Raw genomic sequence first — 101,659 nt, 5'->3', positions numbered from 1 at the left:
GCTGTTTTACCAGAGGACGGAGGATCACGTGTCAGTACACAAACCTCTGGTTTCATTCTGAAAAGAATGAAGGAGGCAGATGAATGAGAAGGGATACGTGGTGACGAGGATTTGATTAGCTGGCACACCTCCGCAGCTGATCTACTCAATATGTGCAAGCGCTATGTGTGTCAGCAGTTTCTCTGCTACTTTCACCAACATGAATTTTAAACACAGAGATGTGGAGATTCGTTTACGAAGAAAAGGAGACAGAAACCACGAGATCACGAGGCTGATGACAGGATCATATAGTAGCTTTCTGCTGATACTTTATCAGCAGTCATTTAATTAACCTGATAGCGAATCATGTGGGAGGATAAATCTGCAAACATTATTGGAAGTGGAAAGAAGAAGCTTTTAAAAACCAAACAAGAGACCACAGCTTCCACTCCTACAACCGCACTGTGCACTAAGTTAAATCTGGTAAAGACCCATATCATGTAAAGCTGAATTGCTGCCATAAATATGATACTACACACCTACTTTTTCAAAACACTTTTAATGGTAACACTTTAATCAGGTGGGGGGTTGTAAAAATTGTATCTAACGTCCAACATCATCTTATACTGTCTAAAATCCTCAACACCGTCCAGATTTTGTTAAAGTTCCCAGAGCCAAACCCACAGTGTGCCCTGCATCCTCATCACACTGCTTATCCACTTCATCAAGATCCTTCCTGAACAGCTGCCATGCTGAAGCAGTCTCCCTGACAGAAGTGTTGCAGAGGTCTCTGAAAGGCACAACCCTCAGCAGTCTCTGATAGCAGAGGATGCCTGCTACTCTCCTCCCTTTTAATATTCTGATGCTATGTTTTCTTGCATTTTCTTATTGTCTTCTCCTTTTCGAATATAAATAGCTGAGAGTGCAGGCTGTGATGATCCCCACATGGCAAAAGTATTCATTAGAGACTCTGTAGCTGTGAACCCTGCTGGTCCTCTGCTGCTAATACACTGCAGATGAAAGACGAGCCCTCGCCTGTTCTTTTCCAATAAGTATTTTCCTCCTTTACTGTTGCCATACCATATAGCTAGTATTATATTATCATCAAGAAATTGTTACTAAATAACAGTTTTATGTTATGCAGAATATGATACATGCTTCTGGTATCTCTCTTCCACTTTAGGAAACTTAGCATTATTGTTCTTGGTGTACAGAGGTATGCCTCCTGGGTCAAATGTGTATTGTGTGTTATCCTTTCCAAGCAAAGAAAGGAAGAAACTAAAATGGTAAATGAACTGGCTCTTATATAGAACTCAAAGGACTTTATACAACATGCCTAATTCACCCATTCACACTTATTCATACAAACACTTTCTATGCTTAAGTGCTTTCTATTCAGCCTTACAAATAGTGGATAACCTGCTCTGCCTCCTGAGCTACAGCGACCCCAAAGTAAACTTTGAATGCAGGTGTGTGACAGTGGATAGGCTACATACATCTGTCTCTGTTAAATGTCACATTTATATCTAAAAATGTAATGTCCATATATGAAAAACTACCTCGTTTTCCTATTTTATTTTTAAATGTTTTGTATATGCTCACCAGTCACTTCATTATGTACACCTGTTCTAATTCTTGTTAACACAAACATCTAATCAGCCAATCAAATGGCAGATGCTCAGTGCATTTAATATATGCAGACATTGTCAGGATGCCCTGCTGAAGTTCAAACTGAGCATCAGAATGGGGGGAAAAAAGCTGATTTTAGTGACTTTCAACATGCCATGCTCCTTGGTGATAGACAGGTTGCTGATCTACTGGGATTTTCTCAGAGAACCAGCTCACAGACTGGGGGGGGGGGGGGGGGGGGGGGGGGGGAAGCCCCAGTGTGATTAACTCTTGATGGTGTCAGAGGTCAGAATGGCTAGACTACTGATAGGAAGGCAACAAAAACTCCTTTCAGCCAAGGTATGCAGAATGCCATCTCTGAAGCAGCAGAAGAACACACCAGATGCCACTGCTGTCAGCTAAGAACACTGCTCAAGGGACACTTTGGGTCCTTCACTACCAACTGAGCACCGTTTAAACACTACAGTCCATCTTGACAACATGGACCAAAATCTCTGAGGAATGTTTGCTGAATTTATGACTTTAAGATTTAAGACAGCTCTGAAGGTATAAGAAGGTCCAGCCCAGTATTACAAGATATACCTATAATAAAGGTTATTGTTTATATATATTTGTCATATGTATGTCTTAAAGTTTAATAAAATATAGCTCTATATCAGCATCTTCAGTTGCTAGAATGTCTTTCTCTTTAGTTTAGGTGTTTTATATAGTTTTACCAACAAACACTGATCACACCAGACTAGAGCATGAAGGGATATTAATACTATAGGTACTCTATTTTACTGAAATGCCAAACTCATTTTACTTGTCCTAAGAATTTAAAGGCTTCTTCTGCCACTTATTAGGGTTCACTGCCTGATTTGACATTTAGTCCTTAAAAATATAAGGAAGTCAGTATTTAGGGGAAGCAAATATATACAGTACAGTGCAATAACAAACACCACCTCTACACATTTACTTGTCCGTGGGTAAAATGTTTTTTAAGACTACTGAAGTGAAATGATGTCAGCTATCAGTATGCTTAAAGCTCCCCTGAGTTTGGATTCAGCATGCTTCCCCGCGTGTACTTGCAGAGAAGTGACTGCTGTATTTCTCGGTTGTGCTTCTACTTTTTGACCTGCAGGGGGAACTCTTGTTTTGCGGCAAGAATTCAGTTTTACCCGCCTGAAACGTGGACCGCTCAGCAGTCTGCTGCAGTGCACGGACACCGCAGGGGCGTAGTCCTACCGGCATTCGGGCTGCAGACAGAGTCCCACATCCAGGCCTGTTAGAATTACGCTATTAGAGGCTACAGGAGGCTAATAGGTGCGATTTGAAGGTTATCCCACCTTTAGGTTGCATGCTCGTATATGTGTTTGTCTGACATATCTTGTGGTGGCATTCTGCGGCAGCGTAACTTTAACGTTTTGTCCCATGATGAACTTTGCCAGGCTCCGGCTGGTGTGAAGGTTGATCTGATCCGACAGATAGCCTGTCTATCGCCATGGAGCTGCACCTGTCCGTCATAGGCTGTCTCCTCTTTGGCAACATAATGATAACGCATCAGACGACTCACAGTATGTCTCTTTAATTACTCTTTTTGTTACCATCCATTGGCATCCAGCCCCGTTTTAAGTGGAATTTATTACTAGGACGAGAATGCTGATAACACGAAAGATATTATCTATCTATATATCTATATATAGATATATCTATATATAGATATATATATATATCTATATATAGATATATATATATATATAACTGTTACTGAAATTTAAGCTCCACAGTCCTTGTGATCGAGTCAAAAATCTTTCTGTGTTACTGCAGTGAAGATGTTGTTGCTCAGTTTCACCACAGAGATCAGTAAAGATTCATATAGATTATGTAATATACAAGGAAAGAGTCTTTTATCACAAATTATTTGTTATAACTTTTGACCTGAGTGGACAGGAGAACACACAGGCACACATGAATAGATATAGTTAGATATATACAGAGAGAAAGAGAGAGCAATGTTCAAAATAAAAACGGCACTTAATAAAATAATCATTTAAAAACTCTATTTTGTATTTATTTGTTGTCTTTGTCTAATATTATAATTAGTTAATGAATAGGCTGTACATAAACTATATTTTTCAAGCAAAGCTGTAATAAATTTGGCTTTATTTCCCAATGACACTTTTGCTGTCCCTGCCATTTCTCTTTTCAACCAGTCAAGAAGCCCGCAGCTCTCTTAAGTTAGTGTGAACAGCAAAGCTATTTCTTCAAAATAAACTAATACAAAATAAAGAATGTAAATTATCAAATAATTACAATTACTTTGGCCCAACAACAATACACATGCCAGCTAGCTTGTTGAATATCTTGGCACATGAGCACTTTGTTCGATAGCAGCTGACATTCATTTATTATTCAGAGTTACAGATATTTGAGGGTTACTTTTAATCTCTTCATCTGAGAAAGACGCACAACACTGTTGTGTGAATGAACTGGAATGTGAATAAAAACATTTGCGGGGTCATATTTTATGTTTACATGCTAAATTAGCTTGTTAGCTAGCTCAGTGAGTAGCCTTGTGAATGATGGCCTCTGTATCTTGAAGTGAAAAACATTCTACTTCAGTTGTAATGTTATAACACTAAGGGTAATGAAATTCTATTTCATAATAATTTGTTAATAACAGCTTGAACTCACTGATTTAATGATCAAGATCACACCAAATGTGAAAACCGGTAAAAACTTTGTATTCATGGATCGTCTTCAAACTTCACCGCAATATATTAGCGCCTGAGATCAAAGGTGACCTTGAAAAAAAGAAGAAACCATAAGGTTAAACAAATTAAGAAAAAGCTTTTATTTCCGTTAGACTATCTCCAAATTTTAAAAGTAATATTGGGGGAGATAAGCACATTCTTTGTCTGAGCACTAATTATTATTTTTTCAATACAACATTATATAACTTCACAATGACACCAAAAGATTAATATACTACGCTCGGTCCGTATTACCACTGCTGACCTTAGCATAAAATATCAAAGTTTTAGTATAACCTTTGACTTTCAGGGTAATTGCGCTCTCTGTGTGTTCTTGTCTTAAATTTGAAATCTTATCGTCTTATCTTAAAAATTTCCATCACAGAGCAAACATCCTGGCTGCTTCTGTTTCAGTGAACCCGGTGACTACATTCCTGTTTGCTCCACGTGGGCCCCAGATGTTTCCATGTCTCACCTACCTGGAGCGAAATGTCAGGGTGGACTGTGAGTTCCCGGAGACCTACGAGGTCCCCGGCCCCTACTGCGAGTATCGGCAGGACAGCCGGCTGGTGGGGACCACCTTCCCCAACCAGGTCATCTACGTGTCCATAGACGACCGTAGAAGGAGCAACGTAAGCCTGGTCCACCCTAATCTGTGCCGCCTCACCTGGGCGCCGATGGCCGATGAGAAGCCGTACACCTACACCTGCAGGGTTTATCAGGGGAGCACTTGGAAGGAGAACAGCATGGCCGTTCATCACAGTGAGTAGCGTTTACTCATTATCTGTTTCCCACAAACACCGGTGGAAACTAAACTTAAGCTTTTCTCCTTTACAGGGCTTCTTCCAATCTGCTCTGCAATCAGTGTTATGTTCAAATCAGCACCTTGGCTTTTATCGCTGGTGTTTTCACTTCCTGTGGCTGTGGGTCTTCTGAGTCCTTGATCTCTTGCTTTCACAGGATAGCAACTCAGTGGGCCTTTTTTAGTACACGATTTATTTCTCTCTCTGGCATGATGGTTGTGCATTAAATCAAGTTATAGGCAGAGAGTAGAAGCTCTCTAAATGAAGACTGAATAAAAATTTTTAAATAACCTCTCCCTTAGCATTGGACTACTCTTCAAAAATGTACCGCTGATGTGTAAGAGATTGTATGTATTAGACCTCACTGTCACCTCAGTACCTTGATCACCTTTGTTTCACAATGGAAAAGAATTCATGACAAGTGGAAATGGCAAACACGGCAAATGAATGCAGCGCTAAAGGGTGTTCGTTCTCTTTTATGATAAAAGATTTCTTCCCTAACAAATCTTTTATGATTTGTTTTAAATCAGATTTTTTTTCCTCGCCCCAAATGGTGGGAGTACGTAATCGGTTCCGTTTGTTTGTCTGTCTTTATTAGGTCTCTCTTGTAAATAAGTTTTGGGATATACAAATATTTTGTTAATGAAATTTATTACAAATACGTTTTATCATATTAGAGAAGCTGACAGAAGAAGTCTATATATGCCTATATTAAGAGTGGAGGTCATCTCTGAGGGCTTTTGTTCTTCTATCATAGAGACATATCTATAAAAGAATAGAGAGTGCGCAAGAGCTCATACGGTCTGTAAACCTAAAGATGTATTCATGTGGCCGCTATGACATTTGAATGACAGTAATACATAACTGCACTAACACTGCCTTTCCTGCTAGCACTGGACCTCTTTGACCTTTAGCTCATTTAAATTAAACCTGGACACTGGATCTGCACAGACGGCCCACCTGATAATAAGAAAATCACTCAAATAAAACCTTTTTTTGGAGAGCAATAACATAGCTGGGACGATCGCTCCTTCCCTCGAAGATCTCGGAGAAGATCTTGCAGTCACTCCACCGCGTTTCAGTCTTTACTTTAAAGGATTTCTCATGTTATTATCATCATCATTCCACCCCAAAGCTCAAAAAGACACGGAGTTGGTGTAGCTGTTTCGACTTTTGCAGCTTTGCATTGATTAAATAAAAACTTAAATAGCAGCAGTCCAGCAGAAACACATCTCCAAGATATGAAACATAAGCAATAGATATTGGAAGTGTAACTTTTTGCATTTCAAGTAATCGCTGCAGCACACCTTGGGTGTTTAAACGAGCTATTGCTTAAAACATTAATGTGCATAGTATTGGCAAAATATGAAAGTAATATTAGAGTGTTTCAATTTTATTATGTTATCTTTAAAATGTACTCACCTTCCATACTATCCAACACCAACGTTTGGGGCCCTGCTAGGCTGTATTTATGCATTTCTTAGTTTTAATGATCACAGTGTACGAATAATTGTGTCTGCAGTTTTTCTCCATTTAACTATTTTCAAGGCACCTTTTTTCAGTATTATTTAGAAAATGATTCTTGGAAGACGGCCTGATATTTTTCTTCTAGTCATCATTTTTGATTGTTTTACTGTAACACTAAAGGTGTACTAAGGTTTGCTAAACTATATTGAAAAATAAAGATAATGAATTATGAACGTTACCTGCATTTTCTCTGCACAAGTCACTATTTTGAAAGAATGTGTTTTTTAATTTATTGTGTTATGGTTTGTTTTTATTGCTTGGCCCTGTGCCGACTCATTTCACAGAAATGAAATGTATGAAACAAATTAAAATATAGTTGGAGGACAAGAGGTGAGTCTTATCTCGCACTCGTTTCAGGTTAGGATAGAAGAACACGTGTACACATGTCTAAACACTACCAAAACAAGTTAGCCATATTGATTCTGATTCTTTTTGGTTTTGCTACCTTACTATTTCTGTCCAGTAGAGAGAGCACTTTTGCAATATATAGAAAGCCATTATATGTGTAGTATAGTATCCATAAAGACCTATACATAAAATGCCTTTTATGACTTAATGTATGTAAAGCACATTCATTGTCTTGGTATTGAAAGGTGCTGTAAAAATAAACTTGTCTCATATTGTATTGCCTGTGGGTCTTTGTCACCGGCACTACACACGGCTATATTACAGGAAATCTCAGGTGTAATTATTAATATTATCAACATTAGTTTTTGTTTTTTGGGGGCCCAGATCTTTTGTGTCGTGCATCCTGATTATAATTAGTGTGATTACGAGTTGGTGGAACATAATAGATTTACATAGATTTACATAATAGATCATAATACAATAATTATAGTTCTACAACTGTTTATAACTTGTATAGTTCATATATATCAATATATTTCATATTTCTGTATAGTTTTCATATTTATATCCTCTTCATAGCCTGTACATAACTTGTACACTCACTACAGCCTGTACATACTTATAGTTATAGCATATTCATAACATACCTTCATACCGTGTACATTGTAACATACCTATAATAGACCCATATTTGTAATATAGCTATATATCTATATTATTGGTAATATATATTTTGTAATATGTCTATATTATTGCTAAGCACTTTCTGGATGGATGCAAACTGCATTTCGTTGCCGTGTACTAGTGACATGTGCAATGACAATAAAGTTGAATTCTATTTTATTCTATTTAGTCAGAGTCATATGCATGATTTTTTTTCTTGGCTGTCACAGTGAGACCTCATTTTAAAGTGGTAATGTTATGATTCAACTAATATGTTCACATCTGCCGTGTTATTTTTGGAGCCAGAAGTGCCCATAATTAGATGAGAGAAATACTGCATCCACTGATTGTGCCTCACCCAGAAACAGATACCTACTATAATTAGTGATAACACACAAATAACACACTAAAAAAGGAGAACTTTACTTGCTAAAACTGGAGCAGAGCATTCTTGGACAGTCTGTTCATTAACAGGACAGCAAGCCATGTTATTTCTTAGTGAGACACCAACAGAGCTTTGACTGGCAGCTGGCTAAAGGCCTCGATAGAGTTCAAAAGGGCCAGTTGGGTATTTTAGATATAAAGACCAAAGACATTTTTTGTAACACGCTATAAGTTGGTATATTCACATGTGAGCATATTGGGATTGACTCATTTTTGGAGCCACCCTAAAGTGGCCGCTCAGGAAACTGCAGGTTTGGGCACAGCCCTAGCTGTGCAAAAAGGCAATTCAGCTGTGCAGCACTGAGTCTTTCGTCATTTTTTCCATTAGACACCTCCAAATCAACTGAAAGTGTGGTTGACGATAGGTGGTTATCTGATGTTTCAGCATTCAAAAAGGTCATAATTGAGTAATCTTCTCGTTGTGATTGTTCACACAGGCCTAAAGCTAAGCCCTTTGCAAAGCCTCAAAACTTTGGTGCAGACGCACTAATAGTAAAGAATGACGGTAAAGGTGATGTCACTTCCTGTAATAATAAACATAGATCAGAAAAACCAGAGGAAATGTCTTCTGTCTAGAAAGGGCATGGGTTCTTAGTGTAGTGGAAGAAAGACTTCCAATTTACAGTGAGAACCTGTCAGGGTCCTGGGTCTCCTGACCCAGCGTTTTAGTTCTTTGTGATTTTTGTATTATTGTACTTGGTGTGAGTTTCTAGTTTCGATCCCTTGCCCTTCATGTTTCTCTATGTCCCCTCTGTTCTGTGTAAGTCTGTGTCTGCATGTTTGATTTCCCCTCTGTGTCTCTCGGTTCTTAGAGTCCTCTGCCTTATGGTTTATGTCTCTGTGTTTCTTAGTTGCTGTCTCCACTGTGTCAAGTTCGCGTCTCTGTGTGATCCTTCCTGTTTTACTTTGAAGGTCCGTGTCTTATGTGAATGTGTCCTGCTTTGCTTGTCTCGTCAGTTCTAATTTCCCCCAGCTGTGCTCTCCTTCTGTGTCTCATTCTCCTCGTTACTTCCCAGTGTATTTAGTCCCTGTGTTTCTCTGAGTCAGTGTTGCGTTGTACCCTCAACAAGCTGTGTGTGTTTTGCCTCTGTGTTGCCAGTGTTTTGTTTCCAGTTCAGTGTTTTGTGCTTCAGTGTTTTAGTCCACCAGCGTTTTTGTTTGTCTTTTGGTGAGTTTAGTTAGTAAGAGGTTTTCCAGCATTAAAGCTGCGCTTTAAGTTGAATTTCTGTGTCTGAGTCCTGCATTTTGGATCCACCACTTCTGCTTGCCCGCCTGCCACACAGCCAACCATGACAGAACCAACATTGACAACACTTTTAAAGACAAACTGTTAGCTCCTCTTTTAAACTTTGCACAAAAAGTAAGAAGATTTGTGTTTGGTTTATTTCTTTGTTGTAACAATGCTAGTGGAAATTGTTATACTGTTGGACAGCTTGTTTATTTACCTTTCAATGGAGCCACATTTTAAGGAAAATGCATTTGTGGGTTGAGCAGCAGAGTTGAGTCTGAGGGTTACAACCATGAAAAACTTGCCATATCTTCCTTGCAAATGCCAAACAGCTGATTCTGCTATTAACTGTTTGGTGTAGTTTATTGAATGGGGTGAAGTTTTAGGAAACTTTGTTTATATTGCACCAAATCACAACAAAATTTGCCATCAGGCCGTTATATTGTAAAATAAAGACCCTACAATAATACGGAGGAGAAACAAGACCTATTGGCAATTTAACAATTTATTCATTGACAAACAGGGGCCTGAGCAGCATGTGGAGGAGCCATACACAGCCACAACAGTCTAGCAGCTCCTCCTCATGTTGATCAGCAGCCTGGTCACACTCTGCTGTGGGGTGGCTTCCCATTTCTTCAACCAGCATTTCAGTCAGTGTGGTTGTGTTTGTTATACATTAGCGGTTTGGCATTGGCTCAGACGATTTGTCAAGTTTTTCATGGGCATGACCCACAGACTCAACTCTGCTGCTCAACCCAAAAATGCAATTTTTCTTACAAATGTGGTTCCATTTAAGAGGAAATAAAAAGGCTTTGCAACAGTATAATATTTATTATCAAGTAGCTTTTTTGCAACAAATAATCAGCCCAACACAAATCTGACTTTTTCTGGTAGGTTTAGTTTGTAGATTTGTTGAGCGTAATGTTAAAACACATGAAGCTACATACCGGTTTACACATATTACACATACCAGTTTCTCAAGGCAATGTAATATGCTGGGCTATTTCAACAGACTATTATCCAAAGTGAGGAATATCCAAAGGGAAATTTTAACTAGTATCTCCAGCATAGCTCCTAGGCCTTTTGTTGTATAATATCATGTTTAACATGAGGTCATATAGTTATGTTTAAAATGAAGGACAGGTTTGTAGATCTCACTGACACTGAGTACTCATGGGTTAAATAAGATAAGTATACACATAATGAATTCCCAGCCACCACCCTCATCCTGCAGTACAGGACTCTTAGTCAGTGAGAAGCCTAAATACAAACCTTTGTAAAGGCTGCAGCACAACACATCACAAACCAGATTTATCTCATGACACAGATGTGTTCCACTACCCCTGACTTCTCCCGGTTGAGGTTGGTAATTGCCTCATTGAAAAAGCAGTACAACTTCTATTAATATCTGCACCGAGTGGAAGATGAATGTTTATATAATGTACCTCAGAGCTGATAGAGTTTATTCCTCCCTTGCCTGTAAAAATAAGATGGACCTTTGGTGATAGTTTCTCTCAAAGGGGGGAGTGGGTGGCATGGAGGGGCGACACAGGGGGCTGGGGCTTGGCTAATTTATCTGTGCAGTGCAGGCACAAAGCCAGGAAATTAGGTGGTTTGGGATTTGGGACTTCGGCTAATATAAAACACAATATGCACACGCACACCCAGCGTCAGAGACGCAGCGCATGTCGAGATCTCTCGGGAGGAGGCCAAAATAAATATTAATTCATGATGAGATTAACCTGGTAGCTGCCTGCTGATCAGTCCCATCACATAACGTTTAAAGAGGGCACAATGGAAATCAGTTGGATCACATAAGTGTAAAGCACGCCTGTGGTTACCTGTACCTCAGGGCTCAATCTTCAGCCAGGATGACATTCTTATGGGCGCCTGCAATGTTCCAATAAGATGTAGCGAACAAGCTACAGTTTTGTCTGTGATTTCAGCCACAAACATAGAAGACTTGAAAGTTATGTGGCATACATCTTCTCCGTCAAAGGTATACAGGCACACAGTAACTTTGTTGTAACAAATTGTCATTTGAGTTATTGTGCCTTCCTATCAGCTCAAAGCATTCTGGCATTGTTACCTAGAGAATTCCCACTTACTGGATATGTTGTTTTTCCAGACTATTCTCTTAACTAAAAAATGCTTGTGTGGGAAAATCCCAGCAGATGGCCAGTTTCTGAAATACTCAGACCAGTCTGTACGGCACAAAAAACCCAATGCCACATTCAGTCAACCAAATCACCTTTCTTCCTCATTTATTCTCCATCTGTTTGAATTTCAACAAGTCATCATGACCATGTCTGCATGCCTAAGTGCACTGAGTTGCTGCAATGTGATTGGCTAATAAGATGTTTGCATTAACAAGCGATTGAACAGGCGTACCTAACAAAGTGGCCGGTGAATATATGTGCATTTGTGAGAAATAAACAAAACAGCTTCATTACTGATTTTTAGTGACTCTGCTACATTTAAACAGATCATTCAAGCTGGAGACGCCAGCAAACAGCACCTCTCACAGGCCACTTTGCTTTGGAGAAAATGGAAAAGTCAAAGTGAAAATATTTGTATATCAGTATTTGCCAAACTCATATGAAACTATAGATATTTTTATAAGAAACTTTTAACTGGGCCTGGATATATATATGGTCTCTCTTATCAGTTTCCAGGCAGAAATGCCCTGTTAGGTGTATTCTATACATACACAAAGTAATGTATAACAATGTAAACACCTCTGGTGTCTACATACATCTCTTTTCAGAACTATTTAGCTTCTATATTTATAGTTCCCTCTTGTTCTTAAAGCTGGCAAAATGTTTGCCATTCCAGTCACTCATCACACAGTGCGAGCTGTAAAGCCAACCAAACACAGTTCCCACAGAGAGTGAGAGGACTGTAAAAGCCTCGGTATGAGTCAGAGGAAGTACCTGCCTGGTCAGCACTGGATATGGGGAGCTACAGTCAACAACTTTCTGAAACCGACAGTCTAGTAGTCATTACTACTATGTGTGTGGAAGTGAGAAAGAGTGCCAGTTTGAAACTTTATCAGTTTTCACATAACAGCTTCTACAACACTGTGAGTGCCTTCACAGAAAGCTTGTCCACAGATCTTGGATATTATAAACTGTTGTATGAGACTCCATGTTGTACAGAGTGCATTTGTGGCATGCTGAGGCCTTGGGGGAGTTTCGGTTTGTACAAACTAATGATATCTGGGAAATTTTTAGTTACCTACTTATATTCCCTGATTGTGATCAAAAGTTTTGGAAAAACCAAAGATCTTTAAAGTGAAGCCATGCCCCGAGTTTGTCACCTTGAAACTATTTTGCTTACACTATGCTTTTGTTAGCTAGTATGGCGAGAGCAACAATACCATTTATTGCACTTTCCATGAGTAAATACTCAACATCTTTTCTGAGTACATGACTCAAAGGTCTGCTGGTGTTACAGGAAGATATATGGACATACACACTTTTTAAAGTGATAAAAGTGAAATATTACTCACTAGTTCAAAGAATCAAAACAATCATCAGCTCCAAATTAGCTTTTCTTTGTCAGAAGTGACATATGGCTGTAAGTGTACTTAATTTCTTGCGAGACAAACTACTTCTCAGAGGCCACTGACTTTTTCCATTTTCTCAAAAGCAAAGTGAAAATATTTATAAATCAGTATGCTTTCCATCTTATTCTATGTGGCATATTCATATAAAACCATAGATATCTTTATCACCCCACACCATCTTTTCTGAGTACACGACTCAAAGGTTTGCTGGTATTACAGGAAGATATGTGGACTCGCACACTTTAAGTAATAAAAGTCAAATATTACTCACTACTTCAAAGAATCAAAATAATTATCAGCCCCAAATTAGCTTTTCTTTGGCAGAAGTGAAGTATGGTTAAAACTAAGTGTATTTAATTTCCTGAGAGACAAACTAATTGTATGACTCATAGATACCTCACTTCTTTCTAAAGACTTTTTAAGGTAGTAAAGTTACAGTTTGATTTTCTGAATAAACTACAAAGGTTTCATACCACAGTAAGAGCCGTCTATAGACAGCAGCATAAACTAAGATTAAAAATGAATGTGAAGAAAGCTATCACAGAAAATGAGAGCATTAAAGGTCCCATTTTGTACCAGTTTAGCACATGTTCATATTGGTCTTACATGTCCCCCAGACAGTATATTTTGGGTTTCAGCCCCAAATACCACACAGTTCATTTTTTTGTTTCATGTCGATATTCTCCTGGTTTGCAGCTCAGTATCGAATGAGCTATTTCATTTTCTGTAGCTTTAAATTGAAAAGGAAGAACAGTTGCCCATACTTTACACTTTGAGTTTGTTTGCTGAAGTTTAAACTGAGCATCCACTGGGAAAGAAAGTGTGACTTAAGTGGGTTTGCTTTTAACGTGGCATGGTTGCTGGTTCCAGAAAGACTGGTCTGAATATTTCAGCACCTCTGAATGCACAACGCACAACCTTGAAGCAGATGGGCTACAGCCGCAGAAGACCACACCAGGTACCATTGCTTTAAGCTAAGAACAGCAAACTGAGGCTACAAATGACACAGGCTCACAAAAACTAGACAAAAGACTAAACACAAGACTAAACTAGACTAGAGGAGGAAAATGTTGCATGTTCTTATGAATCTTGATGAAAACAACAGGAACCTCATCATCTGGCACCAATAAACATAGATCTACTAGATGTACACACAGCTATGACTATACATTATACGCCAATTCAACAAAAGGCTTACCTGCTTCAAACATAAAACCATAACCAATCAATGGTCTCAACCTGATCTCAATTTCCTGTAGATTTCGGTGCCACTGGTTTACTTTGAGCAACTCCCAGCATCATATACTAACAAGAGAAACCTAAGTTTACCTACCTTGTCTTCGGTGACATGCTAGGCTCGAGGCAACTTTAAACGCAAACTCGAGAGCGGGCAGCAGACAAGAGATGTGGGGCAGCACAGCCACCCTGCTGAAACGTACTAAAGAGAGTTAACTCAATCAGAGTAAACACCTTAACCATCACTCACCCACTAAAAAAACCCTCTGATGTTTAGTCTCCACAAAAATATCCAAAATAGAGTCCAAAATATCCCGGACGAGCCCCCATTTATTTTATGACCCGCCTCAAAAGCCAAACAGTTGGTACCATGAAGATCATAAAACCAAAACTGGTGTGCCTCCACAGCCTGCCTCAAGCATGCCTTTATCCACATGCCATGTGTGGTCAATTGGCAATTGAAGACTCAATTGACAACTCTTTGCACTGCCACTGCAAAGAGAATAGAGGTTGCAGAGGGGCGTAACAATGGCAGGAGTGATAATAATAATAATAAGTGAAATAATCTAATACATCTATGAAATGACAAATCTTACTCTTTTGGCTGCTCTTTTTAAGGGGACACCTCAGCAGATCATCTATCTCTCACTGTCATCATCTTGCCCTGTCTCTAGCATCCTGGTCTGTCACACAAACACTCTGCAACACTCTGTCTCAAAACTGCCCAACCTGAGCTGTCCCTCTGATTTACTTATTTTTTTTCTGTCCATTTTGGTCCGTCCCAGTGAAGATCTTAGCATCTTTACTTGTGTGAACTCCAGCTCCTCCTCCTGTCTTTTTGTCTTTTACTCTTGCTGCTGTCATTCTGTCACAAGCCACCTGGGCACTCATTTCCATCCACTGCACTCTCTTCTTCACCTCTTTTGCATGCTGCCCATTCCTTTGGATGGTTGACCCCATTAAATCTACTCATTGGATGTATAAAATAACAAACATTCACACTTAAGAATCAAGTGACGCACTAAAGCAAAAAAAAAAAAAGACACATCATTTCAGTCCTGCCTTTGGCGATGTATGCATTTAATGGATTACATAGAAAAAAACAGCATTCTTTGAAAAATATCTGGACATGAATACCAAAGATATCCATATATGTTTATATTTCTATAAGATATTTCTATTTACATGTTTGAACTAACACAACAACTAAATCAATCAATGAAAAAATAATGCTGCATTTTATTTATCCTCAAAAAAACACATTTGCACAGAAATGTGCACATTAATTTGTGTTACACATAAAAAGAAATAATACCCTTTTCCTAATTAAATATAGCAGGCTCAAAACATTTCTACAAAAAATCTTCATAAGGTAATGTTAAACTATTTAAACTATGTTAAACTAGTCCTGGGACATACTTATTTTGATATGACAGAAAAATGATAAGAGACCTCTTAATCAACAACATAATTAAATTAATGTGATAGAATACTTTTCAGCGAGTTTTGTCAATGATAAATCTTTCAAATGACTTAGGTTTAATTAATCCTGATGTTATATAGAGAGATCCGTAAAGAGGTCCCCATTTATATAACTTGTTGCAGAAATAATGAAATATGAAAAAATATGTACAAAATCAAAACTTTGAGATGAAGACAAATCAAATACACAATACTCAGTGAAGAAAATTGGAAGGAAATGTTCCTTCAACACTTCAGAGGTAAAATTTTGAGGTATGAGTGTTCATATAGCCACTGATATTGTTTGCACTGTGATATGTAAACAACCTTGTCTAACACAATCATACATGCTGTATAAGGGTTCAGTACTACAACAATTAAGAGGTCAAAATACAAAAAAAAAAGTAATACTAAATAAAATATGTACAACAGAAGTTTGCGAGATGATGTTAACACAATAAATTGGCACTTTTTTTACAATGTGTCTTTGGTGACATATGAAGCTGCCTGGAAGTAAGCAGCAAACACTTGGTTAAGTTTCATCAACCATTACATATTTCCAGCTATTTTAGGATTCCACTACTACCGGCCTTTTAATCGACCTCACATTCCCAAAAATATCCTTTTGATCTGAGAAAGTCATGAAAAACACATTTCACTCTTTAAATTATCCAGTACAGTTTTTACAGAAATGTTTAACGCATGGTAGAATTTACAGTGTCCATGTAATCCTGTAAAAAAACTGAATATATGTTGCAGTGATTGTTACACTGATAACCTTTCCCCCCAAGAGGCCAAATAAACTTAAGAAGCATTAGTATTTAGAGGTATTTCCAAACACTAAAATTCTCTAGAATTGTTTTAATGCTGTTAAAAACTGCTTTAAAACAACATTAACATAAAATAGAACATTTGCATTGGTGGAGATCTATATATGAGCCTTCTCTTAGATTTAGATTAAGAAACTGCAGCCATCTCAATACAATACATACAGGATATTATACAAAACATATGATTCACAAAGTTCAAAATCGAGAATTAACAGATTACAATAAAGAGCAAAACATGCAGTATATAAATTTCCTATTTATAGTTTCAGGTGGGGCTACAACGATGACATAATCGATAACATCGACTTTAAAAATTCGTCGACGGTCATACTCTAGAACCACGTAAATATGTTTTTGCAACTGCAATACACTATAGGAAGCTATGGGGGCAGTGTCGCCTATATGGGCTGCCAATACGGCATTTAGTACTAACGAAGAAGAACGTAGCGCGAAAAGTAAAACAGCTGGCGTGGGGAAGAGGGGAGAAAATGCAAAAAAATGTGAAAGTTAATTGCAGACTGTGCAAAACCTTTCACGACAGCACTACTGCAGCACAAGAGCATGTCCGTCAGCACCCTGGTGCGGTGACGTTAACTCTGAACGGGTCAGTTTTAGAGAGTTACGTTAGTGCGTCGCGTTGATACCTCGTTTATGTTTATGTTAATGTTTGTGTTAGCTTGCCTGTCGGAAATTTCTCATGGAAGATGCTTGCTAAGCAAACACCATTTCAGTTGTGTTAGCTAATGAGTGAAATACGATGGTAAAAACATTAAACAGGAGTAGCAACACTCTCCCTTTTTTCTTTAACATTAATATTAGCGTTTATTTCGAATAGTAAACCTCTTCTAGATGTTATTTTGGACTGGAAAATAAAATCTTTTTGATTTAATTTGAAGCTTTATTTGAACTTACGGAGAGACGTTTTTAGTTTGCGCATTGTTTTTTTGTTTGTTTGTTTGTTTGTTTAAATACTACTAGCACTTTAATTTGTATTGCTTTATTTTTATTTACTTCATTTTTATTCTGTCCTACTGAGTAATGTTAAAAATAAATTGGATTATTATCATATTCATATGTTTTCTGTGTCATTACTTTCATTTTCTTTGGGTAGAGGCAACAGGGTGGGCAGACTTGAAGTGAAGTTGAGAGTTATTGAAATAATTGCTGACTAATCAAAAAAAATAAAATTTGCAGATTCGTCAACTACTAAAATGTAGGTCTGCAACAATTTTGGTGTAGCTCATGTTTCAAGGTCTAATCACATCTGATAGTGAGAACATATAGCTGATACTGTTTTGACAGAAGTGTATCACAACATCATTTGATTCATAAACTTGTATGTGGTGATTATGCAGAGGTATATTTTTGTGGATATACACTTTTTTCCAATACACAGCTTTTCCTCTATAATGTAATTGGTATTACTGATCAGACGATACACTACTTTATCTATTGATTATCAGTTAACTGTAATGATTTCTCCTGGTTGACAGTGTAATTGTTTTGCTGTTGATGGCTGGTTCCTAAAACACATTTCTAAATATAATCCCTAAAAGCTGAAATACTTTACTAATTTGGGTCATAATCATATACTATACTGATTACATGCTATCAAGTCCTCTTTTGAAGAATCTGGTGCTAATTTTCCAAATTGTTCTTCTAATTTCAAAAAATTGATCAAATGCCACTACTTGATAATGTAACTTATTTTCAATGTGGAAAGATTCATCTTGGTGAAGATGCCTCTTTGTCTGTCTTGCCTTCATAGTTACCCTACATGATGCTGTCTCCTTGCACCACAGGGTAGCAAGTGAAGAACTATTTTTAAATCATCTTTCAAGATCTACAAAGTAATGTGTGTTGGAAAATAGAATTATTGTGTTCCCAGTGTACCTTTTAACAAAATGCCTCTAAACAGCTTTTACACTAATCATGCTAGAGTAAAAATAAGACTGCAACCTCATTGCAACTAGAAAGGAATGGTAATTACCTGGTGATCACACAGATTTTTTTTTTACTGTTGAAAACCAATTGCAAGTACTTGTGGTAACTAAGTGGCTGCTCAGAGGTTCAGCACTCAACCTCTCGGTGCTTGCAGTTTGCCTGGTGGGAGGAAATCTGTCACCAAACAACCATTGTCGGACTCTAACTGCTATTACTCTCACGGATTGCAGAAGGTTTGCAAATAATTGTTATCTGATTTACAAATGCAGACACACTGACAACATATCATAATCAGTTTGAGTCAGTCTGCACTGATGAGACACAAATCAGTTTCTTTGCAAAAGAGGACTAAACCCAACTGGTTCTAGTCTTGTTATGTTCCTATATAACAGCAAGGTTGACAAGCACCTATGTCATTTCGCAATTAAATTGCAGCAGCTACATCACAATTTCTGTTTCAAATCTACGAGCTTCTGGCTTGACTCTGAATGTAAGTAGTTTGTGTAAAAATCTGTTTAATGTAGACAGCAACAGATTTATCACAGTTAATTACCATATTCTCGCAGACAAATTGCATGTAATTGCCAGCTTGACCTCCTCCAACCTGATAGCAAACTGACTCCATCTTATTGCCATTTACGGCTATTGGCTGCAAGTGGTTGCAGACCTGGTGCCTGTCTCTGAAGCAACAAATTCAAACTTGAACTTATTCACGCGTTCGTTGTACACAGTTGCAGTAATCTTGGTCATTCTGCATTCTGCAGTCATTGTTTCCCCGTGTGTGATTGTAGCACAAAGACAAATTCGTGTTACGCTGGTTCCTTCTTATGTATTATAACATACATACTTTTGAACATACATACAGTTTTTGATAGGTAGCTGAGAGCAAGTTCACAAGTAGTTCACTTATGCAGGCTTGTCTCTCTGTTTTATATTCACTGCAGTGATGGTTGCGTCTTATTTCTGCGTCAGGACATGACTGATAAACCTCTTGTGATCTGTGGATAATGATGGTGAAAGCTTCTTTGGATTCCACTCTCTGAATGAAGGTGAGCAGTAGAGTGATGTGGAGAAAAACCTGCGGGGGTGAATGAAATGGAAAATGTTCAGGGATGACAAACACTCTGAGGGTGTTTATGTTTGTTATCTGTAATAAAATGTAATATGTATAAGAAATTAAGGGCAGACTAATGATCAGTCTCACCTCTCTGCGATGCTACCCTGACACCCAGTTGTGTGTGGTCGTCTTCACCCTCTGGGAAAACCCATGAGGCCCAGCTGCTGGATCAAAATTAAAGTCCAGCCCCCCACCATCCATGAGTGTGTCATGGAGGACGGACTCCAAGTCACATTCAAACCTTTCAGTAGGCACACTGTCCAGATCACTGGGTAGGTGCTCTTGATGATGATGACTGTGTGGGTGTACAGAGTTGAGTTCTCTGTAGCTGTTGCTGCTGCCGTAGGTCACTGAGGCATCATTAGTGTGTGGAGGGAGTCCGAGGGGGAGCTGCATGCACGTCCTTGGACCAGCCATTCGAAGAGAGGGCCCTGAATGGCTAGTCAGGCGTATCATGTTACAGCTATTCAAGTCTTGTGAGGCAGCTGGACCCTGGCTATGCAGAGTATGTGGATTTACACGAGGAAGTGGGTGACTCTGAGAGGGATTCATCATTTTTACTCCATTATGACCACCCACATGGCTTTGGCTGCTATAAGTAGGTATTGGACAACTTGCCCTCCCAACTTCAGAGTGCATCATGTCCCTTCTGGTGTCTGGTTCTCCTGTCAGCAGCCCAGAAGGGAAGATATACTGGTTCTCGTAAGCCCCAAAGCTGGGCTTAGTCTCTGGAAGTGTCTGCATAGGAGCAGGGGACAGGGAGTGCATTCTCACCTGACTATACAAGCACTTCTGGTAGTCTTGCTGCTGGTGTGGGGTCAGTCCAGTGGAGTTATAGGGGCTACTCTGAAGCATGCCGGCGTTTGAGGAGCGCGGGGAGTGTGAGGAGTCAGAGCTGAGCTGGGAGGGTTTAGGAGACAGCAAGTTAAGGTTATCCAGCAGATCCATGACCTTTTCTGAGCGATGCTGGCCCATGGATCCAGACACCTCAGACAGGCTGGGCAGGGTAGAGGTTATCTTAGCACCAGCAACTCCAGGATACATTATGTGGCCATCGGACTCGCCCACATCATCCTGTTCAGAAGGGAAAGGTGAACGGCGACCACTCAGAGTACTGGCATCAGAGCTGGTACGCGTCCTAAAGGTTTTCCAGTTGTCAAAATCTTCGTTGCTGTGGGAGTTTGGACTTCCAAGCCAGGTAGAGTACTGGGAACTGGGGCTGCCTGCTCCTCCTTCAAGCCCTTCCTGTAGAGCCATCTAGAGATAGTAGAACACAAGAACACTGAGTACATGTAATCTAGATTCAACAGAATTTAAAAAAACAAACATTTGGCTGAAATATCTATGAAGGTTCAGTTCAGGAGCAGAGACCTTTTTCTTTGCGGCTCTTCCTCTACTCTTGACAAACTTATTGCTGTTGTCCATGGAGGTAGCTCTGCGTCGAGGTGACTTTCCATTCTTTCCTCCCTCTGGGTTCAGCATCCACCAGGAGCTTTTTCCTGTTCCCTCGTTCTGTATGCGCACAAAGCGACTGTGCAGGGACAGGTTGTGTCTGATGGAGTTCTGAATGGGAGAAAAGTGATTCATTTGTAAGTTTTCCCTCACACAAATATCATGGTCAGTTTAATAAATCAGTGCCTGTCACTGAATATGATACTGAACAAAATAAAGTATCGTCAGCAACATAACTTAAGAGACTCTTTTCTCCAGAAATACAGGACCTATTCAATGAAAGAGGGAAGCGGTGATAAATGTTGGACACAAGTGTGACAAAGATAGATGACAATTCATATTACACTATAGTATAATAGTGCAAAATTTGACCAAAGAAACATTTCTCGTTAGTTTCTTCACTCGGTCTGCTTTTTTTTTTTTTTCCTTACATTTTTCCTGTTTTCTGAATACATTCTGACTTTTACGTTGTATTCATCAGTTTTTCTCATGCTTTAACTGCTTGTATTGTTTTGAAGGCCCACGAGAGGGCTTACTAGGGTGTCCATCTTTCCTCACTGCGGACTATAATCATGTTTCCTGTGATTTCCACTGACTTTAATCAGCGCAGCCCAGCAGCAGCAACAACAACACCGTTCGCTTTGGATCCAAAGTGAAAAACAACAGTGAAAAAACAAGGAGAAAAACAACAACAAAAAACAGGGTAATTTGGAAGACACGTTACAGAAAAAAAACCATCACTGCTTAATCTTGCCTGTGCCCATCATCGAAAATTACACCTCTGAAAGAGCTCATTGAGATCACTGAGCTGCTCTCTTTTTTTGTATGTGGTCAAATTTGTCCTCGTCCAAATATGCACACACCTAAAGCCTTATTCAGTAGATTTTTAATGCCATGTTATGTATCCCAAAAAGGATGCAGTAGACTCCTCCTGTGGTAATGCTCTCAGGAAGAAAACCAGTGTCGGTCGGGAGGTCATGAAGACAGTTAGACATGGCACAGACACACTGTACAGACTGGTCTTTCTGTGACACTAATATGCAACTTGCTGAGCTTGATGGGGGGGACAATGAAAGACTAAAGTGTAACACAATACGTGCAAGTATGGAATTTCCCCCTAAACACCCATGTGAATAAGAAAGCAGCTCCCTGCAGTTAGTAAACCCAGATGTTCCCAACCGCAGGATTCAGCAGGGATATACAAAGCACTGAGATAAAGATGTTCTCATCCAAAACAATAGATGGATTGTCTCAGTGTGTCTCTGACATTTTGGGGTTAAAGTTAAGCTTCTGGCAGGAATATGACTTCTAAGCTATAAAACTACTCTCAGTGAAAGTATTATTTCAAAGTGGAAATTATCAAAGTAGATTCAAGGAATAAAACCAGAAAAAACTGCAAAATTGGAACAACTTTGACGCTTTTCAAGTATTCTTTTTTGTGCCGTCGTCATAAGAAGGTGCTGAAAGATGAGTTCAACCTCAAACTGTAAACTGACAGAGTGAAAACAGAGAGCGATACACAAGTTAGATTTTTTTTTTGTTTTGTTAAACAGAAACTAAGAGGAGGTCACAGAGTTTGAAGCTAAGTTGGGGAGGGCGACACTGTAGGATGTTATTGCCGGCAGTGAACTCAATGAGTGAACTCAATGAGTTCACTGTGTGCTAAACACGAGCTGCTCATACGAGCTGACGGGGACATGCAAACAGGTTGGATGGCAAAGGAAGAGCGAGGAGGAGAATCATCAGATGTGACACGCTGGGTAAGACCCGCTTCGTGAGACTCACCAAAACAGCTTCTTTGGACTGCACCCCACCACCAAAACCAGACTCCTCCCTTCTCCTCCAGTGACTTTTAAATGAGGCTTCCTGTGTCAGAGGACATCCTGCACATGTAGACTGAAGAGACCTGAGGTTGTATGGTTTCAAAATGCAATTCAATCATTGCATTTTATGCTCATTTGATTTACGACCCTTTTCTCCCCATTTTCCTTTTTTAAATGATCTCCTGTAACTAAAGACAGGACCGGACATCTTAGCAGTGTGCTGCACAGACTCAAGCCTGCAAACCAACATTTATTTCACTAACCAAATGTGAAGTCTCGCTCACGCATGGCAGAGATCACTGTTGATATGCAAATCTCTACAGCCTTTGATTAGCACCTACTACAGATCGTGCACTGCAAGGCAGTGCTGTGGAAAGGGAAATTTTCTTCTCTGCCTTATCTTTGACAAACCTCAACTCAACTCAAAGACAACAAAAATTCCCCTTCCTTTTTAGTTCAGGAGGTGCCCCACTCAATCATTATTTCTTTGAAAGAGCCGCCTAAGGTCCAGTCTTTTTTTTTTCTGTTGTGTTACGGCATATTTTGTAGTAGTAAAATGTGTGCTTTTGTGGTTGCAAAACATTTCATGAGAAATCTATTTTTTCCTCCGCTGCCCTGCTTTGGGAACCAGGGTAGTGACGAGGTCCAGATTAAAGAGAAACTTAAGTGACATAAATGTTTAAGAGCAAAGATCCTCTTAGAGAAGTGATGCCACACAAGTCTGCAGAAGAGTATTACAAAGAAATCTGCAACATTTTCTGCTCTACACTTGAGGACATTTAGTAGTGCTGCCCCTGAAACAAACCGGTGCAGCACGGAAGAGACATTAGACAGCTTATGCAAGAAATCCTGAAATCAGGAAAGACTGAGTTGGGACAAAATCTACTTTCAGTTCGTCCTCAGAAATGGGTCATTAGGCTTCCCACATGAAAGGAGAAAACAGCACCTGCCACAACTCAGGTGAGATACCCGGTAGAACACCTGAGCTGGAGTAAGGAGAGTCATCCATCACCATCATCCATAATGCAGCATGAAATGACTCCTCCTACTGGACTTCAAAACAATCTAATTGACGCAGCTGCTGTTTCTTGTGTAGTGAAGCATGAGGCTTGCAGTAACGGTCGCAGGGTAAGTAAACAAACAGGGCTCGGTTGCAAGAACAGGTGCGGCCTCAGTGAAAGTGGCCTCAGTTGCAATTGGTCTATGCATTTTACATACAGCGCCAGCTACAACCACAGACAGGACAGAGGATCTCCCAGGAGGCTGACTGCTGGAGACCAGCTGCTTCTCAAATCAGTAACTTGGTTTTTATCTCAATGATGAAAGCTTACATGTAGTTAGTGATGGGGAGGGGGGAAGGGAGAATGACCTTGTCTTCCCATCAGTAAATTTCCCAGGCAGGAGAACGTGAGAAAATATAAATATAATTTTTTTCTTTGAAGGCTTTAAAAGTTAAAGTGTACTGTGACTTTTGATGCTAAATGTTAGCTTAGGTTTTCAACCTTTAGATATTGCAACCCTGTAGATAAGCATTTGTGTTTGTATTTGTGCCACTGCTATATTTTTTCATTATCTTTTACACAGTTAGCAGCAAAACCTATAAATGGAAAATAGTGCAGTTTTTTGCTCATCGCTGACAGTTATTCAGTCCTTCTCATTGGATTGCTTGATTTCCCAGTAAGAGAGCCAAGAGGTACTGTCCTAATCTTTGCTAACATTCGCTAACGCTAGCCACGATAAGCTGCAAAAATGCCCGGGTAAATAATGGTGCAATTTGTTGCTCACAAATTCAACTGTTTTTATATATTCAACCAAATATAAATGCTGTTAGTCACACCTGTTCAACTGCTCATTAATGCGACTGACTAAGCAGCTAATCAAATGGCCACAACTCAATGCATTTAGTGATGTCGATATGGTCAAGATGACCAGCTGAGTCTAAACTGAGCATGGGGAAGAAAGCTGATTTAAGTGATTTAGTAAAATTGTATGGCTGTTTGTACGAGACAGGCTGGTCGAAGTGATTTATAAAATGCTGCTCTGCTGGGATTTTCCCACACAACCATTTCTTGGGTTTACAGAGAATGGTCAGAGAAAGAGAAAATATTCACTGAGCAGCAGAAAAAAGGCCAGCTTGCTTTGATCTGATCGAAAGGGAATAGTAGCTCCAATGATTTTTCGCTACAATCAAGGTATGCAGAACAGCATCTCTAAATGGACAACAGTGAACCTTGAAGAAGACAGGCTATAGCAGCAGAAGACCACATCAGAAACCACTCCTTTCAGCTAAGAACAGGAGTCTGAAGCTATAGTTGTTATAGAGTAGTTATAGAGGTTGAGCAAAATTGAACAACAGAAGATTGAAAAAACATTGCCTGGTCTGATGTGTCTCAGTTTTTGGATGATTTGGTCAGAATTTAAGATAAACAACATTAAAACTTTTAAAATTTTGTATGATGGATTATGTAGAAAAAGTAGAATTGGGCTGAAAGATCTATCGCTTTATCACCTATTCAGGTTGTAAATCGTGTTTTTAAAAAACACGTAACTAAGTAATTAATTACTTTTGAAAATAAGTAATCAGTAAAGTAACTGGATTACTTTTTTGGGGAAGTAATCAGTAGGACTAGAAAGAGAGAGCATATTTCTCCTGTTTTGGCTTCCATTCATTGGCTTCCTGTTAAATCCAGAATTGAATTCAAAATCCTGCTCCTCACATACAAGGTCTTAAATAATCAGGCCTCATCTTATCTTAATGACCTTGTAGTACCATATCACCCTATTAGAGCACTTCGCTCTTGCTCTGCAGGCCTACTTGTTGTTCCTAGAGTATTTAAAAGTAGAATGGGAGGGAGAGCCTTCAGTTTTCAGGCCCCTCTTCTGTGGAACCAGCTTCCAGTTTGGATTCGGGAGACAGACACTATCTCTACTTTTAAGATTAGGCTTAAAACTTTCCTTTTTGCTAAAGCATATAGTTAAGGCTGGACCAGGTGACCCTGAATCCTCCCTGAGTTATGCTGCAATAGACATAGGCTGCCGGGGGATTCCCATGATGCATTGAGTTTTTCCTTTCCAGTCACCTTTCTCACTCGCTATGTATTAACAGACCTCTCTGCATTGAATCATATCTGTTATTAACCTCTGTCTCTCTTCCACAGCATGTCTTTTATCCTGTCTTCCTTCTCTCACCCCAACCGGTCGCAGCAGATGGTCGCCCCTCCCTGAGCCTGGTTCTGCCGGAGGTTTCTTCCTGTTAAAAGGGAGTTTTTCCTTCCCACTGTTGCCAAAGTGCTGCTCATAGGGGGTCATATAATTGTTGGGTTTTTTTTCTCTGTATCTATGAAGCGCCTTGAGGCGACTTATGTTGTGATTTGGCGCTATATAAATAAAATTGAATTGAATTGAATTAATTAGTTACTGATTACTTTTTTCAAGTAACTTGACCAACACTGGTTATACCAGCAGAAGCTCAGCTGTTCTCAGATAACCTACACAGTCACAAGACAGCAATCCACTGGAGCACCTTTGAATTGTGGTAAGATGGGAGTGTCGCATTATGGATGTGCAGCAATTGTGTGATGCTGACATGTCAATATGAACCAAAATCTCTAAAGAAATGTTTTCAACAGCTTGTTAAATCTATTCTATAAAAAGCTTGAAGGCAAAAGGGAGGGGATCAGCATAAGGTGTACCTCGTGTTTTTGTCTTTTTAAGGCATACATTTCAACATTTTACTGACCTCAGTGATAGATTCCGCTGCACTCAAACAAAGTGCTTGTGCTGTGTCTGCCAAAAGGTTTTCAAACAAAGTTGTAGAGAATGAGGAAACTGGAAGAACAATTGTCTATTAATCAAGATCACATTAGCAGGGAAATTAGGAAGTGTGCTAATCTATGTAGCTGCCAGTGACTACAAAGAGCTCAGCAAAGCCATTTTACTGCTGTCAAACTTAATTTCAAAGCAGGATTTTAGGTAATACAGGCTAAAAGGTTAAGTTACTGGAAAATGTATTTGATACTGCTTGACTTCATGAGCATGGCCAACACCCTGCTTCTTTAATTTACATTAAAATCCAGACTTGACTAAATCGGAGTGATTTTCTGCTAACATGTAACTACCACTACAAAGCAGTTATCTGGTAGAAATAAGAGAATAGGAAAAACGAGCACTTGCAGAGATTACGGTCTTCCTGTGCTGCCTTCCTGTGCACCCCTCCCCCTTTCTCTTATGACCTATGATGCACAAAGCTGTGAGCATAGGGCCTGGGTTTGCTTTAACAAGGCGGCAAAAAGGTGAGAAAGCCTGCAGAAGAAGAAGAGCATGCGAGCCTGGTGCAGAGAGTGCAACTCTTTACAGCTCCACATACAGTATGCAGACTACTTAATTAACAGTGAGCATCAAAGGAAGTGACCTGTTTCTGCAATGGCATCATGAAGACGAATGGAGAGATCTGCAATTCAATAATTTAAGCACAAACACTGCACTTCAATCATATTTGAATATTCAGAAATAACAAGACTATCTCAGCCAATTATTGTGAATGAACCGCATTCTTTGCACACTTCATCGGGTGAAAAGGTCACCTTTTTAAAAAAATGTATTTCTGTCATCCTCTGACCCCGTCTTTTGTATTTTGCATAATGGATTAGAGGCCAAGTACATTTTGTGAACATAATATATTTGGAGCTGATTATTATCCTGCACAAGCTGGAGGACAATGCAAAGATCCACATGCCACAGATTCCAGCGGCTCACACATGTAGACAGCAGACAGTACACAGGCCTCAGCCCCCAGCAAACCAGTCAGCTGATTGCTCCCCTCCTTCCCTTAAGCTATGGCCGTTCCTCTTTGAAAGCCCCTGCCTCAAGCCTCCTTTTCTTCATGGGGTTACTTGAAGCTTTTAGTGGGCCTCTTAAGTTTGAGGCAGACATCCCTTTTTAACCTTGTGATCCCGAGACAAATAGCTGGCAGTTACTCTTTTTTTCTCTCTCTTGCTTCTTTTAATAGTTGCTACCAGTTTTCAGGTCAGTGTCCTTAACAAAGTTCACAAGGCAACAATGAAACAAAGGTTGATTAATAAATTAGATGATCCATTAGCATCTAATGCAGTGAATGCTCCTTGTTGTGATTGTGTTTGTTTTCGTGCAGCCCACATAGAGTCATGTGAAAAAGAAAGTAAAACTAAGTACACCCCACAAACATTAGTAGATTGTGGAACCAGCTTTGGCAGCAATAACTGGAAGTAAAAATTTCTGTATGACTTTGTCAGTCTTCTCACCTCACTGTGGAGAATTTCTGGCTCACTCTTCTTTACAGTGTTGCTTCAGTTCTTTCAGGTTTGCGGTCATTTGTTTATGCACAGCACTATTAATATCTCACCACAGAATGTTAGTCAGGTTGAGGTCTGGACTTTAACTGGGACATTACAACATCTTGATTCTTACCTTTTTTTCTTTAGTCACTCTATTGTAGATTTGCCGCTGTGCTTGGGATCATAGTACTGTTTCAGAACCCACTGTCAGACAGACACCCTCACGTTTGACCTCAGAATACTTGGTATACAGAGAACTTTGTGGTCAACTTCATGACTACAATGTGCCTAGGCACCGTGGCTGCAAAACTAGTCCAAATCATCACCCCTCCACCACCGTGCTTGACAGTTTGTATGAGGTGTTTGTGCTGGTATGCTGTGTTTGGTTTTTGCCACATGTGGTACTGCATTATGGCCAAACATGTCCACTTTGGTCTCCTCTGTCCTAAGGACTTTATTCCAAAAGTCTTGTGGTTTAATCAGATGCAACTTTGCAAAACTAAGGAATGTTGCTATTTTCATTTTACAGAGAAGAGGCTTTTTCTGTCGAGAGTTTTAACATTTAACATTCTAACTGAGGCCTGTAGAGTCTGAGATGTAGCTCTGGGTTTTGAGCAATTTCTCTGAGCATTGCACAGTCTGATCTTGGTGTGAATTTGCTGGGACGTCCACTCCTGACATGCTATAAACACCTGAATGCAAATAGCAAACTGTCAGAGCAACTGCTTTTACAGAAGTGCTCACAGTTGCTGATGCTCAGTTAGTCAAATTCACTGATTATCAGAACCTGGCTGCTACTTTTCCTCCTGATTCCTATGAAAGCAGTATTGGGTTGTTTTAAGCAGCAGGTGAAAGTTTCTACTCAGTTTCACTTACAAAGGATGTTGTTTGCAGTTCCAGGTTTCATATCTCAGTGTTTAGCAACATTTTAATCTTTAATGTTTGTATATGAAGAAATAATATTTGGGGCCATCAGGGATGTTTTTTCTTAACTGCAGAACTGTGAATGCCCGCTGACCACAGCATTTCCATCCAATAGTTCAATAAACATTTCACTCAAAACCACAAATGTAAACCTCCTGTTATCACTCACAGAGTCAAATCTCTCATAGCAACCCATCCAGTAGATTCTGTCGTGGACAAAACCAACCAATGTTTGTTCTGGATGAAAATTTCCATTTCTTTTTGTTTTAATCTCTACAATAAATGTAAAAAGGTTTTACTACACAGACATTTTTGTGGCCTTACTATGTGATCCACTAATGGAGAATATTACAAACTTGGTTAAAAACTGAAGCCAGTGGGGAAGAGATTTAAATTTATAATGTCTAAAAAAATGTCTTAAATTAACGTGGCTCTAGCTTTTCATTCAGGACAGTTCTAGTCACAGAAGCTGGAAAAAGGAGATTCACTACTCAAACTGGGAAACAAATCGAACAAATCTTGTTATAGCACTCAAGCAAGTGTATGGGTCACCGCAAAACCTGCCAAGAACTTTGGTTTGGGTTTTGCCATCACTCCAGTCCCGCTATTGGCTCTTATCGGCTGTAAGTTGAGGGACGATGACCTTTACCACTGTGCCATTTGGCTCATCCTGAAACCTTCAGTCTTGTTTGTCACTGGTTTCCAGAATGGTCATATGCATACATCAGGCGTGAGACAGGCAAATCAACACATTGCAGATCTGTAGGCTTGGTGACCTTTTGACCCCCGCGCTAGATAACATAGTGCGATAAACCTCTTCACAGGAGACAGTCACTAGACTCAACTCTGCAGGCTATCACCAAAGCAACCCAACGAAATATTCTTTCATTTGCAGGGCAATGTTTTCAAAAACTTCAAAAAACGGAGGGGGGGAAACGCTTTTTTGTAATCAACATGTTTTTGGGTGACACCTCGGAACTTCAGCGGCAGTTAAACTCAAGAGCGTCACTTCCTGTTCCATTATCTAATGTCACAGTTCATTGAGAAAAACAGTGGCACTGCCAGTAAAACGCTAAAAGTACGTTGCAAGCTGTTCACTGCTACTCACAGACCCACCAGTATCCCAGGGGAAACCAGTCCTCCCCGAGTTAACGGAGGGGCCCTCTGTTGTCCCAAAGGCATCATGATCACTGAGCTGCCACACAATATTTAGAGGGGAAACCAAAAGAATCTCCATGACATACAGTAGACAGAAAGCTGCTGAGGCAGTGCCTTTCCCCTTGCCCTGCGCTCCACCTATCTATACTTTTTTAGGTGTACTGCTACAATCAAGCGCAATGCCCTCCACCCACTATTAGATCCCTGGCTTATCTTTGTGCATCACTACAGCAAGAGACGAAACTGCTTTGTTAATAAAAATGTCAAAAAGCACAATCATAACAAGTAGACCAGCAATTACGTTTTTAAGTGGCACAAATGTTGAAATGATATAAAAGTGATTTTGCATAGACTTGGATTCACACAAATGCTGTGTATATGATCTCTTATTGATTCATCCTCTTTTTTCCCCCCTGCCCTGACCCTCATGTTTTGCAGGGTGGGGATGTTAACACATGGCACTGTTTTCCATCCACCGGGCAGGAAATGCATCATAGTTCATTGTGGGGGAACCGCCGTGTTTTTTTAACAGGAAAGTGTAAAAATAACTATAAGCCGGCAGTTCCAAGGCCTGGTGGGCATGCCAGCATTCAGGAATGGCGAGGCTGAAGCAAAGATGTGTTGATTATACGTAAAATATGTGAATGATCATGAGCTTTTGCTCTTGATAGAGAACTGAGAAGCGTTCGCTGCCTCGCTGAAGGGTAACAGAACCTTTCTCTTTGTTCTTTCTCTTTATCTCTATGACTAAGGAAGGGAAAGACATTCTTCATAAAGACAAAGTGCACCAATACAATTATTTATCTCCCGAATTTGTGTCTTAAAGACCCCCCCCAAACAAAAAAAGCAAAGGCCTTTAGTAAAAGAAATCTCAAGGTCCTATTGAACAAGCACAAACCCTGTGAGCAGAAACCCAAAGAGAGAGAGAGAGAGCAGAAGAAAGAGATAGGATGAAGAGCAGCGATCCCTTTCTCCAGGCCGTAGCATCCGCTAAGGAAACTCTAGAAGACAGGGACACAAAGATATGAGCACACAACTCAGGAATGGAGGATGTTTGACGTAGTTCCCAGCATCCCCCTTCTGCCAGTCCCTTCCCCTCGAAAACACTCCCCAGCACTGATTGAGCTGTTTATGTAGCTTCCAGTTATTTCAAACAAAAACAGGCCGGTTCGTCAGTGCCTGTACATTCAAGAGTGTGCAGATTTTTAAAAGAAGTAGGTTTAACAAAGTCTGTATATATAATAATCTGTGACAAAGCTTTTCAAGTAGGGTGGTGGTGGGGGGTTAAAACAATGGGAGCTATATATGACTGAGGTTTCCCAAAGGCATTTCCTGACAACTTTCAAATCACCTCTCAAGAGAATGCAGGGGGTTACAGAAAAGGCTGCGACACTGAAAACTCAAGCAGAATACGTTTTGTTGGGCGTGTGCGGGCTTTAATTGGCGTCTTCTGTTGGTCCACCTTTGGCTTTGTCTGCGGGCTTCTGTCCATCACGAGTGGAGTGACATCCTCACTGGCCGGATCAGCATGTTTGTGCAGGCATTAGGCAAATGTTTTCACAGCTCGTCCCCTGTACTTAATATTTCCAGGTCTGCACATTCAAATTGCAGTTTTCAGGGAGGTAGCAGGGTTTCCATGACTGTGGAAATGCTGCGCAAGTCAATGTGTTTTGTGATAATACAGGTTGGCTCCCACATAGGTGTGTTTGCGGGTGGGGGTGGGGGAATCCACAGAGCATACCTACACATCTTTATCCTCAGTCAAAACCCAATTTCACATCGCTCAGTCAGGTGTTTTTCTCAAACAAACCTGAAGTTTGTTTCTGCTTTATATAGAGAAAAGCAGTCTTGGTGGCATCTATGGGATGTTTACAGTCAGACCAGCTGGTTTGTCCTCTGCTGCTTTAGAGCTGCATGTGTCCTCAGTGACAAAGCAGAGAGGCATGTGCTACCACTGACAGAGGAAACCACTCCAAAACTTCAAAGGTTACTCAGAAGCCAGAAGTCAGCAGCCCCTCTAAAAGCTAACCACCATCGGACAGGTTTGAAATCCCACCATGGTGTTAAAAGAGAAAAGGAATGGGTTACTCCTGTTATTACTTAACTGCTAATAAATCCTGAATTAAAAGTTATAATCATATTTAAAAAATGTGATGGGTTGCTTTGCATAGCACAAATGTGAGTGCTGAGTGAATATACTAAACCAAATGCGTTGCACTATGTGCACACAGTGAAAGTGAATACTGTCACTTTCCTGAAGCAAACCAAGTTTTCTAGATAAAATAAAATCACAGGTTTAAGAATTTAAGGTGTAAATATCCTGCCACGACGTCTCTAAATGCGAGTGAAACAGGGCTGGGTTTTTGTTTTTTTTTTACTACAAAGGCAATTAATTGCACATCAAACCTTTGCATTTCCTGCTCAGCAGATTGTGCAAAACGCCTTACAGTGGCAATCGGTGCAATAAGACGCTAATGAGGATGTGGCCTTGATATGTTTTGTGCAAGTTTCCACTGTCTGCATATAAAGTCTAGCACGTTCAAATGTCACTCCCTAACTTTTCTTGGTATCATGATTTTGTCCAGCTTTGCTGCTGGCGGCTCTTTTTTCATTGGTGCTGCTTGCTGTGCTGCGGTGGTAAAGATGGTTACAGCGCATATATGCATCTCAGCTCACGCGCACACATCCTACTGACAGCGAATGTTCACGTGCACGCACACACTCACCTTCCAGCCCGCGGAACTGGTGCTGTCTCCTTTGTCTTTGAAGTAAGGCACGCTCTTAACCATCCAGTCGTAAATCTGAGAAAGGGTCAGCCGCTTCTCAGGTGAGCTGTCTATGGCTTTGGTGATCAGGTCTGCGTAGGACATGTTCCCCCAGGCGTTTCGCCGGGACGAGCTGCTCTTCCTTTGCCCGGGTCCACCCAAAGGTGGGACCCCAGGATTTGGCACCTGTTGCTGGGACGACAGCTGTGGACCCGGGACCTGGTGCTGCTGTTGGAGCTGATGATGATGGTGTTGATGATGATGTTGGTGGGGGTAATGATGCACACAGTTGCTATCCCGGCACTGAAAAGCATTGCAAAGCGGCTTCTGCTCTGAGTATTCTTTATAGTCCTCCTCCACCAGGTCGAGGTTTCTGATGAACTCGGCGTTTGCTGCTGGCTCCTGCTGCACAGACGGTGCTGGGGAGGATGTGTTGGAGCTGGCCGGGTCGATGAGCTCCGGCCGGGGCAGCGGCCAGGTGCAGGACCGCGGGCGAGAGAGAGGCTCGAAGTCCGGGTCTATATCGCCCGGCTGCGGCTGTTGTGGCAGTAACTCAGCCATGTCAGGGTAACACCGATCCTCTGTTACATAGATGTTCACTTAAAAAGAATTCGCCAAATTGTTAGTAAAAAATATAAAACGGTGACATAAACATCGAGAGGCTAATAATGAGTCATCAAGACCGAAAACAAACCCTAAAAGAGAAAGAGTCGTTTGTAATGTAAAATAAAGAGATATCTAAAACTGAAGTTCACACCATACTGTGTCAGTTAGCAGCAACTCTCAAGTCTGCCGCTCTAACAAGTGGTAGACAGTACCACACTCCGGTGCTGCCTTCACGGCTTACTCACAGGCTCCATCCTCCGAGCTTTGCAACTTGAAGGTGCGTTCAAGTGCTGTCCTGTTGACAAATCACGCCAAATGGACCCTCAAATTTGCAAATCCACATCAAGGGTGATTTAACTGCCTATTTGATGCTACAGTTAATAGTTTGGGCACACTTTCTCATAGCATCGTATCTATGTATTTGTTGGTGCACTTGAGTTTAAAATCTTATTCCACGATTTTCTGTGCTTGGTGCTATGAGTGACAGTCATCTCGACAAAAATAAAAAGTTGTCGTTACTCAATACCAGTTTTAAAAATATGTAGTGAAAGGGTTGGTTAGTCAGCGATCTCTTTCAGTTCGCTTGTCATTCAAACACATTTTGGCGGGACTTGAATGCACCATACAAGCTGAGAGGGCATGTTTTTAGTTTCAAAACGTTCTGAGGGGGGGCTCAGCTGATTCAAAACACTGCCCTAAGCTTAAAAAAAGAAATATATTAGGGCCATTTGTACAGGTTTTTTTTTATTACTTCCATACAAATATAGCAAAAAATGTTAATGTACTCCTAAACTTTTTTTAGTTGAAGTATCTGGATGCCATCTTTAAAACTGTGGGGAATCCTAATGTAATGCACAACCACAACGTTCAGTAGCGCCATCTAGTGGCCAAGCCTTAACAACTCTACATGAGTGTCTCTCCCCCCTACTGCACTGTATGGCCCAGACAAACAGAAACCAGGAAGTGTTGCCAACATCTTATCATGCCAATCACTCTGTTTAAGGAAAAGTGAACAAAATGTGGAAGTGGGGCACTTTGAAACATCAACCTGTCAGTTTCCACTTTCTCAGACAATAGATCGAGCAGGGTGTTTTTAGACCAGAAAGGATCCGTGTGGCACGTTGTTAAACAGGTTGTTTAACTTTAAAAGCACTTCCTCTGAGAAGGGGTACAGGGTTCACGGTCTGATTGTGTTTTCTACTGTAAACTTGATCTCAGATCCTCAATACCGCTCACAGGTTATAGTTCTTGCAACCGGTCTGGGAAAACACAATCACTCATGACTGCAAGGTGTTTGTATGACCTGTGACACTTAAAGAATACAAAAATATTTTCATCTGCACATTTTCTTTGTCACACAAAGGTCATTAACAATCCATTCAGCTAAAGTGTTACTTGTTTTTAAAGTAAGTTACTCTAATGACCTTTTATAACAATATTTCAGTGTAACAAGAATAAATCAACACAACCATTTTATTTACATCACTTAATACCACTTGTGAATCACAAAAATATTGCATTGACTATGTGTGCAGCAACATTTCACTTCCTTTCAGGGCATTTTTCTCAATAGCATGACATCCAATATCTCCACTAAGTTCTCTCCTACAAGAGTCAAGAAACCAGGAAGGTTTTGACTGCCGCATAAACTGTATGAGTAATGATCACGGTGGCAAAGTCTCGCTTTAAAGTGTTGGTTTTATGTGACCACAAAGAGCAAATGCAGACATATTAAACCGTGTTAAGTTTATTCAAGGTAAACATCAGCCTCCTTAAGCACTTCCTCTTTTTGATGGAAGTAGTCCCTGAACCAGGATATATGCTCCTTCTTCTGCTGCACAGTCAGATAGGGGTTTCTGGACAGGCCGGTCACTACTAGCTCCATGAAGTGACGCACTGGCCCCTCACGAGGGAAGCCCTCCTCCAAGTGCTTCTCTAAGAAGATGTGCTCATGGAATGGGACCTTGGCTTCCTCTTCGAGGCCTAACACAGCAAGAATGAACAGTCAGTTTCTCTCTCAGAAAAATGTATTTTCCCCTCTTTTAAAAATAATGAAGTCAACCTTCGTTACTCACCAGCTTCATTGTTTACTGGGTACTGCCATAGTTTCCCTTCTTTGGTCCACTGGATCATTTCCTCAAACCCATTTCGAAGCATCTGATTGGTCGATAGAGACAACTGATTTGCAAAGTCCATGTCCCACAGAGTCGGCTTAGCTGAAAATATGATACAATGACGTTAAAAGCAAAAGATTTTGCAATGTGACATGAAATATGTTTACGGAGTGACAGGCATTAAAAGCATCACAGTCTTGACAAGCATTATTAAAGCACCATGCTTAACATGTTTGATACTGTGTCATGTTTCATCAGTTTAAGCTTGAAAAATCAACTGTCACTCATGACTTGCTTACTAGAAGTCTTCATGAGGAAGACCACTGTTAAGTCAGTGATCTTCTGGTGTGGTGCATACATTTTGAAGACAAACTTTAAAAATGTTTATTTTTAGGCGTTAACAATGAGACAAGTAACACCAAAAAGTGGCCTCTGTGAGCAAACATATGAAATGAACAGTAAGCTTCAAATTGAAAAAAAAGAAAGAAAAGAAAATCTAAATCCATCAATACCTGCTGCTGGTTCAATTCCATCTTCATCAGCAGAGGAGGTGAAGATGTTAAGTCTTTTCCCTAGCAACAAGTTCCTCCTTAAAAAAAGAAAGACATTAGACACAAGATCCATTAAAAACAACAACAAAAAAAACCACAACAAAATTAGTGTGAAGAGCTGATAAAAATATTACCGTTTCCGAACACTGGACAGCTCGGAAGTGATTCCTCTGTAATGTGTATATCCTCGCCCGTCGTCATCAAACCGGATCTGATCGGCTGGCCAGGCATTCTGCCGGTTAGGATTCTTGCCTACTTTCATTTCAGCGATAATCACTCTGAGAAAATATTGTTTGATTATTTTTTGTTAAATAAGCTTTTCAGAAAAGAAAAACGGGGGGGGGGGGGGGAGAGAGTAACAATCTCATTAACTACAGTTATTGGGGACATACCCGAGGTTGTTAATGTCGCCTTTCTTCTGAGCCTCAGCGATTGCCTCGTGCTGCCTCAGCTGCCTGAGCAGCTCAGATTCAGCCTGGCTGTGGTTAGGCAGAGTGGAGGCAGCAGAAGAAGCTGCAGCAACCAGATCAGGATCCAAAGTCTCACTAAAAACACAACCCAGGGGGGCACAAAATGAGTGAATGAAATGTGAAAAAAGTATAGCTCCTAAGGTTTGGTTTTTAATTGTATGGACATAAGTATTGGGCTACTCTGAATTCAGGTGTTTTCATCTCCAATCAACCACTGATCCATGCAGTATACCTTTACAAACATTTGTGAATGAATGAGTCATTCTAAGGAGTTCATTGAAATCAAGTAGCTGTAATAATATGCAACAAGTCACATTAGTGGAGTTTCTTCCCTTCTAGAGATTCCACACTCAGCTGTATGTGGTATTGTTGCAAGGGAGAAACATTTTGGAACTACAGCAACTTAGCCATGAGCTGAGTCACCAAGTACTGAGGCGCACAGTGCATAGCACAGACTAAACCATTACAATCAGCACAAAAACTGTGTGCTGGGTGCTGGATGGCATAGGTTTCCATAGTTGAGCAGCTTGTGTAGGTCTAACATCTAGGTAGCCCAGTACTTTCCATGTGATGCAAGTAACTATAGATGAAATAAACTTGAAAGAGAATCATGTGGAGTGACTGCTGTTGTCATCTTACAACTTTATTGGCCAATGGTGTGAATAACACAAAAAACTTCAATAAGGCAATACAACCCTTCTCCAACTTCTCTCACCTCTGTGATGAATCATCCCCTGTAGCCTTCTGATACATACTGATGGTGCTCTCCATAGGTGCCGCCTTCGGCTTATATTGTGTAACAGACTCATAACTTTGCTTTGCCTTCAGGTTTTTGAGCTTCCTTTTGTTGGTGACTTCTACTTTCATGGCTCCAAGAAGATTCAGGAGACTCTCCTTCCCACTCTTAGCTGCATCATTCTTCGTTTTCGCTGGCTGCTTTGATGCAGCCTGTTCAGTTTTAACATCTGTCTGCTGCTGTGTGGCGTCTCCATCATCTGCCTTTAACACCGCTGGCTCCTCCTTCAATTCGACCACCTCCGCTTGGTCACCCTCTTTAACTGCCTGTGTTTTCTGGTATTGGTTATTCTTCTTTTCACAGAGCGAGCTTGAACTTGTGCTGAAGGTTTTTACCCCACATTTATTTGTAACCCTGTGTCGAGAGATAAACAGATTTGTGCATCAGAAGGAGCCAAATCTGAAAAGGTCACGATTCAGACTTTTGATAATTATTACATTAACACAATATCATCAATATTGAACGTAATAAATGCAAAGGAGGGGGCAACAGTGTCTGGAAAAAATAACATTATTATACATTATAGATTTGTATGCAATTCCATGCAGTTTTAATCTACACCATTTACAAGCATACCGCTTAAAGACAACATGACAACTTGTGATGCTTTGCATATATCTTATATAATATACATATTAGTCTGTGCATCTATACGTGAATCAAACTTTTTTTTTCAGGTCCGTGCGATTAACTTCACATACACATTACCATGGAAACAACCGCCTGAAGAGCTGTCAGTCAAGACGTCCATCCCCCTCTTTAGGCTAGAATAAGCTAGTTGCTAGCCACATGCTACTCTTGTTTAACGAAACAAGCAAAACTCAGCATATTTCGTTTGTACTTTGGCAACCTGTTCTTTGACATTAAGAAGCTCGGCAGCTGAGTCTCACGGTCATTAGTTACTCTGTTTCACAGTGTGGCCCGTTCAATCACAGCTAACAGTCACATGGTTACCTCACCTGAAAACCGTCTTGTCACATTTAGCTGCTAAAACACACGAGTCGTAGACATTGACTGAAGAACTTCGAGGCGCCAACAAAGTCCGAAATATAATTCTGTACATTGTGGCTTGTTGTGATGTCCTTCCACGCTCCTGTCGTTTACCTCCGTTGTTACCACATAAGGTCACCCCTGTAAACTTTAAGAGAATGACAGTTCCGTTCCAGGATGTGCAAAGACTCGATGTTTGCTCTTCAACGTAAGAGTGCCGAGTTTTAATTTAGTCTGGATTTATTTGTAACATTGGCAATCTCAATATTAAAGTACATTTAATTAATTTCTTTAACATTTTAGTTGATTTGATTTTTAAATAAACTTTAGGCGGTTACTGTCAGTAGTATAGTCTCGCGAGACCGCAACCGGAACGTGAGTCAAAATGGCGACGAAACACAACCGCTCATTCACGAACTGAGGTCTCAGCTGCAGTCCGCGAATTAGTTTCTTATTTGCATCAAGAGATGGATATTCAGAGAGAAGAAATAGCTTCGCAAAATCAGCATTTTTGTAAACATTGATTGTTTTTATTCGCATAAGTTCCTGCTTATATTCAGAGAGGAGAAAGCAACTTCACACAGGTAAAACGTCAACGGAAGCTAAGTTATTAGCATGCAAGCTAACATGCTTAAAAATTAGCTTACCGCAAGTTAGTGTGAAATAAGTATATATTTATTCAGAAGCGTAAAGTTACCATAATTTCTTTATTTTTCACTGATCTTAGGTTCCAGTGAATATATATAAAGTGTGGCTTGTGTGTTACATGTTGTAGTTCGCTGTTGTTCCGTCAGTGTGAACAAACCCGCTCCTTGGAGCTCAGTGTGTTTGTTTACCTACAAAGTATTTGGAAAAGAGGAACTTGGACAATCTATAAATCACTTAACATTATATTAAATGTGTAGTCTTCGCCTCCACATTAAGTTTCACAGTCTTTTTTTTTAAGATTTTAGATTTTATTTGATGGGTGTAATTACAACGCGCTAGCTTTGCAATACCTCCAGTCCTGTGAAATACCGTGGACTTGTTTTCATGATAACGTTGTATATCATCTTAAGAACAAGCTCCAAAGACGTAATTGGTGTAGTTTTAAAACACGACTTCTCTCCTGTTGAGGTTTTGTTCGGTCTGTTATCGTTGCATTTACGTTAACAAATACATGCGAAACTTAGAGAATGTGTCTGACAGCAAATATGCTGTTGCTACCACAGGATCTATTATGAATAAGTTTTGTTGTGCTTTAACATTTGTTGCTGACCAGAAAGTTACTGTTGTTTCAGCAAACCTCCAAATAGTTTTTCATGTATTTGAGATTCTCTTATAACCCCTGCCAATCACCAGACGAGATTTTAGATCAGTGTTTGGGTCATTGTTGCACATCTCTACTATATAATAAGCCGTTATTGTATGCAGTGTCTTGAAGGGGTTCCTTTTGTGTGATTATCCACCTTAATGGTTTTGTCGTAGGGACTGCCCATCATTAATGAAAAGGGTTTTGGATGAGGGTCTCCTTGGAGATGTGTAGCTGTGAGGGTTTTTTTTATGGTGAAACGCAATGGGACAATCTGTGTAGTTATTGCATTGAGTCTCAGAAACTAAAAGCACTACAAAAATGATCTACAAAAGGAAATATCTATAGTAAGTGAATTTAGCCTAAATGTCCTGGTTTGGTGGGTATGTAAACAAAGAGGAAAGAACATTGTACTTAGATCTGTGCAGGTATTCTGAGGAATATTCACTAAGCACCTCTAACATTCCCAATATACTTCAGGCCCAACAATAGCCACAGTAATCACACATAAAACCAATGTAAGGAAGGGAGCTGGGTTATCAGAACAAGACTCAGCTGTACACCTGCACTTAAAGGAAAAAGTACACTCTTTTGAAGATACTAATGTTCACATTTTGGATAGAGAAGCCACAAAGTTTGAAATATGAGTAAAGGATGCTTCCTATGTGCACCTATAGCAACTGAGGTGGTGGACTATATAACAGTCAGCTATAATGCATTCTTGAGATCAATTCGCACTCACACCTTGACCCATGTCATCTTAATGGCTCACATGATGGGCAGGCTTAGCTGACATGTTACAGAGAATTCACAGCATGGCATGTGACCTTAGTGTGTCACACCCTGAAACTTGTGACCCTGATGACACGAAGACAGAGTGGGTCAGTGACATTCAGGACCACCTTCAAGGTGGCAACACATTAGAAGTTAAATACCTGGGAATCCTCATCAGCCTTTAGAACTGAAGAAGCCTTTTCAATGAGAGCTGAAATGTCTCCCAAGACCCTACAAGAACAAGTCCACTTGCCTTCAAAGGAAGCTTTTAAGACTTGATTATAAGCTATTTATAATCAGAACTCTGTCAACAACATAGTATCACACTGTGATTGTTACTTTAAGTCCATTTGAGTATCTACAATTGGCTATGAACTATTAGAATTTTGTGTTTTAGTTCTAAGTGTGATCTTGACTTTGTGTGTGTGTCTACGAGAGGTTATATTTACAGACCTGTGTGCTTTCTTATGTCAGCCATGGCGGAAGAACGTCGGCAGAAGCACTGTTCGGTCGTCCTGCCTACAGAGTCAATGAAGGCCATGGCAGAGTCTGTGGGAGTGGGGCAGTTACAGGAGGACAGCTGTGTAGCTCTAAGTGAAGAGGTCAGCTACAGAATAAAAGAAATTGCACAGGTAAAGTATGAATTATCAGAGAAAATATTGCCTTTTATTTATGTGGAAGAAAAATGCTCAAAAAACAGTTACTGGAAAATCCAGATTTATATTTAAATCCTCTTTGGTGGTTTTTTTTCTCCTTTTACATAGGATGCTTTGAAATTTATGCACCATGGGAAGAGACGTAAATTAACCACCAGCGATATAGACAATGCTCTCAAATTAAAAAATGTGGAAGTAAGTGAGAACTTGTGTGTTTTTAAATTAAGTACTTTTTGCTGGCTTATTAAGTGATTTGATGGATGCAGTTGGAAGGCAAGCAAGTCTCAATTAATTCCTTTCGGTACAGCCCCTGTATGGCTTCCAGTCGCAAGAGTTTATCCCTTTTCGTTTTGCGAGTGGCGGTGGAAGAGAGCTTCATTTCTACGAGGAAAAGGAAGTTGACCTCAGTGACATTATAAACACGCCTCTTCCCAGAGTCCCACTAGATGTGTCTCTTAAAGGTATTCAGAGAGTCAATTTTTTTTTGTATATTTTTGTCCAGTAGTATATTTAACTTGTACTCTGTGCTTGTTTGTTCATCACCAGCTCACTGGTTAAGTATTGAGGGGATGCAACCAGCTATTCCAGAAAATCCACCACCAGGTTAGCTCTGACCAGATTTTTTTCTATTAAAGTACAAAGTTAAATATCTGGAGAAGAAACGTAGACACATTAGATATATTTTGTTTCCTTTTTAGCAACAAAAGAGCAACAGAAAGTTGAATCTACAGAGCCTCTCAAAGTAGTCAAACCTGGTCAGGAGGAGGAAGGTACGATTCAAGGCAAGGGTCAGGGCACAACAACTCCTGACGGTAAAGGTCAGTGTCTTGTTTTCTATTTAACTTTTTTTTCTCTTACATTTCCCTGCTTTAGTTCATTTCAGTTTTGCCTTCACAATGCTTGTTGATAATGTTTATCTGTATCCGTCTTGTTCAGGAAAGGAAAAGGGTCTAATAAGGTTGAAACCACGCAGCACTCATGAGCTTTCTGTTGAACAGCAGCTCTACTACAAGGAAATCACAGAAGCATGTGTTGGATCCTGTGAAGCTAAGAGAGCTGTAAGTTCTGCCTCTACTTTATATTAGTATTTTGTATTATTGAACATTTTAGTAATGGTTTTGTTTTATTAATGAAAACTACAAATGTATTATACAATAAATATATATATAAAAATATAATATAACTTAAACTTGTGCATAAAACAAAATACCCTTCACTGTTTTTTCTTGGAAGGCCAAAAAAAAGAGTTCTGTCTGAGTTTAAGTGAGTTTAAATGAGTATCTGGCGATTGCAAAGAAGAAAAGCGAACATATCCACATTCTCTGCTGTCAGCTTTCAGCAAACTGCCTAATTCTTCATGCCAGACTAAGTTAACAGGTCATCTGCACACATTCGAGTTTATTTACAATTCGCTGTCCAAAACTGACAGCGGTGGATGGAGCAGCTACAGAGTAGAGCAGGGCGATATGGCCAAAAATATTTATCACGATGTATATTTGAAAATTTGCAATAACGATATAACTGACGATATAATTGATGCGAGACAAAATACAACTCCACAACATTACTAGCGCAAAAAGACAACCTTCCATTTATTTTCACGTAAACAAGAAGCTGGTTTTTATGTACATTAAAGCTTTATAAAAATGTATCAGTGCAAATGCAAATTCCTTGCTGAAAGTTTAACCCAAAGGCATTTCCAGTAGAAATGGGCTGACATATCCTGAGCATAACCATGTATAATATCCACTGAAGTTAAAAAGAGGTGCTTTGCAACATTAAACTGCAGTGTGCAGTACGCATTTTTCGGACCATAAGGTGCACGGGATTATAAGGCACATTAAGCGAAACAAAGCAGTCAGATAAATCAAACTTTATTAAACTCATTCTTCTTGCTTCCTCCACTTCTGTACCATTGATTCATTAATGTTGAATTCTCTGGCAGCTGCTCTATTCCCATGTTGTTGCAGTATATTAATGACTAACCTCGTATTGTGGATGGATTATCTCAGTTGTTCTCCTGACTGAAGTTTGGTCCGTTTACAGCATCCGGACATGCGATTGCATTTGTCTCTAACCATGAAGAACCTTCACGTTAACTTTTATAAGTGGAAAAGTGTTAGTGTTCGTCCTCCAGCTTCACTGTTTATGTTATGCTAACATAGCTGTGTCGCTAGCGATCACGTAGCACATCATTATATACCAGCTAGCCCAACTTCAGTAACCCTACAAACGTCACTGCTGTTTAGTTTCCTGTCTTCATTTATGTTGGAAGTGATAGCAGAGCTGCACGTTTGATTTTTTTCAGAAATCTCTCAGTCAGAACATGCAATATTATGCTTAGGTAACTAGCGAAACTAGCGAGCTAACTTCCGCTAGCTTCCTGCTAACTTCTAACTCCGTTAAATGTAATAACTTTTGTTTTCATGGATGCCTGGAAGTTAAACTTCATAGTTACACCTGGTAAAGCAGCAATGCTGATCGTTTTATTAAAGATGAAATAATTTAGACAGTTTTCAACTCTCAGTGATGCTGCAGTGTTGTTTGACCTGAAGTCAAATATACGGAGTTTGGGACCCAGATTACTCCCAGATTTAAGAGCATCTTAGTCCGACAAATACGACAATAACAACGGCCGCTTGCATGTTCTGCAAAAAAATGTGCTTTGTTGTGTATCTGACGGACAAACACCAAACCAGTTCCACATCATGGAAGTTGCACCATTTTTACAAACCAATTCTGGTTCCTCAACAATCGGCCATGTGCGTATGAAAACAAAGGCACTGCGCATGCGCGTTTTACTCCCATTCTATCGCGATATTTCATTTTCCTATCGTTGCCTAACATTATACCGGTATTACCGTGAACGGTATAATATGGCCCAGCCCTACTACAGAGCTCTCTTTTCTTCATGTTGGAGCTTGTTGATCAGGTGGTTTGATGAAGGACTAAAGCTAACTTTTCCCAGTGAAGCTTTTAATGGTAAGCACAGAAACATGTGCTGCTGTTTTGGATGCCTAGAAAATCTAATGGCGCAGCCTCTTTGCACTTTGTGTGTGTGTGTGTGTGTGTGTGTGTGTGTGTGTGTACAGACTGTGGCCCCACATTAAACTACTAACATGGTGATAGTTGAGTCCTACAGAGTCATGGATTTCTAAAAGCATTAAAAAAAAATGTCATCTGGGATTTTTTTTTTTTTATTTAGTTGTTTGTGTTACTTATTCTAAAACGGGTTGTTGTTGTTATAAAGTAAAATAGTAGTGCAGTCTAATTCTGTCATACTATCAAAAAGTTATTTCAGGCCAGTTTGTCACCTGACTTCTCTTTTTAAAAATGTTTGTATATATTTCGCACAGGAAGCCTTACAGAGTATTGCTACCGATCCTGGACTTTATCAGATGCTTCCAAGATTCAGCACATTTATTTCTGAGGGCGTAAGCACATTTCCAACATCTTGTCTTCTCAACCATTTCTTTACCTCACAAAAAAGCCCTGAGCATATTTGTGTTCAAAGTGCTGACCTTAGGCTCTCTTCAAAGGTGCGTGTAAACGTGGTGCAAAACAACTTGGCTCTCCTGATTTATCTGATGCGGATGGTCAAAGCTCTGATGGACAACCCCACCCTGTATCTGGAAAAATACGTAAGTGATGGAAACAAATACAATGTTGTATTATTTTATGAAGCTTGTAACCCAAAACATACTTTCAATGTGATATTCAATTTTTTTTTTTCTCTTTTTCTCTCCATCTACAGCTCCATGAGCTCATCCCGGCTGTGGTAACCTGTATTGTGAGTAAGCAGCTGTGTTTGCGACCGGATGTTGACAACCACTGGGCTTTACGGGACTTTGCTGCTCGTCTTATGGCCCAAAGTTGTAAAACCTTCAGTACAACAACCAACAACATTCAGTCTCGTATTACCAAGACTTTTACCAAGGTGAAGTTTTTCTTTGGTAATAAATATGTTGTTCCCATATTGAAGATGTTTTGATATTTTATATATATAGTGAAATGCACAGAGCAGTTAGGGTTAGGGTGATTGGCAGTAATAAATTGGCTATAGGTGTGAATGGGTGTCTGTTGCTCTCTTATCCTTACGAGAGATTTGCAACCTGTCCAGAATGAGCACCAACTTGTATCTTATGATGGCTGGAATAGACTTCATAAGAGACTAAATTGGATATGTGGAAAAGGGGGGATGGAGGGAATCATGCAGAGTATAAATTTGTTTAACTCTCTATCAAGTATTAAACAGGCTCTCTGGATGTATTTCATAATTTTGGCTGTAATACTTTTAAAATGACAAAATAATTCTCTTCTTTCAGCAACCATTCCATTTATCTCTGTTCTTTTTCTCTTTCATTTTCCCAAATAGTACTGTGAAGTGCACATGGTGTAGTGTAGGCGGTGTTAATTTGTCTGTCAGAAGTTAAACTAAATAGCTTCACAGTTTCTCAAAATCTAATTGATGACAGTGTAAAAATGCAGGTATGCATCAAGCTGTGTTGTGCAAGTATGTCTTAAAATTATTATTAATAATAATAATCAGTAACCAAATATGTCATTGCCAATTTGTAAAAAAACAAACAAATTCTAGTTGTATTTTAATGTTGTTTAAGAGTGTATCTACCCTTTTGCTCTTTAGTCTGATGGAATCTTACTGGCCCTGTTTTGTGAGCGTTGTTTAAGCAGGTGTGAACTTGGTAATCTCCTGTTGCGACTGAAGCGCTCTGAAGCTTTTCTTTGTGCTTTGCATTCTTACGTAGTAACAGTTCGATAATAAACCTTTACCTCACAAATGTATCCTCTAGTCCAGGACACAACAGTTGAAAATTCTCATGTGATTCACAGGGAGGCTTTGTAGCTTTTTTGGACTGATTCAGAACAGGCAGTCAAACACCAAGTAGGAAAACACAACAAAACACATGAATCCACTTTTTTTTCCTTCTTCCAGAGTTGGCTGGATGATAAAACGCAGTGGACGACACGGTACGGCTGCATCGCTGGACTTGCAGAACTGGGACCAGATGTGAGTGGGGTTTTGTTTCCTCTTCTTCTTGTTCTGTCTGTTGCAGTGAAACCAACCTGCTGTTTTTATCTTTTATCCTCTGTAGGTGATAAAGACATTGATAATTCCTCGGCTTGCTATAGAAGGTGCTCGGATCAAAGCAGTGATGGAAGGACCTGTGATCTCTAATATTGATAAGATAGGAGCTGAACATGTTCAAAGCCTCCTACTGGTAATATATGAACTTTTCTGAGTCTCATACATTAGTTTGTAAACTAGAGCAGTCCAAACAGATTACATAAACCCTGAGATTGTTATTAAAGTGTTTTGTTTTCCCTTCTCCTTTTTACAAAGAAACATTGTGCCAGTGTTATTGCCAAATTGCGATCTCCGCCTGACAACGTGGAGCAGTATCGCACAGAATATGGTTATCTCGGACCCATGCTTTGCTCCCATGTAATGAAGGCCAGGACTCAAGCAGCACTGCAAGCTCAGCAAGTCAACAGAACGACATTAACAATCACTCAGGTATAACTTACACCCAGTTATCACCAAAGTATCCTATACCATACCATCATTTATTTATATAGCAATTTAAAAACAACACACGGCCGACCAAAGTGCTGTACAGCAGAAATACTAAAAGTATATAAGTAAAACTATATGAATAATTATTATTATTTTTAATTTACAATTAACAACAAAATAACAGTGTCAGTTACCCGCTAATTCAAAAGTGAGGGAATGAAAATAAGTTTTGATTCTGGATTTAAAGACCACCACTGAAGAAGATTGCCTGATGTGAAGAGGAAGATGATTCCAAAGCTTCGGGGCAACAATAGAGAATGCTCAGTCTCCTCTAAGTTTCAGCCAAGACTGAGAGCAACAGCTGCTCAGGCTAACCGGCGTGAACGAGGGGGGACATAGGGCTTCGGCAGGTCGGACACATATACGGGCGCCAGACCATTTAAGGATTAAAAAAAAAACAGTAAAAGGGTTTTAAAATGGATTCTAAATTCAATTGGAAGCCAGTGTAAGGAGGCCAGAACTGGAGTAAAATGCTCAAATTTTCTTTCACCAGTTAAAATCCGTGCGGCAGCATTTTGCACCAGTTGCACCAGAGTTCCCTGGCTAACCTTTATTAAAAGGGAGTTAGAGTAAACCAAGGGTGAGGTTATAAAAGCATAATGGCAGTTTCCAAGTCATGCCTGGGGAAAAAAAGGCTTAAGCTTTGACAGACGTCTGAGGTAATAGAATGAAGATTTTCACCACTCCATTTACGTGGCTGTTAAAATGTAAATGAATGTATATTTAAAAATACTTATCTGTAATAAGAGAATTCTAAATTAAAATGGCATATTAAGATTATTACAAGTGCTATTGGTAACTAGTACGTTTGCCTTCGTTTAATAATGAACAATGACACTTTCTTTCAGCCGCGTCCCACCCTTTCAGTCTCACAAAGCGGGCTAAGTGGGTCATCAGGTCCTCGCACTCCCAGCATCATTAAGGTCCCAAGCTCCCTCACACTGATGTCGCCACGACCTGGTACCCCATCACAGCCATCTCCTCCAGCTACTAAGTACATTGTTATGGCAACCAGTGCAGGAGCTGCCTCAACTCAGCAGGTGATTTTAGTTTTTTACCACCACTACAGGAAATCTTTATAAACTGTTTTTCCATAAAGGCACAAAGCCTTTCTCATATACTTGACCTTCATATTGGCATGATAATGTGCCAGATTTGACATTTTATAAATGCTTAGTGTTACAAAATGGAAACGCAGTGACAAAACTTACTGAATAAAGATTGCTGTTGATGATTGTGACTTCTAATAAAATCTACAACTGCTTGCATGTTTTTTGTCTATCGTCAGGTCATAACTCTCAGCTCTTCACAGTCAGCTTCACCAGTAACTAGTACTGTTCCCAGTGCTACATCTACCTTGCAGCCTTTGGTAAAACTGGAGCCTGGCAGTGGCCCTGGACTGACAGCTTCACGACCTCTGCAGAAGTACATAGTCGTGTCTCTTCCCTCGTCTGCCTCGTCGTCTTTGGAGACTAAGAGCTCTGTGCTACCCACCTCAATCTCCTCAAGTTCACTAGATGGAGGGATGAAGCTGGAACGGTCCGAGTCTCCTGGAGCAAGCACACAGTCGCCACACTGAGACTTGTATGAGTAGTGGAGATTCCTATCAAGTTGGAGCACCTGAGCACACAAGGAGATTTGTTTGGGCTGAACTTAATGGGGCAACCTCTGAGGTGATATGAGGGGGCAATATCTGAACTCTTGACTGATTGAGAGAAAATGTGACCAGAGGTAAATATGTTGATGCCCGATGAAAACCGACCAATCTGTGACATCTTCACTGTTTCAGCTTATATTCAAATTGATTTCATGTTTCTTTTTTACCCTAAAATAAATGATTTTTTATTAAATCTTTCAACTGTATGTGATTTTTACATTTCTGTTGTCATTTTAAGTGATTCTTTGGTATTGTCATTTTTGGTATGGATGGCTCTCAGAGTTTGTAAATTGCTGCCAACATCCAATATCTGAGCTTGCAAAACAATCCACATGGGCACCAAGTCAGTGCAATAAATGAAAAAGGTGCAGTACAGTGAGGACAAACAACAGAAATGCTACAGTAGAGGGATTCTGCTCTAGTCACATAAAAACTTGGCTATTTTAATTACAGCTTGCCAATTTTTTTGTACTCTTTATATTTTCAGATGAAATTTAAATATATAACTCCAAACTTGCATTAAATTTGAGGAAAATATGTATGAATTTGTATAAATCAAGTTTGCTGCTACATTGTTGTGTGTAAATGGGTCTAATGTGTAATGAAAGGCAGCTTTAAGCCCAAAGGTTATAAGATAACCTGCAAAAAAAGACTCAGCCTCAACAAAACTTAGTTTGAATTCAAAGTACCCATAAAAAAGTTTTTAAAAAAAGATTCAATCCTGCATTTGAAATGTTGAGCGAAAGGTCACTGAATGCAGAATGATTTCTGTCAGCAAGTGAAAACTGCAGAATAATGCCTTTTGTTTTATATACTGCAATATTTATAGAGATGACATATAGTGTTACTTTGTGGTAAATATGAATTTTAAAGGCTTTTCTTTGCTTAAGTCAATAAAGAAAAATAGAGGCCACAACTGCGTTGTTTTACTTTTATTAGACCTTTGAAAGTAAAAACGGTGAAAGAAGTACAATTCTTTTGCAGCTGTTAAAGTTTTCAAATACAGTGAAAATGAAACGTTGAGGCAGTTCACCCCCAAAGTAAAAGCTGCACCTATTGGAATTCTTTCAGTAAATTTAAGAGCTGAACCACATACACAAGCAAATACAGTAGTTTAAATACTGGACACTTTTCATATCTTTCTATTACTTTCACACAGCTAGTCTCCTGTGTTGTGTGATGAGGGTTGTGATTCACGTGTACATATACATAATCTTTTTTTGTTTGTTTTTGGGGTTGTTTTTTTTTTTAATGTTTTTGACAGAGCTCACTTGTCACTTCGGGTGACTATTATCACAATAGGAGAAAAAATTTCAATATTTAAATTTCTTGAAGCTTTTAACTGTACCATAAATAAAATAAGAACATTAACATTTGTTGTTTTAGTTGGAAAGCCATGTATGGCTGAATGGTTGTAATTGTCCATGGGTTATCCATAACCTTTTTGTTGAGCCTTTAAAGGGGGCTCAGTGTATATAGAAAAAATAGTGGGAGCTCACTCCCATTAGCTGTTTTCACAAACTTTTAATTTCAGGGTTTTTTTTTTTGTTTGTTTGTTTTTTTTAGGGCCCCATAAAGCCTGTTGTGTTCTGACGTGTCATATAAGTTGACAGGTTAAAAATCCAATATCTGTCAACTAAAGAACAAGAAAAACCAGTAGTTTAACTTTTTAAAAATGATATTCAAGAAAAATGACTAAGCACCCTAAAAACAAACAAACAAAAGTATAAGTACGAACTTATGAAATTTGTTCATATTTAAGCAATTTGCTCATTTATGTGGTTCAACACTTACTGCAACTTTGGAGGTTTACTTTTTACTGTCTTTGTGTGCGGTTTGTTTGAAAAGGAGCAGGCGGATATTTTTGTACTTGTACTATTTTAAATGCACGTAAGTGCTCCTAATTGTGCGAAATTTTGTTGTTGGTAGTTGTAAAATGGGGCTCATATAAAGACTTATTGCCTTATCCAAATCGAAAGGCATACAAAACGGTAATAATAATAAAAATCAATCAATCAATCAATCAATAAATAATACATTTTTTAAAGTTCCAAAATTATTTTGACCTTTATTTTGAAGGCGGAAGTATCAAGGCGTAGCCGCTTCCTGTACAGACTTTTTTTTTTTTTTTTTTACCGCGTAGCTTTTTTAGAGCTGAAAACTGGCAAAAAAAAACCCCTGAAACTCTGCAATTACTGTAGACATGAATTTCAAAATACGGCGTGCTGCGAAGGAAGACTGCAAAGACATATCGAGGATGATAATGGTGAATTATAGTTAACTTATCTCTGTTTTTCCCACTTCGCAGTACTTTGATAGGGCTCTGTTAAACGTTAGCTCAATATCTGAAATGTTAGATTTTGTTTCCTAATAATTCTCCAGAGTGTGTTTCTCAGTTGACATAACGGTAAAACGGCATTTTTCAGGATTTGGCGATTTATGAAAAGATGCCTGACCAAGTGAAGATTTCGCATGAAGGTAATTCTCCCATTAGTTAAATGTTACGGAAAGTAAAGATTTATTTGTCTAAAAGCATACCGTTTTTTTCTGTATAACTTTTAATGATGACTTTTTAAACCGACTGCAAAAGCATATGTATAATATGATGAACCATTGTTATATAATTTTGTTATATAATGACTGGCAGTCAGACCACAGTCCTTAAATCGAGTGCAGCCATGTTTACACTTAATAAGTAACTAGCAAGGGTTAAACTCCCAACAATCAGATTGTCATACTCAATCATCATTATAAACCCCACTATTAAAAAGTAAGCACTTTAAAATCATTAAACATAAATATCAAAGTTGTGTATTTATTCTTTTTATAATTATATAGTCAGTGGTAACTTCATTACCCCCAATGGGAAATCGATTTGCAGTATGTCCACACATCAAACAACACAAATAACAAAAAGAGAGAGAACAGTTAAATTGTTTATGGCAGAATATGAAAGAAGGTTTTCTGAGATTGTTGTAGAGAAAACTTTTATTTTCATTTGTTGCCTCAACAGTTTAGGGACACACAACAATAATGCAAATAACAGTAACTGTCACAAGTCATGTTTATGTCATATGAAAGAAATGGAATAAGGTATAAACATTCCCAGCTCCAAACAGACCTTTCCAGCACAAATAACTTGGGTGAATTTAATTATTTTCACAGTGTCTGTGTCCCATTTTACTTTTCTCATGAAGCCAGAGAGATTAATGACATAGAACCTGGCAGAATTTAATGTTTTAAAGGTACAGCTAACCACTAGATGTCAATAGATAGCTAGCAGACTTCATCAGTTGAGTTGTTTTCATATGCTGCTCAGTTCAAGTGAAAAATCCTAGCTATGGTGGTCGCTGTAGGACAAACAACTCTTGCTGTAGTTCTGCTGTAGTTCATCTCTGTTGTTACCTCAACTGTCAATATGTTTCCACATTTATTTATGCTGGAGAAGGTTGTAGAACTTGGTGAAAGGAGTTTAAGATGAGTCAATGAGTGAGTGAAACATTTGTCCGATGACAGTGAGAGTTGAGTTGTAGAGCAGTTGATGCTGCTGTAGTGGTGTCTCTTTCCTTTCTCTGATGAAAAAACTATAGGTATGATCCATCATATCTTGATTTTGAAACTTGCCTCCACAGCAGGTGAACATCTAAAAACAAACAAACAAACAAAAAAAACTAACATTATACCAGCTAACGTTAGGTTAGAGTGTCCTAAAAAGAACACTTTCCCTCTGATAAACAGAGGCTGGCCTCAAAGAATTTCCTGGCCAGTCACTGTATTCAAGATGGCCGGGCAGCATGGTGGCTTCACCAAACCTGATGCCTGTTCTGATGTATTTTTAGCTGATGAATTCCAGGTTTAGAATTGAACTTGGAATTAATCTTCCAGAAAACATTAGTTCGTTAGAAGATGTAATAACACACTAAACAGTATTTATTCATGGGTACAACATTCTTTTTTTTCTTCTTTTTTTGCTGTTAAATAATGTAAAAAAAATAAAGAAATGAGCTTCTTTACCTTTAGTTAAGTTGGTATTTAAAATGTGCTGCCTTGAAGGATGAATTTATATATAACTATAAAATTCATATATTAGATGCAGTTATTAGCTGAAACAATAACTGCAGCTCAGTGAGAACGAGTGGTAATTAGTCCAACAATGATTAACTGAATAAGATTAGGATTAGGTCCCTTAGATATAGGTGTATACGGTCAACTGCAATTCTTCATGTACTTTTCCCTATCAACTGTCATGCAGCTTCTTTTGAAATACATCCAATCTCTCTTTTATTATAAGATAAAGATAGCTGGATTACTAAGTGTCTTTAAAAAACAAATACAACCAGATTGTTTTGATATCTTGTGTTTTTCTATTGTGCTCAGAAGTTGACGACACACTGTGATCCCAAGCTTGACACAAAAGCATCCTTTTAAGTAAAAGCCTGCTAATACCTTTGGAAAAATTTACAGTAGAGGACTGTCATTCACAACTGGCTTAATAGAGACCCTGATGCTTCTCCTACTCAGAAAATGTTATTGTCACTACTTACTATTAATGAAGAGACAATTTTAAAGAGAATTCAGTTTCTCAAATGTATGTTTTTGATGTTTCTTCTTGTTTGAGAGCTTTTTATTGCTGTTAAAATAGAGATTAAACATGTCTATATGAATAACTTTTTCTTGTGCAATTTAGAGTTAGAGCGCGATGGTTTCTGCCAGAACCCCCTCTTTGAATGCCTCGTTGCAGAAGTACCAGAAGAGCATAAGTCTAATGAGGGTAAATGTTCAATCATGGCCTTTTGTTTTTATTGTAGTCTTCCTTGTCTGCCACACTTGATCTTATCAGTATAATAAAAGGCTTCTGGCCTTGCTGTTTAGATATACATGTCTGACAAATTGTGACTGAACAAGTGTTACCTCATAAATCAACAGTGGCACATGAGGCTATTCTTCCTAAAATTAAGATAAGCATTGTTCTTTCACGTGTTAGAAACAAACATAAACCTTGCTCAGACAAAGCAATGCTGCTAAGTAATTAGGAACTTCCCAGCTCACGTCACCACAGCTGCACAGTCAGCATTAGATTATTTTAGTTTAAATTTAATATCTTTAGTCCTTATTAGCAATAGCGGTCTTTTACATTAGCAGTCCACATAAAAGTGTAGTTTAGTATAAGGAAGAGAGAGGTTTTTCCATGATATTTGTCGTAATGTTTACTTCCCTTTGAAATATTTGCCTCTTTTTGTTCATATAGGATTCACAGTTACCGGGTACGCCCTTTACTTTTACACTTACAGTACATGGAAGGGACGGGCAGTATATTTGGAGGACCTGTATGTGATGCCAAAATTCAGAGGTACAATATTTTTTTTGTGTGTGTGTATGTATGTGTGTGTGTGCGTGTGTGTGTGTGTGTGTGTGTATATATATATATATATATATATATATATATATATATATATATATATATATATATATATATATATATATATATATATATATATTAGGGGTGCAACGATACAAAATTCACGGTTCGGTTCGATACTTTGGTGTCACGGTTCGATATTTTTTCGATACAAAATAAAATGTTCATGCCTTTTTAATTTGTCATTTATTAAAATTATAAATATATATTTTAACTCAAAAGTACAGTTTTTAAATTTAACCCTAACCCTTGTGCGTGTTTTTTATTTTGACAGCGAATGCGCACCTGCGGACCACTTATGTGCACCCCTGGTTATTTAGCTCGTCATATTGCAGCCACAGAAATTCTTTTGTCCATGAAACCATAAAGCTGCACTTTCTTTTTGCCTTATAGTCTGATTTGTCATAACTTTTCCGTTTTGTGGTAAACTTTTCTTTGGCTGTCACTTCTTCACCCTGACCTGTCTTATTTGGCTCAGCAGAACTAAAATATATATCCTGCTGCTTTTACACAGGCACTCACATAAGCTCAGCGATTCTCTGCGCGATCAACCTCTCACATGTTTAAGCTTGCTGCGGGAGATTTCACTTGTCATGTTTGCATAGTAAGCTAACGATTAATAAGACGATGTCAGAGGAATTGGTGCACAAATTATCATCACTCACCAATCAGTGCTGTCGCTCTCTATACACAGTTCACGCGATTGCAAAGTGAAAGCAAAAAAACAAGCGCAAATTCAAACGCGATTTTAATATGTCACATATTGACAGGGGCTCACCGATGCCAATGACATAATTACCCAGCTACATTTCCGAAAGAATGCAAAAGCATTGACATATATTTTTCCTTCCTACAATAGCCCGACGGGCAGGGCAGAGATAGATTTTGGTAGCCCGACTGGAAAAATCGCTAGCCCCAGGACGTCGGGCTAGCGATATTGCAAGCCCTGTATCTGATTGAGGAATCACTCATCTTTGGAAAAGAGAGTTTATTACAGAGAAATGTCTCTTTCCAAAATAAAAGCTATACTATCCGCTTCTTCTGGGCTATATTCTCAGCAGCATAAGGAGAATCATGTGCTAACAGCTGTCTAAATGACTCGGCTAAAGTTAGTAGCATGCTTGTTGTTTTTGTCTTTGCACTAGGATGATGTCGGCGTAAATGTGCAGTCATATTCGTTGTGTTCCCACTAGTGCTTTCAGGTTAATCTCGTTGAAATGACCTTAACGCCACAATAGGGCTGCTCGATTATGGCAAAAATGATAATCACGATTATTTTCACTGAAATTGAGATCACGATTATTTGACGATATTTATTTAACCCTTTAAGACCTACTATAGAACCAAGTCCACCAGAGCTTATATTATTATTTTTTTACATGTTGTAGTGCCATTTGTGGGAGCATTTCAAGTTGCTATACATCAATACAACTGTTATAGCCCATATTTTAATAATATGTATGCATTAAGTCCATAGTAATTACATAAATTGCAAAAAAGTGCAATAAACTACAAAAAAAATTGAAAATCGCTTTTGTTTTGTTTACATATATTTCTACTTGGAGAAATTTAAGAGGTTTATCCCTCAAAACCTTAAATACAATAAAGTTGCAAAAAATAGTTTACAACAACAGGAAATTTATTTTGAGTGTCTTCATAGTTTTATTTTGGAGATACAGTTTTTATATACTGCAGGAAAAACAAAAAACAATCCTATGATGCAAATTTGCAAAGAAAACAGCAGGTGCATCATTTCACTGTGGGAAGTGTTACGAACAGCTGATGGATCGGCAAAGCGTGTTTCTGGAGTATTATGTTTTTGTTCCTGCAAGCGCTTTTTATGCAGTTTTTGCAAAGCTATATGTGGAAGGAAACCGTGACCGAGGACAAGCTGATGGCATAAGTTGTAAGTACAACTCCTCCGGTTTCATATGCAAAACAAATTATTGCGCTAGCTTACACGGTTCAGGTTCTACAGGGATTTAAAAATAGTTACACAACACGGAGCGTGCTGCTCTGACCGGATTTAAAGGGTTAACAATGACTTTAAAAAATAATATAAAATAGTGTGCAACACCACTGAAGTTTTTTTTTACCTCTCTTTTCAACCAACAGCAGTCACTCTCCTCTCCAAATAACTTCTGCTTAGCTTTCCGAGCTTCCCTCGGGTCCTCTTAATCAGCGGTCTCCAACCTTTTTTGCGCCACGGACGGTTTATGCCCGACAATATTTTCACGGACCGGCCTTTAAGGTGTCGCGGATAAATGAGGGAGGGGCTAATAATCGGCTCAGTCATTTTTAATGATCGTTGAAAGCCCAGATCGTAATCGTGATTAAAATTCGATTAATTGAGCAGCCCTACGCCACAACACGGCAAATCTCCGTTAACGAGCTACCGCCGATCGCCCCGTGCATGGGGCTAGACGGCCAACACGTTAACGAGCTAACTGCGCTAACACACTAGTTCCCACCCATGGAATTGAGCATTGCATGGCACATCCAACATACTGTTTTACTTTAGTCCATGACTCGCTTACCTTCAGGGTCATACGTCACATGAAAACCAAAATAATTCCAAACGCCAGATCTGAATGAGGGTGGGGGAGGTCCATGTTGCAACTTCTGTCTTGCTAGCTTGCCCTGCGCTCTTCCTTCTGACTATGCTGTCTGTGTTGAGCGCTCAGTGGATCTGCGCTAGACAGTGCAGCCTAGGCGGAGTAGTCGAACGCAGATTCACTGAGCGCTCAACACAGACAGCATCGTCAGAAGGAAAGTTGATAAAATAAATTACAAATGTTGTATTGTTCGATACATACGCGTACCGAACCGAAAGCACTGTATCGAACGGTTCAATATCGATACGAATATCGTTGCACCCCTAATATATATATAGAGATATATATATATATCTCAATCTAGATGTATTTGTTACTTTATCATGTTTATAATGGTTTCCCCTGTAGGAAATGGCATTGGTACAGCCTTATTGAGCAAAGTTGCAGAGGTAAGACTGTTTTTGTTGTTGTATGGAAAACCTATTTTTTTTAATTTGATTTGTTGCATTTGGACGCTTTTGATTTTTTTCTTCTGTTTTGGTTAATATCAGCTGTTTTGTGTTATAGCGAGGTAATAGTGCATGATTAAGAGCAGGACAATTTTTTTATTTGTTCAGATTGGGAAAAAGAAGCAGTGTGTGCGGCTGCAGTTGTCTGTGCTAAATTGGAACACTCCCTCTCGAGACTTTTATGCTGCTAAAGGAGCTCAGGACCTCACTGTCACTGAAGGCTGGCACGCTATCCGCTTTGATGGACAGAACCTGGACAATTTAGCAAATGAAGCACCTAAAGATTGACAAGAAAACTATGCTCTTTACCCTTCTGTGCAAAATGGTGCTTGTTTTAAAACGTTTTTGGTATTTTTCTCCATAAAACAGCCTTAATTATATCTTGTGTGTGTCCTTGATTTAACAAATTAATTTACAGGGGGCGAAGGATGTGAAATACATATGAATTTAGTATTTTTGATGTGATACGGCTATCCCTTTTGATTTCTTCTTCTATAGACTTGAAATAGTATCGCTCAAAGTCCCATAAACACAGACCCCTGCTAAATAAAACACTGAGTAGCATAAATCAGTGGTTCGGTACATTTTTATGTTTTCATGTACGTTTCTGAGGAACTGAAAACCCAGTGTATTACTTTCACTCTTACAGTGATGCAGCTACTGTGACCAATTAAGTAATGAAAAGGAAGAGATATTAAAACAACCTGTTAAGAATGAGGCTTTTAAGAATGTTAAGAATGCGAATTTTTAAAGTGCTGTACATGACTTTATGCTTTAAATGTTATATTTTAAACTCTTCCTTACATTTAAATTATTTATCACCAATCAGCAAAATGTTTCTTGACTCTCATTGGGTAAACCAAATCCCAGATGTGACATCACAGCTTTCCAGCAGGTTGCAACTGTGAGATACTCCAAAGGTGATTTTTTTGTTCCTGGAAGATGGCATTTTTAAAGTGTTGAATCTGTATTATGTGAGAATGTAAAACACAATGTGTCACCAAACTAAAATGGGCATTAAAGAATAAAGTGGGCCCTGAGAAAGTACTGTTGTTAAGTGGGTTATATGACAAGATTTGAGCTCTGAGCTTTTTTTTGTTGTTGTTGTTGTTGATTTAAACATTCAAATGAAAAGCTGCTGTGCAAGCAAGTTCTGTGAATGTCCTTTTTTATTTGACTGTGCAAAGTAGTTAATAATGACAACAACAATGTCACCTGTGCTAAACACCGCTGAGCATCACTAGCAGAAATCATAAATGTGTTAACATTCTCATAATTTAGGGCATTCGATTACTGTGAAATGGTAAATAACTGGTAAATATATAGTAAAAAACCATGCAAAAATCTTGAGAAATTTATAAAATCAACAAAGTGACATGTAAATATACTCTGTGCTTATGATTGTTTCATTCTTTTTACTCAAGTGGCTCCTGCAGAAAAAATAAAAAAACCAAAACAAACAAAAACCGCACTGGCTGAAACCACACGTGTATGGGACCATTAGAAAACAAAATATACCAACTGTGTGTGCTTAGTTGGAAGTGTGACTTTTGCATCAAAATTTACTTACTGTAACAGATTTTGTCCTGGAACCTATGACCGTAATTGATATTATACTGTCACAGTTTTCATTATGTCCCCTATAAATGATACCAGATTTATTTTTTTTACTCATTGTCTCTTTCAGAAAGATTCTGAAAAGATTCTTACTTTTCCGTCTACACATTAACTTCTTAGACATATGCGTTTCTGTCATAGTTGACAGACTGAGAGGGTGCCACAGTTGATCGCACGTGTCCTCTGGAGGATGGTTGGAGTGGATACGGTCTAAAATACAAAAGGCACGTTTAATTTTATTATATTAATTATACACCTGTTATATGTATAATATCTGGCGAATTAAACTTTTCAGCAACAGTTACATTTTTTCACTGTCAGTCATAATTCCGCAGGAACACAGCAGGCACGAGCCTCCACAAATGGCAAGCGTGCCTGAAGCCCAGCCAATATAAAGCGCCTCTCCAAGCTCATACCTGCAAGACAATAAGATTTATTTATATGACATTTTGATTGTGATATTTATTTAATATTAACAATTTTTAATCTATGTTATGTGCTTTCAGCTGATGCAGATTATATTGACTTACTTTGTCCCTTGGTAAAGAATGTCAAAGAACTGCTGGGTGATGTTTGCTGCGTACCAAGACACGGCAATCATGGTGCAAAGCCCTACAAAATGCAAAAACAAGTTAAATTCACAGAGTAGTGCACATATCTTTATTAAAAAAAAAGTCAAGTTTAAAAACATTAGGCCAGTTGTGCAACAAAAATGCTATCTAAATGTTGCATAAGATTTTTTATATTCCTTTTTAAAAACTTTACAAGTTGTAGTTCAGTAAATCATATTAATTATGTAAATTAAAAATATGTTGTTAAATGAAAAATGTATATATCAAATATAGCTTTTTCAAATACAGGGGAAAATACTTTTTGGTCAATGAGATGATCCTATAACTGGGTTCACACACTGTTTTTTTAAATGGGGTAACCAATAGTGCTGTTGAAATGCATAAACTCTTATTAATGACGGTCCTATATCAGCAGGTTTGTTAGCGTAAGGATAACCTTTTGAACTAGTAAACCATTATATAATGGTGATATGATAGCATGTCTTGTGAAAAGTAGAAATCGAACCAGGCATGCTTATATTTAACCAGGTGTTCTGTGCAAACATTCATTTGGGAGTGTGAACTGTCTTAAATCTGTCACATGACTTTATGGAGGCTAGGTTGCATTTCTCAAATTGTAAGTCTGGTTCAAATAATCAGGCAAAAATTTCACATGTAAACACTAAAATGCTTGTTTTAAATGAAAGGTTTTTTTTCATTCCTTTTTTTCATAGATCTTTCATCCACCCCCAAGTCTTTACCTTGCAGTAAAAAAAACACTCCTCCAACTGCAGCAATCTTCCCCTTTAGAACATAGTTTTCTCCACCTATTTTCGAGCACTTCATTCCTACAAGCGTAGCCACCAGGCCAAACGACCCAAACACAATTGAAGCAATCATCAGTGCTCGAGAGGCCTGAATGTAGCCTGTGTGCAAATAAAAGACAGAATAACATATTGATTTATACGTTTGTGTACCGTATGGTTATATCTAAATAAGTAACAAAGATTTAAGCAGTAAGTTGGTAAGAACTTTAGAAAAAGCTTTTTTTGTTTGTTTCTATTAAGCTTCATATAAAAAATTCTTGCCCTCAGATTTTCATTTGTTTCACATTTCAGTGAGAGGCTCCACCTTGAATCTCACAGGACAGACACAATGATATGAGTTGATTAAGTTCAGGCAGACCACAAATATTTTCAAATTATTCCACATTTCACAACTGATAAAATAGTCAGCAAATTGTAAAAGTATCTGTTGTTTCAGAGAACAGGAAATGTTTATCCTTTCAGGTCTAGGCAGATCTTGTGACCGGGCTGTACAGCCCATCTTGGGTCTTTTTTTAGTACCAATCAACCAGAATACATAGTATAGAAATGTGTGCCTCAGGATTGTAGGCAAGACTGATAACTGTTTGAGTACTACAAAACTCTTTCTCTTTGGATCACTTTGATATGGTGAATATTTATATGTCACTTCGCATAACTTGATTCTTAAACAGTAACTTAAGAAATACAAACCAAAGTAGATGCTAATTGCTAAATGGGCATTGATTAATTATAATTCAGTCAAAGTTTTTATTGCATTTGTTTTTTTCTGGATTTTCTATTGCAGTTACTCTGTTCACCAGTACTTAGTACAGTAGAAATTTCCAGACAAGTAAACAACCGACACACCCTGAACAAGTAAAATGTTGATGAAAACATTCATAAAAAGGATCAACCTTTTTTTACCGTTGTAAAGACTGTTTAATTATTTGTTATTAAGGATTTTTTTTAAAGTCCTCTGTTATAAGAGCTGATTTTTACAACATAGTTTAAGATGGTTTCAGATAAAATCTTACTTGGAAAGTCTTGGGCTTGAGTAGCTAAGCCAGATGAATCCTTAATTGATTAATTAATAAGTACTTAACTTAATAAAACTAAAAAACAAAACAAGAACATTTATGTGTTGACCACATACCAAGCAAAGATGGGAAATCACGGCAATAATTAACGCCTGTAGAGTCAGTTGCGCAGGACATCCAGAGGTTTTCATTGTTGATGGGGTGAGATAACATTACCATCAACTGTAAATTCCTTCCAGTATCGATTTGGAAGGGCGACCCTGATCATTATCCAACTGTGAAAGCCCAGAAATGAAGCAAAAGCTTCCACTATTGGGTTTATAACGAAAAATAGACGTAAACGTTCATCTCCAAACTATGTTCCCACACAATCTTGAAGTTGTTAGCCACCGAGCCTCAATGTGTCAGAAAATTTTCCTGCTAAGATACTACAAAAAGTACAAATTAATAATTAATTCCAGCTCACCCACTCAACATTCCCTTTATTCTGAGTTCTATTCAAACTTTTCAAAGACTCAAAATGTTACCCAACTTACGGGGCCACAGAGAAGTGCATACCAATGTCTATAGATTTAAAGCTACATGTCACCTTTTGCCATTTGCTTTAAGTCCTGTGCCAATGTTATTAACTATTTATTGATGGGATTCAAGCCATGCTTTGGCTCCTCATTTCACTCTCTCTACAAGGGTTGATGGTAACAGCTGTGGTAATAGGTGATGAGGATGCATAGTTGCATTATGACCCTAAGTCGAGTCTGCTTGCCTGTCTGCAAATCAGACAGATTCATTATTAGTCTTTTAGGATCCCAGCATTTGGTAATGAATAAAAGAAGCATTTAACTTCAAAATGTACTCTCTTCCAAACAGTTTTAAACTAAATTGCCTAAAATGAACATGTTATCTCTGAGCATTGCTAAAAACAAGTTTTACTCGTTCTGTAATGGAGTGAAGTACCACCAACCCTAAAATGGTTTTGAACGTTGCGTTTACACACATGACAAAAATAGACTTACATGAGAAATTTGGCAAAAGGTTTGTTTAGATTGAACAGATGCTGTTTATTTTTTCTGTCACCCCTTCAGATTACAGCCTGTGGCAGATATTGTATTTATTTATTTATTTTTGGCTTTTATGAAGATTATTTGATTATTATTTCATATTAAGTTTAAAGAATTTCTTTCAGTATGACTGTAAAATTTGCTAAATCATCAAGAGAATAAAAATACATATATGAGAATATGCAAGCTATGCATATAATCCCAAGTACTTTTATATTAGTTACCTAATTAAATTATTGTAAACGGCGTATTTTGGAAGATGAAAAAAATATTATGTAAAAAATTAAAACTTTACTTACCTGGAAGAGCAAAAAGGGATGGAAAGTCACGACAGTTATAGTTCCCCGTTGAATCACTTGCACAAGACATCCATAGGTTCTCATAGAGATTAGAAGTTAATATAACACTGCCGTCTTGACTGGATTCCCTCCAGTGCTGATCTTCTAGTGTTATAAGAGTCAATATCCAACTAACAAAACCTAGAAAAAGTGCTACGACTTCAATGAGCGTGTTCATCTTGGCAGTAATTTTTATTAATAATTAGTAGAAGTAATAATAATTGGAGGAGCTCTAGTTGCGACTTCAGTATCTGATACACATTTTGGGAATGTGAGAACTGACTCAGGATTTTTTTTCCTCATGCACTGGTACCTGGACTAATATCCGCATTGCTTTATAGCCTGTAGCTACAATATAAGTGTGCTAATCCCGCCCAAAATACATGACATTACACATGGTAGGCAAGTTGCCATAGAAATGTGAGTAAACAAGGAGCATGTTCCAGCAGTTCCAGTTTTTTGTTAATCTCTGAATCTTGTCTTTCTGTCTGTGTCCTGTTTCTGAGGAGTTGGTAACTTTCAATTTTAATGAGGCTATTTCAAGTTCCATGGGCAAATACTTAGGGGGGAAATGCTGAATTAACAGTAAAGCAAACACTTGAAGCTGCTTAGGTGATTTATAAAGGACAGAAAAGTATCTTTTTGCGGCACTAGTTAAACATTAACAATTTTGCAGCAGGAAAAAAGACCTGTTTAAATTCCTAACATTTGTAAATACTTTTTTTAAGTGATACAGCATATCGATCCAACAATGTCTGTTCTGTTGAAAGATTAGCTTGAAAAAGTGCAGAGCTGTCACCTAAAAGAATCTGCACAAAGGCCTGACTGCTACAACTCAACCTTGTAATTCATTAGTGTCTACACATGAGAAAAAATGTATGGAAATGTAAAAAAGTCCAGAATTTATCTATACTGTACAATATATATGAAATGTATGTTTGTTTTAAATTAATTTTTTGCACGTGCAAATCTCCCCGACTGTCCCTCAGAATGAATGGTGATGTGTTTACCATCTTTGACTCAAGCAATTCTTAGTTTCTAAGAAACTTCAAATCACCCCTTAAAGTCTGTATCTTATCAAATGGGAATTCTCTTTTGCTGCCAGCAATCAAAAGCATAGTTCAAAGTACTGTCATATACTTACAGTACTGAAGAGGAATTACACTTTTAATGTTTTGTTAATCTTTTATCTCCCTGCCCTCCTCTCTATAAATTTAAATACTGATTTACTTGTGTCCGCACTGACCTCTTTGCTTAAAGGGAAAATTGAACTGAATTAGACAAGTAGCCGGACTTGATGTTTAAAATCAACCCTAACTCTAATCCCTTCATTTTCTTATTCAAGACAAAATAATTCAAGATACAATTTTATTTTTATTATTTCAACGATTTTAAGTGAAGGTGTTAAATTTCACCTAGTTATAGCAAGTTAATTTACTGCAAGCGTTGCATATCCCTTTCACGTTTCAGCTGTAATTACTGGATATGTGCCACGCTTTTGTACCCCTGGCTTTCAACTCTGCTCCAAATGTTGTTTCACTGTCAATGTTTTTAAATCCAAGTTAGCTTCTAGGCAGGGTTCCTATTCCACACCGTTCCTAGAAGAGATCTATAAATGTCATAAAGAAGTAGTCAATGAGGAGTAGCACAACCATTCAGTTAATGACAAAACTACTGATAAGGTGTAAACGAGACATTCCTTAACTTTATTTCTGGATGATTATTTTACATCTAAATATAGCCAAAATCAAAACATAGTCATTGTTTCTGACTTGTGTATGGGTGTGTAGTGATTTATATCTGGTACATTGTGGTTATCTAATGATTAATTGACCTGTAATTAATAAGCTGCATTGCACAGATTGTTCCATGCTTCTCCATAGCTAGCCGCGCCAGCCACCATCTACTATTAGTAATATACTGACATATGGATGAATCTGCTCTGAAACGGTTTGCTTTGCTTCAAGTAAACTAGTAGGTAAGGAAGTAAATTCATTTATAAAGAAATTTTGCATAGAAGATGTGACTGTAACAGTAGCTTCTGCACAAAATTCGCTTGAGACTATCTGATTTTCTTTGATTGTCTATTTAAATGACTTTCATAATTGAAAATATTACTTAACTGAAGAAAACTTTTGAAAATATCCCCTGTTTCAATTTTAGAGGATGATTCATATGTGGTTTGGTAATGTAGTAAATTCAGCAAAAGCCATTTAACAATGCAGCATATTTAAACCTCGGTCAGGTTTTGTGTGCTGAAGGTAGCAGAAATTTGATGAAGTAACTGCGTCAGTACTGGTTTTACTAGTACGGTACTCGACATTTCCCCATCCCTCTCTTTCTCTTTCTCTCTCGCACATTTTTTTTTTTTCCACAGGCAATCACCATAACCAGACAGCATGTGTGTCTGCGTGTGGGTGCACTTGTTTGTTGATTAATTGCTAAACTTATGACAGCACAAAACTTCCAACATAGTGGTAGGTTCATCGTCCTGTCAAGCAACATTTGCTATGTAAAATTAAAGTTACAGGGTGATTGATTTTAAATTTCTTTCTCTGTACAAGGTTAAATTGCCTCTGAAATACGTATATTCCAAAACTTATAGCAAAAATTGTGGAAAATTTGCATGTTAAGGTAACACGCAATCCATTTCAGGAGCATTACATTGCAAGATAGAACAACAATTAATAATACATGAATTTCCAATTATCTTGTAAAATATCACATAGTTGAAGTAATCAAAAGCAGAACATACCTGTTTGTTTGTTTGTTTGTTTGTTTGTTTGTTTGTTTGTTTGTTTGTTTGTTTGTTTGTTTGTTTTTGTTTTTTAATGAAACAAGAACTTTTCACGAGGCTTAATTAGAAAGGAAAGTTATGGCAGCGGTTTTTAAAATATACCTTCTCAATACCATAGTTTTTAATTTTGTACAAAAGAATAGAATGTTCCAGTTGTGAAATTTTAAAGTAACATAGTTAAATAGTTTATAAAGAACAAAGAAAAACTGAGACACAAATACAGTACTATTGCCTTAAAAGTACTGCCCAGACAATGAGTGGCTCTAGTGGAGATCTGCACTCTCTGAGTACTTCTGGTCTTTCTCTTTTATATTGAATTGTTCACAAACAATTGTTTTGTTTTTTTTACATTTTTGATAGTTACTTGTCCTCAATAAATGGTAAGCTGCATTAACTGTTAGCTTTTGCATGTTCTCTCTCTGTTTTGTGTTTTGTTTTTTTTCTTCTTCATCTTCATCGGTGTCCTCTTGACCGAAAACATGCGAGTTTGGTTAATTGGATGGATAAGCATGGATTTTCATTAGAAGGAAAATCAATTATTCGTATCCTGCGTTAATCAAGGTAAATGCAACAGGAAAAAAGCATTTGAGTTTCAGAAATGTAGATAAAATAATTGATAATCTGTTGCTGTAGGGTTTGATTAAAACATCAAAAAGAAAACAGATTTATTGCAGGTTTGTTCGGGGAACACGTCATCATGTCATGATTTTCATCATTATCAGATGGTTAATAATTTATTTCAATAATTACGCAGAATGGTGTAATTAAGGTCAGTATCAGTAAGAAACGTGTTCAACTCGAGACAAACAAGATAAATGTCCTTCAATAACATACTGTTCTGACCAACAGTGAGTCATTCACTTTTTTCAACTATTCTAGAAAATCCTTGTCTTTCTTTTCTCAGTAAGAACAAGCCGCCTCTTTGTAGAAGTGAATAAATAATCAGTGAAATGTCAACACAGTTTTGCTGCAGCTGGTAAACGTGCAATGAAATTTAATCTGCTGATTTGGTCTCGTCAGTACTGTTGTGTTGGTTAACAATGTAACCTTAGAGGAGGAAGGTCCTGGGTTTGATTGCAGGCTGGGGCCTTTCTATGTGGAGTTTGCACCTTCTACCTCTGACTAGATGGGTTCACTCTGGATGCTCTGGCTTCCCTCCCACAGTCCAAAGACACACTGATGGATAGAAGATTTGGTGTTGCATTCACATTGGCAAACAAAGTAATTTTTTTGGCTCTTCCACATTTTGTCATAAGCACAAGCTGGACATTTGCTATATATTTTATCACCATGTATATTCATATAAATTCAAATGCAGGCCAGAAAGTTACAAATGAAAAGAACCAACTCTTGCCCTTCCGAAGGTTTTATTGATTGCTTTTAACTCTTCTATCTAAAATGTTTCCTGTAATAATTACTTAAATCCTGTTTCTTAATAATAAATACATAAAGAATAAAAACATATTACTACAGTGTCAATACAGATTACATTGCATGTGATTTCTATACAGTTAGCTTTTCTATAATTACTGAATAAAAATCTTACCAATGCAATTAGTGCAACATATGTTTTGACAACTTTATATTTCAGCTATGTGTTATTTCACCATGCTGTACTTTTCTATATATTCTATAAATACTATAGATATTACATCATAAGTAGATAAAATATTTGCATGCAAATTCTACATAAATAATAACAATATAATATAAATTAAATACATCAACAACAGATTGTTGTACAAATGACTGATCTTAAAAATTAGAAGTATATCTGTTTTGCATCCATCTAAATTCAAAGCATTACACATCCCCCCCCTTTGGCTTCCACATAATTAGGGTCAAGGTCATTGGGCAACTTCCCCTTCTCTCCCCAGATATTCAGCTCTCCAAACACACCAGTCTCAATCATTTCCTCCTGCCAGGGTATTGGGACGTTGCCGGACGCAAAGTCATTGTAGAACTCAGCGTCCTTGTCATCCAGGACCACACCTTTGATTGTGCTGAAGGCACCCACATCATCAATATCTTTGGCATAGACCATTTTAGGATCGGGGACAAATGGTGGAGGTAGCATTCCTTTAGATGAAACACAAGAGATAAACAAATGAGCATCTTTTTGTTGCATCGTTTTCAATAGACATGTAATTAGGAAATACGTGCGCTTGTCGATGATATTTTTTCATCACCTGCTTCTAGACGTCCCCAGTTAATGTCTTTGAAAAATGGTTGATTCTTGAGCTCTGCGCACTCGTTATTTTTGAAGCCCAGTCGTTTAGTCGGGTCCTTCTCCATCAGGCCCTCGCAGATGTCTTTGCATTCTTTGCTGAATTTTGGTGTGTAAGAAACTGGATCATTTAGAATTCTGCGAGCTACCTCTTCATTCTCGACCTGAAGAAACAACATTATATACATTTTATTAGGCACAGAGAACCGTCAAGAAGGACAAGCAGGAGAAGAGAGGATGTATGTAAAGCACCTTTTCTCCTCGTACTCTAAAAGGTCCTTTGGCAGCAATCATCTCATACACCGTGACTCCCAGAGTAAAGTAGTCCACAGAGTAATCATACTGCTTCTTCTGAAGCAGCTCTGGTGCCATGAAACCTGTATTAACATGTAACACAGTTTCACACACAATAGTCCAGAAATGCAATCTACGTGTTGGTAAAGATGTTTGAGCTGGCAGCATTAACCTGAAGGCTACACGTTTTTCTCCAATATGATAGTTTTTACCCCTCAGCCCTGAAAGGCTTATGTGGGCAGATGGGCATTCACCCAAGTTTGTGAATGCACAAACCCGAGAACAAGGGAACATAAGATTTTAAAATTGATATCAAAGGTTTATCTAAGGAGGCTGATAAGTGCAACTTTATCTTCAGGTATAACAGGAGTTAAATGACTTACCTGGAGTCCCAGCATATCCAGAAGTTGTATCTTTTCCTGGTGGAAGTTCAACAGCCAGACCCAAATCTGACAGGCGGACATGTCCTAAGTAAAAAGGCTTTGATTACAGCAGTAGCATATGGACACAAGTTTGGACATCATTTACCTACTGGTCATTTAGGGCTTTGTGATTGGGCGCTACCTGCATGTGATTTCTCTTTAGGGTTGTTTTTTTTGTTGTTTTGTTTTTTAATCTCAGGACAGGTTTGGACAGAGACTAAAAGATTTTGGCAGTGAACTGACAATATAAACAGGCAAATGGAAAACAGATTAAGTGTTACAGTCTTAATTCCTTACCTGCATCATCAAGAAGTACATTTTCTGGCTTCAGATCTCTGTATACGATTCTGTGCTGATGAAGGTGTTCCAGCCCACAGATGATCTGAGCTGTATAGAAACATGCTCTCTTCTCATCAAAACCAGGATTTTTTTCATCGACGTTGTACATGTGAAACCTGCAAGAAAGGAAATAATATTGACTTTTTTTTTTTACAAACTTATTTGTCGAGATGAGGGGAGTGGATCCTTCACCCGTGTTAACTACAGGAACTAGCACGTCATAGTCTAGCAAGTCATAGTGTTTAGGTTGATGTGTGCATATTTTTGCTGTAACTGATTTTGATCTAGCACCTTAAATCACCACCATTCATGATGGTCATAACCAGGCAAAGGTCTGTCTTGGTCTGGAAGGCATAAGCCAGCGTCACAATGAACCGACTGTGAACTTTTGCAAGGATGCGCTTCTCCACAATTGCTCCCTAAAGAGAAATTAAACATTAGCAAACATGATTAACGCAACAAAACCAAGAATGTGCAATGTCAGGAGGCCCTACATCTAATGTCAAGCCAAACAGATAATTTGTATTATTTTACTTCTATAAATTAATAATAGGTTGTTATACACAGGTCCATGTAAGCCAGAGAGATTCATTGCCCTTTTTTCTCCGTATATGACATTCTGTCTTACTACTGCAGGAAACCTAAGAAGCAACAAATACTATTCATAATGGCTTTTGTACACTTCAAAGGACGCTTTGAAGGTTAACTTTCGGATTCTGATTTCTTGACACATTGCAGGTAAAGTACATAAAGCTATGTGCATGTGCAGCCTGTGCTGAGAGCAAATCAACCATTGCTGAAAACAACTGTTTAGCTGTATATGTTCATTACAACTCTGAATGCTTTCTTGAAATAATGAGCCGCTTTGTGAAGTCTTAGCATTTTACCTCATAGCCTTTGCGTTTCTTCAGCCTCTTTTTGTCTAGCTTCTTGTTCGCATACATTTTGCCTGTTGCCTTTGCCTGACAAGCAAACACTTCGCCAAAACCTCCTTTACCCAGTACCCGGAAGTCCATGAACCACTCTTCATCAAACGGCTGGCTCTCCATCCATTTTAATTGAGCAAAACGCAGGAAGTACATGCTGTTCTTAAAGCCATCCACGGCCGCTTTTTCCAAGTGCTTGAGCAGCTGTTGTTCACTCTCCTTAAATAAGTCACCACGGACATTCTTGAGGTCTTCTTTAACTCGAATGATGGCCTTTTCCTCTAGGAAAGTGCAAAAATTCTTTGAAGCTGATTGATAGTATTTATTGACTATCAATTGAGCCTTCTGCAGTCTGTCCTTCTCTTGGCACACGACATATTCTTCAATGTCTTTCCACAGCTCTCCAGCATTTTTATGGGTTGCATCACTCTCCAGATATTGCTGGAAGAGACGCTTGCCGATGGGTTGCTTGACACACATGCTGTCAAAGGTGGTGTCTAGTGTTGCTTTCATGTGTTCACAATTTCTGATATGTGGGAGTTTCAGTCTGGCACGCATCTTTTTGTCACGCAGCGCAGCTGCTGAAGCTCCATCCGTGCTGCCACGGGCTGACACATAGGCAGAGTTTGCCACTACAGTCTCCAAGCCACCGATGTCCATGGCTACACCTTTGTCTGGCAAATGAAACCAAAAATGTCATTAAAAGTGCTGATAATAAGATTTTACTACATTAAAGGGGTAGCTAATGAAGATCAGTCTCTTTTGTAACACTGTCTTGAAAACTCTCATATCATTCACTAGACTATATTACAATTCTGCACAATTTTAAATAAATATTCTAACAAAAAATAGAACCCATATTGCAAGTTGCAACAATGTTTAAAATACAAATAAAACAATGCAATGATTTTCATACATTCATAAACCAATATGCATTCACAATAGACCAAATAAAACATCAAATGTTTAAACTGAGAAAATGTACAGTTTAAGAAAAAAAAACTGAGGCAGATATAGATTTGATGGCACACCTCTATTGTAACGCTGTAATAGATGCAGTATGCAGTTTAGGACTGTCCTACTGAAATATGCAAGACCTTCCCCTGAAAGGACACTGTTTGGATGGAAGCATTTGTGGTGCCTTTCCACATTTTCAAGCTGTTAATTCCATAAGCACTAATGCACCCCAGACCATCAGAAGTGCTCGCCTTTAAACTGAGAGCTGAATACAAGCTGGATGGTGCCTCCCCTGTTCACTCCAGAGAATGTGACATCCATGTTTTCCAAAAGATCATTTCAAATTTCAATTTCTCTGACCACAGAACAGTTTTGCATTTTCCTTGGTCCATTTTAAATGAGCATTGGCTCAGAGAAGAAGGTTACTTTTCTGGATCATGTTCACGAATGGCTTCTTTTTTGAGTGATGGAGCTTTAACTTGAAGTGTGTTCACAGACAGTGATTTCTGAAAGTGTTTCTGAACCCAGTCAGTGGTAATGCCTTTTTTTAATGCTATGCTGCTATGGGCCTGCAGATCACAGTAATCCAATATTTGTTTTAGGCCTTGTTCCTGGCATACAGACATATCTCTAGATTTTGAATCTTCACAATTTTTCATTGAGGAACATTATTCTGAAATTGATACACAATCTGTAGTCTCTTGCAAATCTTGGAACCTATGCCCATATTTACTTCTGAAAAACTCTGCCTAAGATGTACTTTTTATATCCAATCAAGTTACTGACCTGTTGCCAGTTAACCCAATTAGTTTTTCAGTGTTTAGTCAGCTGTTTCTTTTTACTACCACTTAATGCTTCAGCATTTTGTTGTTCTCGTCCTAACTCATCACGATAAGGTTGAAGCGAATCAGAATAAGTTATCTTATTCCTTTGTAAGCTGCCGGGGTAGTGTCGGAGTAGCTGTGTGCCATCTTAAATTTAAGTAAACGCTAAACAATGATCCTAAAAATGTATTATCTGTTTCTATATTAATTTAGGTATGTTGTATGTAGGTAAGAATCATTGATGGTGAAAATATTAAAATGCTGTTATATGCTGCTCCCTGCTGTTCAAATGACAAAAGTGAATGATGAGGACTTCTGACAGTGCTAAACTTGGGGCGCTACAGCTGCATGACGATACAGTCACACAGGCAAAGGATTTCGGGGACCTGCATTTTATATAGACATAAATCTCTATATATTATAGAGTGATGTAGATGGTGTAGATTTATGTTAGGGGTAACATGAACTGCAAAATATGCTTTATGGATGCAGATATTAAAATGTCATATTAAAAGTATGACATTATTATTCCAAACATTCAATAGATTTTTTACTCTATCAATGAATAAATCTATGCCCAACTGAAATAAGAGTTTTGAGAACGACACAGATATTTGGTGATTTAAAAATCCAATTTTCTACACCGGTTTTCTTTCACACACATGAAGCAAAAACAGATTTTGCTAACATTTGGTATGGGTTCTTATTTATTTACTCATATATGCTCTGACTGGCTGCTCAGATGAACTCATTCTTATGTTTGTGGCGGTGCAAACATTTATGCCCTCTGGTGGACAAACTATAAAACATCAACACTCATAACACGGTTGAAGCATGTTTCTTCTTCCCTTTCTTCCTTTCATCCATCCATCCATCCATTTGCTTTCGCCTATCCTTTCCAGGGTCACGGGGGGGGGGGGTGCTGGAGCCTATCCCAGCAGTCATAGGGCGAGAGGCGTGGTACACCCTGGACAGGTCGCCAGTCTGTCGCAGGGCCTTTCTTCCTTTATTATTTTTTATTTAACGGCTATCATAAATGCTGATAACAGTACATCGGCGGCAGATAACTAACATCAATCAGTAATATCAGCTTGTTAATAAATTGAGCTCTAAATGCATTAGATGTATTTACTCTACAGCAGTGGCGGAGCGGGGGGGGGCTTACTGGGCTTAAGCCCGGGTTGCTTTTTCAGAAGCCCGGGGTCTTTTGGGGTGTAATTTTTTCATAGTTAGATGCCTGGCTGACAACTGTATAAAACAAAAGTTTGACCAGGTACCAAAGAAAATCATTCGTACTGTACAAATAATGTAAATATGACGGTGCATCACAAAAGATTGATATCAAACTGATCACTTGACCCATATTACGTTACTTGCTCTTCAAGTGAATCAACAAATGGCGAAATGAAAAGCCGAACAACAACAATGCTGTTTCTTTAGAAAGTCTTAGCTTACATGTGTGTTTATTTCATATTTTCAGTTGTTACCCTCCACGGCTAAATAAATCGGTTTCAGTAATGCACTGATATACAAGAATGGACATGAGGTGCTTCTTTCAAATAAATAACTCTGGTAGATGTTATTTTATATATTATGCTTTGTATGTTGTTCAGTATATTCCTATGCAAAACAAGAGAAATTTCAATATACATCAGTATAGTCACAGTTTAAACCAGATACTTACATACACTTTATGGAAAACAAAAAACATTTTTTTTTACTGTACAACATCAAAAGAGAGAAACAGAGAGAGGAGAATGAGGACAGAACTGAGTGGGAACAAGAGCAGGTGAGACACACATGTTAGTCAAATGGTTGTTTACCAAAAGTATCACTGTATCATAGGTCCTCATGTATCTCGTACCTAGTGTTTCTTTTTAGGTTTGTTATTTTTCAAATTCTATATTTATTAAGTTTTGCAGGCTTGTTTGCACAACAAGGCTAAATAATTATATAAACTTTTCTCAATCTAAATAGTGGACTTTGGTAGAATTAAACAATAAGTGTAGTGCAGGTCTATGATGATTTTTAGTGCTACTATCATCTAGTTCTGTTTCTGATTCTGTCTTGGTTAATGAATGAATGAATGAATGAATGCTTTATTGGCCATATGCAGGTTGCCCCACAGAGGAATAGGACCCCCCCCGACTTACACACACAACAACAAGACATCACATGGGAATACAGTCGGAGACCGGCAGCGTTGAGAGAATAACACTGAAAAAATTACACAACATTGGGAAAAGTACAAGAGGAAAAAAAGAGACCTCTTCACACGCTGGGCAACCTATGGGAGGACAGCATGAGAACAGGAAACAAAAAAACTCCTCTGCACAGAGAGCACATTAATGTCCACATCACAACATCAGAGCACATGACAAGCCACAGGGGATGGATAGGGGGTGGGGGGTGATTCGAAGGAACACAGCAGTCGTCCTGCACCATGCTATCATTTCAGCGCGGCACGCAGACCCGCTGCCTTCCCCCGCAGGAACAAGCATCGAAGGCGTTTGGAAGGGAGGGGGATGAGTGCGTGCTTATCAGTGTAAGTGTATGTGTGTGCGTGTCCATAGTTCAGCTGAGACAGTGTCCTTCGCCGTATCAGGCTAAGTAAACAGTCCTCCAGCCGATCCAGGTGTCCTTCATGGGATGGGAAGAATAGTCATCACACAGTCGTTATCAGGGAGTTGTTTTGGTGGGCTCCAGCCTTGGGCCTAGCAGCTGGCGCCGTGGTGTCCAAATGTAGAATATTGTTGATTTCTCCTTTATGCGAGCAGCGAATTTAGCACTCTGACACTGGGGCCTCGATTTCCCGTTGGAGCGCTGCGAGCCTCCCCATGATGGTATCAAGCTTCTGTTCCGTGGTGTTGTCATTCTTTTGGTTCTGAGACCCCACAGCTGCAGTGAGCCGTTCTGCGATGTTATCCAACTTTCGCTCAAGGGTGTTATTGTGAGCAGGCCCCTCTCTGATGTATCCCATCATACGCTCAATGGTGTTAGTTTGAGTCTTCACGGCAGCTGTAAGCGTCTCCAAGGTGTTAACCATGCTGCGTTCGGTGTGGGAGGCCGCGCCTCGCCCCATCGCTTCAATTCCAGCGGTCAGCTTAGGGGGAGTTTGAACAGCCGGTTCCGCTCTCTTATTTCTCCGATAAGTCAGGGCCAAGCCAGCTCCGATCAGCAAGAACCCCGTTATCATGGTTCCGAATAGGTAAATATCCTCAGCGTCCTCGATAGACAGTCCCGCCAGGCACAAGATCCTCCAGGTTTGCCACCCATCCATCGTGTATCCGGCAGGGAAAGTCCCTCCAGGGCACTCGGGCTCTCCCGAGCCCAGACTTCTCGTTGAGAAGAGGGTGTCAATAGCGTTCAGAGACCAGTTGATCAAATCCATAATTCTCTATTAGGTTTTAGAGAACGACAGTGAGAGACTGTTCCAGGGAAAAGTAGTGCACACGAGACAAGACAGGACACAAGAGGCTAAGCAGGGAAGATAAGGGGAAGGAGGAGAGGAGAAAAGTGCGACCGCCTTCGCCGAGAGCCAAGTAAGAAAAAGTCCTAAGTAGTCCTGATTTTGAACTGTTGTAGTCCTGTTTTAATTCCGGATCAGTTCTGGGTCTGGTTGAATTGGTGTGTAGTCCTCGTGTCTTGATACAGCCCTGACCTTGTTCTGCCTTGCTGCTTAATTAAAAAACTACGTAGTTTAAGGTGTCCTGCACATGTGATATATATTTTTCCCTATTGAACAAAACTCAAAACAGAGCCTATTAATCTTTGTCATTTCTAACCCCCCCAATCCCAATCCCACATACATACTACCCTTTAGGGCTAAGCCCCGGGTGTATCAGATGTCTGCCTCCTTAATCTTGGTTGTTGATACAGGGGATTTACTTATGCATGACCTCCTTGCTCTTAAACAGTTCTGTTAAGTAAATGTATGTAGCTATGCATATGAGGAAGAAACCCCGATGGTGCCAATACAAACTTTTATCTGATGATTCTGTACAGCCACTGAATAATATTTCTGGCCCATTTAATTTTGAATGTAGCTCTTTCAGTGCTATTTATAATTACTTTTCAGGTTTTAATTATTTTTATGCTTCAGTGTCACCAGCACTGACTTTTTAATGTACTGCAAAAGCAAATGTATTAACACGATAACTCAGAGACGGGAGAGGAAGTCATGACAGTATTTCAAATTTGGTCAAAAGTTGAATTGATGTTACAAATATTTGGTGCTTACCTGGTAAATTTCTTGAAACGACACAGATGTACGCCGCAACTTAGCTTGTAGAAGCAAACAACTGGAAGAAAGTAATTTTAATGTATCATGTGACAGTTGAACAAATCTCATTAGGCTATTGTCACAATCAAAAAATGCACAATGGTTAATTAAAAAAAAGATTTTACTTTATACCTAGGTACATGATGAACTCCAACTTACCTTGTTTTAAAGCAGCAAATTAAATCAGAGCTTGAGGCCAACAAATTAAATCCAATTGAACGCCATCCAACTTATATTTTCCTACTATTTTACCTGTTTGCCTTCTATTAATTAGAATATAAGCACTAATGTACAGCTCTGGCCTGTCGGTGTCTTGAATAAACCTGCTCTCTCCTCCTCTCGTCACTGTGTGATGTGTTGGACAGGTCAGTGTTTCAGGTTAAGGTTTACTTTGCACCTGAAATCCTCCTTCCTGGTGAGGATTACACCCTGACATTATTGGAGTGAGCAACTTGGCAGAAGCCACTGGTGAGTATTGGGGTGAGCATTTCAGACTATATTGTTATTTATAACTGTCCTGTTTTCCTTGTCCAAGGTACATTTTCATATGTGAATCATACCAATGAGAATTAGTGAATAGCATCATTACAAATTTCACAACAACAACACGGTGTATTGGCAGAAGAAGCAGGCTGGAGAGAAATAAAATGGATTATCTCCTCGGGGTGTATGCGAGAGCAAAACACCGCAGCATTTGTTAGTACAAACTTTGAGGAATGTTATTTCTGTATGACCTTAGCTTCATCAGTAAGCGGGATTTATACTCATTATGTATGTGAATTCAGATCTTTGCAGAAGCATTTTAATGCGCTCGAACAGGTGAGAAAGAGATTATGTGGGCACATGGCAGGTGATAGGATTTGGCAGGTTGTTGAGGAAATGGAGAAGAAGGATTTAGATCATCTACCTAAAGAGGACAGAATAAATAAATGAGTTGCTTGCACAGTGTAGCTGTTGGGAATATCGCCTTTGATTGAGCAGAAAAGTTAGTGTGTTGTAATACTATTCTTGTAATGTTGACTTAACTACACATTCACTACATTATGGGACTGCAAGCAGTTGCATTTCTTTTATTACAAAAGTATTTAATATCAATATAAAAACTGTTATCCTATTGATCTTTGTGCCAAGAACAAATAAATGCATTCAGCCTTCCAAAAGCTTAATTTTTTAATTGTTAATTTTTTGCATTATATGGGAATGGCCCTTTATCCCTTTATTTGATGAGATAAGCAGAGAGGAATTTTTACAGTTCACGATCTGATGTGGTGGCATAGTGCAGCCACCACAGCACTAGTTCTGTACGACTATATAGTGGCTCGATAAAGAAATAACAGTAATAACAGAAATTCTGGGCCTGTTTGGCTGTTTTAAGTCTCACTGTGTGCATCAAAACGCCCTCGGCACAAATCCTATTTAAAAGGGTTTGAGGTGAAACCGTTTTTACTGTCACGTCTAATCCAGCTCTGTGATGAAAAACAAACAAACCCACCGACCCAGACGGGGAGGTTAATCAAATTAGTCCAAAGACCGTGACAGTCTAGAGGATCTGACCACTATGTTTTCATCTGTGAAATCAAAGTTGATGTCACAGAAATGATAATCGTCTGGAAAAACATCCGTCTTATCCGGGTTTTATGCTCAATCTTCCATTGTCCTGTCACGAGACAATTTGATCAACTACTATATATTCAATATTCAATACTACACTAAGACCATTTAATTAATTTTGTGTTAAGATCTCATTATATTTGCAGTGCACACACTTTGGAGCTGTTAGAATATTCGTGATCCTCACGCAGCTGAGCAGTAAGTGTTCTTCATCTGATTAAACAGAGATGTGATTAAAAACAGCAGTGGAAGTCACTGTTCTATCTCACGCAGTAATCTCTAATTGAGCTCAGCGGAGCTGCCCTGGTTACCTGGTGTTTCTAACTTTAACTCAATGACACACATTTTACAGTGAGGTCAGTGTCCTTAACAGAAAGGTAAATCTGTGTTTGCTGCAAAAATTCTAAAATGTAAACATATAAGTCAAAAGAGGATTTACATCCTTTAATGTCATTAAATATGTTGCCTAAAGTGTTCACTCAGCCATCCAAATCATTGAATTCAGGAGTTCCAATCCCTTCCATCAGTCACGTAGGCGTGCAGACTGCTCCTGAAAGCATTTGTTAAAAAAAATGGGTCACTCTCAGGACCTCAGTGAATTCCAGCGGGGATACCATGACAGGATGCCACATGTCCAACAAGTCCAGTTGTAAAATTTCCTCACTACTAAATATTCCACAGTCAACTGTTAGTGGTATAACAAAGTGGATGTGATCGGCATAAACATCAACTCAGCCACAAAGTGGTAGGCCATGTAAAATCACAGTGCAGGATCAGTGAATGCTGAGGTGCATACTGTGTAGAAGTCACTAACTATCTGAAGAGTCAATCACTACAGACCTTCAAACTTTATGTAACCTTCAGATGAGCTCAAGAACAGTGCATAGAGAGCTTCATGGAGTCTGTTTCCATTAGTACCGTATTTATTTATTTATTTATATAGCACATTTAATTACAACAGGAACGTTGACCAAAGTGCTGTACAAGAATAAAAAATACCTAGTAAAATAACCTATAATATTGATACCAAACATCAAATATGAATTAACAAATAACTCCGATGCTGTATTAAAAGCCAGTAAATACAAATTAAGATAAGATTTAAAAAGATTGACAGTAGGAGCCTGTCTGACGTGTAGGGGTAAACTATTGCACAGCTTAGGCGCTACAACTGCAAATGCTCGATCGCCCCTATGAACCAGCCTCGACCTTGGTATGGCTAAAAGCAAAAGATCTCTTGATCTAAGACATAGGTGTCAAACTCTGGCCCGCGGGCCAAATTTGGCCCACAGCCTAATTACATTTGGCCCGCAAAGCCATAACAAATTACTATTAGAGCTGGCCTACTGGTATTATACAGCTAATATATATATATATTGTTTAGTATTAAGCTTTGCTTGTTCCATATTCACATTTTCAGCAAAACTTGTTTGAGTCCATAAGAAAAGATTCATTCTCATATCTGGAGGAATAAATATATTTCAATAAATATTAACGTTAGCCCGCGACTTTGTTCCAGTTTTGAATTTTGGCCCAATGTGTGTTTGAGTTTGACACCCCTGATCTAAGAGATCTGGTGATATAGTGAAGCAGCTATATCACCAAGCACAATACAACGTTTCAGATGCAGTGGTGTAAAGCATGCCGCCAAAGGCCTCTAGAGCAGTGGAGATGTGTTCTCTGGAGTGATTAATCATGCTTCTTCGTCTAGCAATCTGATGGATAGGTCTGTGTTTAGCGTTTGCAATAAGAACGGTACTTGTCAGAATGCATTATGCCGAGTGTAAAGTTTGGTGGAGGGGAGATTATGGTGTAGGATTGTTTTTCAGGAGTTGGGCTCAGCCCCTTAGTTTTAGTGAAAGGAACTCTTTCACAAGACATTTTGGATAATTTCATGCTCCCAGAAAAATTCCCATAAACACACTCCTAAACCTTGTGAAAGAAAGACTTGAAGCTGTTATGCCTGCAAAGAGTGGGGCACATCTTATTAAACCCTATAGAACCTATAGATTAACAATGGGATGCCACTCAAGTTTATATGCATGTGAAGGCAGACAAGCAAGTACTTTTGGAAATATAGAGTACATTTAGAATGGATGGAAACCTTTCTTGTAGTTGTTTTTTTTTTATACTTTATTGATCCCCGTGGGGAAATTCCTCTCTGCATTTAACCTATTCACTCAGTGAAGCAGTGGGCAGCCACTGGGCGCCCAGGGAGCAGTGTGTAGGGACGGTACCTTGCTCAGGGGTACCTCAGGGTAGCTGTTCAGGGAAACAGCTTTCAGTTTGGTGTATCTGACATACTATAGTATGATAAACCTTCTGAGTTCTGAAGACATGGATATTAACCAGAGCAATGACCTTAGTTATAGACACTATTTGAAGAAGCATTAGGATAAAGTCAAAAAAGTTGGCCTGACGTTCTTACTAATTTATTGCCAATAATATAACACATACACAAGTGTTCACAGCCTTTGCCATGATACTTAGATGTATCCTGTTTATACGGATCATCTGACAATTATTTCTACAAGCTAACTGGAGTCCACTTGTGGTAAATTCAGTTGGTTGAACATTAGTTGGTAAATGCACATACCTGTCTATATGGGGTCCTATCATTGACAGTGTATGTTAGAGCACCAACCAAGCCATGACGTCCAAGGAATTGCCTGTAGACCTCAGAGACAAGATTGTATAGAGGCCTTAATCTGGGGAACTGTATAAAAAAAACCCTGCAGCACCGAAAGTCCCAATGAGCACAGTAGCCTCTATCATCCACAAATGAAAGAAATTTGGAACCACTAGGTCTTTTTCTAGAACTGGCCTCCCAGCCAAACTGAGCAATTGAGGTAGATTGCTCTGAGATTGATTTCTGTTGTTTTAGTGTAAGACTGGGGGCTGTGGGAGCACTGCAGTTTCAAATTCCTGTGTATGACCTGAACAAATGGTTTTTAACAGTAAAGCTGACTTTGACTTTAGGAAGGACCTGTATTGGGGAGGCAACTAAGAACCTCATGGTCACTCTCACAGAGCTCCAGCATTGCTCTGTGGAGAACCTTGCAAGGCAACTGATGGACTCTCAGACCACAATAAACAAAATCTGGTCGGACGAAACAAGGATCAAATTCTTTTTCCTGGCCAATATCATCCCAGCACCACATCTCCATCTACAATGATGGTAGCATCATTCTGTGGGTATGTTTTTGTTTTTTAGCCACAGGAACTGTGAGAAAAATATCAAGGTTGGAAAAAGGAAGGGAAAAGACCACAGACTGGGTCAAAGTTAATCTTCAAACCACCTTAAACACAGAAATAATAACAAAGGAGTGACTTTGCAACCAGAGCCAAGATTTGAACCCGACTGAACATCTTTGGAGAGATCTCAAAATAGCTGTGGAACAACACTCCCCATCAAACATGATGGAGCTTGAGAGGTGTTGCACACTTGAATTAAAATGAATTGAAACCAGTGTGGCTTTGTGAGTTCGCCTTTACTGCATCTGCAAATATATACATGGACATAGCACAGCGTTACACACTTTTGCAGTCTCACATAACGCTTATAGGCGCACTGCCTTATGGGTAGTGGCTGGCTTCTTTACTCCCGCTAGAGCTGCTCATTTTAGGGGATACTCCCTCTTGTGGTGTAACGGAGGAATAACTACGCTTCCTGCACTATGTCATTTTTGGAGACTGGGGCACACATTATTTTACCACAATCAAAGAAAATACAGATTTGAACAATCAGACCATTTAACTAACTACAATATTGTCACTAAAGATTATGGGGGGTGTCTTGTTTTGTCCACAATGTCTTTCTTGTCCTTACAGAGGTTCTGCAAAGAAGAATGGGAGAAACTGGCAAGCTTGTAGCATCATACTATTTAAAAAAAAAAAGTAATTGATGCTTCAACAACATATTGAACAAAAAAATCTGAAATTAACTGTTAACTGTGTATTAGGTCAGTGTTTCCCAACCACCTTTCCGCGAAATGATCAGATGTGCCGTGGAAGATTATCTGGTTCCACCTTAGTACTGTAAGCAATCGGCGTGAATAATGGGCAGAACAATTACATTCTCTTCCACTAGAGGGCAGTGTAACTACCTTCTCTAATTAAATGGGTTGGCAACTTGCAGTAAAACAGAAGAAAACGAAGAATTAAAAAGTCATTCTGTGAGATGACGCAGTGCATAATAGCAATAGATAAAGTAGGAAAAAGTAGTCCGTCTGACCTGGGTCCTGGAGAAAATTCCGACCCAGATGAAGGCCCTTGCATGAGTAGTGTTCAGAAGAAAGCATAAAGGTATACTGTGGGGACAAACCGAGCCAGTTCCACTATACCTCGTGTGCGGGAAAAAATTATTACATGCTTTTTGTGACATTTTTGTTTGGTGGTGTGCCGTGTGATTTATTTTTCTAATGTGAAATATGTTGAGAAACACTGTCTTAGGTAATAGTTCTTATTTTTTCCTTTTAATTGTGGCTGGATGCAAGTAGCTCTGATAGGATTTATCCAAAAACTATCACATCAGGTAATTCGAAACAATGGGTGAACTGGTCACCTGGTCGATCCAATCTAGCGCCAGCAATCGTTGATCCAATCACGTCTGTCTATTGTGACTGTTGTTAACCGAGCACAAAGATTAAGGACCAAATTCAGTGGCTGAGCAGAGACGCGTTACATGAACTACGTAGCACGCACCAGTAGAATCTCTAACGTGAGATGTTTAGGGGCCAGAAAAAGTGTACGATGAAATTTCAAGGCAACAACATGCAACTGATGGATAGATATTTAACAAGTATGGTGGTAACTAATATGGTATTTAACAGCATTCTGTTTATATTTTTTAATGTCCATTTATTTTATTTTAATTTCACTGCGCATTTATAAATCTCCAAATGGTTGTTGTTGTGTATAAAAAAAGAATTGGTAGCACGGGTGAATATGATTTCACGGAACAGAGAAATAAAATGAAATCACGCATAAGTTGAAATTCTCTAAATACCGCAATTGGATATGTCTGCTTTGTTGCTGCCTTCAGCAGATGAGCGATTTTTCTTATTTCGTGTATCGAAATTTTGAGATTACGAGGCGCATTGAAGTACTCTTATGTCTTCTTTGTATTGTACTCAGCTGTCGTGGTTTGTACGGATGTACAGTATGTGGGAGGGGGTAGCTGCTTAGCAAAAGTCCAGTGATGTGAAGAACGAGACAGACTGGAGGCCGGTCTCAAGCGTACATCTGTCGGCCCGTCGGTGGTCACTCGGTCGGTCTATCGCGATGGATTTCGTGCTGAGCGGAGTGGCGGCATGCGGCGCTTGTGTGTTCACCAACCCGCTGGAGGTCGTCAAAACTCGCATGCAACTTCAGGGAGAGCTAAAGAGCCGCGGATCCTACCATGTGTATTATCGCAACGTCTTCCACGCTTTTTATACTATCGGCAAAGTGGAAGGACTAGTGGGATTACAGAAAGGATTAGTACCCGGGCTATGCTATCAGTTTTTTATGAATGGAGTCAGGCTCGGGTCGTACGCCATCATAGAGTCCTCGGGTTACATCCACACCAATGGAAGGGTCAACGCTGTCAAAACCACAGTAGCAGGGGCTATGGCTGGAGTGGTGGGAGCTGTGATGGGCAGCCCCATATACTTGGTCAGTAGCTGGCTTTGCCCACTTACCTTGTGAAAAGTTATTCAGGCGTGACCTTAAAGTGAACTGTGACTTTCACCTGTGGTCAATGATAAACTTAAATTGTCTCCACTGACAGGTGAAGACTCACCTGCAGAGTCAGGCCACCTCCTCTATCGCTGTTGGTCATCAGTACAAGCACCAGGTAACCTGAGAAAGTGAATGTGCGAATATGAGTGGGAGGCATCAACAGCGTCCTAAAATGCTGCTCGTCTTCACCACAGGGGATGACCCACGCCCTGGTTGCCATCTACAGAAATCATGGCATTCTGGGACTGTGGAGGGGCTCTAGCGCTGCAGTGCCGAGGGTCAGCGTGGGGTCGGCCGCTCAGCTGTCCACCTTCTCCTCCTCCAAGGAGCTCGTCATTGACCTGCAGGTTGGTGTGTGGCTCATTTGCTTTTGACATGAAAATGAGGTAGAAGGCGGCTCACAGAGGGAGTTTTGTTTCTTCACTACTCCACCATGTGTGCATATTTTCCATATGTCCACACTGTTTAAAATAAACATGACTGTTTTTTAGAGTCTGCTTGTATAGTGAGTGTCGGTTGGGTAACACATCTGAACACTCCTTATTTACATTCTTGTCTAATTACAAGACCAAAACAGTACTAGAGGCTTGAGAAGGTGATTTACAGTCAGTAGCTGTTTACAGGCTCCTAAAGCGCCCGCTGTAACACTGACAAAGCGCTCTGTATTCCACTCCCCTGGAATGGAAATTCGACACCTTTTATTGGCCCCCTGTTGAAAACACAAGGCTTGCGTAACTAGAGCATCAGTCTGCATGATGTAAATCAGTGACCCAGCTCTAGTTTTAAAAAAAAAAGAGTTCCTTAATAAGAAATTCCCAAAAAATTATATTAGCAAAAATCCTTACATTTGTGTATACTTTTAATTTACTACTTCCTTGATTTGGCTGACTTACTTTACGCTGTCCCAACTGGTTGGTTGTGTGAGTAAGAATGGAGGTGGACTTGAACATACCTCCCATCATCTCAGCCATTACCTCATGCATAATTAGCTTTATTAAACCAAAGAAGAAGAACTTTGTATTTAGAATAGAAAAGAATAAAATTGCCCTTTGTTGTCATTGTACGTGTACAGCAAAATTGTGGGTGGTCCACACTAACTGTGCCAGAATAAAATAACTAAAAATGGAAAAAATTGGTAAAAAGTATAAAATCAAGAGCGATAGCTGAACTTCTATGACTAATTTGGGTGTTATTGTGGTCATTGGGCAATATATTGTCTTTCTTTCCTGTCCTCGTCAGTGAGTCGTGCTTTCCGTCTTTCACAGTGTGCTTCATAAGGATGGACAAATTGGCTAATGATTTCAAACAGATGGTGGGAACTGAAGCGGTGCATGCGGTTTTGGATTTGTCAAAAAATAGAAGAGACAAAATTATTGCCGTAGAGTTAAAAAAAAAAATGCTGACATGCTAGATTTTGAGTCAGGACATTGCAAGGTGTTGTGCAAAGCTCCCTCCATCATATGGGTTGTGCTACAGCCGGGCTGACACTATGCATTGACAGCTCTCTCTTCCATCATCATCAAATACCAAATAAGGGGATATCTTTGGGGAGTCCAGAAATTTCAGCTTGAAACATCAAATAGTTTCTAGATATTTGTTTAAAGGGTGTGCTTAAATATGGGACTGTAATAGCTTTATTATATTGGATGGTAAGAAAGACAAGTGAAAATGTCAGGCTTTTGTCTTTAACTGTTTTTGAGAAACTCGTGTTAAAGATTGCCTCGGATTTCAAAGTGTGACAAAACTTTGAAATGTATCGACGGATGATTTTTAAATTACAATATGTGTTAAACAAATAAAATTTCATATATCCAAACGTTGGGCTGTATTAGCAGGTGAATCGGAAGGTGCACGGTAACTTGAGATGGAATGACCTCGATAATAATAGAGCCTCCTTCCTCTGGTTCGCTGCACGTAACCGTGCAATTATGAGGAGTTAAAATTAGAAGTGGCTGCACACATGCTGCTATCTTGATAATGACTTATTCCTCTACTTCTACTGCAACCGCAGGCCCACGTGTGCACGCTCTCTAAACCTGTCCATCCTGTAATATTATTTTCTTCTGTTGCCAAGGTGTTTCCAGTGAACAGCTGGCTGGTGGCCCTCAGCGCCGGCATGATCAGTAGTGTGGTGGTGGTGCTGGCTATGACTCCTTTTGATGTGGTGAGCACGCGGCTCTACAACCAGCCCGTGGATCATTTGGGCAAGGTGAGCACAGGGGCCAGACTGGGGAAGTATGAAGTGAAGGGAAGATCCTAGCTCACGGCGTGGTTGATATGTTTTCATTGTATTCATCCTCTGTGAATCCCTCATTGTGTCATCTCCCATTTGTGTGGGAGAAATTGTTGGTCACTTGGCTCCAGGTTTAGACAAGAAAGATTGCTTGAACAAAAATACAAGGTGGGTGTAGAACAAGAACAATCACTCTCTTGTTTTTTAGGGTCAGCTCTATAAAGGATTTACTGACTGCTTTTCCAAAACCCTGAAGAAGGAGGGATTGACGGGGCTTTACAAAGGCCTGGGAGCGTCTTATTTCCGACTCGGTCCACACACCATTCTTTCGTTGTTTTTCTGGGATGAACTGCGCAAATTCTACCAGCCGTTCAGATAACACCCGGGACAAAGACACTGGAAAATGGGTAACTCATTATGTTCTTAGTGCAGAAGGTTAAATGAATCGTCGTTTAATGAGTTTATGATTATCCGGTGGATGGAAACACCTGAAGGTGTTCTAGAGCAAAGGTAATGTTTTACACTCCAGTTAAAAAAACACTTTAGAGTCAAATGTGTCAAGAATGAAGGTGAAAATGTTAAATTATTGAGCTGCTGAAGGATATATTAACTGCACTTGTCACATAGAACCATACAGTATGCTGTATGTCCTCCAGAGGAAATTCAACACTGTACCTTTTCTCTAGCTCTTAAACTCCTGCGTACTGAGGATACGAGGTCAATGTCCTATTTTTATTCTGTGTGTCTGGGAATTAGGAAAATCTGATCGTGATACAAATTCCCTGCAGCAGCATTGTGCTTAATCATTTTGGCCTTTAGCAATTTCCGTCAAGCAACTTTGCCTTTGACTCATTAAAGCCAATGAGAACCAGTTGAAAACCAGTTGAAAACCAGCTGACTCACCAGTGAGTCAGCTGGTTGCAAAACTAAAACTTCTTTAAACTTTTTTTAGGTCTATGTGGAGTTTCCTAAACTTTCTAAAGACTGCAAACATGCCAGGCTCAAGTTTTGTGAACTGTATATAATTGAGCTTTGAGTTTGAGTAGGTCAAATGCATCCTAGAATATAGTTACTGTCAAACAGTATGTGGAGAAAAATGTTTCCCAGCCTTACAAAAGGATAAATATGTAACGTGGTTAAAGGCAACTCTAGGACAAAGGCTTTGTTTCAAAATGACTTCTGCAGTAGACAGATTTCCTCTTTAGGTGAAGAAAGAAAACTCCACTAACATGAAATATTTTAGGCCTCATAAACCAAAGCGAGTATCCAGTGGATCTGCCAAAAAAAAGGATGTGAAAGCCAATGCTCTCCCTAAGCATGTGGTACTGTATAATAGCAGGAGCCGTTACTCTTAATATACACATCAAAGCGGCTCCCTCCATTAAATTAGACAAACAACAATAACAACAAAAAAAACTGCACATTTTTCATTGCCATACATGAGACATTTCATAAAAAGTATTGTGTTTAAACACTGATGGAGACTGGCCCCTTTTTTCTAAATGTAAATGGATTTATTGGAGTTTTATTCTATAACTGCACTGGTACATTTGTTGAGTGTGCAAGCGCGGGTTAAAGTATTTCACTGTCATATTAATTTATTTGTGACGTTGACAAAACATTCAATTAATTATTGCCCATGAGTTAGAAACCTTACTGCTGCTCTGCTAAAATGTCTTGGTTAATAAGCAAAAATCTGTTGGTGAAGCTAGTTGGTGAATAGTGTGCCTTAATAAACCTTTAGGAATAAAAGCGGTCTATTTTAATATGTTACAGACGTGACGTTTATCAGCTCGTCCACTGACTCCATCTGCTTGAGTTTTGGTTCTATGAAGTGTTCATAATTGAGCCCAACAGTCAGATTGCCATGAAATGGAAACTGTTGGTAACATTTTGAAGTTCCACAAAACTTTGTGGATTTTGATGCTTTCTTAATAAGTGTAGGATGCCCATGATTTTATTTATATGAGCATTATTAGTTATTCCCGACCACCTTTGAATGCAACAGCACAATGTGACATGTAACAAATGTACTGTAGCTCTACGAATAGAGTTCCCTGAAGTTTGTGACAGAAGGCAGGAAACTGTTATTTAAGTTTATTAAATATTATGAAGTTTTGAACTTCAAAAGAATTGAGTTTTGGCAATTTTTCTGTTTTTAAATGTGTTTTTCTTGATATAATTATGCTCATTTGTTCTTTGTATATGGTTCCTTATGGAGTTTTTTTTTGTTTTTTGTTTTTTTTTGTAAGGGAACATGATTTTTTTTTTTTTTTATTTTAATTGTTAAGGTGGTATTGATAGTAGAGATGGACCGATCCGATATTACGTATCGGTATCGGTCTGATACTGACCTAAATTACTGGATCGGATATCGGAGAAAAATAAAAAATGTAATCCGATCCATTAAATATCACGAAAGCACCTCACAAAACTTGCAACACGCCGTAACTCACCTCAGAACGTTAGCACGTCTGAGCAGTATGCCTCACGTGATAGAGCGGCTGTGGCATGCGGGACCTGTCGGTGCTCTGGATAGCATTTGGAGCTTCGCTAGCAACCCGGCATTTCATCTCCGACAAAGTTATCCCCGAGAGAAGTAAAGCAAGTGTGTAAGTTCATCTCTGAATGTTTGTAAAGCATTCCTGCGTTAAGCTTAACAAACGATATGGAGCCCTGCCTCTTCTTGCTGCTACTTCAATCATGAAACTGCTTAACGATCAGCTGATCGGCTTTTCTGTCGTGAGTCCGTGTCTCTAGTTTGCTTTTGGCCCACTTTGCACCAGAAAGAGGAAACCAGCGGCTGAACAACAGAAGCACGTTTAAGCTTGATCAGCTGTTGTTAGAATGTATTTAATCTTACTTTCTACTCCAGGATCTTTTTCTACGTAGCTGACGCTGGTAACTGTGCAGGGGCGGATCTAGCAAAGTTTAGCCAGGGGGGCCGATAGGGCATTAACAGGGAAAAGGGGGCACAAAGACATACTTTTCTTTCTTATTCTCATTTAAAATGTCAAGCTTTTAATAAATAATTATCTGACACCCAAAGTTTTAATTTGATGCAAAATGAATAGAAGTCCATTACTGTATATAGTAACTATTAAGTCTAATATATACCCTAGTAAGCTATAGTACTTTTTCCTTTGGGAAGGTACCATCTGTGCAGTCTGCAATTTTGTTGAAGAAAGATGTTGAATCTATTTAATATTTCTTGAAAAATAATTGATTTCTGTGCATTTTTTTCACACTGCATCAAATTAAGGTTGATTACGTCGATTAAGCATCATGAGGTGGAGCGTGAGGGGTGGTTCCCTATTTTTTATTTATTTATTTTTGTTGTTGCTGGGAGTTGGAGCCCTATTAGTTAGGTTGCTTAATATTTATGCTAAGTACTCTTTAAAATACCAGAATAGGGAGGATGGTGTAGGTTTAAGTTTATTAGATTGATCAGTATTGCTGAACTATGAAACATTTTTTTTGCATACAGGTATAACAGAATAGCTTTAGTGTAGTTGTTGTTTTAAACTTGAGTATGAACTTATACAAAATGCAGCAAGATATTTAAAAAACAGTTTTGTTGATTAAAAAACACTATATCGGATTCATATCGGTATCGGCAGATATCCAAATTTATGATATCGGTATCGGTATCGGACATAAAAAAGTGGTATCGTGCCATCTCTAATTGATAGGTGTACTAGGCAGCAGTGCGGCATATCCAAATACTGATGGAACAATTTTAGGGTGGATCAAAATATAATGGTGCTGTGGTCTTTGCATGGAGCCCAAAGGGAACATGGATTCTTCCACATCTGTCACTTCAGTGGTTTCATGAGACTTTCTGTCAAACAAAAGTTGTGCCAAAAGTTGTGTCATTAACAATTACCAATCCAGCTCGATTTTATTACACCGCAGTTCAATACCTTAGCTTTTAGTTATGATAAAGTCAGATTACAGCAAACTGAGCTGTTTGAATGCAAACCTGTATTTGGACTTTTCTCTACAGTCTCAGTAAATAGAAAGATTAGTTGATAGTTTTAGGAAAAAAAACTTTAGAATTGATACAGAGGCCTTGGAAAGGGAGCGATTTGATGCTCAAACACTATAAATGCAAAAAAAACGTATATGTATCAACACTTTTGTTTGGAAATCTTTCAGCTCATTTCTCTGTGTCTCTATTATACGATATTTGCCAAAGTTTAAACCTCATGACAGTTCTAAAAGTTATGTGTTATCGGTCATTTCATGGAGCAGCTTGGTTCAATTTCATGAATGTTAGAAAATAATTTTCCAACATGGTTTTTTGATATGTGGAATGGAAGTGAAGAGCAAATAAACTCAGACTTTTATTGTCCAACAGTGTGGTGGTTACTTACTTTGTTCAACAGTGTTGAAAATGTAAAATTTCCTGTGTGTTATTCTCAAACTTTACTGCATATGTCTTGTAGTACATTTATGTCATTTTCAAGATTTCCCACCATTGAGCAGCAGCAGCAGCTAGCTGGAGTTTCTTTTCCTTAAAAGAGATTAACTCACCGCTACATTGAAGAACTGGTAAAGTGATGAAGTTTCCCATCAGCTGGTAGAGAACAGAAAGTGCTGGACAAAATTTCTTAAATGACAATATCGCTCTGCTTGGCAGGTGACTTAAGAGGACTTATGAAGAAGTATGCTAACGTTTTCTAATTGGTAATGTTACAGTAGTTATTACTGGATATTTTTTTCTGCGTGACTTTCTTTGTGCATGACTGGATGTTAGTTGCACCTCCAACTGGAAGTTAAGGTTAACCTTTCTGTGAATGCCTGATATCATAGTTATGAAAATCACCTGTGTCAACCTGCAACGTGACTCCTACTGCAGGAAGTAGAGATAATTATGTGTACACATATGAAAAGGGCCTTTGGCATAAGGATGACTGAAGGTGGCGTGTCTTTAATACTGTACACTTTTACAAAAAATGACTGAGAAAAACAGTTGACCAATATTTCACAGTTACACAATACTGTGCAAAAGTTCATGACAACCCTTATTTCTTCATATTTTGCTAGTGAAAATCAGGAACTCGCATGAAAATCCAGTGTAAAAAGCAAAAATAGAGTTTGTACAATTCTAACCTCGTCCATACATATTGATGATCTGAACTAAATAGAATATCGAATTTGATTTCATCTCTTCATAAGACCTGCTGCCACTGATTTTTAGTCCAGTCCTTGTGTAGTTTCGGATACTTATCACATGCAGAACTGAAAATGTAATCTACATGATACAGTGCCTATGCAATAAAATGAATATAGCAGAAACATCCTGCCCTCTGAAAGATCGAATTAATGAACACAGATGTTCGATCAAAAGGCTTGATCTAACCAGCCCTGTTGCAAGACACTTCAATGATAAACATCCAAATTCACCATTATTGTTTCTATGCATTGAAGCCATTAAACTAAACCAAAGAGGTGGTAATATTAACTTTATCCAGAAAAAAAGCATTTTGGATATTCCGCTTTAAGAGTCTGCACCCCAGAGGTATGAATGAGGATTTTTCTATCAATGAGTTTTTGTGAACTGAACCTTTTTTATGTTTTTATTCTAATTTTATCGGTTAAATTATTCTCGCATGGGTAATGTTTATTTAATTAATTTTATTTATTTTTTCAGCCAAAGGAGTAGCATTCTAGACATCTCATCTTAACTCTACATTTTAGAGATTTTACATTTTAGAGACATAAACTAGGACCTTTTAACAAATGTGTTCCTATGGGTTGATGTCCTCTTGTTTTTTAATTCAACTGCTAGATGAACCTCTTTTTATTATTAAATACTGCCTTGTCCCTTTTTTTTGTGTATTCATAGTATTCTTCTTATGTATTTCACACATGTGTTATTTTGAGACAGGTGGGGATTATGTCTCCTCCCCTCCTCATCATTAATGATCTAGTCCAGTATTTACTTTTGCGTGACTTAACCAATTAATCATTACCTACCTGTTATATGTCATCTGATCTATCTATGAAGTTTTGATTGGTTAATTTTAATTTTTTTCTTTTTCCTATCTTGTATTTAAGCAATTTTCTACAATGTTTTACTATGACCCTGATGAAGGCCACAAGCCGAAACGCGTTGGTCAGTTATTAAAGTTGTTCATCTTCCCTTAAGTCTTGCTGGAGTTCCTGCATTGTGAATTCTTTCATCCTCTCCATGCACCTTGGAAGTAGGTGAAGTTGTGCCAGAAATTTTTGCTGTAGTTTCAGATACCTCAGCCAAACGAAAGTCTTCCTATAAAAAAGGGATGAGTGGCTCAAGTGTTCAATTTGCACTACATTTAAATCCATACTGAAATAAGGAACCTCATAAATTATAGTTATTAAATTGTTTATATAATAGGTTTTTGTGTTCTGTTGTAAAATAGTAAAGTTAGGAAATAACTACCTGAACAAAAACAAACACTGGTGGCTAAAAATACCTGAAGATCAAGTTAGATTACTGAACACTGTAAATATCCTGCAGATATGAACTTAAGCACTCTGACTGTGAGCTTACTGTGCGAGTGCCTCGGGTAAAGGGTACAAATTTTTGGAGACGCTCAAATTACAACACAAAATAATGAAAATATGATCAATATGTGATACCAACAGGAAGAGCAAAATCTATCACAAAAGTAATGTTTTTCTATTTTGTAAAACATAAAAGTAAAAAAATAAAAGTATGACCATATGAATATTCCTGTAATCTCAAAGTAGGGACTAATAAGTGATATTCCAGCAAAAGCTTCTGTATTTGTTCTCTTCAGCCCACTTTGAAATGGTTTGCGGTTTACTCAGCGAGTTTAATCTGGTAAACTTTAGTTTGATGTTGATGCAAATTTGAAATGGCTCAACAGAAAGACACAGAGCTGCCAGATTACTTAAAAATATTTTGTCATAGCCGCAGACAGTGAAAATTGTTTCTGTGAGAATAAAGTCATTTTATTTGAATCCCTGGTGGTCAACAAAGTATTTTTTCTATCCCCTTAGGTCACAATAACCTAAAACAGACATAATATTTCACACAAAACACGTGACAGTGGCATTTGGACATATTAAAAAGGAAAAATCTGTAAACATTTACTGCTACTTTGGCTCCGTACTTGACAGGCCAACCTCAGGCACAATATAATAACAGGCAGCATCATCACTGTGCTCTACACTGTCTTCTTTGTAGTGCTGACAGCGTCGGCCTTGTAGCAGAGGATCTGAGCCAGAAGGACACAGCTGAGACAGGCTGACAGTATGTGTGACAAACTCACAGGAGAGTTTCCATTTTCCTATAAAAAAAGTTTCAAGTTGTTCCAGTTAGTATAACCACAACTATGCGGTTGTGCACATATGTCTGCTAGTAATTCTTAACTGCATACCTGTAAAGAAACAAAGGCCACACCCAGACAGCCTGCAAATGAAAGCAACACTGACAGAGTGGATAGTTGACCCGTGTGGCCGTTGTGATAGTTTGTTGTAGCCTGGAGAACCTGTAAATAACAAATCCACTAAATGTGTTCACCGTGCACTTAAAAAAGAAAAATTACAGTTCAGTGATCACATTTATCATAGAACAGCTCATAAATGAGGCAAGTTGATAAGTTGCTACCTTGCTTGCAATGAAAGCCGCCAAACTGGAGGCCTGTATCACTGAGATGACTGCTGCTGCTGCATAGGAGCGCAGGAGGAGCATTACACCACAGAGAGCAAAGAGGAGCAGAACTCCTGCAACAGAAACAGAAACCACAATTATATATGAAGAATACAGCAACACCACAAGGTGGCGCTATTTGAAAGCACAGCCACCCTGTCCTTGAGGGACTTTGTTCAAACCCTACAATCACTACATCACTGTGTTGTTTTTTCCATGTTCAGATATAACAGCTCCAAATATAACACTTGGAGAATCTGGCTGATTCTGCATGACCACAAAAAACACAGAGGTTCTTTAATGCAATTCAGACCCTGCATGACCGCAGCTGATTCCTTAAAGTGTCACTCAAAGTTCATTTCTGTGAAGAAGCAGCCAAGTGCTGGAGATTTCCAATAGTTTCACATTCAAGTCATAAATATCATGCCTTAACCCGCTGATTAACTCCTGGAGTCAATCCAGATCCGGGCATTGTTTTAATTAATCCTTTACCCCTGAGAAATAGGGCCAAAAAAAAGCAACTGTGTGTTAAATCTCCAAAAATCAGTATCAAATTGAAAACATAAAAACTGGGGGACACTGTCTTAACTGTCACTGTCACCGCTTAATTATTTGTATTAGTGTGGAGGGACCTGCCTGCCTCGGTGAAAGTATGTCATGTTGGACTGCTCTTTGTACTCTGCCTCTGCAAAATCTGCAGATGCATGTGCTCACCTCGGACCGTATCACCGCGATAATGGAGGATGAGGAAGACGATCGCCACTGTCTGGGCAAGCATGAAGAGCCTATCAGCCCAGGCACTGTTGAACAGTTCAAGTGAAATACATTTAAGGTAGCACAGAAAGAAAAGGTAAAAAAATTAAGTCACCCACTGTGTTTAAGTTGAGAGGATTTGGGGTGTGCCTATGCAGGGCTTGAGCAAGTGAGTCATGCATGATGAACAGACTGAGAATTTGAACTTGAGTGGTGTAAAGCATGGCATGAATGGGAAATCCTACGAACGGTGTGATCTGCGCATCAGCTTACTTACAAGAGTGGGAAGTTGTTGGCCATAGCGTACACAACAGGACACGAGAAAGCATAAAGCTGCAAGAAGAAGGCGCTAAGACTCAGACCCTCTGCACTTCCTCCCCATAACATCTTTATCAACTGAGGCAGTTGTGCTGCATGGAAACAACAGGGAATCAGGTGACATTTGGTCATTAGAGGAGAAATTAATGGTCCATATCTGGACCAACATGAAAAAGACAGAAAGCACTCATTGCAAGTCAAACATCTGAGTCAGTCAGCGTCATTCTAAAATTGGGCCAAAATGCAGACGCAGAGAGGTAAACTGAAATAAAGAAAAAAACGAGCCGCTTATCAACTGTTTGCAGGTCGTCATAAAAGCAACACACGAAGTCAAAATGGGGAAACTCAAAACGATACACTAGTGAATCATAAAGCTTGAACACACACACTGGGGGGAAGTGAACAGAAACTCTGATAAAGGACAATCACCTCTCTGTGTGTGATTGAGGCAGAGAGGAGACACGTGGGGGGGACACAACTAATCAAGATCACACAGGAGGAGACAAGGAAGGCAAAACTAAAAACAAAACATAAGGAACAACTAACTAGGTGAGATAACTAATCGAGGGGAAGAGTTTTTAGACTAAATGTGCTAAAAACACACAAACCAAACATGAACATTAAACAAACTAGGAATCAAAGAGAATATTAAAACCTGAAAGTCTAAAATCTTAAAAATCCCCAGGACCACACAAGTGGAATGACCTGTGAAAGTCAAGGATAAATGTAGTTCTATAAATAAAGGAGGGAAACTGAAAATATTTTGTCTTTTTTGGTAATATGAGTAACAGGGTTGTATTGGTCAAAAGGACACACTCAGTGTGGTCACAAAAGACTAGAAAAATACTGGCACTGAAATTTGGTGTACCCATGGTGTTTGTACGTGGGCTTGATCATGTCTATTTATACTCTTCATTTCCCAGACTAAAGAGGTTACAGTAAGCAGGTTGCGCATGCATTCTGGGACACAATTATTATTATATTAACTAAAATGGACCTATGTCAACAAAATCAAAACAAAAAACAAGCAAGCAAAGAAAAAAGTGGATTTACTCAACTTATTTTGGCTTATATTAAACATGTGAATTAGTTTTAAAAAGTTGGGAGAGTAGATAAAGATGCAATTTTGGTTTGCAAGAGGCATATGCATTTTAAATAGCATACTGGAACCATTTGTTCAGCTAGATTTACATTTTGCATCAGAGCAGTGTTTTATGCTTAAGAATTTTGTGCATGGATTATTTCTAAATTCATGGGTGGGACTGAAAATGTCCTGCAATTCTGATTGGCTCACCTGTACTGAGAGCTTCCTGTGACAAATTTAGAATTTTTGGAACCGTCCCCCTAAAAAAAGCCACATGGTAATAACCACATAAATACGCAAATATTCATGTGCATTGTGCTGTGGCATGAATCCGTTTCCCGCCGTCATTTGTTTCTGCATTTTGCATGAAGACGACATGCTAATGCGGTGGCTTAACCGCTTGGCCAGATGTTATCTGCACCAGCAATGAGGGAGTCTTACAAAATGTTATGTTGATTTGATTATTATCCATCATGATTATCGTGTAAAGGGAGGTTAGAGGGAGGAAAAATGCGATTGCGTTAGTATGTCTTTTCTTGTTTTGTTTCTTAAATGTGAAACTGCCCTGTTAATGAACCTCGTTTGTCATTGATACAGTATGCTGTGATCTGCTTTGAAACACATGATTAAATCACAGCGTCTTACCCAGGAATGTGTCCAGTATGATCCAGAATCCGGCAGTTTTGTTTAGTACGAACTTTAGGCATGGCACTGTAACACAAAAGAAAACTCTCAGACAATGAAGATGTACCTCCACGTCAGATCTCCAAATAAGTTTGCACTGTAGGTGGCAAAAGGCAAAAAACCCCCAAAAAACCAACATCTTTACTTTCCCTCGTCCCCACGCACCCTCTGCCCAGCCCCCGCTATCACTCATCTGCATCTGGAAAAATTAAGTTTCCATTTCACCCGGTCGGTTGAAAGTGTCAGCCGGAAGCCTCACCGTGAAAGTGAAAGTTCAGGAAGAGCTCGTAGTAGCATTTTTCTGGCATTAAATAAGTTACAAGAAACTCTTTGATGGTTGACGTGGCCATAGTGGCTCAGCCGTAGCCGGGAATGATCATCAGCAACAGGGGGAGTGGTCCAAAGGTTTCCCAGTGTTTACAGTGGAGTCCAAAGAGGATAAAGAGCCAGACGTTTGACCTCTGAGATAAAACCACAGTTTCCAAGAGAAAAAAAATGTTATCCAGCTTTTGTAGTCTTTGTTGTAATGGCAAAGAGGTTACTATAATTATGGGATGTTTCTGGAGAACTGCACAGTTTGAACATAACTGAATTCAGTTGTGTGCAAAGTACTTAACTGACATCTACTTCTCATGCTCTGCTAAAAGCTCTGAAACAAATTTCACATTTTTTATTTCATAGCTGAGCTACAACAGTGTCTTCGTAGGAGAGGGCATTATCTGCGGGTGTACTGGAGGGTTGACCAAAACATGTGACGTACTAATCCTGCTTGTAGCCTCCCACACATCTGGAATTCCGATTACAAGAAAGCACAGAAAATCTCCCCAAGTATGAAAAAACAGACTACAATCATATCTGGTTTTCATCCCAGGGTGTTCTCGCTTAAGAGTAGCCCATTTTTGTTGGGGGAGAAAATCAGATAGAAAACAGTCCTAAATGAGGAGGTGCTGAGACTTCGGAGTAGTAGTTTTTATTATTGCTCTTTGTTGAGTCTTTGTAGCAATTTATTTTGGTATCAAAAGTAGGAAGCCTCCCGCTGGTGAAAATTTGATAACTAAATCAACAAAATGTGAGTTTAACAGATCAGTGAAACAGATAAAGGCTGTAGATTTTATATAAATGATCACAAATTTGTAGAGGTTTTATGCCCAGGTGTAATTAGTTAGGCCTTTTGTTTTCCCTACAGCGGATACTTTGAGCGACCCTACCACTGAACCATCATCATTATGACACCACCATTAAGAAACCTGCGATTTTCACAGGGGATGAATGTTCGATAAAGACGTTCAGTTTTGGCTCAAAACTACTCTACCAGCTCCCTATTTTTAATAAAATGAAGCCACCAATGCAAATACGCTTCAAACGTTTTTCTTTTTCATGTAGGACGTCTTTCCTCTCAAAAAACAGAAGACCAAAAAACCCCAAAAAACAGGAAGGATGTGCACTAAAACGTGATGAACAGAAAGTCTTTAATCACAGTTGGTTAGTTTTCTCTGTGACAACATGTGTACTGGAAAATGCTCGCGTATCATTGCCTATACTCTGTACCCGATGGTGCTTCTGTCCATCATCTGCAACATCGTGCTGTTCTTCCCCGACCTCAGCACAGAGTATGTGAAAAAACAGCACATCACTGGAGAGGTCATGTACATGGGGGGACTCATTGGAGGAGGTTTATTGGTGAGTTTTCACTTCTCTTATGTGCTGGATTGTAAGGGTGGGAGCCAAGTCTTTATTTTTATTATTATTATCATTATTATTATTATTATTATTATTATTATTACATCTAATAGATGGTCTGATAGATGGTGTAAACTATAAAATATATTGTAAAACCTCAATTTGAACAGACTATAAATGGTTTTACAGAATAGTTTACTCCAAGTACAGATTTTGTGCGTTGGTTAAAAGAAAAAAACAAAACAAAAACAAACAACAACCTGGAATTTGTTTAATCTAGAAGCTCTTCAAATCTTACTGAAAATTTGGTGCTATTTAAAGGCTTAGAGTGGCTGAACTTAACTTAAGTGCTGTTGAACTGGTTTCTTGTTGATGATGCATGCAGAGTAGTTTAACTCTGTGTGTACCACCACAGGTTTTCATGTCAGCACTTTCCATTCACTTGACTGGAGAGCACGGGTGCTGCGCAAATCGCTTAGGGGTGAGTAACTTTGAACACATTTCTGGTGACAGGTACGTCTCAGTAACTGGTAAAGGAATTGTAGTTAAATGACTACTTGCAAGATCAGGAAGAACTGCCAAAGTCTCTATATAAAGGATAAAAAGTGTCCTGTATTCACAAAACCTTAAAGGCCTTTAAGCAAAAACTGCAACAAACAAAACAACAACAACAGGGGACAGTTTTCAAGTACACATGGGGGCGCTATCAACATCATCGCGTTCGAAGAAAAATGATTGTACTACTTGGATTGTAACACTTGGATACTTGGAATTCAAAATTATCTGGAGGTGATAGCATCATGTGGTGCGACTGCTTTGCTATAAGATATACTGGTAGGATGGCAGTATGAGGAAGGACATTAAAGCAGATATATTCAGTTCACACGTAAGTGTTTACGGGTGTGCGACCAAGCGGAGAGACACTTCCAAAAAGAAGAAATATGTTTGGTGTTGTATCATTATTACGCAATATTTAAGTCCATGTGAGATAAGACAGCAAATTACCACAAATACTAACTCAATTCATTTCTTCTTCTTTTTTGCCAAACAATTTGCCAAATTAAACAATAAGCTTAACGAAAGATTTGCATCGAGAATAGAACAATGCAATGACAGTTAAGCAAAACAAAACACCATTATGACATGCACATGCATGCACAACTGTGAGTCTTGACTAGAAACTATTATCTTGTTTTAATAATAGAGGTATGTTGGGACGTCAGTCTGTAGTTCGTGATAGGATAGGAGCTAGAAAGGACATTGGACAGTTATTTGGCTTTTCTTTCTTAAACTTATAAATAATAGTTTCACACAAATCTTAGAAGAACAGAGGTGAAATATTAAAAGCTGCTCAGAATTCACTGTTAATACCAAATATCTTAATCTGCAATAGAAATGTTTTTATGACCTGTCATTGTCATTTAACTCTGGCAGATGTTCCTATCTATTCTGTTTGCTGCACTGGGTGCGGCGGGTGCCGTTTACAGCTTCATCGCAGCATTTCTTGGCTTAACAAATGGCCCCCTCTGCAAATCTGAAACCGGTGATTGGCAGAGACCTTTCCAAAGCAGGTGACAAGCAGAAGCAGTTTTCCAAAGACACTTGTTAAAATCCTCAATAAGTTCTGGTTGCTCATAAACCTCTTTTCTTCACGCAGCAATATGACCTACCTGACTGACTATAAGTCGTGGGCGAAGTGCAGTGAGCCAAAGAATGTGGTGCTGTTCAATACTGCGCTGTTTATGACTCTGCTCATAGCCAGCTGCCTGCAGGGGTTGCTCTGTGCCATGCAGATAATCAATGGCCTTGCCGGCACTCTGTTTGGAACCTGTGACAAAAAAGAGGTGAGGTAAAAAGACCACACATTGATGTTTCACATAAGTTACACTCACCAGCGGCTCCCTCGTTTTATTGATGTTTGTTCTTTCAAATTACAGCATGCATAGGTTTCTGATCAGGAGGCTTTTGACTGTTTGCATTTACGCCACATCTGAAGAGGAGTCTAAAAGAAGTGTTCCTGCCTTCAGTACATCTGTAGTGTATGCTTGCTCTAAAAGTATTGTTGGGGTATTTTAATATGCTTGAGGCTGCTGTTACATACACACATTAGCGTCCGCTGTGAAACGAGTACAGTATTGCAAATAATTCACGCTAATCATAGAGTCAGATATTAATAAACTGCTTGAAAATAAATGCTTCTGGTCCACAGCTACACATTTGTCTTGTGTTTTGTCATTACAGTCACTAAAAAATATACTAATACAACTGCAGTGATATTTGAGAGTGCACCTCTTTGTTTCACTCCACACAAACTTTATTCTGTCTATCTATCCTGTATAAATGCGATTTCATATTCCAGATGCATTAACAAACTTCACGGTTTTTCTAAAAAGAATAATCAATCAAAATACAATCCACAGCACTCAAAACATTGCTGTGTGTGAGGAAGGTGAGGAAGGGAACTTCAGATCTCATGATAACCTTTATGGCAGCTGAGTAATCTTGCCTCACCCTAAGTGTTGCCCAGACACCAAACATGTTTTGTTCAGCATGAGTTTCTCTCTCGTTGTCAGTACAGTGCCTAGATAATATACTAATGTACTGATATATACTAATACATATGCCTTCGATTTGCTTGATGCCCAATATAACTGCAGAGACATTTAAGCCTAGAAATTACAAAAGTATACACACACACACACACACACACACACACACACACACACACACACATATATATATATACATGTGTAAGATAACAATGTCATACATCGACACTGTTATTGCATGCTCAACACACAGCTTTGTTTTGCCGCTGTGTGCGGCAAAACAAAGCAAATATACATATATATATATATATATATATATATATATATATATATATATATATATATATATATATACATATATATATATATATATATATATATATATATATATATTATCAGTACACAGCTTTGTTTTGCCGCTGTGTGCGGCAAAACAAAGCAAATATACATATATATATATATATATATATATATATATATATATATATATATATATATATATATATATATATATTATCGGTACACAGCGGCAAAACAAAGCTGTGTGTTGAGCATGCAATAACAGTGTCAATGTATGACATTGTTATCTTACACTGCTTTTTGAACATGTCTCTCACACTAAGAAGTGGTGGCTGTTATACATTCCAACAACAAAAGAAACTCACTCGTTTTGAATATGTGTAATTGACAAGAAAAGATAGATCACACATAGACTTTGGGGGCTCTTAAATAAATAAAAAAGTACAATAAAGAAAATAAAAAGACATGTCTGAATGCACCATCACACTGTTAGCAATCAAAGCTGAATCCATTGCTGAGGAAGGAGAATCTACAGAGCTTGACATACACAGAGATAAAGCGAAGACATTATATGGTTTCGACACGTTTAACAATTCGTAAAGTTGGTCTTGAGTAGCAATCAGACAATTCTATTCTGACGCTTGCCGCACTTTAGGATATGACCCTGCAAATTTCATCAGATCCAGGGGTTGGTGTCCTGGTCACCCTTTTACCCACTTGAGACTTCTCAGAGTTCTGGTCACACAAATGTTTCATCTTGACCTGCGGCTTTTTTAGGTTCTGTTTTGTCAACTGACCTGCCCTATAGTCTGCCGCAAACCATTAACACGGTCTATCAATTTCACAGGTGAGTCATCTGATAACCACTTATCCCACTGCTAAAGGTCCTCATACCTTTTGTCTGAAGATCATAAAAGTCATTAGGGCTTAACCCTGTATTCTCTAACAGACTTCTACACCCATCTGTCATTCAGAATAGCAGACTTAATGGGTAACCAATTTTCAGCCAAGACCCAATTTCCAGCCAAATCATTTCCCCAAATCACCTCTATGCCATGGATAGGTAAAGCAGACTGAACCCCAGTGAACCCCAACGTGGATATCATCCACAAGGCCACACAACAGCCTGGCTTTATTCAGTGGTGGGTTTTTTCTGTTAATAATAAAGACAATAAAAACAACTTACAATGGACAGAAGAATAAAAGAAAAAAACACCACTCATAGCAAAGAAACACAGACAAGTGGTCTAGTTATATTCAACACTCTGAGAATATTAAGCCATCTCTAAAAACCATTACTAAGCAAATATAGTTCAAAGAATAGGATCTCATCACAAATGACCAAACCTGAGACTAATGAAATCACAGACTTCCTCCAAAGGCAAGTCCAAAGAGACAACTAGCCAAATTTTTCTATGCAAGTGGAAGATGCAGAGCACTAAGTGAAACCTTACGAAGTGATACAAACAAGCGTTTACGTAACTTACTTCAAAAATCTTACAAGGTCAAGATTACTCTGCAGACGAGCCCCATTTGCCCTGCGTCTATCTTTTTCATGTAACTGGTGGTTAGAGCTGTCCCAAACTTAGAAGCAGAACACCTGAGCAGTTCAGACTCAGGTACACTGTAAAAAGCCCTGCCAGAATATCCCTTTTTCT

The 101,659-nt window shown here is 38.8% G+C and overlaps 9 protein-coding genes across 10 annotated transcripts; 4 read left to right on the top strand and 5 right to left on the bottom strand.

The window, feature by feature from the left end:
* Positions 1–17,521: 17,521 nt before the first annotated feature.
* On the bottom strand, positions 17,522–33,721 carry LOC113030998 (forkhead box protein O1-A-like). The gene is made up of 4 exons (XM_026182814.1): positions 32,908–33,721; positions 20,884–21,075; positions 19,600–20,769; positions 17,522–19,473 (listed from the first exon to the last, which is right to left on the bottom strand). Exons 1-3 carry the CDS (start codon positions 33,505–33,507, stop codon positions 19,612–19,614), a joined length of 1,950 nt encoding a protein of 649 aa, XP_026038599.1. The 5' UTR covers positions 33,508–33,721; the 3' UTR covers positions 17,522–19,473; positions 19,600–19,611.
* Positions 33,722–35,007: 1,286 nt separating this feature from the next.
* On the bottom strand, positions 35,008–38,752 carry mrps31 (mitochondrial ribosomal protein S31). Its single transcript, XM_026182288.1, has 7 exons — positions 38,443–38,752; positions 37,403–37,837; positions 36,610–36,762; positions 36,352–36,495; positions 36,179–36,255; positions 35,628–35,768; positions 35,008–35,535 (listed from the first exon to the last, which is right to left on the bottom strand). Exons 1-7 carry the CDS (start codon positions 38,544–38,546, stop codon positions 35,300–35,302), a joined length of 1,290 nt encoding a protein of 429 aa, XP_026038073.1. The 5' UTR covers positions 38,547–38,752; the 3' UTR covers positions 35,008–35,299.
* A 75-nt stretch (positions 38,753–38,827) lies between these two features.
* taf6 (TAF6 RNA polymerase II, TATA box binding protein (TBP)-associated factor) lies at positions 38,828–48,640 on the top strand. The gene is made up of 15 exons (XM_026182287.1): positions 38,828–39,057; positions 41,013–41,170; positions 41,303–41,389; positions 41,502–41,655; positions 41,741–41,797; positions 41,893–42,012; positions 42,131–42,252; positions 44,551–44,628; positions 44,734–44,835; positions 44,949–45,131; positions 46,149–46,223; positions 46,309–46,434; positions 46,557–46,730; positions 47,639–47,830; positions 48,079–48,640. Exons 2-15 carry the CDS (start codon positions 41,015–41,017, stop codon positions 48,367–48,369), a joined length of 1,917 nt encoding a protein of 638 aa, XP_026038072.1. The 5' UTR covers positions 38,828–39,057; positions 41,013–41,014; the 3' UTR covers positions 48,370–48,640.
* Positions 48,641–50,578: 1,938 nt separating this feature from the next.
* LOC113030926 (diamine acetyltransferase 2-like) lies at positions 50,579–57,977 on the top strand. The gene is made up of 6 exons (XM_026182735.1): positions 50,579–50,713; positions 50,874–50,925; positions 53,135–53,218; positions 53,696–53,797; positions 56,830–56,870; positions 57,039–57,977. Exons 1-6 carry the CDS (start codon positions 50,651–50,653, stop codon positions 57,216–57,218), a joined length of 522 nt encoding a protein of 173 aa, XP_026038520.1. The 5' UTR covers positions 50,579–50,650; the 3' UTR covers positions 57,219–57,977.
* Positions 57,978–58,148: 171 nt separating this feature from the next.
* Positions 58,149–62,515, bottom strand: LOC113030925 (claudin-15-like). The gene is made up of 5 exons (XM_026182734.1): positions 62,299–62,515; positions 59,860–60,024; positions 59,078–59,159; positions 58,853–58,963; positions 58,149–58,757 (listed from the first exon to the last, which is right to left on the bottom strand). Exons 1-5 carry the CDS (start codon positions 62,513–62,515, stop codon positions 58,664–58,666), a joined length of 669 nt encoding a protein of 222 aa, XP_026038519.1. The 3' UTR covers positions 58,149–58,663.
* A 3,977-nt stretch (positions 62,516–66,492) lies between these two features.
* Positions 66,493–75,859, bottom strand: grk1b (G protein-coupled receptor kinase 1 b). The gene is made up of 9 exons (XM_026181800.1): positions 75,565–75,859; positions 75,364–75,424; positions 69,304–70,016; positions 68,708–68,835; positions 68,375–68,532; positions 68,039–68,122; positions 67,614–67,738; positions 67,324–67,525; positions 66,493–67,213 (listed from the first exon to the last, which is right to left on the bottom strand). Exons 3-9 carry the CDS (start codon positions 70,000–70,002, stop codon positions 66,930–66,932), a joined length of 1,680 nt encoding a protein of 559 aa, XP_026037585.1. The 5' UTR covers positions 70,003–70,016; positions 75,364–75,424; positions 75,565–75,859; the 3' UTR covers positions 66,493–66,929.
* Positions 75,860–81,825: 5,966 nt separating this feature from the next.
* slc25a35 (solute carrier family 25 member 35) lies at positions 81,826–87,107 on the top strand. Of its 2 annotated transcripts, XM_026181802.1 has the most exons (6): positions 81,826–82,671; positions 82,787–82,852; positions 82,932–83,084; positions 84,812–84,946; positions 85,179–85,377; positions 86,747–87,107. In XM_026181802.1, exons 1-5 carry the CDS (start codon positions 82,300–82,302, stop codon positions 85,347–85,349), a joined length of 897 nt encoding a protein of 298 aa, XP_026037587.1. In that variant the 5' UTR covers positions 81,826–82,299; the 3' UTR covers positions 85,350–85,377; positions 86,747–87,107. The 2 variants fall into 2 exon arrangements, with proteins under 2 accessions (XP_026037587.1, XP_026037586.1); XM_026181801.1 differs by having other exon boundaries at positions 81,827–82,671; positions 85,179–87,107.
* A 4,804-nt stretch (positions 87,108–91,911) lies between these two features.
* Positions 91,912–95,952, bottom strand: LOC113030390 (mannose-P-dolichol utilization defect 1 protein-like). The gene is made up of 7 exons (XM_026181803.1): positions 95,732–95,952; positions 95,434–95,499; positions 93,664–93,796; positions 93,348–93,433; positions 92,592–92,707; positions 92,362–92,472; positions 91,912–92,271 (listed from the first exon to the last, which is right to left on the bottom strand). The coding sequence occupies exons 1-7, from the start codon at positions 95,820–95,822 to the stop codon at positions 92,149–92,151; spliced, it is 726 nt and encodes a 241-aa protein (XP_026037588.1). The 5' UTR covers positions 95,823–95,952; the 3' UTR covers positions 91,912–92,148.
* Positions 95,953–96,963: 1,011 nt separating this feature from the next.
* LOC113030391 (transmembrane 4 L6 family member 1-like) lies at positions 96,964–99,373 on the top strand. Its single transcript, XM_026181805.1, has 5 exons — positions 96,964–97,152; positions 97,568–97,633; positions 98,587–98,723; positions 98,810–98,996; positions 99,090–99,373. Exons 1-5 carry the CDS (start codon positions 96,976–96,978, stop codon positions 99,096–99,098), a joined length of 576 nt encoding a protein of 191 aa, XP_026037590.1. The 5' UTR covers positions 96,964–96,975; the 3' UTR covers positions 99,099–99,373.
* The last annotated feature ends 2,286 nt before the right edge of the window (positions 99,374–101,659 follow it).

The sequence above is a fragment of the Astatotilapia calliptera genome, chromosome 10, assembly GCF_900246225.1.
Source record: "Astatotilapia calliptera chromosome 10, fAstCal1.2, whole genome shotgun sequence".
In the NCBI taxonomy this organism is placed as follows: Eukaryota; Metazoa; Chordata; class Actinopteri; order Cichliformes; family Cichlidae; genus Astatotilapia; species Astatotilapia calliptera.
This window is presented reverse-complemented; position numbering and strand designations above follow the sequence as displayed.

Excerpts from the sequence above, each read along its gene's own strand:
- LOC113030998 (XM_026182814.1), bottom strand. The coding sequence starts at position 33,507 with ATGGCTGAGTTACTGCCACAACAGCCGCAGCCGGGCGATATAGACCCG. Across the intron at positions 21,076-32,907 it reads CCAGTTCCGCGGGCTGGAAG|AACTCCATCAGACACAACCT; the intron begins GTGAGTGTGTGC and ends TCTCCCATTCAG. Across the intron at positions 20,770-20,883 it reads GAAGAGCCGCAAAGAAAAAG|ATGGCTCTACAGGAAGGGCT; the intron begins GTCTCTGCTCCT and ends TACTATCTCTAG.
- mrps31 (XM_026182288.1), bottom strand. The coding sequence starts at position 38,546 with ATGTACAGAATTATATTTCGGACTTTGTTGGCGCCTCGAAGTTCTTCA. Across the intron at positions 37,838-38,442 it reads TGTGACAAGACGGTTTTCAG|GGTTACAAATAAATGTGGGG; the intron begins GTGAGGTAACCA and ends CTCTCGACACAG. Across the intron at positions 36,763-37,402 it reads GGGGATGATTCATCACAGAG|TGAGACTTTGGATCCTGATC; the intron begins GTGAGAGAAGTT and ends TTGTGTTTTTAG.
- taf6 (XM_026182287.1), top strand. The coding sequence starts at position 41,015 with ATGGCGGAAGAACGTCGGCAGAAGCACTGTTCGGTCGTCCTGCCTACA. Across the intron at positions 44,836-44,948 it reads CCCTGTATCTGGAAAAATAC|CTCCATGAGCTCATCCCGGC; the intron begins GTAAGTGATGGA and ends CTCCATCTACAG. Across the intron at positions 45,132-46,148 it reads TTACCAAGACTTTTACCAAG|AGTTGGCTGGATGATAAAAC; the intron begins GTGAAGTTTTTC and ends TCCTTCTTCCAG.
- LOC113030926 (XM_026182735.1), top strand. The coding sequence starts at position 50,651 with ATGAATTTCAAAATACGGCGTGCTGCGAAGGAAGACTGCAAAGACATA. Across the intron at positions 50,926-53,134 it reads AGTGAAGATTTCGCATGAAG|AGTTAGAGCGCGATGGTTTC; the intron begins GTAATTCTCCCA and ends TGTGCAATTTAG. Across the intron at positions 53,219-53,695 it reads AGAGCATAAGTCTAATGAGG|GATTCACAGTTACCGGGTAC; the intron begins GTAAATGTTCAA and ends TTGTTCATATAG.
- LOC113030925 (XM_026182734.1), bottom strand. The coding sequence starts at position 62,515 with ATGAACACGCTCATTGAAGTCGTAGCACTTTTTCTAGGTTTTGTTAGT. Across the intron at positions 58,964-59,077 it reads ATTCTTTACCAAGGGACAAA|GTATGAGCTTGGAGAGGCGC; the intron begins GTAAGTCAATAT and ends ATTGTCTTGCAG. Across the intron at positions 58,758-58,852 it reads ATGACTGACAGTGAAAAAAT|ACCGTATCCACTCCAACCAT; the intron begins GTAACTGTTGCT and ends TTTGTATTTTAG.
- grk1b (XM_026181800.1), bottom strand. The coding sequence starts at position 70,002 with ATGGACATCGGTGGCTTGGAGACTGTAGTGGCAAACTCTGCCTATGTG. Across the intron at positions 68,533-68,707 it reads ATGAATGGTGGTGATTTAAG|GTTTCACATGTACAACGTCG; the intron begins GTGCTAGATCAA and ends CCTTTCTTGCAG. Across the intron at positions 67,526-67,613 it reads TTAGAGTACGAGGAGAAAAG|GTCGAGAATGAAGAGGTAGC; the intron begins GTGCTTTACATA and ends TTGTTTCTTCAG.
- slc25a35 (XM_026181802.1), top strand. The coding sequence starts at position 82,300 with ATGGATTTCGTGCTGAGCGGAGTGGCGGCATGCGGCGCTTGTGTGTTC. Across the intron at positions 82,853-82,931 it reads GTCATCAGTACAAGCACCAG|GGGATGACCCACGCCCTGGT; the intron begins GTAACCTGAGAA and ends TCTTCACCACAG. Across the intron at positions 83,085-84,811 it reads AGCTCGTCATTGACCTGCAG|GTGTTTCCAGTGAACAGCTG; the intron begins GTTGGTGTGTGG and ends TCTGTTGCCAAG.
- LOC113030390 (XM_026181803.1), bottom strand. The coding sequence starts at position 95,822 with ATGGCCACGTCAACCATCAAAGAGTTTCTTGTAACTTATTTAATGCCA. Across the intron at positions 95,500-95,731 it reads CCTGAACTTTCACTTTCACG|TGCCATGCCTAAAGTTCGTA; the intron begins GTGAGGCTTCCG and ends TTTGTGTTACAG. Across the intron at positions 92,708-93,347 it reads TCGCGGTGATACGGTCCGAG|GAGTTCTGCTCCTCTTTGCT; the intron begins GTGAGCACATGC and ends TTTCTGTTGCAG.
- LOC113030391 (XM_026181805.1), top strand. The coding sequence starts at position 96,976 with ATGTGTACTGGAAAATGCTCGCGTATCATTGCCTATACTCTGTACCCG. Across the intron at positions 97,634-98,586 it reads GCTGCGCAAATCGCTTAGGG|ATGTTCCTATCTATTCTGTT; the intron begins GTGAGTAACTTT and ends TAACTCTGGCAG. Across the intron at positions 98,724-98,809 it reads CAGAGACCTTTCCAAAGCAG|CAATATGACCTACCTGACTG; the intron begins GTGACAAGCAGA and ends TTCTTCACGCAG.